General features: G+C 42.5%; 4 protein-coding genes across 17 annotated transcripts; all 4 read left to right on the top strand.

Annotated features, from left to right (window-relative positions):
* Nucleotides 1–383: 383 nt before the first annotated feature.
* Nucleotides 384–43456, top strand: LOC143331478 (apoptosis-stimulating of p53 protein 1-like). 9 transcript variants are annotated; one of them, XM_076748375.1, is made up of 24 exons: nucleotides 384–560; nucleotides 11652–11799; nucleotides 13450–13557; nucleotides 15795–15856; nucleotides 26467–26562; nucleotides 28943–28999; nucleotides 29247–29367; nucleotides 29702–29781; nucleotides 29869–30036; nucleotides 30128–30268; nucleotides 30367–30562; nucleotides 30934–31077; nucleotides 35113–35180; nucleotides 35486–35684; nucleotides 35841–36068; nucleotides 36195–36410; nucleotides 36604–36754; nucleotides 36858–36895; nucleotides 37028–37395; nucleotides 37650–37787; nucleotides 39325–39458; nucleotides 39901–40067; nucleotides 40209–40408; nucleotides 41540–43456. In XM_076748375.1, exons 1-24 carry the CDS (start codon nucleotides 552–554, stop codon nucleotides 41579–41581), a joined length of 3279 nt encoding a protein of 1092 aa, XP_076604490.1. In that variant the 5' UTR covers nucleotides 384–551; the 3' UTR covers nucleotides 41582–43456. The 9 variants fall into 9 exon arrangements, with proteins under 9 accessions (XP_076604490.1, XP_076604492.1, XP_076604491.1 ...); XM_076748377.1 differs by having other exon boundaries at nucleotides 35886–36068; XM_076748376.1 differs by having other exon boundaries at nucleotides 30934–31062.
* An 848-nt stretch (nucleotides 43457–44304) lies between these two features.
* Nucleotides 44305–47344, top strand: sdsl (serine dehydratase-like). 2 transcript variants are annotated; one of them, XM_076747857.1, is made up of 9 exons: nucleotides 44305–44483; nucleotides 45025–45187; nucleotides 45366–45402; nucleotides 45493–45632; nucleotides 45798–45886; nucleotides 46017–46250; nucleotides 46334–46464; nucleotides 46568–46654; nucleotides 46998–47233. In XM_076747857.1, exons 2-9 carry the CDS (start codon nucleotides 45041–45043, stop codon nucleotides 47099–47101), a joined length of 969 nt encoding a protein of 322 aa, XP_076603972.1. In that variant the 5' UTR covers nucleotides 44305–44483; nucleotides 45025–45040; the 3' UTR covers nucleotides 47102–47233. The 2 variants fall into 2 exon arrangements, with proteins under 2 accessions (XP_076603972.1, XP_076603973.1); XM_076747858.1 differs by having other exon boundaries at nucleotides 44319–44483; nucleotides 45010–45187; nucleotides 46998–47344.
* Nucleotides 47345–54463: 7119 nt separating this feature from the next.
* syt14a (synaptotagmin XIVa) lies at nucleotides 54464–92273 on the top strand. 5 transcript variants are annotated; one of them, XM_076747951.1, is made up of 9 exons: nucleotides 54477–54491; nucleotides 66636–66683; nucleotides 72751–72903; nucleotides 75474–75701; nucleotides 82838–83109; nucleotides 83193–83642; nucleotides 84032–84221; nucleotides 84952–85008; nucleotides 87775–92273. In XM_076747951.1, the coding sequence occupies exons 1-9, from the start codon at nucleotides 54479–54481 to the stop codon at nucleotides 88086–88088; spliced, it is 1725 nt and encodes a 574-aa protein (XP_076604066.1). In that variant the 5' UTR covers nucleotides 54477–54478; the 3' UTR covers nucleotides 88089–92273. The 5 variants fall into 5 exon arrangements, with proteins under 5 accessions (XP_076604067.1, XP_076604068.1, XP_076604066.1 ...); XM_076747952.1 differs by lacking the exon at nucleotides 66636–66683 and having other exon boundaries at nucleotides 54464–54491; nucleotides 84032–84230; nucleotides 84940–85008; XM_076747953.1 differs by lacking the exon at nucleotides 66636–66683 and having other exon boundaries at nucleotides 54464–54491.
* Nucleotides 92274–94395: 2122 nt separating this feature from the next.
* Nucleotides 94396–111499, top strand: sertad4 (SERTA domain containing 4). Its single transcript, XM_076747954.1, has 4 exons — nucleotides 94396–94879; nucleotides 107975–108147; nucleotides 108774–108892; nucleotides 109534–111499. Exons 2-4 carry the CDS (start codon nucleotides 107994–107996, stop codon nucleotides 110428–110430), a joined length of 1170 nt encoding a protein of 389 aa, XP_076604069.1. The 5' UTR covers nucleotides 94396–94879; nucleotides 107975–107993; the 3' UTR covers nucleotides 110431–111499.
* The last annotated feature ends 18214 nt before the right edge of the window (nucleotides 111500–129713 follow it).

Here is a 129713-nt window from a genome sequence, read left to right on the forward strand (position 1 = left end):
GCTACATAGTGTAGTGAACACGGAGGCTATTTATCGTGAGGAGGAGGAGGAGGAGGAGGAGGAGGCAGACGGGAGGGATGAGCGGGACGGTGACCCAGTTCACCCTGCAGACCAAACCGGAGGACCGCCTGCTGATGAGCAAAAGATAAAATCAGTGAAATTCAGATAATAAAACTTCAGCTGGTGTGTTTCCAGATTTCTCACGTGCGGTTGTGTTTCCTCTCCGGGTGTAAAACAGAGGAGAGACTCGGTGCGTGCGTGCGTGCGTGCGTGTGCGTGTGTGTGTGTGTGTGTGTGTGTGTGTGTGTGTGTTAGAGAGGGAGGAAGGAAGAGGGAGGGATTGACAGAGGAAAGTCGCTCGGAGCTTGAGTTTTAGTTTTCTCAGCATCTGGCTGTCTGGCCGGACACGCGAAGAGAGAAGAAGAAATCTGGATGTGTGGAAATTACCTGAAAGCAGAGAAAAAGACCGAAGAAGAAGAGTGGAGGGCAGTGAAGAGGAGCACTAGGAGGAAGTTGTTTTTCTAACGGGACAGGAGGACTGAGCAGCAGGAATGTTGCCGGTGAGTTTTCATTGATGAACTGTGTCAAACAGGGTTTGCTCTGTCAAAAATAGATCGTCTCGGCGAACATTTGCAAAATAATCAGGATATGTAACTTGAAAGATAGCTGCAGTTTTAAGGAAAACCGGTAAAACCGCAATGTAATCAGTTAAGACTGGAGCTAAACGGCAAGGCGACATTAATATCTAATTAAGTTTTCAATTTGGAAATATTAATTATGAAGACGCTGTCATACATTTTTCAAAGGAGCATTTTTTTATTGCTTGTGTTGTCATAATTGCGCATTTTCACGTCAACTATTTCCAAAATGATGACAGGAAAGAAAAGGAGCGTTAAACTTTGATGAAAGAATGACATACATTTTTTTTTTCAAGAAAAGATCGTCAATGCAAGCAGCTTTAAACGTATTAAATGACGTTAGAGAAACAAACGTCTCAACACCTTTGAAAACAACGTGTGTTCAGTGTTTGAGCTGTATAAATGTCCCAAATTAAAAAGAAAATCAAACCGGAAGTTCTGCTCCCTACTTTCAGCATGACGAATTTTGGCAGACCTGTGACACATATCTAAAACTTACACACACACACACACACACACACACACACACACGGATATATGTATATATCTTCGTATGCCCACTATATGGAGCAATGAATATATCCAGTTCATGAATGGGGCTTTTATTTTGAAGGTTTCAATCAGAAGCCTCGCTTTTCTTTCGGCTGTCTTGACGCTAGTGTGTGTGTGTGTGTGTGTGTGTGTGTGCGTGTGCGTGTGTGCGCGCGCGCGCGCACTTGCGTAGTGCAGTTGCTCATCATAATTGTTTGTATTTATACAAACACCGGAAGCTGTTAAGTTCCTGTGAGTCGTGGATGTTAGGGGTCTTGAGCCTGCGGATGGTACAGAATAAAGCTGGAAAGTTTCTTGTGAAACATCTCCCAATCAAAAAAAGAGTTACTACCTGTAAACCAAGACAAAAACCATTTGTAAACCATTCGTATTCCTTTTTCCATCCTGCCTTCCTTCTTTTCAGTCTTTTCACTCTGTATTGCTCCCTCTCTCTCTCTCTCTCTCTCTCTCTCTCTCTCTCTCTCTCTCACACACACACACACACACACAGACACACACACACACACATACACACACTGAAAACACTGCACTTTGTGGCTGGGTTGGACTGCTGTCAGCTCCAGACAATACACTGAAGATATAGAGTTGTGTTTACTGCAGAGACAGAAACAGAGAAACACAGAGAACGCTTCTGCTTTGACCTTTGACCTGAATCTCCCTCCTGGCTCAGACTTTTTCTTCATCCTTTTTTTCTGGGAGTTTTATAGAGAGTTGAAGCCTCAGCAGCTATCTACACAGTGTTAACAGCTTTGTGACTTTCTGTCAAAGCATTTGCCAAAAGCTGCTACCAACAAGTCCACTCAATGATTCAGACTGCTGGGAAAACTGTAATGACTGCTTTCCATACAGCTCCTCTCACAGCTCTGCCCTCATTCCTGCAAACAGCAGGCAGCTCACATGATTGATACAGCAAATGCAAAACAGAGCATGATATCATCTGACAACTTCCTCTGAAATGTCGAGCAGCCAACACATATTTTCCTGGGTAGAGCGCTGGCAACGCTGCTGCTACCACTTTTAAGTCCATGCTAAATCATAATATGCTATTTATTAGCAGCATGACTCTATGGGCGACAGTGTGAGTGCTGCATTTCAGCTCAGACTGAAATATCTCTTGTGCAGAGGTTCATGGTTCCCAGATGATGAATCCTACTGTCTTTGGTTTGTTTAACAATTTGCTTTATGACCGAAAACCTCCTAAATGAATGACATCCCTGTCAACCTGACTTTGTGTTTAGTGCTAATCAGCAGATGTTAGCATGCTAACACACTAAAATGGTGAGCATGGTAAAGATTGTACCTGTTCACTATCAGCATGTTAGCATCATTTTGAGTATGTTAGCTCTACCATAGGCTAGCAGTTTAGCCTAATATAATTTCAAATTTACACTTTACACTGTAACTGCTATATTTCGTCATTCCCCATTTCCAGCATAAGTTTTCAACTCTAAATAGCTAAAATAGTAAATCACAGGAAAGTATTAGCATGGAGCAGCTAAGGGCAGTTCAGCTGCCATATTGATGATCTTGTGGTCTGCTACCTAATTCTAAAGGAGCAGATCTCTAAGGGAAAAACAGGATTTGCCAAAAGGTTTTAAGCTAAGTAAATACATTACAGTATGAATGAAGCTGTTTTTCTGTCGCGGGGTCGAGTCACTGTATCCCGAACATAAAAATGACTGATAGGCCAAAGTGTAAAGGATCCAGAGAGGCACACAGTAGGAGATACTGTTTGCTGCTTCAGAAGTGTACAGAGGGTTTCTTTCTCAATGAGCCGGCAGCTCGTGTTTCACGGGTCACATGCAGTTCCTATAGAGACGCTACTGACTGATGTGTGTGAGTGTGTGTTTGGGTGTGGGCAGTGGGAGCAGGGGGGCGTCTGAAGCGCAAATCACTTTCAGCTGTCAGTGTGTTCCACTGTGCTCTCTCTCTCTCTCTCTCTCTCTCTCTCTCTCTCTCACACACACACACACACACACACACACATAAAACACAAAGAGACAGCCAACAGGGAAGTTGGTGTTACTTTGGGATTTATTTCATCACACTCTTTTTTGCTTTCATTCATAAGCTTTGCTCCCAAGTGGACTGAAAACATGAACTTGTTGACTGTTGACTTTACCCTGACACTCTGCTGTCACAGGTGTGGACCACAGGAATATCAATTTGCTTGTACTTCTGGTGGTTTAAAAGCTCATTTACTCCAGAACACGGTCAAAGCTCATTCCACTAGTCACTGATATGTTGCTTTAGATAAAAGTGACAGCCTACTTCCCAAAGTGTAATTGTAATGTAAGACGGACTCATGCATAACATAAGAACATCCATCTTCAGTGAGATTATAGCTTTATATTTAAGCTTGTAAATCCCTGCAGTTTATTAGCAGCTGTTCCTTGAAGCTGCCGCGCTGGAGGGACAGTATGGCAGGGCTATTTTCTCCTCAGTGTGTAATACTTTCCTAATTTTTGTCGCTGTACAGACTAAAAAAAGGATGTCTTCCTGTGTGGTATTTAAATGGTAGCCCTTTCCTCCACTCCCACAGCAGCTACTTGACCCTCCCATAATTCACCATGAGCTCGTGAGCAGACGTCATTTGTATCATAATGTCACAGAAATGACAGAATCATGCGGATTTCCTCCAGCTGCTGCTTTAATAGTCTTCATTTAAGACCAAAAGGTGTAGCCCAAGGTTTTGTAAGAAGAAGAAAAATTAATTTCAGAAACTGCGACGAAACCCATAGGAAGAGTCGGGACAATGGGCTGGATTTGGGGGGGAAAAAGCCACTGGGCAGACATAACCACAGTGTGACAGATGGAACAGGCTGGAAACCATTTCAGTCCCAGGAGGGCAGCTCTCCTTGAATGGTTGGCACAGCAGGTATAAGCACACTACACCCCCAGATCCCAGCAGAGTCCATCATCATTTAAAATGATTTACTAAGAAAAGCTGCAGCAGCCTGAGCTCAATCCAGCCATATCTGTTACATAATTCACAGTCACAAAAACGACACAGCCGCTAATATGAACCATGAACTGTCATATTAAAGTCACATACTGGAAATGTGATCCAATAAAGGAATGATATTTTAAAATGTACCTAAGTATGTCTTCAACGTGCATAAAGAAACGTTCTGTCTCTGCCGTCTGAAGACTTCCACAGCGTTCAGTCCCCTCTGTCCTGCTCTTATTACAGACATGTCTCAACCACAGACTGTATAAAACATGAACGTAGTCTCCCTGACGTCAGCCATAGGCTCATGAAGAGTCATTATGACGCTCAGTGTTAGTCGCTCTGGTCGTCACCATCTCGGCGGTGTCTGACTCCGCCAGATTTCCGGCTAATCCAAAAACAGGCGTAGCGGTGGAGCGTGGGCGGAGCTGAGGTGGGCCCAGTGAAGCCTGGTTGAAACCTAGCAGCTAGCTGTCACTCAAAGCAGTCATGCTCATGATGTTGCATAACTTTAAGCCTTAATATGATTGAAATGGGTGAGTTATAGAAAAATTCACCCCTGTGCGGTCGTCATGAACGGGTTTTTCTTGTTTGCCAGGCTGTAAACATGTTTAGTTCTGCTGGAAACTTGGGCATGTTAATATGGAACCAGCCTCAAGTGGACACTAGAGGAACTGCAGTTTTTTGGCTCCTCAGGGTTGGCTGCTTGGTCCCAACTACCTGCGAGCCCTCGACTTTAGCAGTGACTTTAGCTTGGGATGGTCAAGGGCTTATGGGAAATGGTGGTTGATACAGAAGTATTCAATAAACGGCATCCTTATCTGGACATGTGGAGTGAAACACAGGACATACTGTTGGGAGAGGCAGTGTTCAGACTGCTTTTTATTTGTTAGCATTGTTGTCTGAATGAGGTTTTCTTAGGTCTGGAAAAAGGAACCTGCATGTTTTGGTCTTAATATACATTTGTCCTTTCAGCTGATGAGCAGGATCTCATACCCATGTGACTTTTTCTCACACTTAGCGAGTCTCACAGCCACCCTGGTCAGCTGACCTTATTTTCCTGTCCAAAAACCAAAAAATGTTTAAAATGTAAGTGTTTTTCAATCTTTAATCCATTGGGAAATTGTGTATATATATATATATTTATTCCTGTACTTTTACTCTTAAAAGTCAGTGTGAATGTGTGTGTGCGTGCTTGTGTGTGTGTGTGAGAGAGAGAGAGAGAGAGAGAGAGAGAATCTTGACTGTCTCTGTTGCACTGTGTGCTTGTATTGTCTGTAGTGGGTGGAAGTGCTGTACTGTAGTTTAGAAGAACTTGGAAGAACATTTTGTTTAGAAAAATTCCAGCTCCTGTGGTGACACACACACACACACACACACACACACACACACACACACACACACACACACAGACGAAGAAGCACTCCTTCCTCTTAGCTCTATCACTTAGAACGAAACACTGCTTCTTGGCTAATAAACGTCAGAGCTGCCGTCTTGATGTTGATCTAATGTTAATTGTTACCTCGCCCTATAAAGTCTAACGACGTTCAAAACTCCCATTTTTCATGTTCAATTCGTTCTGACTCGTGATGTGCTTCAGGTAAATGGTCATAGTTCGGTATGACGTCTCCAGGCAGCAGTTTCAAAGGATTGTGGGACATAAATATCAGTCAGATGCACCGTGACCACTAATCTGTGACTGCTGATTTAAGAGGTCCAGAGTGAAGGGAAGAGGAAAGAAGAGAGATTAGGTTTGCGTCTCATTGTGGGTGCGTTGAATGTATTTAGTCTTATTCACATAATGACAACAGTAATACACTGAATAACGTGTCTTCTGGTTCACCTCTCGTGTCCGTCTCGTCCGCCCTGCGCTGTCCACTGATTTTCTGTCAGTTCTAATAGATGCAATAGATACACTGTTGTGAGCACATGCACCAAACATGTGACCTTGTGTGTGTGTGTGTGTGTGACAGAGAGACAGCTCTTCTGCCAATGCACCTTCTGTGTCCCTTCTGTGTGTGTGTGTGTGTGTGTGTGTGTGTGTGTGTGTTTCAGTGTGTGCAGAGTGCAGTCATGCTGCAGTATATCAGTGTAGCCTCTGTAATCTCTCCCTCCAGCATGGCCACCGCTGCTGCTTCTGGACAGCTTCAGCCACACCACAGTAACCAGCCAGCACATAATATATTTAGCTAATATTAATGCCGATATCTAATATATGAAGGAGGAATGGGTTCAAGATTATTTTTAGGCGCATTCCTGGAGTCTGCACTCACTGCTGGTGGCTGTGTCTGTCATTCAGGATTGTATCGAGGCTCTTTCTTGTTGTCTTACAGCAATTATCTGTGAATATTGATGAATAATTGATTTTTTTTTTCTCATGAAACAATAACCTTGAAGTGCACAATAAGGCAAGAAAAGTGCAGTTGAAGATAAATAGAAATTCTGCTTATTGTTTCCAACTCATCAGACATAATTATGATAACTGCATTCGAATTAAAAGCTCACAGATGATTAGTTTATTAGTCACAGTCAAACAAACTATCTTTATATGTTTCAGTGTTGTGCCATTAAGGATTGTGTAAGTGAAGGTCTGGTCTTGACCCTAAGTGACCTGGCCGGCTCCAGCTCTGCTGGACTCAGAGCTAAAAAAAAAAAAGTTTTGGCTTCGGAACGTCTGGGACTTTTTTTAAGACTGCTCAATTCAGTTGTCACATGCTGAAACTAAACAAGAAGTCAGTGGTGTAATGATCCACTGATCTGACCATGTGGAGACTATCAGCTGGAAAACTCAAATGTGGACGTTTGATATCAGGCAAGAAAGTTTGAAGGGACATTTTAGAATTCACGAGGAAACATTTTTCTAACCTGTTTATGTGATTCCAATCAGATTTGGATGAGTTGCTGTCATTGCAGCTGCAGATATGATCAGCGACAAGTATAAATACGAAGTATGGCTATATATATATATATATATATATATATACACACACACACATATTTTAGCAAGAAAACAGTTTACAAAGTAAGAGAAACATACCATACTGTTAAAAAATGTGTAAAATGTAAAGAAAAACAATGATTTACAAATCTATTTTGGCCTATATTCACATATTTCATGTCATAATTACTAAACGTCATTTATTTTTATAAATATCTGCTTGATTTCACCAATTACAATGACCCATATCATCAAACAATTTGGGCAATCCAGAGAAATTTCTGAAGGGCCAAGGCTGAAAACCCCTCAGGCGGAGCTGTATTAAAAACCAACATGACTGCATAAAAGATCTCAGTGCCTGGGCTGAGTTTGCCTGCGTGCAGTCCAGATCTGTCCCCACTGAAAATGTGTGGAGCATTATGAAATATGTCAGCAGAGACGTCCATCAGGCAAGAATTTCACCCTCAAAACCTTCTAAACTGGTACATGAGGCCTGTGAGAATGACATTACAGCCTCAAATGATTTTTATGGTCACACTCTGACTCAGTCAATCTAACAGTAGAAACAGAAGCACCTCATGGTCTCACAGGTGGACGGTGTTGACTGGACCGTATCAGCTTTGTAATAAAAAACAATACCTGCTCAATATCATGGTCCACTCCCACTAACAGGCATGAAAAGTGCCCAGTCTCTTTCTTATCTCCCATCATCCTCTCCTCCTCACCCTCTCTCCCTCCCCTCGTATTTACTGAAAGCCGACTCCCTCCCTCCCCTCCTGTCTCACACACACTCTTATAGTTGTATTTCCTCCCCCTGGGGACACACACACTCTTGACATTCGCACATTTCAAACACACTCTCTCCTACAAAGACGCCACTTCCTCCATCAGGCACTGCTAATTATTAATTATCCCACACGCACATGCACACACACGCACACCCACACACTTTCGTGTGTGTCTCCGGCCAGCAGTTTTCCAATGAAGCGTTTCTTTGGGTTGGTGCTGGAGCGACTGCTGTTTCTGTCGAAGAACATCAAACTGAGTAAATGCAGCAAACAGAAGAAGAAGAAGAAGAAAACCAGGAAAAGCAAACCAGCGGTGAGTGAGAGACAAACGCTTTATTCTCACTTCAGTATATTTATATACATCAGGAAAAGACTGGTACTTGTATCAGCGTGGGTTGTGTAGGCGTACTTTTAGCCGCACGTGTAATGTGTAGTGGAGGCACGGCGGGTTAGGAAACACACAGTTTGCTGTTGTTTGATATCAGGCTGGAGCAGAGGGAACCAGGCTGGGCTCACAGTTCAGAGCGTGTCACCCTGCCACCTTCAACACCCTGTGCTGAAATGCCCGAAAGCAATTCATAAAATGAGCATTGATGTGTTTTTGCAGCAGACTAGCAGGAAGCACGAGGCTGCTTGTCACTCTTGTCTCACTATCTGACTATCTGTCTCTCATGCCTAAAATAGCCAGTCACTCCATTCAGCACCAGAGGCAATTTAGGAACCACAACTCAATCTGCCTGCGTGTGTGTGTGTGTGTGTGTGTATTCTGTTCACTGACACACAGAATGAAGTCGTCCTTCCTGTGAGTTCATCTGGTGTTTCGTATCACATGCTGTACACGTCTGTCTTTTTTTTTTTTGACAGGCTTTTCAACCATCAACAGTTCAGTGCTGCTGATGAAACGTTCTTAGATTGCTTCTGTTTGATATCTTCTACAATTCTTCTTATTATGCACACATACTGTAGATATGGACATGTTCAATCTTATTATAGTTCTACACACATAATGGAACACTTATTTGCTGGTAATAATGGTGGAGTAGCCATCAAACAGCATACAGTTTGCCGCTTCAGTTTATCTGGCCTGCTTTTGACCTATATAGTCTGGTCTATCTATGGAGGGTTTTCCAATGATATGTTGTAATCTACACTCTAGCGGCCATATTGGAAGTCCACGGAGGGGTTTTTAAACAGCCATACAGACAATTCAAAATGACGGCTGTGTGAAAAAGGCTTTCATAGTTTGAAGTAAGAGAAGTCATTTGAGCCAAACGCCCTTCCTGATTGCTAACACAGGAGTGGAAACAACAAACCGGCTCCTGTCCATGTGTTGAAGTGTCCTCGAGCAGGATTCTGAACCCTGAAATGCTCCCAATAAGAAGTCTTGTGCCTCGCATGGTAGCTCAGCTGCTATTGATGTGTGAGTGTGCATGTGCATGGTTGAGTGAGAGGTAAAATGTCAAGTGCTTTGGGTAAAGGGCTTTATAAAGGCAGTCTATTTACCAGTCAAATGAGAAAAGTCAGAAAGTGTCCAGTTCAGTGGTTTGATTCATTGCTCTTTTCCATTGATGTGGCTCTGTTGGCTACATTGATCTCTTCCCTCCAGTGCGTCTTCTGGCTTTGCATGTTCCAGATAATAAAACCACAGTAGTGTTGGTATTTTTTGTTTCTGCCTTCCTTAGTTGCTGTTGCTACGCCAAGCTTTCCATTCTTGTACTGCATATATGGAGTTTACGGTCACAGACTGACGTGGATGTGTTGGTCCTGTACAGGGTTTTTTCTACCGTAGCTGGTCATCCCACAGAGTGATGTAAAAGGTAATACCTTGGTGATTGCCAATACTACATTTGCCATCCATGCTGGTTCCACATGTTAGACCATTTGTGGCACAACTGCATAGCAAGTTCTCAGCCATACCACTGCATTCATAGTGCCAACTTTAGATACAGTTTTTCGGGAATTCTGAATATTTTGTTGATGAGAAAACCACTCTGGATGATTCAATTATATAAAACCCAACTTTCATCTCTGTCAACAGTCCTTCAGTGTGACAATTGCTGTTTTCACCATTTGAAACAGAAACATTAAAGCCCTTGTGAGGCCACGATTAGCCTACTTTAAATGGTTTGTGGACTAGTAAAACCCCTGTGTGTGCATGCGTGCGTGTGTGTTTGTAGATGTGTGTTTGTGTGTGTCTAATCCAAGCTTTAGAGAATGTGTCCGTGCTCAGTCTGTCTGCATGCAACCAGAGATTACTTCACATGATCTGGGACAGGTGTATAGAATACTGTGGATTAGTGTACAGTATGTATTTTGAGTGTGCTTCTGTGTGTGTGTGTGTGTGAGTGTGAGTGTGAGTGTGTCGACAACAGACAATCTAATGTGTGTGTGTATGAGAGAGAGAGACATTGAGATTAAAAGTGTATCTGTATCTGTGTGTGTGTGTGTGTGTGTGTGCCTCTGTTAGTCTGTGTGTTCCTATCCCAGATTACCCTAAATTTATCTTTCAACTGCCGACTGACTATCTGACATGACATCACCAGCGACATTGCCGGTGACATCACTGACGGTAACACAGGATGTCCTTTTCTGATTGCTATTTTAATCTTCTGGCTGCAGATTTTGGAGGATTTGATAACAAAATGATTTCAGAGGGGATCGTTACTGCTCGGCTGATACTCTGAAGCCAGGCACTGGTTTGTCAGATACAGCGTGTTAAAACCAAACCGAAAGCTTTATCAAAGTAATACTTGCCAGTATTATACTATAATTTACTAATTTAGTCTAAACTAAACTAACTACAGACTAACTACTGATTGAATATGGAGAGATAAGATCAACTAAATTGGGATATTATTCCATTTAAGTTAGGGTAAGCCTTTGTGCTGAGCCCAGAGGGAATCGCACATGTGTGTGTGTGTGTGTGTGTGTGTGTCTGTCTGTGTATGTACAAGCCGTTATCGATAGGTAATTAAAGCTGTGATCAATGTGCTGTTAAGTCAGATGGATGGCTGGATCGTGTCACAAGCCGCTGTCATCAGTAAAGTCTGCTTCTTTTCCCTTCGCAGAGATTCCAGTGGCCTTCTTATCACTTCACATGAACATGTGTCGTATCTTGAAAGCTTTAAGATTGAATTAGATTACATTCACATCTGCAGCTCAGCTCTCAGTGTTGTTATCTGTGCCAGGTTGCCTTAAAGCTGCTGTTCCTGATTGGATTTTACGCCGTTTCTGTTGGAGACATACAGACTGTTTATTGTGTTTATTGTGTAGTGTCAGTGTTTACAGAGGTGCTTGATTTGAGCTGATCTTCATTGTTTTCACCTGGATTTTCCACGAAAGCTGAATGCAATCACTCTGATTGGCCAGGCTGCTTCTTATTGCTCAGATTGGAACAGGAACAAGTCATTTATCAGCAGGTATCATTAGCTGCACTTCCATCAACACATTGTTATGCGCATTTTGAAGTATTGTGTGAGAAAAGTTGATGGGAATGGTTTTTATGCTCACTTTTAAAGAGAGATTTAAGGCTTGAGAGATGGAAACACCTTATTCCAATAACTTCAGACAAAGAAGACATTTAACTCACATGACACATCAGCTGTTTCCACTCTAAGAGGAGAAGAAGAAGAAGAAGAAGCTGTTGTGAAACCATGCTATTGATTGATTGATTGGTTATCTAGTCATATCTGGTCCTGGTCACTAAACCATTGTGTCCATATTCCTGAAATGGCAATGTGCTAATTGTTTTATAGCATTTAACACGTTTGTTTCTACGGTTACAGGTGATCCTGACGGTTTACCTCAATGACACCCAGCAGATGCTAACTGAGGTCCCAGTTACTCCGGCAACCAGGGTGACTGACGTGGTCGAATACTGCAAAGAAGCCGGCGAGGGGGAGTGCCACCTAGCAGAAGTATGGAATGGACATGGTGAGTCCCTCCACCCATCCACCCATCGACGTACACAAGATCTGCAAAATGACTCACTTAAAACAATTAATACAAGATCATCCATCTCTACAGATGATAAATGATGACTTTAGATATTCTAAATCACACGTTTTTTCCATGAGCATCCACCTTGTAGCATCAGTTTCCTACACCATCAACAGACTGCTGGGTAAGAATTCAACTGAAGGGACTCTAATCTCATATGTGACACACACACGCACACACACACACACAGAGGTGGTGGTGAGTGTCAGTCATAATATATCCACATATTACTCCCTAATTATTAATATTATTATTGTTGTTCTGCTATTTTCATAGTAGGCAGACATGTATTTGTATGCACACACACATAATTCACCACTATGTCCTCACTAATATAATTACTATGGACAGCCCCGTTTGACAGTCCTTTGAGTATTAGACTATTTACATGATTAGAATCTGGAATTATATGACAGGATAATCTCAGCGTGGCTCTGGCCCACATCGTGTCATCTGAGCCTGTAAATTGTAAACAAAGTCAGACCTATATCACAGCTACAGCTTGTGGAATCAATAGCGCTAAGTGCCTGCTGTTTACTGTACGCCTTTATGAACCTGAATAGACCGGTCCATCACATGCAGACACCGACAGCTACCGTGTCCATTAAAGCCTGGCCTACATCCATTCAGTCATAGCTGTTGCAGCACATAACCACACAGTGTTTGTGTAGCTCTGTGGTTTGTGGCCGGGCAGACAGGCTATAAATGGCTCTGATACTGTACTGTTTCTTAGAGGGTGACACTGTGAGGCAGCACATAATAAATGGTGTTGTGTCAAAATGTTGCTGTGTGACAAGAGGCCATGCCTCAAGGCCGCAAGTGGCCTCACGTCTGGTGTGTGTGTGGCCGCTAAGCCACTGCCTACGTGTGTGTATTATTAGATATGGATTGATGTACTTTGCTGTGAGAATGTTGTTGCTGGGGTTTTGGAAAAATTGGAATTCACAGACATTTCCTTATTTTCAGTTTTCCTGCTTTAATCATATCAACCTGTAAATATTCACCGTGTCACACTCGTCAGTCTTTGCTTTAAAAGACGTCATTTCAACCGTAGCGGGTGAGCAGGGTTTCCCTGCTTTGTTTACGTTAAGAAAAGGCTTTGTAGTGTTTAATCAACCACTAATTTCCCCTTTAAGTAGCTTTAAAGCTGTAGTATGTGATGTTACACTGAGAGAAATATTCAAACACAAGACTCCATATTTGTTAGGCCTCCTTTTGCACACATTTTCACAAAACAAGGCTTGACGTATTTGGCATCTTTTGGAACTTTGAGATCTGCTATTTAACATGGAAATCTGCAGATTGGATCAATATTTGGCTGCACAGCATGAGTGTGTAATGACTGACCCCCTGGCAGGACAGTGGGAGTTAATCATAAGAAATATAGTATTGAATGTGAACTATATGTATTACAGAAATATGAGAGTAAAGCCATCAAAAGGAAGTGAAAAGGATGGTAAGATCATTGCATAAATGCTAATATAACCAGTGGTGATTGATTTGATGGCTTCTGTGGACGAATCACTGTCAGGCTCACTCTCTCTCAGCCTGTCTTACATCTCCTCGCCGTCTGTCTCTCCTCAGAGCGAGTTCTCCCTCCAGAGTTGTTATTGTTGGATCTTCTCCAGCAGTGGGGAGCCAGGAGGCCGGAGGTCAGCTTCTACCTCAGACACTGCCCCTCCTGGATGCAAGGTACAGCAAAACAAGCACTCACACACACCACACTCAGTCCATCCAAGCTTCCTTTAGGACTTTGAACATGAACTTCTGACAGCTTTCAAATATATTGCTTTTTTTTTTTTTTCTTCAGAATTCAGCATCCTTAGCTCACATGCAGACAACACACAAACACGGGGAGTCAGCGGTGTGTGTGAGGTTAAAAGGAGAGTTCAGGGGCTTGGTCAGTAATTAGCCAGATAAGATGATTAGAGTTACATAACGTGGACATGGCAAACACGAAGGGGAAGGCGGGCGGGCAGAGAAAAGGTTTGGTCCGCTGGAGAAATGTCAGACGAGCTTCTGCCAAAATAGCTGCGCACAATGCTCAGTGCTTTCCAACAGCAGGGTGGCTGCTGGAGCACCGGTGTGTTTTTGTGTCTGTGCGCGCTCTCTGCAGGGACAGGACGACCTCACCACCTGCTGGTGCACCCCCCCCCCCCCATTAAAAACATAATTATCATTCATTAGAATCTCATTATTATCACATGCGTGTGAAGTGTATCCTGAATAATAAATTAGTCAGAATGCTTTTTTTTTTTTTTTAGATCTATGTGTATTTCATAGAGGCCATTAAGGTGTGCGTCAGTATCTGTATCTAAACAGTTTATCCTGTTCTCATTCCTGTCAAATGTTCCGTGAGCAGATTTTAGTTTCTCTCCTTGTCATTTTCCACCCAGTCACAGCTCACATGCCGGCAGATCTGTCGCAGGTTTACGAGCAGCAGGGTATTGATCTAGAGTGAGATAAGAAAGAGCAGCGGTTTGTTTGGCCGCCTGCTGTGGAGAGAAGAGCCTGCTGCTCCCCTGGTCCCCCTGTGTCCAGAGCTGGACCGTATAGGTGCAGTCTGGGTAGGAATGATTGACCTCCAGCATTGCATTTGAATTTCGAGGCAGCCGCATCATCAGTGCATCTGAGGGACTGACTCCTTGATGCCCCCCTGCAGTTTGCTGCCAACTTGTGTTTGGCTCTTCTCCTTCTGTCATAAAACATGAAACAGCTTCTTAAAGCAGCCGACGGCGCTCCAAGGACCAGAGCAACATATTACCCTAATGTAGTATCTGCTTCCAGGCTAATTTAACATCATCTGCCCTCTGTGGCTTACTGAAGGTGCCCATTTGAGTTTGCACCTCCCACTCAAGGACATCCCCTTCCTGTTCGGAGCTCACACTCGTTTCCTACCTCACTAAGTAATCAACTCTGTAATGGAAAGTGAAATGTTCTTATTGGGATGGAACAGAGGTAATTAATTAGTCATAAATGAATTCACGCCCACCACAGCTAATGATGATGTATTTCTCCCCGCATCCATAAATTACTGTTGATTATCAACAAGCTATTTTAAGTGTCCTAGCGCGACAGCTTCTCTGTTAAGTATAGTAATTACATAGCTGCTCAATTGAATGTAATTACTGTTTTAAGTTCTCTATTGGTTGAAAGATACTATTTTATCTGCTCAGCTGAATGTTAAGAACTGCTCTATTGACTGGAGGTGAGACTTGGAGCTGGCTGGGATTAACCCAGATTGAACCTGTCTGGTCTAAGTAGAATTAAAACCAATGATGCTATTTATAGATTATATACAGAGAGATAGATGGAGCTCAGTACGGATAAGATGAGGGGGGATTCCATGTTTTTCCACAGGTAATTCAACGTGTTTTATCTTCATCCAAATGGCATTTCTTTTCAATTTTCTTCAAGATGTTTCTGATCTTGTGTTGGAAGCATATAGCTGTTCATGTAGCCTGTGCGGAATCAGTCTTCTTGCAATGCCTCATGCTCTGCATTGGTGCTGTTACAGCAGGCAAGCTGCCAACAGCATCTCCTGCATCCTTAGTAGGAATAAGACAGACTGAATGTAAATAAGGTCAGAGGGAACAAGGACACGTAAACATAATAACACGTAAACTCTTAATGCCAGAATACATTGTAGAATACTGAACAAGAGCACTGATATGGAAAATATCCATGTGAATTTTCACACTCAAAAGCCAATATTCCCTGTTCATTTACCTTTGAGATAAGGCACACACACATACACACACAGTTGAATGGTTAATTAAGGCCAAGGCCCACTCTCTCTTTCTGTGTGTGTGTGTGTCAGTCACAGCAGTCTACCGGGCTGTAACACTCAGCTCACCCCTGTCCGTTCCTTTTTGATTTTATTTCAATGTCTCTGCTCAGATGTCTTTTCATTATTCATTTATATGCAGGAAGTCAGCAGCCTTTGGAGCAGAGCTGGACCACAGAGGCAACAGAGAGTGCTAATGACAGGGTAGGTGGACACACACACACACACACACACACACACACACACACACACACACACACACACACACACACACACACAGGAGCTGCGCTGGGCTGAGGGTACAGGACAGGCTGTGTTATGCATCTCTAATTAGCTCAATCTCAACATCGAGGATCTATTGTGCATATAAATATCTCTGCACTACACGCATAATGATACTGTTTAAAGCTTCACTATGTCTCTAACTGACAATGTGTGTGTATGGTCATGGTTAAGGCCCGAATGTGAATTTAAGAGCGTGAGAGATCATTTTGGGAGTTTGTCATTTTGGGAAATACACTTATTTGATTTCTCTGTGGGATTTAGTGAGATGATCAACAGCACTGTCATACCTGTGTCTTAAATGTGAAGCCACAGCGAGGAGAGGGTTTGCTTAGCTCAGCATAAAGCACTGGGAGAAACAGCCAGCCTGATTCTGTCCAAACATAAAAAAAAATCAAAGTAACTCCCTGCAAAATCCCCAACAATCAAGATTTAACTTGTTCATTAGTGAGCTTTAGAGGTGCTGATAGGTGGATTTTCTCATTGGATGGGAACACGCTAGCTGTTTCCTCATTTTGTAGATGTACAGAGCTCATGAAGACACACTTATGAATATTCCATTCATTCTCTGCCATATTCTGCCAAAAGATCCCCATAAATCCTACACAAACTGGTCCTTTCATTTAGGCAAGGCAAATTAAACATTAACCACTTTGGTGTGTGTGTGTGTGTGTGTGTGTGTGTGTGAGAGTATTTCTGTATGTACACTGTAATGTATCTGCATGTTTGTGTGTATGTATTTGTCTGTGTGTGTAGTCTAGCAGATTAGCCCACGGATTAGTGACAGTCATGATTCTACCAGTAACAGCCATGTGAAAATACACACACACACACACACACACACACACACACACACACACACACAGAGTGTGCTCTCTATACATACAGTGTAATTTCTGTATGTATTTTAATATCCAGAGATAAAAAGAGATAAAATGGGAATTAGGCTTTTGTTACTTGCCTGACTAATTGCCGTTAGCTCACCGTGTTTTGTTTTGCTGCCTTGCTTCATCCTGTTATCTTCCCTCCAAAATATTGAGTCATATAGTAAAAAGAGCAGCTGAGCTCACGGTGGCAGCTTTTTATCCGTCACTAACAGCTATTTTCAGCCGTGTCGTCTATTGTATTTAAGTCCAGACGAGACACTTGCTTTGTACGTGTTGGTTAGGCCTCGGTAAGCCAGTCACCAACCATGTTTTTGTGTGTGAAAGTATGTGCGTGTCCGTGTTGGTCAGTCTGCTGGTTAGTCAGCCAGTGTGTAAGTGTGTGTGTGCGTGCATGTGTTGGTCAGTCAGTGAAGGTAGGATTAGCTCGGTCCCATGACATAACCAGGCTAAGAGGATTGTTAGCTAGCCAAACAGCTCCTCCTCCTCCTCCCTCTCCTCTTCCTCTCACCTTGCGCACTCCTTCACAGTTGTCTTGTGCTATCCGTATCTTCAAGAATCCTTTCTTCGTCCCCTGCCTTTTACATTTCAAGCAAAAACAGAGAGTTCAAGGCAAGACAGGAGCGTGAGGGTGAGTTCTGGGTATGTCTCTTCTCTGTGGATGTGTGTGTGTCTGTGTGTGTGTCAGAGCATACGAGCGACTGTGTCTGTTTGAAGCTCAAGAAGTGGATCTTCCCCTCACATCAGCTTATCATACATAATAGAACAATGGAAAAAAAAATAGGAGTAAATGTAGAGGTGACTTTGAATTGTGTTTATATGTGTGTGTGTGTGTGTGTGTGTGTGTGAGAGAGAGAGAGAGAGAGAGGGTGGGTGGGTGTGTGTACTTTACTTTCTTTTCCCTTTAAGTTTCTGAAAGTTGTCTTGTTTGTTCAAAATCAAAACTACAGTCTCTGTCTCTCTCTCTCTCTCTTTCACACACACACACATTCAAACACATAGACAAACTGCTTGACAAGCAGTTTGTGTGTCATGTGTCAGGGTGGGACTGTTGGCCATGTGTTTCTGTGTGTGTGTGTGTCGGTCAGTGTGGTTTACATCTTGTGAAAACTGCATGCTATGTGCAGCAAGGTGTGGCTTCTGTGGCCATGTGTGTTTGGCTCTGACAGTGTTATTTTGTCTACGTGTGTGTGTGTGTGTGTGCGTGCGTGCGTGTGTGTGTGTGTGTGTGTGTGTGTGTGTGTGTGTGTGTGTTACTTAGGGATGTAGATGCATGGCTCCAAGTCAGGGTGTGACTCTGGGATCTCTATAATCATATCCAGAAGCTCTCACTTACACACACACACACACTCACACCAGATGATGTTTCCTCCCACAGAATGATGTAAACATGACAGTGCCGACAGTTGTGCAAGAGAAAGAAAGAGATTTTTTTTAGTGTACATGAGTTTTCGATTTGTTATTAACCACTGATCTCTTACTGACTTCTGTCATTACTCACTGCAGCAAAATGTAATTTCAATATGACTCAAATGACTCTGCAGAAATTCAGGATAAGTCAGTTTTCCCCTCCTGGCTTTAAACAGGAAATCAGACTGTTGATGTGATTCTTTTGCTTAAAAAGTAAAGCAGGGTATTTTCACTGAGGCCTGAGGGGTAGCAGTGTTGGTCGGTCGGTTGGAAAATCCACTATTGTTCTTCAGAGCAAAACGTCTTTGTGAGATGCGTGTGAGGAGATCAGCATGAGGAGTTATTTTTGTCTCTTTACCTTCACAGATTGTAAAAGTAATTGAAGGAAAATGTTCAATTTACCAAGAAGGAAACCTCCCAGTGCATAATTAGCAATTAGCATCCAGTGACCTGGTCAGAGCCCCGCTGGTTTTAATGAGGTGGTGGATAGATTTGCACAGAAACTTGTGAAGATGAAATGCTGGTTGTGTAGTTTGCTGCGTGTTTCTAGATGACGAGTGCAGGAGTCTAACAGGCTCAACGATCAGTGCTCTGGTGATGACTTTAATGTTCTCAGAGCTTCAGTGTGAGGCTTGGTGGCAGCTGATGGAGGCGTTCATCACGTTGTTACACTTGTGGGTGTGCAGAGTCTGCTTGAATTTCTGCATTGACATAACACTCCTGGCATATATGTAGTGTTAATGGTACAGAGGAGGAAGTTTACATACAGGCCCACTAACATTACAAAGTTAGCATTGTGTTGTAAGTTAGCATATTGCTCAGAGTGAAGTTGCACACCCTCAGAGCTGCTCACTAGCACGACTGTCCACTCCATGTCTTGCCTTATGACTTCCTATCCAAACATGGCTTTATCCTATAAGGGGAAATCTACAAGCTGAAAAAACCATAACAGGGTGACGTGGGGGCATGTAGAGTTTGGATGGCTGCATGTCTTTACTGCAATATTATGGGAGAATTTTACATAGTTCTTATGCAGACAGTGAAGAGGAGCTGTTGTCCTCTGCTTTGTGTCTCCTGACAGGGACATCACACGTTTGGAGTTAACGCACACACACACATACACATAACTGAGTCTGTTGATCCAACTGTGTGTAACTCTACCCCATCCAGCTGTGCGTAAGAGCGCTGCTGAGAGATATATTAAGAAGTCAGGTGCGTCTTTGTGTGTGTGTGTTTGTGTGCTCTTGACAAAACACACATGTCAGGGGTTGTGTTGACATTGATCAAGATGAATATTTTCTCTATATCATCACTGGAAATGCCTTTGTGGGTCACATAGTCTTGGTTCATGGTCATCGGCGGACTTGACTCACTAGATGTGATTGAAGGTCACTCTGGTGCTGCCGTACCAAAGACATCACTCGTATTATTCAGACATCCAGAACATTTGAGCAGAAAACATTCACATTCTGGCTATTGTTGGAAAGTCCCTGTTTGGATGACATCTGGGTGGTGCTGTGCTGCACCAGAACTTTAAGTGAGTGTTCTTTAAAAGCAGCTGGTCACGCTGTTCTTGCTCTTGGACGCATGGATGTTGATGGACAAGCTGTCTGTGGGGGGGTTCAAAGACGTGCCCCCTCAGTCACTGAATGCTCTCTGTAACCAGCGGCCCACCCTGCTGTGTGATTGTTAGTCACTGGAGCAGTTCATATAACAGAGTCCGGGTGAGGCTGCAGGAATGTCTGAGGACTGTTATTATAGATTAAGAGGAATCTTTTTTCTGGAGGCGTACAGCAGATGGGAAGGGGATGGGTCTCATTACTGATGGGACCTGCTGTCTGATCAGAACAACATGTGCATGTGTGTGTCCGTGCTGGTATATGTGTGCATAACTGCGAGAACATACACACTGTCGGGAAACGTAATGCTCACGCACTGAGAAGGTCAGATATCCCCATGTGCTTCAGATTAGAAGCGTGATCGCAACATATGTGAAACTGCTGCAAAGGCCAGAGAGCAGCAGCAACGCGAGACGGCTGCGGTTCCACTGCAGTCGTTCTAAATGGTTGTTCGTTAGCAATATAACACCTTTGAAGTGACTTGAAAATCTAACACCCGTTAAATGGAATTACGTTCAGTGATAAAAGCACTTAACAGGGCTTCTTAAAGCAAAGTTCACACATGGCCCATGATAGCTGCCTGTCCTCAGTGAACCCTCACAGTTAAACATCACAACACACCCTGGATGTATGGCATCAGTCCCACTATGCTACAGGAGAGGGTTATGCCGCTCTGATGGGACTGAAAATTTGCAAAAGCCTGTAAGCAGCTCTACCAGTGCTGCCAGATCTGACTTCAACAAATAGCCCAATCAGAGCCTTGAACATGCCCCAGTTGTCATAAAAGTGGGACAGTTTTTTGCTTCGGATCAGAGAGGAGTTTCTTTGTCCTTTGTACTCATGAAATAATAATTTTTTTTTTAAGTGTAAAAGGGGATTTGATGATGTGCCGTTACAAAAACAACACTATGCCTGTATCCAGACAGCATACTGTTATAGGGTATTGGCCCTGTGGTTATAGGAAGGAATTTGTCTCCTAAGGGGCGTCCATGATATTGATGATGGTCTGTGGCTGGAAAAAAATGAAGTTCAGACGATGTGTGCCTCAGGTCTTCTGCTTTATTATAAGGCCAAAACCACTGTTACTGAAAAGCAAGCGATCCAAGGAAATCTCTCCTAAGTGTAGGATAATGTTACAGGAAACACAAAACAAATGGACAAATGGAAGCTTTTACAAGGCTTTCATCACAGAGTTATTACTTTGGAACTGAAAGAACCGACTTTCAGCCTAGTTGTAATGAAATGAAATGACACAAGGCTTTGCTAATCATCAGTCCTCTGCCAACCCAGCGCCCTGTCAATATCTTCTTCTTTTTGTTCCATTACATTAATGATATGAGACATATTGTGAAGTGAGTTGCGAGCCAAAAAGCCAGAAAATAGCTGAAGCTGAATTGAATAAATAGGCTTCATAGAAACACGGTCATTAACACCAGACATTCTGATTGTGAATGTGATCATGTTTCATCACTCAGTCATCAACATGACGCTTGTGTTTTCCTCATTTTAGTGCTGTTGGCCAAATAAATACTGAATGTTTTCCCTTTAAAGTGCTGGCAATGGTCCCAAAATAATCTTAAAGCTGGGGGTTTCAGTAGGTTTAATGAATATTAATGCCCTTTGGTGGTGTAAATGCTATATTAAGAGCCTGAGAAGAGTCCAAGTGTGGAGGTTTCAAACAGTTCTGCCTTCAAAACCTGCTGAATTCGACTGAAAGTGTCGTCCAATTTCAACAACAACAACAACAACAACAATAATATGTTACATTCAGTTCTAAAAACCACAATGAACAACTTTTAATAGTCCTGATCATAATTGTAGCTCTGTTTGCGAATGTCCAGCCAACACACACAAAGCCTACTCACACCCACAGATGCCTGCACCCAGAACAGCAGCACTGGCAGAAACTCTACTTTCATTACTGGACGTGTGTGTGCGTGTGTGTGTGTGTGTGTGTGTCTGTGTCTGTGTGTGTGTGTCTATCTGAGGGAGACAGATGTGTGTCTGTTTTGCAGAGTGAAAGGGAAAATGGGTGACGCAGCAGTTAAGTCACATGTCACTGGGCGTGCGTGCGTGCGTGCGTGCGTGCGTGCGTGCGTGCGTGCGTGCGTGCGTGTGTGTTGCAGAGACTGAAACAGAGAAAAAGAAGAGGACAATATGACACAACAGGAGTCAGCTGTTACTCGTGTGTGTGCGCGCGTGCACGCACATACATGCATGCCGTGTGTGTGTGTGTGTGTGTGTGTGTGTGTGTGTGTGTGTGTGTGTGTGTGTCGCTGGACGCGTCTGGCAGGAATGTGTGCCACGAGATCGCCGTGCACGCTGCCCCGGCCATTAATCTGCCAGCATCATCATCATCATCGCCATCATCTTCCTCATAATACACATCTGGAGCCGAAGGCGGAGGTTGATTGAGAGCAGCTAGTGCCCCATCAGGCTGTGGTGCAGTGATTTCCCTTCTGAGAGAAAGTGGGAGAAAGAAAGAGGGAGGGAGGCGTGAGGGGGAGAGAGAGAGAGAGAGAGAGAGAGAGAGAGAGAGAGAGAGAGAGAGAGAGAGGGGATGTCGCTGCAGCAAAAAGCCAGCTGCAGAGATGACAAGGAGTGAGAGAAAGAGAGATGAAGGAATGCAGATAGAGAAAGAGATGGGGATAAACAAAAGGATGGAGATACTGAAGGAGAGATGAGAGGTGGAAGATGAGAAGGGGAAAGAGAACAGAACTGATACAGAAAAGAGAAAAGAGGAGAGTGGAAAAAAAAGGGATGGAGCTGATGATTATCCCTCTGTCTTATTGTACCAGTTCATAGGTGTTCATGTTTGTTTGCTGTTACAATTGAATGCAGTGTCACATCAGCGGGCTTCACACATCACATGAGAACACACCAGTGCTGGAGAGAGAGTGTGTATGAGAGAGAGGAATAGGTGGGGGAGTGGAGGGAGCGTGGGCCGAGCGAGGGAGAGGGAGAGAGTGTCGTAAATCACAGCACATCGCCAGGCGGACGAGAGGGAAAGTTGTGATAAGGATCGCTCTCATTTCCCCCCTCCGAGCTTTTCTCTTTCAAGCCTCTGGCAACATTTTTCCAGCTGAAACCATAAAGGTCCGCTGTTCCTCTCAGGGGCTGTGAGGATGGAGTGGAATGAGGTGGATTTGGTGCAGGAATTTACTGTTGAAGGACAATGCAGCAAAATTAAAGTCCGCTCCTGCAGGATCACATGGGACAGCCTGCAGGTAAATACAGCACAGCGGGAGGCTGGTAGAAACTGCATGTTAATGTCAGCCGGGGGCTCGCAGCCGCGCGGTCCGCAGGATGTTGTACAGAGTGTTAACAGCGTGAGCAGCAAAATGCATGACAGCGGTGTTAAGTGCCGGGCGAACTGTTAACTTTTCAGTCGCTGTAGGATGCATGTCATCATCACAGCAGTGCCCAGAGGGTAAGAACTTCATCAACAGATAATCCCAGGACAGCAACGTCACGCCACGGGCCACAGTGTTTTGACTGATGAGTGGTCTTTAGCCCAGGGCTTTTAAGACAAGTCATTCAGCAAGTGTGTCGAAAAACCACGTATCTGTAATATGTTGATGACCAAGAGTCAAGGATTTGTGACCAGTGGAAGAAGCTCTCGTTCAGTGGAGGGTTTGACAAAATTCTGTTCACTCACCTTTTTAATACATCTTTATGATGCGAGTATATGGAAGGAAAAGCGTGTCAGGATCTGAATCTTGATGCCTTTTTGGATAAAATCATCCATCTGAATTTATACGATTCACAAGATGATGTCAGGTTTTAAAGGTGTTGTCAGGCTTTTGCAAATTCAGTCAGTCAAATTTTGTTAATTATTATTTTCTTGTTTAATTTTATCCAAAATTTGAAATTACCCGCTGTAAAGCTAGGGCTAGGGTCTTGCATGATGTCTGCACTGAGAATACCACGATTTACCAGAGCTGCTGTGTGACGTAGTGCTGTGAAACATCACGCACTTCTCGTGGGATCCGCCCACCCAAATAACGGACAGGACAGGTGTGAAGTGGAAATGAAAGAGGCACCATTGTTCCTATTACAAGTCTGCGTACGAGTCAGTGTGAAGTAGTTGCATAATGTTGCTTTAATTGGGGAATTCAGACCACTTAAAGAATGGTTTTCAAATTATTTTAATACAATAAATCCAGTTAAAATTTGCGCATTACATATTCACTAGCAGTTAATTATCACACTCACACTAAAATTCTAATTATTGTGGCCATTCTTTGCTTCCATACAAGTCCATCTGCACATGATTGTATTGTATTGTTTTCTTTCAAGGTGTATGATGATAGATGTTGAAGAAACCAGATTTCCATTTCTGAAGGTTGTCATTAGCTTATAATGATCAGTGCCAGGAGTCCACGTTCTGATCTATGTATTAACCACTGCGTCAGTGCTCGCAGAGATTCCAATCACACTGGTCTGGTCTCCTTTAAGGTGACAGCACTGGACCAGAGTGCATTAGCAGGAGGTCGGTTTGCATCTGCAGACTCTTCATATTCAAAATGAGGATCTGCAGAATCCCACAAGTCAGCAGTTAGCTAATGACATGTGGCAGCACTGACTGGAAAACCAGTGTAATGTGCATAATGTTATGGTCTAAAACGTGATCTAGTCTGCGTTATGGTGGAATACTGTGTGTCTGCATTGTGTTTTTAAGAATTATGTAAGTCAGCCTGAAGGCAGTGATGCTGTCCGTAGCACAGCGTGGTTACCAGTGTCATTAATCACAGATACTGATATTTAGCGATGAGCTAATGGTGCCAGAGTTAGAGCTTCCACTCCCTGAGTCACCATATGGATGGTGGGTTTAATTTATTTCCCTGATTTCATATCGAAGAATTGCCATAACCCTCGGGGTTAAGATGAGGGTAATGGAGTTTTTCATCAGCTCCTCCCTGAGTCACGGCAGTAAAGTCTCCACTGAAATATGGAAAGACTTTTTCAGCGTTTACCCAAATTGACTGAAGCCTGCAATCCCCAGGCTTTTTGAGACAATTTCTCTCTCATCTCAGAAATTGAGCTCTGAATGAAGTTCCCCTGATGTCATTCAAGCCCTTAAACTTGAAGGCCAAGACCCCTTAAATCCCAAAGACTGCTTAAGTGCAAAACAAAATGTTGTGACAGGGATACAGGAGGTTTTATTTCTGGGACATTATTTTCAGATGAAAATGTTTGTTTTGTGATTTTCAATTGTAATTTTTTATTGTACCACATACCAAATTCCAGTGCATTGGGGTGTTGGCAGTAGACTGTTACAGAGATCTCAAAACCCACTCAAATAACAGCTGGTTTTGTGTTTTCTGTCAGTCTGGGTGGAGTGGCCCCTAAATGTCCTTTCTCTCATCACAAACAGACACAACTACTTCTTTAAAACCTATTAGTTCAGGGGTTCCTCAGGGTTTCATTTTAGGCCCCTTCCTGTTTTTCAGCTGTATTGTATGTATTAACCACTTATAATCTGTCACAATAACCCTAATCATTGGTCTCATAATAACTACAAATGGCAGATTTACTCCAGGTGGCATTCATTTGAGTATGTTTTAATCCCAGTTAGAAACTACATCCAGGCATGTCTGGTCTGAAGGGCTGCAATGTGTGTGAATTAACACGTCATTGAATAAGTTATCGTGATAATGTACTGAGCCGTTCATGTGTTTGCTGACAGTCAAAGATCTGCTTTGTAAGGCAAGACTTAATATTCTCCCGTTGTACTGCATTCTATTCTGCATTCTAGCTTTATTTGATGCAGCGTGGAGCTGTGCAGTGTTCACGCTGTCAGCATGTTCTACGGTGGTTTAACTGTGTCGTGGCCCAAACATGTTTTTCCATTGGATAACATGTGGAAACAACCGGGGTTTGAATAATTTGAACAAATGTGTCACTTTTTCATTTTGTCTGGCTTCACTGCATCCTGAAAATCATCATTACAGACCAGGTGCAGTGTGCCCGTGTGTGTGTGTGTGTGTGTGTGTGTGTGTGTGTGTGTGTGTGTGTGTGTGTGTGTGTGTCCATGAATGAGCATAAACAATAGCAGGATGTGGCAGGGTGGAAACCATCCGCCGCTGTCTGCTAAAGGCATTTCTCTCCCCTCACCTCAGCCCACCCCCTTACACATTACAATCAAAGAAATGTTTGTTCTGAAGAACATCCACAAACACAGCTACATAACACGCTGCTCTGGTGTGTGGCCACCTCGATAAAACCCTCCTCTGATAGTGAAATATGGGTCAAATGATCAGCGTGATTAGATTTTTCTCCCGGCTGATGTTGATGTCTGTGTCACAGCGCTGTAATGACCAGACCAGATAGGATTCCAGATATTTTCCCTGCACCAATGCTATAATTCTGTCACCCTGCCAAGGCCACCAGCTGCTAACCTAATAACATTTCTGTAGCACACTGAAGGTGCTCTATGACCTAAAGTGTGAGGTGATGTGTGTGTGCAGCTGTGCGCTCAAGCCTGGCATTTATCTCCTGTCACTGTTTGGGTTTTCATCTCGTCAGTAACAATGATTAGAGATACACAGGGGAAAACATGCTATGGACATACTCTATTAATATATTCATTTGTGTGTGTTCTTGTGTGTCTTTGCAGGTTCCCCGTGTGGAGCTGACCCTCTCTGAGCTCCAGGAAATGGCGACAAGACAGCAGCAACAAATAGAGGCTCAGCAACAGATGTTGGTCGCCAAGGTAATTCAGGCATGCGCGCACACACGCCGGGCTGCTGGATGGATTGCCTGTCAGTTAGTGTAAGGTTATCTACATTAGAGTCTGTCTGAAAAGGTCGACTTTGAGGCCCCAGGAGCGACGGCCTTGAAGGAATTTGAGTGCGTGTGTGCGTGTAAGGATCACGGCTCATACGTCTTCCTTGGAAACAGGACATGTGATCAAGGTCAGGGTTTAAGGACTGGCAGGAAAGAACGGCTCCGTCTTAGAGCCAATACCATTCACCTTTTGTGTGTGTATGTGTGTGTGTGTGCGTGAGAAAGAGAGAGAGACACACACGCAGATCATGGCCAGTCCCACATTAGGAAGTGACCATTGAGTTGACAGGAAATGAGGTCATTGGGGAGCCACAGCTGCTGGGAAGTTGGAGCAGAGCTGTACTCCAGGAAACCTGGAAAAAAAATCAGGTTCTTTTAAGTCCCTCCATTCGTTCGATGAAGCATCTCCTCAGTGTGAAGTGCATAAAAATTCTTTCAGCAGGGAAAGAATTTCAACCACCAACTTTGACTTAGCCAGTTTGGGTTTTTAAAAGCCAACTGTGGCGCTCGTGTTTTTATCTGGCAACTTTCTGCTGATGTTCAGCATTTTGGAAAGCAGACATTTCCCTGCTAAACGACAGCTACCGAGTATTTCCTTCCACTGTGTAACCTTTGAAGCATTTCCTTGTCTTGCAGTTTCCATCCTCTTAACATTAATATATTGCAGCGTGTATTACCCACTTCCAGGGAAGAAAGAGTCCAAAGCACAGCTCCTGGCACCTACTACAAGCACTTTCACTCCTGCACTGTCCATGTAATGAAACAAGCCTCGGTTATGTAATGTGTTATTAGCTTGTGTGTGTGAATGTGTGCGCGTGTTGCCAGTGAATGATGGGAGGCCTTTTGCCAACATTCCATTTCCGTCTTCCTCTGTGTGTGCGCGTGTGTGTGTGTGTGTGTGTGTGTGTGTGTTGAGACAGACACACAGGTCAGCTGTACTATGTGCCAGCACGATACAGAGAGGTGTAAACTGCCTCAGTCAGCATCACACACCGCAGACCTCTCTCTCTCCCTCTCTCTCTCTCTCTCTCTCTCTCTCTCTCTCTCTGTCTCTGTTTATTCCCTCTCTCTGTGCTATTTGCCTTCTAATGTGTGTATGTGCAAAATACATGAAAATCAATAGCAAATATATGATTAACTATGATTAGATTTTTCAAATTTTACAAGACGTGGTGAAAGGGTGTCAGGGTGTTGCAAAGTCAGGAGAAATGACATTTTCAGTGTTACATATAAACATCAAGCTGCTGATAAAGGTTTGTGTTACAGCTCGGAGCTGTTCTGTCATCACTGTATTGCCCTAAGTATCACTTCAACAGGGTGTTACATTTTTCAGAATGCTTTTGAGGCATGAAAAGGTTCAATATTTACTCTTCCCTTACCAGTTGTGCTAAAGACGCTGCACACCCACACAGGTGTTTTCATGTACTGGCTAATTAGACCTCAGGTTGGAGGTGGGTGGGTGAGGATGACATGATGTCCTGAAGGACATGGAGGAGCACAGGTGAATTTTTAGAACGATGGCTCAGTTTCACCAAGTATTCCAGTGAGCTATGACAGTGAGCACAATCCCAACCCTGAAACAGGCTCACCTAAATGGAATGCAGCTGTTTTCACTGTTACCAACTCCATCTGTGCTTCTCCTGCCATGAAGAAAAACACCTGTGTGGGTGGAGGATGGATGTGCAGAGGTGGTCATTATTTATCTTTTCTGACGGCAAAAAAACACATCAAACAGAAGTGAACTGGTCGTGTAGCTCATCTTTCTTAAAGTGGTACAAACCAGTGAAGCGTGTTTGTATGAAATATCAGTTAACTGATGATCACCAGGAAGCAATGCCATTATCACAGACACAGCGTGTGTGTGCCCTGCAACTGCAGTGTTTCTACTGTCTTCCTTCTTTGACAGCAGCTTTGTCATCCAGTACAAAGAAATTCTAAATGTCAACTTGATGAATGTGAAGCTGTTGAAACCCAATAAACTTCAGTGTGTGTTCAAGAGTCAGACAGCAAGCGGACAGCACTGGGCTCAAAGCTGGAAACACCATATAGCACGTCAGAGGAAAAGCATACGGTACATTCCTGCTGCCTTTAAAGCTGCTCCATCTATTATTTACAGAGGAAGTAAATGACTCCATAACGTCCATCAAATTTTGATCCAGCTATGGCTCAACCATTATTGAAGCAAAGAAAGCCTTCGTCACCTCTTCTCAGCTGAGCCCAGCCCAAAGAGAGGTTCTGGCCTCATGTTTGTGCCAGCTCAAAATGGATCCCAGGTTTTTACATGTTCCCACCTTCTTTTGTTGCAGGAGCAGAGACTGAGGTATCTCCACCAGGGAGGCAGATCTAACCAGGGTCAGACACAGGTGGGCTCCATATGTTGTCTGTCTCCTGTCAGTCTTTAAAAGTGTTCTGGAAGTCAGTCATGACTCCTTTGCAGGTTATTGAAGTTGAATGTTTATGAGTTGGGTACAGCAAGGTATCTAGAAAATATAGCCTGTTTATTCAAGTTATGGAAACACGGTTATTTGTTTTTGCCACATTAAAAGTGGACTAAAAATGAGCTGAAAATGCAAATGAATGTTTAGCTTTTCTTATTTTCTTCTTGTTTAGTCTGAAGCTGAGAAGCTGCAGCGGCTGAAGGAGCGAGTGGAGACACAGGAAGCCAAGCTGAAGAAGATCCGAGCCATGAGAGGACAAGTGGACTACAGTAAACTGATCAACGGAAACCTCTGTGAGCCTGAGCACATGAAGCCCACCACTGGGGATTATAAGCACTGCAGTTTAGGATTACATATTTATAGAATATTAGTGAAGAGTGACGTAGTCCTGCTGCTACTGCATGAGGGAAGCTTCTGCAAAATGTGGCCGAACATAGATGTCATGGTCACTGTGTCTTTTCCAAGAGGAGTCAAAAGCGAATAAATTACAACATGTAATATAAACCAAATATCTTTGGCTCTTGTACATTTGCTGTAGATGCAAACACGGTCACAGCCATCTCAATTTACTGCGAATGTGTCAGTCTAATTTGTACTTCTCCACCCTCTCCTGGTTTGTGTGTGCAGCTGCAGAGATTGACCATGTCAGCAGCCTGTTTCAGGAGAAACAGGCAGAGCTGCAGTCCGCTGTGGTCCGAGTGGACCAGGTAAGGTGGAGGGTCGAGGGATGTGTCACTGTGACGCTCAAAATCAACCAGGCGAGCTGCTAAGTTCTTTCTGTTTGGTTTTACCAGCTGACCCAGCAGTTGGAGGATTTGAGGAGAGGACGGCTTCAGCTGCACTCTGTTGCACCGGCGCAGGGGACACCCACCGGGTCCCAGGGGGCCCCCGCTGGCCAGAAAGGATCACCCCTCTCTGGTCCTGCAGCCCTGGAACTGAGGAAGCTCTACCAGGAGCTGCAGGTAAATGACACCATCAAATGAACGCATTCAGGTTCTTCTGGGCATGAGCTGTTTGTACAGTGTGTAAGAGTTTTAATGCTTTGTGTTTCAGGCTCGTAACCGTCATAACCTGGAGCAGAGCAGCAAGCTGGCCCAGAGCAAGGAGCTGCTGAACAAGAGGAACGCCCAGGTGACAGTGATGGATCAACGCATCGGCGACCTGAGAGAGCGACTGCATAAGAAGAGAGCAGAAGTACACAGCAGACCTCTCATCGTAGATGTCTTGTTTTTACGTACAGGGAGGAATCACTGTAGGTCTGATTCTATCTGTCCGTCTTTGCATCCCTGCAGCTGAGTCGTATGAATGGAGCAGGCCTCTCCTCCCCTCAGACCTCTTCCCATCCAGGTGGTGGAGTTTCGGGTCGGGTTGCGGCTGTCTGCCCCTACATTCAGGTTCCAGCAGAGGGGAGACAGGAGGCGGGGTACCCCCTGTCAGCTGACCCACCGCCCAAACCCACCCCACTCAGCCACATCCGCTCCCTCTCAGGTTGGTAGAGTTACCTTACTCAGATCAATTTGTTTGCCGTCTTTTTCTTCAGAGTTTCTTCAGTCTTAAATCTCTGTCTGGGCTCTAACTTGCTGTCTATTTCCTTTTCCTGTCTGTTGGCTCCTTCCTTTCCTCTTCCCTTATTTGTTGTTGTTGTTATCTTACATGTGACGTGTTACTGTTATTGGTGGTTTTGTGATTACTGTTTTGTCACGTGTTGATGTTGTGGTGGTGGTTGCTGTTGTGACTGTTCCTCTTACTGTTTTTGACACCATTGTGATGTCATCATGATGATGTTGGTGTTGATGTTGTTTGCTGGTTGTCTGGTTGGTGTCTTGTTACTGTCTTTCGTGGCGGGCGTGGGCATGCAGAGGAGGACAGGAGTGGCATCAGGAAGCCTCCCAGCCAATGGAAAGTGTCAGATTTAGACATCGTCCTGTCAGAGCCCACTGAGACATGGGAGGGACCTCAGTCCCCTCAGGGGGGCGACAGTAACAACAGTGAGTCTCTGGAAGGTGCAAGAGAAACTTCCTCACCATTACCATTAGCGATAGATTAGCAACACCTGCTTCCTCACACCTACCTTAAAGTGTAGTGGGCCTATTAAGTGTTTCATCCAGCCTTAATTACAAGGCAGACATTCTGTTAGTTTGAGTACTGGGCTGGAAAATCAAAGGGTGCACTCAAACCAAGAATGCTGTGGAGCTGAAACTCTGCAGAACAGATGGCCCCGAGAACATAATCGAATCAACTACAGAAAATGACCTCAAATTGTAAAGGTCGTATGTATAAAGACACAGACACGACATCTGATAGCCAGCAGCTGCTCAGTGTTAGGAAGCCCAGCACAAGAAAATAAACTGAGGGCAAACCACAGTCTGGACTGAGACTCGTATTCTATTATTCCTTCGCATATTTCCACCTGGTGTGAGAAGGTCAGCTCCAGTGAAAAAAAGCTCCAAAGTTAGAATGTGTGTCGTTAAGTAAATGTTACATTTGATGTTATTGTGTGTCAAACATGGAAATAAGACAGAGATAAAAAGAAAAAAAAAAGACATAAACATATTTTTATGTATGATTGAGACCAAAGACAAACTGAACCAAAGGTACGTTCACCGTCAGAGACGCCCCACACACAGTATAATATTCCATTGACTTAAAGGAATAATTTTGGGAAATTTGCTTTCTTTCAAAGAGTTAGATAACAGGGTCAACACCACTCACACCACCACCACCACTCTAAAATAAATATTAAGCTACAGCCAGCAACCTGTTAGCTTAGCTTAGCACCAAGAATGGAAACAGAGGACAATAGACAATGTAACTCTGTGCATTGGAACCAAAAATACGCCACCACTTGTGTTTTTATGCCTGGTATTACTTTATTTTGGATCAGCACAGTGACTTCCTGGAATCCAGACATGTTCTTGAGGTTTTAAATTAAATTTGAATTAGTGAGTTTTAGAGGTTTGTTTCCTTTGCGCAGAGCCAAGCTAACTGCTTCCCCTTGTTTCGTGGGAAACATGAGAGTGGCAACAATCATGGCGCATGATTGAATCTGGTTAATAATCACACTAGCTTAACTTATTAGCATCAGCCGTGTGAACGCAACATAACCTTGTGTCATTAACCACTGACCATGTTGTATCGGGCCGCTCTCATGCTGCAGTGTGCCCGTCAGACACTTGTTTTGCTTATAGTAATATGTCAGTACACGCAGGCTGGAGGTAGCAAAAGATTTTTAACTCCTTTCATTGAACTACTGGGTATAAGTGAAGTGTCCTGAACCAGCTCTGAAACAAATCCCATTGTGCCCTTGAATGCCAAAGCAAATGCCACAGCTCTATTTATTGTCCCAGCTTATGTAACGTGGAAAACACTCGTAAATCATGTCAACAGTCCACTTGGCAGGCAGGCACAACAGATGAATGAAAGGAAGTCTGAGATACGCTAACTTGTAGCTATATACAGTCTGAACAGTGTGTGTGTGTGTGTGCGCGTGTGTGTGCCTGTGTGAGTCAGATAACAAGAGATTTTAGGGAAGGGGCTTGTGGGGTCATGGCAGCTGTTGTTGCTGTCAGCAGAGAGATTAAGGTTCTGTAAAAAATGTTAAGACTGAATATCTGTTATAGTGTATGAATGCTAACACAGCATGAGCAAGGCAGTCTCCAGCATGTTTACAGCAAACAACAATCACAGCAAGGAACTACAAGGGAATCCTTTCTTTATTCATGGAGAGTCCTCAAGATTGAATTAAACTTATATGGTGATTAATCTTTTGATATATGTTGTCTGTACACTAGAAGTTTAACTGTGCCCAGCAGCTGATTAGCTTATTTTAGCATAGCATAAAAACAGGAAACAGCTTGCCTGGCTCTGTTCTTTAAAGCTCACTCATTTTAGCATGTTGCATCTTGTTTGTTTAAGTGTAAAAACAACAGTTTGACGTTTTACAGGGGTTATGTATAGATTGTTTCCAGGTTCAGCAGCTTCCTGGAGTCTTGTCTAGTTAATTAATGAGCTTTAGAAGTGCTGATAGAAGCATTTTGTTACCTTCAGACAGAGCCAGGGTAGCTCTTTCCCCCTCCTCACAGTCTTAATGATAAGCTAAGATAACCAGCTGCTGGCAGTAGTCTTATATTTAGAGGACAGATGTGAGGGCAATATTGTTTTTAACTCTTGTCCAGGAAGCGACTCAGCATATTTCCCAAAATTCCTTTTCCTGATCAGGTTTCACAGTGTTACTGAGAGCTTCACAGTGCTTCAGATGAAATTACATTCAGAGGCTGTGAAATACATTGAATCTTGTCGTGGTGATAGGTTTCTTAAAAGCCTTAACCTAAACTGGCTTTTGCATCAGAGTGTGCTGTGATGGTGCCGGTGCTGTAAAGTCAACTGTCTTTTCTCTACAACACCGAGTGACTTCTTCTAATCTGGGCTCTCAGGCAGGTGGCCAAGTTTCCACCTCGCACAGAGCGAGCTGACTGTTTGTTTCCTGTCGTGATGGTTTTCCTCCTGAGGTCAGCAGGTTACAGCGGCAGTCAGCGGCTTCACTGCACAGCTTACTGACTGCAGGACTCCCTGGCTCAATAGTTAATCAGTATTAGTGTGGAGTGTGCCAAAACTGTGACGTGGCTGTACCACCGACAGCTAGGCCAAATGGTTAGGTAACGGCTTAAAATGATACTTTGATAATGGACGCTGAATTGTAGCCAACTGTGACATGTAGTGGAGTTTTAATGTCCCACAATGGACTTTCTCAATCATTTTCAGCCAGGCTTCTTTTAAGGATGACAGTCTGCGCAGCAGTCAATCTGCTTGGAAATATCTTTTGTAATAACTCTGGTGATCCACTGACTTTTCTTGCACCATCATCAGGTCAAAGTTTAAATTTGTGCCACTAAACATTTTCTACTAAACATCACCAGCCCCACAGTGCAGCATGTTGTCCCCCATCCTTTCAGCTCGTCTTTATTGCATACGGAAGTGAGGCGAGGTTAACCTGCTGTTAAAGCGTATAGCATTAAGCTTGGCCGCTGACCTCCAGGATTGTCACAAGTTAATAGGCAACAGTGGATCAAGATTTAGTGACTGACCAGTAGTGTGACCTTAGTGCTGCATTGAAGTGTGCCAGTTAGTTATGTAACATGTCCTCTGTGCAGACAGAGGCTGTGTTAAACTGCTCCTTGTCATAACTAGCAGGCTTCTTTTTCTTAGCATTTTAGCTGAAGTCAGTTTTCAACCTTTCAAGCCAACAGCTTTGGTTCATTATTGTGGTAAAAAATAGCAGAGCAGCACCCAAAAGTCAGTTTTATGACTGCATTGTCAGTAGCTATGAATGTTTATTACCTGATACAGATGCTACTGTGACAACAACTTCGCCACCCATACATTTTGGTCCCATTGCTGTACAGTTTACAGGCTGCTTGGCACATGTTTGCAGTGGAGAGTACACTGCAGTCACTCATCTGAACATGCGGAGTGCTTATAAAGCAATTCAATGCTTGTCTTGTTGCATTACAGCATTTGCTGCGTTGAGGCAAAACCATTCAAAGCCACACTTGTCAGATCGAATTAAGAATAAACTGGACAACTTGAGTCTGTTCCAAATAGTGCGTAATTGTTATGTGGTACTAAGTAATGGGTTCATATCAGAGCAAAGGTCGTCATGTGTGCAGTCTGACCTGCACTGTTTGCATGTTGTTCTTGGAGTAAAGTGGATAATTATGTATTTTTATTTGAGTCATTTGTTTTGCCTTGTTGGATGGTGTCAGTGGAGCGACATGCTGTAAATGACAACTAGTGGAAAACATCTGGGTGACTATTTAGAATCTGACCTCCTCTCAGTGTAACATACACCTTCATACCAGTGCCTCCTGCTCTCTAACCTTCCTCCCTCTTTAACCGTCTTTAACGTGGTGATTTTTTACTCATTGTCCTTCCTTCATGTGTCTGTCTTTGTGTCTTCCTCTCCTTTACTGCTTTTCTTGTTGTAACCTTTGTCCCTTTCTCAACACCACCATACCCCCACCCCCCTTCTCTGCATTTAGCTAATGAAGCATCATGGCCTAGCATCAGTAAGAGTGTGTCAGATTGGAAGACCAACAGTCCTGAACAGGTACTGTACTGCTTCTACACTCGACTGGAATAGATTATTTCCACTAAATGACATAGAATATATATATATAAATAATCTTCATTTTGCTAAGGGCCTCCTCGGCTTATTTTATGGGACCCTGGTTCCCTCTTTGAAGACCAGTGCAGTAAATGCCTGTGTGAACTTTTCAACTCAAATGTCTCAGGAGAAAAATCTCCTTCTTGAACCGTCGTGCAGGTTTTCACAGAAAAATTAAGTTATGCCATCAGCCTTTGGAAAAATCTTTTTCAAATTGTCTTCATTTCACTGCCTCTCCCTCCCACCAGCACCCCTCTGGTTATGGTACCTACCCCAGTGCCACTCACCAGGCGGCAGGGCATCACTGTGCCACCAGCTCCCTGCCCCGCTCTGCCCCTGGTACACTGGGCTGGCCCCGATCCAGTGCCACTTCATCCTCCTCTTCATCATCTTCCTCTTCACAACAAATACAGCAACGTATCTCTGTTCCTCCGAATGCGAGCCAAGGTAATTTAAAGAGGAACCTAACACTCGGCTGAAAAGCTCCGTTTTGCTGCCCTCTGTGGTTGAGTTTTAGGGGAACTGAATGATGACCTCAGCAGATGTAGGTGTAGCAACTGGACACAAAGTGTATCATTTTCCCTGCTCTGTCTCTGCTGTTAGGCTCTGCTTCCACTTCCCAACCGTCTCCCTTGTCCCCACAAACAGAGCGAACAGACCCCCCTCCGGCGGTGGCAGTTCGCCCCTACGTCCCAGACCATCCCTCGAGGCCTCAGTCCCCCAGGAAGGGCCCCGCCACCATGAACAGCAGCTCCATCTACAGCATGTACCTCCAGCACCCTCAGGCCAAAAACTATGGATCCCTCAGCAACAGGACGACTGTCAAAGCAGGTAATTAAACAGCACATTAAACAGATTGTGCCACACATACACACTGTAGTGTATGTTTAATGTTACAATGTCCACAATGAAAAATCCATCTAAGCACTGTCTGTCCCATTTCATTTCTCTCCATAGTCTACGGTAAACCCATCCTCCCCACCTCCTCCACCTCTCCGTCCCCTGTCCCTTTTCTCCAGGGAGGAGGAGGAGGAGTAAGAGCAGGAGGAGAGGATGTTACAGATAAAGAAGGAGGGAAAGGAGGAGGCGAGAGCAGTGATGGGCAAATCCTGCCTCCACCCAGCGTGGACAACATCCCTCGTCCCCTCAGTCCCACTAAGCTCACCCCAGTTGGTAGGTACCAGAGAATCCATCAAACTCAGTGCACCTTCATGAATTTCCTCATTTGAGTTCCACGTCTCCAGTGCCAATTAAGTGAAAGTTTTGGATCTAGGGAGCAGGAGCAATTAATAACAACATTTCAATGAACACAGAAGAAGAAATGTGTAGTTGTAAACATTACAGAATCCTGCTCTGCCCTCCACAGCCCACTCCCAGCTACGTTACCAGAGCGACGCTGACCTGGAGGTTCTCCGCCGCCGCCTCAGCAATGCTCCACGACCCCTGAAGAAACGGAGCTCAATCACTGAGCCTGAGGGCCCACAGGGGCCGAACATCCAAAAACTACTGTACCAGAGGTCTGTGCTACTGTAAACTGTACCCCATAAAAACAACAAATAAACAGTGATGAATCCAGGTTGCAGCAGCTTGATTAAAACTGACTTCTGTTGTGGTGTGCAGGTTCAACACGTTGGCCGGAGGCATGGAAGGAGGCTCAGGTAAGACACTGATATGGTGGTAGGGCCTCACCTCATGACACTTTAGGAAAAATTCCTTGGTCTTTATGGTATTTGCTATTGAAGTTAACGGCCTGATGATGCTTATATCGACTGTTTCACTCTTAATTACAGCCACTACCTTCTACCAGCCTGACTGCATTCTGGGCGACATGGACAACATCCATTCAGCCAATGGGAATGTAGAACCTGGTGACAAGCACGTCAGTATGGCAGCTGTGGAGGGTGAAATTCAGAACCTGAACTCGGGCTCCCGCCGCTTGTCCCCTCCTTCTGTCGCCATAGAAACATCCAAAGAGACGACAGTAAAAGCGGAAACTACCAATAGCGTGTCTCCATCAGCCCAGCCCAGCCCATCCCCTGCACCTGATAGGCCAGAGGACCAGAACAATAACAACCAAAGAGGATCTAGTCCCACACCTAACTCTGTCGGCCATGCTTCGCCTTCTCCATCACCTCCTGCCCCACCTTCACTGCCTAAGGTAGGTAATGGATTATAATTACACCTGATATGGGGTACACACATTATAACTAGGACATTGATGTGATGCAAATTTGCATTCCATCTCATTTTCTTAGCAAGTATTCTACTTTCTCTTGTCTCCCTTTGAAATATGGTACTGCAAACCAAATTGTTGCCTGTGAGCTAATGGGCCATATCAAGCAGTAAGTACTTACGTCACTTACTTATTTTGCACTGTCAACACTTTTGTGTTTCTCTCCCTGTGTGCTGCAGGTGAAGCGAACCAACTTGAAGAAGCCGTCATCAGAGCGAACAGGCCATGGCCTGAGAGTCAAGTTTAACCCCCTCGCTCTGCTGCTGGACGCATCGTTAGAGGGAGAGTTTGATCTGGTGCAGAGGATTATATACGAGGTAACACAAGATTACCATGATATTATAATGTTCTCATATTTCAAAATTGTACTGCTTATTAACTGTCTGCAGATTGAAAATCAAATCACATTGGTGTTCATAGTTCAAGATTACAGTGAGTCAAAGGGCTTTACAACCCTGCATTAATAATAGTTCTGAACACATTTTACTCTTTGCAAGAAAACAAGGAAAACTGGACAACTGGAAAATGGCAAACATGTACAATAATAATCAGTAGAAATACCAAATGGAAAATGGGTTGAGCATGTTGGAAATGGAAGAAAAGTCAGAAAGGATAAGTCTAGTGTCAGTTTTTCACATCAAGTCAGATTGAAGGGGTAAAATAGGTGGTGTAGGGAATAAGGGAAAGAGTCAGATGATGGGACAAGTCAGAGGATAAGGTCAGGGTAGGCAGGTGTAGAATAGGGTAGCTTGTTGATGGAAGGCAACACTGAATCCTGGGAGTGGGAGCACTGAGCGGGTCATTTGGTTTGATGGTAGTGAAGAAGTAGAAATCACAGAACAATAGCACATACATAGTGAAAGCTAGTGGACCGAGAACCAAGCCTTGAGGGACACCATTGCCTGACTGTGTGGAAAAGCTAATTGTTACTTGTGTCTTAATATGGATGTTAGGGCATTTTCAGTGCTGTGGTTTGGTCTAAACCCTGATCAGACCAGAATCTAAAAGACGATGCAGCTATGAGGGATTGGTTTGAGGCCACAGAATGTTTCAAGAATGAAGTGAGTGTAATCTTACATTGAGTAGGGCTGAATATCATCACCATACTCATACTTCCAATGTCGATTTGCTCCTAAAATCTTTTGCCCTTGATACATTTCAGTGTTGAATGAAAAAAAAAAAGCTTTACCTTATGCAATCGCAGAATATTTGTACAGGCCAACATTTACTGTACACCCACACACAGATTGCCTCAACAGATCCTCCAATAACTGGAAGATTTTGAAGCTTTTCAATACCTTCATGACAATACTTACTAGGTACAATGTCTTTGATCCTCAGCAGCTCTGTCAGGAGAGAGGTGGTCTCAGTTGTCAGATGTGGAAAGTTATTGCTGAGCTCTCACTCTCTGTATCACAGTGGTTTACAGCAGCACAGAGCAACTGAGAACAAAGCCTTCAATTTTTAAAAGCAAACCCTCATCTATCCCTGACATCTTTGACTTGGAGGCTGGACAAAAGTGCTTACAGACTGTCCAAACTGCAAACTGTAGCTGATACTCTCAAGGAAACTTTCAGATGCTTCACATCCAGAACAAGCTCAGTTTGACGTTGTCTTACCCCGAGGCAGAAAGACTTCCAAGCTGTTCAAAAAAGGTTGCACTATCCTGAGTTTTGCAGTGAATTCAGGCACTTGGCTCTTCTACAGTACATTGCTCTCCGCCGGGGTTTGAGTTCAAAGTCTCCGAAAGCCTCATGCAATGTGGATATTATTGAGATTTCTTTCACTGTTGCTGTGTAAAGCCAATCAGTCTAATATCCCTATGTGTGTTTTCTCATTATCTCTGTATTTAAGGTCGAGAATCCCAGCATGCCTAATGATGAAGGCATAACTCCTCTACACAATGCTGTCTGCGCTGGCCATCACCATATTGTTAAGTTCCTGCTGGACTTTGGAGTTAATGTAAACGCAGCTGACAGTGACGGATGGTCAGTACCTTCAATGAGGCATTCAGCCATGTAATAATCCAAAGTAATAACAAAACACTGGCTGCTGAAAGACTAGAGGGTGTTCGGGAAATGAACACACTCTGTGCCAGTGATACTGCAGCTCAGCTCAGAGGCAACAATGACAGAGATAATTGCATTTCTAAATTCAGTTTTGACTCAGCTGCCTTAGCAGTATTGAAAGGGGAGATTACCAAGTCTAATGAGGATCTGTATTCAGAAGTTACATGATTTAATTTATTCGTGTTTAGTTAATGTCGGCCTGTTTTGTGATTACATTAATTGTGTTTAGCAGGCTAGATTTTTGATACATGTGCATTAGTGGAACAGCTTTGTCCTTTCTTTACCAGAGGTGACTGAACCTTGTATAGCAGAGGAATGCTTAAGTCTGCTTAAAGCCACATGTTTCTGCTGTCCCCCTCAGGACTCCTCTGCACTGTGCAGCTTCATGTAACAGCGTCCACCTCTGTAAGATGCTGGTGGAGTCGGGGGCCGCCATCTTCGCCACGACAATTAGTGATGTCGAAACAGCAGCAGACAAATGTGAAGAGATGGAGGAGGGCTACACGCAGTGCTCTCAGTTCCTCTACGGTAGGTAGATACAGACAGACGGGCGGTGAGTCAACAGGTCGTCTCCAGTCCACACGGCAAGAGGAATTTAATCTAAGTTGTGGAAGAAAATGCTGAATTTAAGTTGTCTTCTTTACACTGAAAGCTCTGTGTGTGTCCCAGGTGTACAAGAAAAGTTGGGTGTGATGAACAAAGGCTTGGTCTACGCTCTGTGGGACTACACGGCCCAGCAGCCCGATGAGCTGTCCTTCAGCGAGGGTGACGCCCTCACTGTGCTGCGTCGGCGCGACGACACGGAGACAGAGTGGTGGTGGGCACGACTCAACGACCGCGAGGGATACATACCCCGAAACCTGCTGGGGGTGAGAGAACATAAGACATTACAGCATGACAACTATCGAAATACATCACTCTGTCCCACCAGGCCAAACGACGGCGGCGTTTCTCAGCCCAGCCCTCAGTCACTGGAGCTTCTTCTGTCAAGCTTCCTGTTCTAGCACAGCTCATGAGTAGTTTATAATGATAGCAGCTGTAACGTGCTAATTAAGCTAACATTATCACCATGAGTCAGCTGACTTTTGAATGTTTCCAGATGATTTGTTTTAAAACCAGAATCTTGTAAGACTGATAAATATGCACCACCAGCACCCACGCCAGTTAATGATCCATGCATTTATGAATATGGAAATAAAGACACAGTATTGTTTGGTATTGCAGTGTAGGGCTTGTAAGACCCGGTAGCATTATTATTTTGAAGCCAAAGCTATGAAACTAGTTGCTAACCTCACATGGACCTAAATTCTTGAAGGGATTTTATCCAGATAAATAAATCTATTTAGAGACATAGTGTGTAATCTCTGCTGTTGGAGTCTCTCAATCAAATCAGTAACGAATTTCACACATTAGTCCTCTAATTGTAAAGATAAAGTAGCAGTTCCAGCCCCCACGATTCTCTAAGATTAGTGATTATAGATAATGGATGGATGGAAAGGTGAAGAATAGTATTATTGGCTGTAACAGAGCGTGACAGAATGATGCAGTATTGGACAGGGCTGGTGCTTCTGTGCACAGTCATTTAAGCCTCAGGGAGTACAGCATGTTCACACTCCATAACTCCCAGAACACAATTATTGTCCTAGTGAAGCCGAACCAAACACAGTAGCTTTAATAAAACTGTCCATCACAGTGTCCCTTTACAGCTCCCACCGCTCATCTGCAGCTGCATTGTGTACCATGCTGCCTCTGTGCAAATAGTAACTGAACGCTGCAGGGAGCGCATGTGAAGTTTTAATTGGCACCAAACTCTAAAACTTGTTCCACTCATTCAGTGAATCAACTGTAATTCACCCGAGTACCCGGCTTCTTAAGTGGCAGATTTATTCCCCCGCCGTGTCTTATGTTCTGCCTTCACGATGTTCAGGCACCTTGAGAACGATGTTAACATGATGTAGTGACCCTGCCCTCCCTCTCTCTCTCTCCCGCTCTCCGTCCAGCTGTATCCAAGGATCAAACCCAGACAACGCTCGCTGGCATGAAGCCCAGATCAGGAGCCACGTGCACGCTGGCAGAGGGCGCATGCACACAGAGGAGAAGAGGAGCAGCAGCAGCATGTGGGCGGAAGCATTAGCCTAGAAGGAAAGAACAAAGGATGGAGGGAGGCTGAGCGAGGGATGATCGAAGGAAACAAAGATGGAGCTCACAACTCTGATGAAACGACTTTTTTTCTGGTTGTTTGGATGTAACGCTGGAGTCACGGAGCCACTTTACGCCAGAATCATAATATATTTTCACTGAATCGCTGCAGTTAAAAGAAATTGCCTGAATCTTATTTTGAGCTTGGCAACTTCACACGAGTTCAGCCGCATGAGAAAAGCTGAACAGAAAAAAATGAAAACGATCCATCATTTGGATGCAGCTTTGAATTCTTCCAGCTCAGAACAAGAAAGGCTGGGCTTGGAATTCTTCAGCTCTATCTATCTATTTGAATGCCGCTTTATTTTTATATGGTGTTGATTAAAAAAGAAAAAAAGAAACAGGTGGATCTACATAAAGCCAAGCTCACGAGCTGCAGAATGATGTGTTCAATGGCATTGAACATAGTATGTTATCTGAAAACACCTTCACACCATGTGCTGTGAAAGTTTAGATGCAGTAAATTTGCAGGTTAGATCAGGTGAAAGTATGCGTGAGATGTGAAGTTGGGGAGAGGGAAGTGAGGAGAGAGAACAGATAGTGCAACTCTTAATGTGCGTTCAAGCAAGTCAGGTTTTGTCAGGTTGTTGACGGAGCAGCTATTTGCAGTGCGAGTCAGGAATTACATTGCGAGTGCAACCACAAGTTTAAGAAGCTTTTGATGCATGGTGGCTGAGGTCCACATCAACCCACATGAGAAACAGATGTTGACGATATAATTTTATGGCATGGTTAAAAAAAAAAGAAGAAGGAAAAAGGCTTGATGTGATATCAGAAGAATATTCCGATTCTGATTTCACAAAATGATAGAAGAAGCATCTGTGAATCGTTACGGATGTCTCAGCCTTTTACTCTTCTGTATTCATGTTGACTCAGCTCTGGTGCATGCTGTCATATTAACATCTGCTCAACTGCAAAAATGGTCGCTGCTGGAAAGACGTGGAGGAAAAGAAGGAAAATGAGAATGTGAGAAGTGAATTTGTGAAACCAAAGCACCTGGAAAACAGGTTGAGAGGGGAAGGAGGAGGAGAAGGAATAAAGTGACAATAGTTTCATTTGAAAGAAAACCTCTGCCAGTCTTTGCCGAGTCCAGGCTGGGGTCTGGGACATGTCGGTCCTCATACTGGGGCAGTGCTGGTACCAGGCTCTCAAACTAACAATATGATAAAGCAGTGTTTCCCATCGTGTTTAGCATTTAATATTCGTCAGTCCTTTCTAATACATCATAAAAGCTCCTGTGGCTACTCTGGCAAACCCATTTAAAGGTTGAGAATATAATTGTATACATTATGCCTGGGCTAACTGCTTTAATGTTCAAATGAGGCTGAATTAGCTGAGAGCGAACAAAGAATCTAAAGCGTGAATTCTTCCATTAAGTGTTTTTTTCTTCATATTTCCATATTTTAGTAGTTGTATGAAACCTCCTGGTTTGTTCTTTTATTTAAAACAAAGCCTTTTCTATTATTATTGTTGTTACTGTTAGACACATTGCTCTTTATCTGTCAGTGCTGGCGCCACTCACTGCTGCCACCCGGTGTACAGGAAGGCGTCATGTCCTTTAACATGCTGTGTAAAATATGAAGCAATAAGTTGAGTGATGTTTGATGTGAGAATGGCACACTGGTCTGAGGAGTGTCAACCATTACTTTGTGTATATGCAACCTGTAACTACACAGCTAATGTACAATAATAATAAAGAAATTATAATCCCTACAGAGGATGCGTGCGGGGACTGTGACTCACTCTCTCAGGTTTCTGAATAACATGATTGAGACCAGCCCAATAAATTAAATTGAATAGAAAACACATACTGTAATATAACATAACAAAAAACATAATAAAAAGATATTAAAAGAAAATGAATGTAGGCTGTAGGCACCCCCACTCTCTCTCTCTCTCTTTCTGTCGCACACACATACACGCTCAAGCCTTGGTAATAAACTGTGGACTTTAGAGGGGCGTATAAATTCACGTGTCGTACATTGTGTGTACCGGCAGAAGGCTCTTCACGCGTAAGTTTATTTCTATTTAAACTCAATGTGTCGTCACACTGTGCAAATTAGTGTTTTTGTAGTTTTGTTTGAAACATTCTCTCTTTTGAAGAGCTAAATCATGCTGATATGCTGTTACAGCTTCATTTAAAATGCAAACGTGTCAAATTATCGCGGATCATACGGAGAAAAAAAATTTATTTCAAAATGAAAGCACAGAAGAGGCAGCCAAGTTGGTGGAACACAAAAAAAAAAAAAAAAAAAAGGAAAAAAAAATACTGGTGTGCAAGCGTAGCAGTGAATTACCCCGGCCATTACAAAGGAGATTTTTAAGTTAGTTATTTATTATTTTTGATTTTTTGCCTACATTATCTAACAGTCAATAATGTAGTATATTGTACATATGCAAAACAAGCAAAAATAATGGCTTCAAAACAAAACTTAAAATTAGGAAGATGTGGAGGTTTAGCCCATTTATTGAGTATCATTTCCACAATCATTATGAGTCAAAATGTGTTATTATCGTTACTGAAAAAGTTAATTGTCACATTTATTTTGAAGTAATGGTCGGAAGTGGAGCTATTTTACCGTCTTGACGCTGCTTTTGTCACAGGAAGTTCTCCTGCTAACTGCTACGTGCTACATCATATAGCATAATGTAGCGTCCACCGAAAATATGATACACTTTGCATTAAATAAACCGCCTTGTCATTTCATGCTCGGAGGCTCGTTCAACAGGACACTTTAACCAAACGTAAGTCCACCTTTAATACCCTAAAATACGCTGTTACCGAATGACGTACAGAACAGTCATGCAACGTCACGTCATGAAATTTGTATGTTGCAACTGACTGTCGTCACGTAACGTTTTGTATTTTGGATTTGCTGCGTCACATGGATGTTCACAGCTTGAACAATTTAATGTACTCACCAAAGGTCTACTGAATATGTCAAATGAGTCTAATCGCAATAAATAGCTACATAAATACATGAAAATAAAGAAATCATGGTTCTACTGAAGAGTCAACAAACCATACTGAACTGATACCCAGTCTACTAACTTAAGCTTACTACGTCAGGTGTAAGATGCTGCTTCTGTGATCTGTGCTGAATCAACTTTTGCATGTTCATGTGCTCACTTCCACAACTTTGTTAATTGTTAGTATTGTTCCCAACTGCACCTGAAGGCAACACTGGCCATGCATGGCACACAATAGGGCAGGAAATACCACAGTGAACATTAACTATTCATAAAAAAAGTTTGTGCTCGTCTAACACAGTGTTTGCTATTTTAGCTAAATCAGCTGCGCCATGGCGAAGCATTTTCACGTGAACACACCACTGCTGGAGAGCGTCACCATGTCTAAACGCGTGGGAACCACCACGTACCTGAAGATGGAGAACTCACAGCCCTCTGGCTCCTTCAAGATCCGTGGCATTGGACACCTCTGCGAGCAGGTAGGAACCCTCAGCCCTCTGCTGGTACCTGAAACTGATTTCTTCACATCCATCATGTCAGACACTGACGATCTGATGTATCATTTGTATTAAAGGGCGATGCTGACTGACTGTGTTGTAAATCTCAGGAAAGAAGACGCTAACTTGCTCTTTTTCATTTCATTCCTCTCTTCTGCAGCTCGCCAGACAGTCCAAAGGAGTTGTCTGCTCTTCAGGTGACATTTCTACTGTCACACGCCATGTGAATATGCACCTTACAGCATCAGTTGGCGGCAGGAATATAACAGCTTATGGCCTTCTTCTAGGTGGTAACGCAGGTATGGCTGCAGCCTACGTAGCCAGAAAAATGGGTGTACCAGCCACCATCGTAGTTCCCTCCTCGAGTCCTCAGCTGGTTGTCCAGAGACTCCAGGATCAGGGTGCTACTGTCAAGATCACAGGCAGGGTAAATATTAAATATATATTCTGTGTATATATAAGTCTTTGTGGCGTCAGCTCTTATCTGATCATGTTTGCTTAAACAGCAAATCAGTAAATGTGAAATGTGTGTTCAGTCGCTAGAATAAAAGCAAACATTGGAAGAGAAAAGTAAGTAAAGTCTTCTTCTCAGGTTTGGGATGATGCCAATGCAGAGGCTCTCAGACTGGCAGAAACAGAGGGACTCACCTATGTTCCTCCATTCGATCACCCCCTGCTCTGGTAGAAACATTCACCACAGTTCATCAAGCTTTTGCCTTTTTAATCAATGAACTCCTGCAAAACTGGTACTTTTCAATGTTAACTGACTCACTGTGCATCCCCTGTCATCCCTCTCACCACACACGCCCAGGCAGGGCCACGCCAGTATGATCACAGAGGTTGCAGAGTCTCTGGGTCCTGGTGTGAGGCCTGGAGCGGTGCTGGTGTCTGTGGGCGGAGGGGGCCTCCTCTGTGGGGTCATCCAGGGCCTGAAGGACGTAGGCTGGACAGAGGTGCCCATCATCGCCATGGAGACGGTGGGGGCCGACTGTTTCAATGCTGCGGTTAAGGCGGGGAGGGTGGTCACCCTGGAAGACATCACCAGGTTCGTGTTTAAAGGAGCTCAAATGTTCTCTTGGAGTTGTGAACGCAGCCTCACTGACTTCCCCCTCATCCTTCTCTCCACAGTGAGGCCAAGTGTCTCGGCGCAAAGACGGTTTGCACCAAAGCTTTTGAACACAGCCAAGGCAGCGAGCTGACGATCATTTCCGAGACGGTGACCGACCAGCAGGCTCTGCAGGCCGTCGAAACATTCCTGGGTTCGTGTGCTTGTCTCCTCGAACGTGCACTTTGACTGCTCATTGTGAACATTACACCAAAGAACATGAATAATCGCTCGTACCTGTTGACTTCACCTTGTAGATGAGGAGCGTGTGTTGGTGGAGATGGCATGCGGAGCGGCACTAGCAGCTGTCTACAGCGGACTCATACGCAGGCTGCAGGATGAAGGTAACGACTCTGTCTGCTTGAAAAGATATTCAGCGCCATGCGTCTGTTGCACGTGTAGGAAATCAATTTGAGATTATTTCCTTATTAGTTCCTCTTCATTTACAACTCCTGTGTTTGTTGATACAGCAGTTGCAGTCTGATTAACAATTTGTGGCAGACAGGTTTTGTAGCAGCTCCTAATTTAATTTGTTTGCTCATTGTTCTGTGGATAATCATAAAAACTAATATTTCTGATAAATAATTTGACCTATGATAAAACTTTTTCGTAGTAACTCAATTATAATGAGGGGAAACTTTTGGACATAACAGAAAATTATCAGTTTCTCACGCCACCTCCTTTCAGGTCGGCTCCCGACTCCTTTGGGCCCCCTGCTGGTGATCGTATGCGGTGGCAGCAGCATCGATATGAAGCAGCTGGCCGACCTCAAGCACAAACTGCAGACATAAACTACTGTGTGTGCGCACGTGTGTGTGTGTGTGTGTGCATAGCAGTGAATGTGCTTGAGATTGGCAAGTGTTGGGCTAAAATGATCATGTGGATGGATTCATGGAATAAAGATGAATTCCTACAAGAACTACAGACATGCATCATCTAATTTAGAAGCAAATGTGCTAGATGTGCTGGTGATTTAGGAGTCAGTGCCGCAGTGTGATTTTTAAGTGGCATGAAATATAAAAATGCAATGAAGTTAACGTGTTCAGCTCTAAATAATTGAAGAGTCATTATGTGTGAATGTGTTTTAGCCATGAGCCATGATCAACTCTCACAACTGCCACAGTTCAGTTACCAGGTTTCCCCACATGGTGGCATCACAGTTCACTTTTCAGAGATACACCAACCATCCACACAGTCTGAGTCAGACACAGAAAACTCAATGAAAAAAAAAGCTTTTTTTTTTTCTTTAGTTTGTCATTTCAAACAGATATTCGTTGACGTAATTTAATCAGAAATTAATTTGATTCTGAATTGTTTGTCATTTTAATTTTAGGAGTCCGGTCTATTTGTGTTACATGTAGGAAGCAATTACTATGGAAACGGCTCCTCGTTGCCCTGCCTGCGTCAGTCAGTGGAAAGTATTTAGCAACCTGTTGATGGTCTTTGCCTTCTTAACTTTCAGACGGTTGCAAAAGAGATAAGAAAAGAGCACAAGCAGAAAATGGACTCCATGCTAATACTGAAATCACTCTTTTTAACTTAATATTGTCTATAAAAAAAATCACCTCAAAATGATTTATTGATCGAAATATAGCTTAAAATAAAGTATGTAGCAAAAGTTTGCTCAGTGGTCATGGAGACTGTTCAGTTATGGACCTTTGCATATGAAGACTTCGTCAGACCCATTCAGTGAAAACATGACGGTATGTATTTGCAATTTTTAGTGGTATGATATAAGAAAAAACATGAAAATAACTTCTAATGAAGTAGGAACCAGATTTCTGACATAAAGCTAAATTAATCAGTGAAGGGGTGATGAGAGGGAGTTGCTTTGACTACACTTTCAAATGACATCCTCCTACACATGCGTATTTTAGGTCGAGGACCTTAATAGAAATAAGTATTGTGTTGTCTTTGATATTTAATTTCCTCCTCGTCATGGTGTCAAAAAATGATGTTTTGCATCATGTTTGTGTTGCAGTTATGATGCCCAGGGATGACTAACTACTAAACTGGATGTAAAGTCTGTTAATTATGTATTTTGTTCCTTTACTCCTGAGACTTGCAAGAAAGACATATAAATAAGTAATTTTATATATATATATATATATATATATATATATATATATATGATTGTGCAGGATACACCAGCACCTTGCTTGTTTATGAATCAAACACTCCACTTTGTGACCTCAGTGCTGCTGGTGCATCAGTTGTTAGTATTCCTCAAGCCTCCTCTCTTATATGCACTGAAAGTTGGAAATTTAAAGAACATAAAATCCATCCTCTCAAATCTATTCCAACAACAACGACGAAACAGACTGATACCATAAGTTGAAGGGTGTATGTGTGTGCGTGTGTGTATTTTCCAGCACAAAGTGGTGAGTAGGTGGTATATGTGGGTATACTGCGTGTTATGAAACCCCTCTCATTCAGTCACAGTGTGTGTCTGAAAACGCTTGTAGTCTGACCTGCTCAACTGAATAACCAATTTTCCCAGCGGCACCATCGCAGCAGCAGGCTGATTGAACAGAGTAATTCCCAGGAGCGCCGTTGGTGTTCAAAGCACAAGGTCATACATGGAGTGAACATGGCTGTCGATGCTCGTCTCTCATGTCTGACTCAGACGCGGCAGCCTCGCAGTCCATTCAGAGGAAGGCACTGAGGGGGAAACACCTGATCACCTGGATTAATTGGAGATATTTAAGAAATGATCTTTCCTGCCCCTGATTTAGTAATCACTGGACTATTTTTGTCCTCTCCTGGTCCTCATAGTCTACCTGCTCAGATGAATCTACCTGATCCACAGCTGTGCTCCGGCCTCTGGTGGCTGTGATTTGGGCAGCCTGCGGAGGGAGAAGCTAATGGACGTGCCGGCCCATTTCTATGACAACAGGAAGGAGCTGCTTTGATGAGCCCAGCAGAGGGCATTTGAGCAGAGCTGCAGCTAAAAATAGGACAAAGTAAACAAGAATGAATGGAGAAGAGATAGAGAAACAGTGTGTGTCTGGGCTCATGTGATAGCACATGTATGTGACGGACATGTTTGTGGACACGTTTGTTTTATCTTCAGCCAGCATGGTTTTATAAGACATCCTCACCTTTACAGAGCTAACGTAGCCCATCCTGGACTCAGCTCGCCACATCTGGATAATAGACAGTCACTATTTTTATTTTAAGAAGCTAACAACGTGTTTCCAAATCTATAATTTATGTATGAGTAAAATGTCTCTGGTTAAAAAGTGCTCAGTCCTGCTGGGCTAAGCTTGAAGCCAGTGATATTAATTGAGCATGTTTAGATAATTTGTGCTTTTTCATTTGTAAATTTACTTAAATTCAGCTATATTCAAAATGCTTCATTTGTCCCTCAGGAAGGAATTCAAGTGAGCCTGCAAACAACAGTACACAGATGTTAGCTAACATGCTACATGGTAGTTAACTGAGTTCATGTCTGTTGTGGTTTTTTATCCTGCAAGTTCATGCTGTCATGGTACATCATCATCATCATCATCATCAGATACATTTTGAAATCAGATAAAGTCTGTCACAGTATATTCAGTCTCTTCCCTGCTGCCGTTGTCTCCTCGTCTGCCCACTCACCTGATCACACACCTGAAGCTCATAGCAATCAGTGCAGTATTTAAGCTGCTCTGCCACACTCACTCTTTGCTGGACTGTCACTGTTTCCAGCTTTTTCTCTCCAGCTCATGGACTGATCTCTCGTTGTCACACCTGCCTGTTTCTGACCACACCTGTTCTCCTCTTCCCTGGTAAATATCTCAGTCTTTTGTCCCTGTCCCCGAGTGTTGGCCTGCATTTCTTGGATCTTTTGTTGCCTGTGATTGTTTGGTGTTGGCTTCACCAAACAATTCAAGAGACTCTGAATCCGCCTCAAAGAACTGAACTGGGTGAGTTTTCCTCGCTCACTTGGTGCTTTGCAGCTCCTAATGTTCTGAGAGACTCTTACCAAGTTGAGCTGTGTGGCTTTATCTACTGTATATGTCTCAGCCAAGTCTGAGAGTAAAGTCGATATAAGCAATCTCTGTGTTGTGGTGGTTCTGCACTTGGGACCAAACCCCCCCTCGTCACAAAGGTCACCTTAGCGAGCAGATAGTCATTTCAGCATTGCTGTCTTTCACAGTTTCTGCTGTTGGTTAGTTAGTTATCTGCAGCTGATGATGCTTTAAAGCACTGGTCCCTGACCTGGGGGTCAGGACCATTACGAGCAGTCATGAGATGAACCTAACTTGTTGTGAGATGATTGTCCAGGTCGAAACTGACAACACACAAAATGTTTCTGTGATCTTATTTGTTATAAAATACAGTTTTGTACTGTGGCCCTGACAACTCAGTGCACCACAGCTTAAGAAAACAGATGCAAATGGACAAAACACAAGCACATCCATCCCAAAAACACATACCCCAAAACAGAAATACCCTTCAAGCAGCACAGCACTAAGAAGTGATGCCCATGGCTGTGATGTTTGTGTTGCCGTGGTTTTTGACTGAAGTTTTTGAAGTCAGCAGTCCGTAAGTGGTGTTGGAAAATGAGCTCAAACTTCCTGTTAATCACCTTTTAGTGTCCCTGGAAACAGTTTCCATTGTCGTCTGTGCTACTTGCAGCTTTTCTGTTTTTGGTTGTTTTATCACATCGCAGCATTTGTCTAAATGCAGCACATGTGTTGGTGAAATTGGTGAAGATGTTTTCTTTGTTTGCATTTGTGTTTTCTAACTTGTGGTGCATTGAGCTCTGAGGGACACCGCAGGTTTACCTTCTCAGGCCACTGCAAAAAATTTCTAAGAGAGAATCTGAGAGGGGAAAAATCACTACTTAGAGATATGTAACCTATGATGAAGTCACAAGGAGATTTTGCTTCATATTCAGGGCTTACAAGCAAAACTGTTGAGAATGAGACAACGGGATGTAGAGCAGGTACCTTTTCTTAATAGATGTGTTTATCCAGTAATTTGTTCGTCTCCATTATCGATGAATTGCCATTCTTTGTGTTTATTGATGCCTCTGCTGAGTGGAGCAAATGAGAAGTAAAGGACACCTCAGAATGTTGACAGGAGAGATCAGATGTTTCCAGTTTTTGGAAGTCTGAACTTCATTAGGCTGATTAGTCTCAGTTTGCAGCACAAACAGTGAGTGAACAAGTATCTGATTTGCTGCTCTCATATGGTGAGGAAACTGTGGAGGATACTGCCAAAGCATAACGATTTCCTGCCCTCCCCGTGCATTGTGAGCCATCGCTCTCTTCTCTTTGACAGTGCTCGTGTATTGGTAATGTTATTGAAACTGCATGTCAGATTATACCACACAGTCTTTTTCAGATATGTAACTGATGTGTGTTGGTGTACATGATCCCACTGGAAAAGCATGCCACATAGTGTGACACACAGCTCTGTTAGACTGAATATGAGGATTCTGAAATGCGAGGCACAGTGGGATGAGGATACAGTGTTATAATGCATGGATCGGGTAACACTGGCCCATGTTTCTGACCGGGACTCACAAGGTAAAGCTCAGCAGCTGCTGCATGTATCCATGGCAACTTGATGGCAACATGGGAGAGTAAATTGAATCTCAAAATGAAACTTAATGTTTTTTCTAATTCTATTGAAACAGGTTCTTACAAACATTAATACAATACAGCAGCTGCATGTTTTCAGAGGGCTGAAAGAATGCACTCATATGCTGTATACAATGGACTGTATTTACATTTTACACATTCACATGAGAAGGCAGTCGTATCTTTCTGACTTGGTGATAGCGGGATAATTACATTTTGATTAGATTGAAATGAATGAGGGTTAATGAAACTCAACAGGAAATGGGGTGACTGCAGCAGCACAGGGAGCCATTTAGATCAGACTGGAATAAATACAGTGCACTGAGCTCAATAAAGGAATTACAAGATGACACGCAGTTTATATTCTGTGTTTATGCTGCATCATTAATGCAAAAGGCAGTTTCAAGCAAAGCAAGGATGAAAACCATTACACAGACGTCGCGCTAGTTTTTTTTTGTTTGTTTTGTTTTTTTCCCAGGTAACATGTCAGCGTGTGCAGCTTGTAGGGTTGGATGCACAATATAAACTAAGTCATATCTGAATATATTACCTCCAGTGGAAGCGCAGCAGCTGTGGAAAACAGCACGGTGAGCACTGAGCAGATACTGTCAACAGTGTCTGCTGCCTGCTGTATGAATATTTAATTCCTGTGCTGTATTTAATACTTGACCTTTAAGATTCACACTACAGGGAAGCAAATCACTGCAATGCTTTTGCATTCCTAGATAACATCTTCTCATATTGATCAGAACATTTCAGGAGTTACATTTCTATGCAGTGACTTCCTACAACTCCCAGAAAAGGTCTGTGATGGTTTCCTTCCTGTTCACTGACTGTCAGCATGGTAAGTGTGGGAAGAGGCTCATGGTCTTTAGTACTGAGGGGCCGACAAACACTCAATGTTAATTTCCAGAGCGGCGGCCTGTTCTCAGAAAATCAGAGCCCTGCTGGTTTCTTTTCCAGCCATCAGCAATCAGGACATGATTAACAGCTAAGGTAGTGGGTGAACCATAAGTATTGAGTCACATGAAGCAGGACTGAGAACCACGGCTGGAACCAGCCTTTAAGTTACAGTTTTCCTTAAATTTCAACTAAAAACAGGATAAAGTCCATGAAAGGAAAATGCCTTGTATTTACAACAGTTGATTTAGTACAAGTAAGACACATTTTTAAAATATATAAGAATGTAATGAGCATGTTGTCATCTCATGTTGCTTAGCCTATGATATTTTCTGTTGGCTGAGCTGCTGTATGTGTTTGCATTTAGATAGCTTCATTATGAAATTGTATTAGCATTCAATGCTGTATTATCAGCTAATTAAGCTTAAATAGTAGCCTAGCTAAACTAAGTCTTGGGTTTGCAAAACCAACTTACATTATTAGGGTAAAGGATATTAAGACAGATTGGAGGATGCCTTGTATTTAGGAGGTATCACAAAAGTTGGTTTGCGTTGACAAAGAAAAATATTAAGATTAATTAGCATCTTGTAAGCATATTAACATCTTAAATGCCAATGAATACAATCGCCATTAGACCGGGAAAAGGGTCAGAGGGGCAGCCACCATATATACCCGTGTTCTGCTGATGTTTTTTGTTCATTTGAATGTCATGTTGTTATACTGAACTATCAGTTTGCCTGAAGGTCTGAGGGGCTCTATGTCTGTATACACTTTCAAACAAATTCTCAAGGCTGTCTCTTTACTACTGCTTTCTCCTTAATAAATAAATATATAAATATATAAATATATATAATATTAAAACTGATGGTTTTATCTTGTCTTCACCAGCTTTTTGTTTATTTCTGATTTTCTTGTGTTATCATTAATGTTATTGTTATCTGCATTTTATGATTGTATTTGCTATATAAAGTTGATTATAGCTATTCATATTATTATTTTGTACAGGTTAATGTATCTTAGCCAATTTTAACTTTAATTAACTTTCCAGTTGACTACTACATTTTCTATCAAGTTGTATTTGCATCCTGCTTATACAGCTAAATTAGCTAGATGCTATAGCTAAGTACTATTAGCATCTAATACAGTCTTTAATATACATTAGCTGAACTAAATCAACTTTTGCAGTTTCCAGTTAATGCATATTACTTAAATTAGATTCATGCTATTACTTAATAGTATTGGCATTTGCTATGGTTTTTAATACTGGCTGAGCTAAATTAACTTTTGCAGTTTCCAGTTGAATAAGGTAATGTATATCTTGACATTGCATTAGCATACAGCTAAATTAGCAAGACGCTATTACAAAATAATATTAGCATCTAATAGCCTTTGTTACCTGAACTAAATGAACCTTGGCTCAACTACATTACTAAGCTACATAGATCTAGTCTGTCTCACATACTGTAAAAGAAATCATCTGCTGCACCATGAAAATCTGTGTACTTGTATGTTCAGCCTAATGTAGCATGTTTCTGTATACATTATGGGTTAGTTATTTGTGGTTCAGACAGCCAGCATCATCCACGGCGTCGTATGGACTGTACCACACCGTGAATCACCCCCGTCCCTCACTCTAGCAGTGGGCCGCTCCCCCTTCTTCACCGCTCGCTTTAGTGGAAGCCAAAACAGAACATCATGGCGATTGATGGTAAGTAGGCCAATAACGTCTCTCCTTTCCTTATAATTAACTTCCACTGGAAATAATACATGTCACAGCCGAATTCTTTAAACTAAAAAGTGCACACGATTTAGGGAGAATGAGGCTTGTTTTTGCTAGAATGAGGTAAAGTTTTTTTTTTTTTCTATTTTTATTTCTGTGATTTTGCTTCGCTGTGAGAGTAGAGGAGGCAGAGACGAGTGTTGAAGCGGGAGTCGGCGTGTTTCTGTCGGCGGTGCTGAAAGGACAGCTCCGCTGTGTGACCGGCATGGCTCTGCCTTCACCGAAGAGTGACTGAAAACATGTCCTGTGGCTTCACTGTCTCTGCTCTTCATTTTCTGTGACTCCGGCTGTCTTTCCTCTCACGTTGAAGTGGGCTGCTCGTTGTGTCGCCTCGCTGCATGTCGGCACTTTACAACTTGGGTAAACGGGAGCAGAGATGAGGGCTGAAGTCTCATTCAGTGGCTGCAGAGAGAGTGATGCCAAGTTTCAGATCAGCTCAGCATGCTTTGGAAAGCTTTTGAATATCCAAAAGACTAAGTTTACCTTCAGGTTACTGCATCATAAAATGTCCCTGTGCGTGTTGTATATAAACTCTTGTGCTGTGTGTTTCTGAGCAGATGTGAGCTTTTTACTCTTCACCTTTCTCTGCTTATATAACTTTGCAGCTTGTAAGCTGCTTATTTTATCTGTTTGAATATCATAATGCCTGCAGCGGTACAATATTGTACTTTAAATGTAGCAGGCAATGGGCCATGGCTAAGCTCAATGATAAATGACCTGCTTTGCCATAATAGAGTGGTAGCCCTTTTCTTTTCCAGAATGAACAGCTGTGCTCTGGAAAATATCATCCACTTATGGGGAATATATAGAGGATTAGTTATGAGGTATGAAATAACACACACAGTATGATTAGAGAGGACCACAATTGGAAACATGGAAATTTGACTAAATAGTGGAGTATAATCTAAGTCTATGCAGACGTCATCTTTATATGCTGTCATCTTCGGGATGTTTTTCAGGATAAGTCAGTGCTTTAATCGTCCTGTATGGGGTTTAAAATATTGAAATCACTCTGCAAGGTTACATTAAATTTTCATACAGAATTATTTCATGTCAGTCGAGAAGTGACACCAGATGAGACAAGCGAGAGACATGGAAAATGACATACAGCAGAGTGTCCCAGGCCAGCAGGGCGCTGCAAACCTGTGAAAGTTGAAGGTCTTCATCAGTCTTTGGAGGAAGAAGTAAAATAATAGGCCATGAGGAATACAGGACAGCAGGGTTCACCTCTAGAAACCAGCACAGTGATGTGAATCATCCGGTAAACTAGGAAAATAGATCAGCCACCGGGGCCTCGGGGCTTTGCTAATAAGACTAAACATTGAATGAATTGAATGCCAGTCACACCTGGAGTTTGAACCATAGCTTCGACTATTTTTACACTTTCTCATCAAGTGATCCAGGACTTAAACACCCACTCTGCTGTTTCCCCCCATGATTGTCTCTTTTCTTCCTCGACATGTTAGGAAAGTGGAACAGGAGCGTCTCATATCCACAAATTCATGTTTTGTTTTGTTTTTTTTTTATATTCCCTGCTTCAGGATTTCACTCTTAATGAACCACAACTCAAGGATGAAACACCCTTTCCAAGTAGCTTAAGAGGCAGCTGTTTACATGACTTAATCTCACCCTGCCTCACCTCCAGCACTCTCTCTACCGTCATACCTCCTCCCGTTTATCAGACAGCCACACCTCGCCTGAGTTAGATGCTGGTTGCTTCCCGCCACATTAGTCAGCAAAGTGCCATTCCCTGAAAGGCCGTGATTATAGCGGCCCCTGTCAGCGATATTTCACCGGAGCTTGTTGGCTCCTCTGAGATTTATGCGGCAGCTGTGGGCCTGACTGACACCTGCAGCACCCAGAGGCGAGGCCATCAACACCGGTGGGAGGCTGTGTTTCTGTCTGTACTTGTGATGTTAGGTTGGATGAACATCATGAGGTGTCACAAAAAACAAGAACAAGTTGTTTCTGCCTGACATTTTAGAGCAAAGACTGAATCTATGATGTTTCATTGTGGCTGCATGAATCATCGTTTGCAAGTAATTATGCTGTTAAAAGGTGCTATTATTTAGAGTGCAACTGGTTTTGTTAGAAGTTCACATGCATGTCAGTAAGACTGCAGAAGTTTTCTTTGCTAACACAGCACATACATACAAAATCAGAGAACAGCTGCAGCTAGAAAAGCAGCAAATTGGCCCATTTGAGAAGCTGGAACAGCGGATTGTTTGGCACTTTTGCTCGGAAAACCAAAAGGATTAATTGATTATCAGAATAATTGCTGATTATTTTCCTGTGAATTCACTAATCCATTAATCAGCTTATCGTATCTGCTCTAAAGCAGAGTTTGCAAAATGATTGATAATATGTACGTGATTGGGAGATAAAAGAAGGAAACATGATGGAAAGAAACTGAAAATTGGCCATTGGAAAAGTATGACATTAGATTTGAGTGACTGAAGTTACAGTTTTCAGCATTTCCTCTGAGTTTGAGGCAACAGCCTCAAGTGTGACCCACAACTTCTTCCTTTCTTGATGCCCCAAGGCTCATCATTTAAGAGCTACTTTGAGACTTTATTAATGTACTCAAGGACATTCAGCTGTGTGATAGTGTGTTTATTTCAGATTGTGTCTCCTCTCTGAATCATCATCTTAAATCTGCCATTATTAAAGCGTGCTGCCTTAAATACCAAATATATCAGAGCTCCTTAAGCTTCTTAATTGGATACACACAGCAGGCTCTCTGTGAAAAGATCACTCAGTCACTTAACTAAGCTTGTGTACATGAAAGCTTTCTTATTAATGAAGTGACTGCAATGGAAATGAAGGTGAGGGAAAAATGTGCATTTCGATTCAGCTTCCTGAAAAGCTGTAAAAAATACATCCTTATTTGTTTAAAGATGGAGGGTTGTACAAAAAAACCAGGATTTTCTTGTACACGTGTTATTTTCACACGACTGGTGTATTGTATATGTGTGTGTGTGTGTGTGTGTGTGTGTGTGTGTGGTGCCAGAGCTCAGCCCTGCGACTGAGCTCCATGCATCAGCTCCCGTGACAAGCTGTAGACAGATCGACTGCAGGTCCAAATGGATTTCTCATATCCCAGTTAAGCCCGGTTTTCTGGCCGGCAGATCGACCGCAGCCCAACTCCCCTCACTTGGTATTCTCAGTGTGTGCGGTGTGTATGAAGCCGTGTCGAGTCCTGAGCTGGAGCCAAGTCCAGAGTCGGCAGCCCAGGAGGTGTTTAGCTGTGGAAATATGATATGTTGAAATCACATTGTACAGCAGCAGAGAGGCTCTTCAGCCCGACATGTTGACAGTATCTTTCAAATCTTATTGAAATGCCTGCCGTGTCATTTGTCCTCTGGTTCTTTTGTCAAACAGTTCAGCTAAATCCACTAAGAAATATACGCTCGTCTTAGTGGTACATCACATATGTTGTTTAGAGTGATAGAAAAACAAACAGTACACGGTTTTCTCGAAACATTAAGACCGCGTCTTCCATGAACCCTGATGCTTCCTGTCAAGGATTTTTCTGCTTCTCTCCCCTCCTCCTCCTCCTTGGCATGGCTCTGTTTGTTTTGGAGAGCGAGAAACAGGATATGAGGCGATAATAGCCCATATGTCTTTGGCCCATTTGAGCTCACATTCACTGTGAGACATTGCAACTGGAATAGAGCAATACATTACTTTCTAAGTGAAACTAAGTGAGCCTGCTCCAGTCGTAAATCAAACCAGGAGATTTCAGTGTCACTCAAGCTAAAAGGCAGTGAAGGGGCTACCAGTCTTTACAGTGACCGTCTTGATAATTTACACTTCTAATTAAAGCTGCTATAATCAATATTTTTATATCAACGCTGGATTAAATGACTATATATAATGTAAACAGCATTGCTTGTGTTGACGAACGTAAAAAGAACTATCACCTGGCTGTGCAGCTCTAACGTTTTAGCATCTTTCAGCCCATTGTTTTGGTTCTGCGGCCAGCAACTAAACTGTTTCGATTCAGTCTCTCTTTAGCATCATATCCAGCGTCTGTTTTTAGAGAAAAGCCTCTGGTAAATCCACTCCACGCTACCTGCTCTGCACTAAACAGCAGACAGACAAAGCGAGCGACTAGCCAGTGAACACAGTGGCGGGATTAGCAGCTAAAGAGACTCTAACAGGAGTTAGTGGAGACTAAACAGCTAAAATTAAAGTGGGCAGAAACACGACTCCAAACAAATGCTAATGTTGCTCTTTGCCATCTCAATGTGTAAAGAGGCAATTTGCTAACTCAATAAGGCATGCACACATCAGGTTGTTTTCATCATGTTGCAGAGTTGGTCCAAGTGGCCAAATCTTATGATTAACGAGGCAATAAGTTGTTCATTTTATGTACTTAAGACAGAGATAAGAGCTACATATATGAGAACAGTCAGCAGGATTGGCAGTGTACGAGGATGATGGATATTGTCTGTGGAATCTTAGCAGGATGACTTCATCTTCTGTTGAAATGTGGACCCAAACCTCATTCGTCAGCGCTGTTTTAGACTCTCCTCTTTAACTGTATGTTTACTGATGTTCCTCAGTGGATTGCTTCCAGTGCTTCTCTCCTCAGGACCTCCAGAGGTTTGATCTGCTGAGGTTTTGATGAGCAAGCACACACATACACTCACACAGTGCTATTAACCCATGGGCACACTAAGATGGATCGCACATCCACTGCACTGACTCATCTTCAACAACATTTTCGCTGTATATTAGGTTTTTCTGTCATCTCAGGCCTTGTTGTCTGGTTGAGAGAAAGCGAATGATTTTTTATATGGAGGATTGTTTTGCAGTTTACTTACTGACCAGCTCTCTAGTGGACACATGGCAAGGGAGGCTGGGAGTTGCAATGGCAAGAAACAAAGGGACAGTCTGAGCTCAGGGGAAACAGTTAAAATGCATATTTCTCATGGATTTTTTTTTTTTTTACTCCTCTATCATTGTCTGCCAGCTTGTTTGCAGGCTCAGGCTATTATCACCTTCACAGTATTTTAATTTTCTGCTTCTAAATTGGGTAAATGTGGATTTGTCAGATCTAAAAATAGGGTATCAGCTGTACTACTTTGTGAATTTGTTCTCATGGCCCAGGGCTGTGGATGGTGCTGGTATTATAGGGTAACAGTTTGCTGGGACTTCACACAGCTCTCAGTGTCCTCAAGAAAACCCTCTGCAGCAGCGTATAGTGTACAGATGTAGTCTGAGGAGACTGTTGCTGCTTCATGAACTTACAGCCGAACTGTCGGGTAAGCCGGCTAATCTTTGACGTACTCTATCCTCCACTTGCTAATTGGCTTAGCTGGAGCTTACCCCGAAGTCGCTCCCTCGTGCCTTTCATTATGACAACACAAACGCTTTCCACGAACAACCTGAAGGAGCACAAACCTCCCCTCTGCCACTTTCAATAAAGAGCCTGAGTGATTTTCATGTAAACGGCTGCTGACAAGAAAAGTGTTTCAAAAATCTATCGCTGCTGTCATTGAGAGGACATCCAGCTGAGTTTCCCGAGTTCAGTCCATTATGAAATAATATTTATGCTGCACTAATTGATAACTTTATATTAACAATATATCAGTTGACATTATTTCATGTCAAAGTGGAGAATGGGCAAAACACCAAACTCTGCAGTTCGCTTCAGTTTTATGTAGCATCTTTCAGCTCATTGTTTTGGTTTTACAACCCACAATTTGACTGTTTTCATTCACTTCACTGTTCTCATTAGTTTTTCTCCCAGAGGGGTTTGTAGCAAAAAAGCTAATCTCACTGTATGCTACCTGCCTGGCACCAAACAAGCTAGCCAGCATAATGGAGCAGCAAATAGGCAACCTTTAGCTACACCCTCATAACGTGATAGTATGTTGCGTTTACAGCTCATTCTGCTGCCCACCAAAAAAAAAAAACAATGAATGCAGCTTTAAAGTTTCAAAGACTTGTCTATAGGCTGTGCAGCTTGAGTTTGAAACTTAATGGGGGCAACAACACAAGTTTGTTTCCCTGAGTTCCTTTCTACCACAGCATGTTCTCTCCGCTGACCTCAAACGATCAAATATCTCTGTCAGGTCAATTTCTTCAGCCGACTTTCTGTGTCACGGCCTCAGTCCATCCCTCTCTCCTGAACCCAGACGTGTTGGCCTCAGCAGTCTGATTCGAGGGGGCAGGCAGAGGAGATTCCTTCAGCAAAACTGGGACAAATCCTAAAAATGCTGCCAGCCTGGCCCCAGACGTCTGCATGAGGGAAGACTGAGGCCACAGACTTCACCTTGATTTAGTTCACAGAAGTGAGCCTTGCTCCCCGGTGAGGCCAAAGTTGAGAAACAAGAGCTCAGAAACTGCACATATTGATCACAGCCGGTGCTTCAAATTGATTTCTGTCAGACTCCAGAGGAGATCGTGTGAACCTCTCCATGTACCGTCGAGGTTTTAAGAACCACGGCTCTCTGTTCAGCACACTCTCAAAAGCGTTACAAAAGAGGTGCACCTAAATGCACTTTTCCTCTGAAAATGTTCATCTCTACTCAGTCTGCACTATCCTGCACCAGCTTTGTTTGGGGTTCGTTTTGAGACCAGTCCTGTCTTCTGAAAATCTCTAAATTTGGTGATTTTTGAATCTGAATGTTTCTGATAAACTGAAGGAATAAGTGTTTCTTCTTGGCCTTTTAGAGATGTTCGGTGTTTTATGGTAGTAGTGGGTAATGTAGCCTCAAGCCAAGATGAGGAGCAGGTGACAGAGGAGGTGGTAAAATCACTTCTTTAGAAGCCCAAACCCCCAGATTATTTATTTCCAACTCCTTAGCACCAACCAACACAGATTGAACAGATCACTTGAGACAGTTAAGCAGATTTCAGGCTGCTTCCTGTTGAGCTACAGAAGGCCAGGGTGACCCAAACCCATAAGGTCTGATTTAGTTGGTCTGAATGTTTCTCGCAAGAAATAAATGAAAATTAAAAATGATAATAAAATAACTATCTGTCATAATCTGAGCGAGGTGGGCAGAGTAGCACTGTGTGCAGGGAGTCAGTCAGTTCAGGGAACTTGGGACCTGAGTACCACTTTGTATCTTAGCAATACAATAAAAATAGTTGTTGCTTTTGGTCTGTGGCCCACCATTAAGTTCCAGTTTTGCCCTCCAAGGGAAAAAGTGTGGGCACCCCTGACATACGCAGCAGTAGTCCCCATCACCTGTAAACAAACTTTACAGACTTTGTGCATATTTCCATGTGTTTATGACAAGTACATTAATGCACAAATATCTTCCCATTAATGCAATATATTTGCTTATTTAACTAATATATTTTTTGATGTTCATATCAAGATAATTAAGGTGACACATTAAAAGCTGCTTGTTTTGTCTTGAAAAGAAATGCAAGTATGAAATTCTGCAGTCGATCCTGTGACTACAACAAAACCAGAGAGAGGTCTACTCGTGAACTCGTTATCAGTGGTAGAATACAGTGCCATGAAACGGCATCTTTGGCAATGACGGCCACACCGAAGATTTCAGCGCTGGTTAAAGAAACTTCACTCAAGAATATATAAATGACAGGAGAGACGTTGCTCGTGGTATGATATGAGCAGCCAGCACTGTGCAGCGTATTCAAGAGCACATGCAAGAAAATGTTATTTTTGACAAGTATGGTGTGTGGTGAGTGAAAGAGCACAGAGAGCTTCCTCCCACACACAGCTGCTGTATCGATCTGCTGGACAACCGCTCGGCTCTCGGCTCCTCGTTTGGCAGGAAAGATTTTCAGACAGTCTTGTCATGTAGCGGCTCAACTTCCTTGGGTAGCTGTGTTTATATGCGGTAACATGGCTACCTGCCACACACTATTTTATGTCTTCCTGAGGTTTGTATTGACATGAACCTTTGGTGTGTTACAACAGTATTCCTGTGGCCGTTAGTAAGCTGATTGAGAATATTTCCTTATACGTGGAAACAAATTGTTAATTTAAGTCACTAACAGTAGTAGTGCAGATGGCAGTGACTGTAAGTAAAGAAGGATGATGTTACCTTCCCACAAAATTTGTTTAGTGTGTGACTAAGAACAAAGCAGCTTAAAGTCACGCAGCTTTACTTGAGTTGGTAGATTTCGACTGTTTACTGTGTAAACGGAGACAGACATTGTTTTGTGTCATATCTGCAGCCTGGCTGATTGTTTTTCCACTACTTTTTACCCTCGACAGTCCATTAGTATGCATGAATTTTGTGAATATGACTCATTCTTCGCCATGGCCAGATACCAAGAGGTTTGATTTGACTTTCTGTTTTTTTTTTTTTTTTTTTTCAAGAACTAAAATATTGAGCTGCTCAACAGAAAATACATTGAAAATACAGTAAATGTCAATGTTGTCAAGGTAAAGTCACCGTCTTTAGGCACTTCTTTACACTGAAATTCATATGGTAGTAAAAACTCTGCAAGTTCTGCAAAATCAGTTTCTTAATCAGATCCACCGAAGAGCATCAGTGACATCAAGACTTTCACTTGTTGTTCTCTTCAGGGCTGCAGCTGATGCTTATTCTCATTAGCTCTTAATCTGCTTATTGTTTTCTCAGCAATCAATATGTTTGTCAGTCTGCAGAATTTTCCATAATTTCCCAGAGCCCAAGATTACATAATATATTTTTTTCCGACCAACAGCCCACAACCCAGAGATAATGTGTTTGTAACCAAAACACAGAAAGAATTTTGTCTTTTGATCCACTTATTGATGAATTAACCAGTTGCTGCAGCTCTAGTTCCCCTGTTTCTGCCCTGTGTGAAACAGTCAGACTGCCCCAAAACAACAGACTAAAAAGGCAGCGTTCTTGTTAAAGAGTCAGTAAATCTGAGTCGTCAGAGAGAGTCAATCGGGGATGACGCTACCAACAAGAACAAGGCAGTATATTAATTCTCCTCTGGGTGGGTTAAGGTTTTACAACACCAGTAATACTGTTTTAGTTTTGTACATACATCTAAAATTCATTTCCATTTCATATTTTTCCACCGTAAAGATGGAGTCTGCTCTATTCAAGGCGGTATATGGCATATGTCTCATCCATATGTTTCTGCACACAGCCCAGCAAAAAGAAAATGACTTTCTTCAAGCCCGACTTGACTGCACCCATTCAGATGTTAGCTTGGTATGGAAAATGACACGAGGGAAAGGTCACGTGACACTGTAACCAGTGCCCCACTGTGACACCGTTAGTTTCGGTGCTTTCAGACAGGAGTGTCGCAGCTGATGGCAGACGGAGCTATTTGGAACCTCAACCTGTAGGCAGATCCCAGAGGCCGCCGCAGAGCTCAGAGACTGGGAGGCCTTCACAAGTGTGAGTAATACTTCTGAATTACAGTCACTGTCTGGAAGCCCGTCTGGTATAGAAAACCACGGTGAGCTCTTTGTGGAGGTCGTCTGTCTGAATAACAGTATCTAACTATCTTCAGCTCATGATATGCCGAAGCTCTGGCGGACACTCGTCAGCCCTGCAGCTGCCACCCGTTGGGTCCAGGCCACTGAGCTGACACAATGCTCGACAAGAATTCAGAGTGACAGAGGACCTCTGTGAGGAATCCACCTGCAGACACTGCTCTTAATGCTGGGCTCTGAAATTAAACTCAGAAAAAAGGATTCTTAAAATCTACACATGCAGGTGTCACTTGAATCTTGAAATTATTAGTTCTTCATTGATTTGTTCTTTGGTCCACCACTTCCACACTTGAATATTTCAGCAACTCTTTAATGGATTGCCTTGAAATTTTGTATAGAGGTTTCCAGTCCTCCGAGGATGAATCCCAATGACTTTTGTGATCCCTTGGCTTTTGCTCTAGCACCACCATGAGGTATGATTGGATAGATAGTCATAAAATTTGGACATTGACTTTGGTTATCACTTAACTTAGTGCCACCATCAGGCCACAATTTGAACTTGTCCTTTATGACTGAATTCATTCACCATCAGCCTCAGCTGAACTTAGTATGGATTGCTAAACTAGCATGCTAACATGTTAAACTAAGATGGAGAGCATGATAAACATCACATCTGCTAAACATCAGCATGTTTGCATTGTTATTGTGATCATGTTATCATGCTTAGGTTAGCATTTAGCTCAAAGGACCACTGTGCCTCAGTATAGCCTCACAGGGCTGCCAGCATGGCCGATGACTTGAAGAACAGCTGGAGATACTAGATTTTTGTCAGGTACATGCTGCCTGTTTGCAGCGAAAGGCCCAAGAAGTTCAGGTTCATATAATAATGCTGATTTCAGAAACTGTCAGTATGTGTTCAAGATGAGCTGAGGTACAATAACCACAGCTAAAGCCGTCCCAAATTCTCCTTAGAGACAGCAGTGGGGTCAGCTCATTTGAAGCTTCCATTCCCTTTACTGATTAGGGATCCACCCCACATCCCAGTTTATCACGCTTTATCTAAATTAATATAAATAAAACATCAGTATACAGTCCAAACATCAGATGCAATGTTTTGCTCTCATTCAACAAGACCTGAAGTTAATATGGTAATCAGGCTGTCAGTCTTGAAGGCACTTAAAAAATACCTCCAAAATGTAGCCATCAGTCCAGTCTTGTGTTCGCTTTTTTATGTAATCATCCCAGGAAACTGATTCAAGAGTGCAGGGATGCTGCCAAGCTCTGTGCTAAGATTGGAAGACACCCTCTGCATCCCGAATTTGCTCATAGTTAAGGATCGCTGAGCTGTGCCAGCTTTAGAACAATGCTTTGTCAAGTCGGATCACGCAACAGCATCCCTTTCCCATCTGCATTTTACTCAAGCACTTTCACCATCGAGCCAGCCGGTTGCATTCAAATGGCATCTGAGGATGTAGTAAAATACCTCAGGCTTCTATCTCTACTGCTTGGTGCAGATCCTACCGACGACAAAAAGACTCAACAAAAGGCGCACGATCAAGGAGACGAGAGTTTATCATGCTGGAGGTTTTCTAAATGTCAGACATGCTGAAGAATGACAAACAGCTTTTGATTAATGCTCTGGTTTAGGGTGATCCAGTCAAAACAAATATGTAGAGGCTGCAGTTTCATAAAAGAGACGTTTTTCAGTGTTTTGTTGGAGTCAAAGGTGAAAGAAAATAGTTATGGACTGTATTTCAGATTGGGTTTCTAGTTTTGTTTCATCCAACCAGATGGATGAGTGGATGAAAGCTGGTATGTTACAGCTCATTATTAGTTTAGCATTTTTGGAAATAGGCTTATTTGCATTCTTACGGAGCGTTAGATGAGAAGATTGATATCTCTTGTACACTATCTGTCAGATAAGAAACTAAAACTTGCAGACGATAAACTTAGCTTAGCACAACGAATGGAAGCAGAGGGAAACAGCTAGCCCTAACTCCTTAATTTTTTTTATATGGGTTGTGCTTGCTTCAGGCCTAAAGGTCGAGACCTGGTCGAGAAAGGTGGACTTTGTGACTCGGAGCGGGAGCTGCTTCTAGTCTTTGTGCTCCCCTAACCAACTGCTAGCTGAAGCGTCTTATGAAGAGTTTTATTGGTTTTTTTTGCATCTAATTCTCAGCAAGAAAATGGATCTTTCCCCCGAGAAGTCGACTCACTCCTTTAATGGCCCATCTTCCACCACTTAAGATCCTTTTACGGAGGGCAGAGAGGCTTTTCTTTAAATATGTACAGAATGACTGTATAACTACAGCTCATTTAAGAGCTGGAGAGAGCAGTTTGGAGGTGTGGGAGATGTAAGAACTGAGGGGAAGGATAAAAAGGAGGTTATGTACAGCTAATTAGGGAGAGACAGGTAATTATGACTGTAAATGAGTGTGAGGTGTGGTCTCGTTAAAATCCGCTCTGAGCCTCCGAACAGGAACTGCTTATCGCAGCATCTGTGGATAAAGAGCAAAGCTTGTACACTGACCACCACATGCCATCCAGTCTGTGTCGGCGTCTTCTATCTGTGTCGTTCTTGGCCCCCTCTGGGAATATGTCTCAATGTTCCACCATATTTAAATGTGTTTCCATGATGTTTGTTTTTGTCTTTCCCTCCCTCCATCACGGCGTGGCTCATTGAAACTGCATTGTCTTTCCAGGTGGCGAGCGTAACTGCGGAGTACATGAGCTGATCTGCGTCAGAAAAGGTAGGGCAGATCAGAGCTCTGGGAGGTCGACCTTCGACCCCTCACTGCACCGCCCGCTCCACCCTCCTCATCAGCATTTATCACAGTTAATGTTAACACTCGTCCTTGTTCTCCTGTCCCGCTGTGTTCAGGTCGTGCTGCCTTCACTGTCACTGGCCTGTGCTTGTTCTGTTGTATGTGCTCACTGCTTGTGTTCATTGTTTTTCTAGTGCAGCTGAAAATGTGTAAATGAACTTACAACAAGCACCTAAATTTGAGTCGTGTTCTCTGAAGTCGGAGTGTAAAATAAGGAGCTTTTGGGCATGAAAGATTGCTTTATTCCCCCATGCACGTATTTGTTAGATTGTCAATGCTGCAGGCAGGGAGAAGATGGAGGCTATTTCAGTGTCTTTAAGTGTTATTTATGCTTATGTATGCTAATTACAGTTTTGCTAGAGACCTTAAACTACAAGACAAAACGTGTATTCAGATTTTTGAATATGGTAACACTTACAGCCAGCAAATTACAGCGTAAATGTATTTGAACTTATTGTAACTATCGAGGCACAGGTTCAGCCTAATGTACTGTACACACTATTAATGAGAAATAAGGAAGTATGAGCAATTCACAATGTAAAGGCCCAAAGTCATTTTTCTATAATTCTGATTTTCTTTTTTTGAAAGCGATACTGATGAACAACAAATTTTATTGCAATGGTGACGTATTGGCACTGTCGACCCAGTTGACCCTTTTTTTTTCTGTCTTGTTACGTAATAACAATCACTGTACCCCATAATTGTGAGGCAGGTACTTACCCTGTAATTTATTATGTCCTCTCTTCTTGCCCAGTTAAGTATTTATTCATTCTCCGTATACACAAAATAATTACACTGTAATTTGCAGGCTCTAATCTGAAGTGTTACGGCTGCACTACTGTGGATTTCTATGATTTGATTTAGCAGAAAAGACCTAAAGGGGCGAACCACACTTCACAATGTGAGTAATTCTAAAGCTGTAATGTGTAACATTTACATAAAGCACATGTCCTACCTCTAGTCGTGTCACGAAAGTGGGCAGACATGATTTGCTTTTGAGGTACATGCATGCATTGAAGGTTGTGATGGTGTCACAGCTGTGAGGCTGTGTGAGAAATCAGGCTGGTTAGAATAATCATCGTGTTGCATGTTCGGTGAGAGCACTCAGTGCCTGTCTTTGCCATGACAGCGCTCATATTCTGGATGGAGATGAGATGTTTTAAACCAAAAACATGCACAAGTAGATGCAGAGGGTGCTTATCTGAGAGTGTGAGCTGGTTGAATGGTCTGGTTGTGTAAGTGTGCGCGTGTTTCGTAATTTGGGTTATCCCTTTTGTTTTTTTTGTGGTTGTTGAAGACTGATTCCAGAGGCGTGTGTGTGTGTGTGTGTGTGTGTGTGTGTGTGTGTGTGTGTGTGTGTGTGTGTGTCTCTGTGTGTGTGTCTGTGTGTGTGTCTGTGTGTGTGCGTGCAGGCTTGTGGCTACTCAGTCAGTGTTGTGCTTCATAGCGTTGTCTGAACATGTGTGGGAGTGTGTATGGGAGTGCTGGTGAGAGTGCTTATGGTCTGCCTGTGGAGTGTGTGGGTGTCTTTGTGGTTTTGAGATGGTTTTGTGCTTTTTGACATTCAACATGGCAACTGTTTCCATGCAGACAGAGCATAACAAAGACAGCAGAGACGAGCGACAATGAACAAGCAAAAATACCAAAGATATTTGTCAACAGTGACAATAAAGCACTTTAACTGGCGGGAGTTTGACTGAAACACATTTACATTCGTCTTCCAATTAAGTGCAGCAGCTTTAATATTTAATATTCAAATGCTAATGCTGTAAAATATCTTCCTTAGCTCCAGTCACCTAAAGCCAACACTGACATCATCGAACATCTATCCATCTATTTTTTTTAGCCTCATACCTGAGTCAGTGTCGCCATGGCAACAGGGTCAGCTTGAGCAGCCCAGATGTCCTTTTCCCCAGCAACGTCCTCTTGCTCTTCCTGGGGGATCTCAGAGTGCTCCCAGGCATTGTGGGAGATGTGGTTCTTTCAGCGCGCCCTGTGTCGTACCACCCTGTGTTGAAGAATGACTGATGAGAAGGACACGCGCTCCCACTCTCATCATCCTGTGGCCAATCATCATTTGAGCCGTCTGTGGGCTTTTTTCTGCTAATTACAGCCCTGTAGCTTCACCTCAGACCAACATGATACCTGTCAGATCCAGTCAAGGTCACCCAGTTCAGATAGAAGGGATGAGACCACCTGCTGCTTCTGTTTGGTATATAACCAACCAGTTAATCACTCATATTTAGTTTCTACCCTCACACTGAGCATCTCATGATCAGTTGTTGCACCAGATGAATATCAGCCTATATTTCCTGCACCACAGCTGACCACCACCACCAAGGACATAAACCCTTTCAGGTTATCAATATGCAAAATGTAGACATAACATTGTCATATTTAAAGTTATTGCATATATGACCAGGAAGTGAATCCGTCCCTGGTGCCCTTCCTCAGTTTCCTGTGATCATGTTCATCATCATGTGGAATCTGTCAGTCTCCTGCAGTCATCCTGCTGTACTCAGTGCCAAATATCTATACCAACTACCAATACCAATATTTACCAACAATTTACCAACAATTTCTCTCAGGTTTGCTTCTCCTCTTACTTCAAAATCCACTCCCAACTCTAACTTTAAAGAGAGCGACTCTTACCAAAGTGTGTGTGTGTGTGTGTGTGTGTGTGTGTGTGTGTGTGGTCCATTTTATAACCATTACAAGGTCCCCACATTTTCCCACATTATTATTCTGTGAGCTTCTTGTGTAACAAAGTCTGTTACTGTTTAATCTTCCTGTGAGTCATCGCTCAGACCCCCACACATTATCTAAGGGCTGTTCTCTGTATGTTAATGGAATCCAGCAGATTTGGATAAAGAAGTCATATTAGCTAAAACTAAACATGCGCTGTATGTGTGCGCATGGGTGCTCTGTTGGAAATTGCCCAATTATTTGTCTTTGCATTGTTCATTTATAGTGAAAACACATTGCTTTCGACTGATTCATTTGTAATAAGTCTCATTTTTTAATGATATGCATTTTTGCTTACTAACAGGATCATTTTCAGTTACTGGCTGCAGCTTTGAATGCTAAATACAAAGCCACTAGTAACTACGGTATGTAAGATGAGGATCTAAATGCTCCAGGCTCATTTCTGCATTTGAGTTAGAGAGCACTGAGCTTCGGTTTCATAAAATTAAACAGGAAAATGAGAAATAACATTAGACATCCTCCACCACGCATCGCCTACACTGTGTTACAGCACTTTTATTACAGTGTTGGCCACATGTCCAATGTTGGGGAGTAGAAGTGAGGAATGAAACCTGAATACAGAGTAAAACAAACCAAAAAAAAAAAACAGTTATTGTAGTGTGAAGTCAGGGAGTCAAAAGTAAAGAGAGAAACTGTCTGTCGATTTCTGATTGAATCTTCTTCTCCCTGTTTGAGCCAGTTGGGGAATTATACAGAGCAGGATCCCGCTCCATCTGTGCTGTGAATAATTCAGTCAACAGTGAGAAGCTGCTACAGTGTAAGCAGACAGGCTTTCCCATGGGAGAACGCCTCCTGCTCCCACCTCACCATGTGACCAAACACTGTGGGCTACCAACAGGCTCATTACAGCCCATGCACATTTCACAGAGAGGACCAACATTTACTCCAAAAAATCTGGCCTTTTTTTTTTTTTTTTACAAAAGCTGAACTTGTCGCATTCTTGTCCAGTTCTTTAGGCGTGAAAGAGCGAGTCTGGCTGTTAATATGTCAGGGAGTTTAATCTAACTAACCACAGTTTACTGCACTACTAATACATTTAGATTTAAAGTTCGGGGTGGATGAGCTCACACTGTAACACACACCTACTTTACTTCATCCACTCTTCCCAGAAACATAAAGACAGAACAGACCGGAGTCCAGCTAATTGTTGCAGGCGTTATATTGGCATAATAAGTAACAATAAGCATCATCATCATCATTATCATCACCGATTGGAAAATAAGACGTCATCGAAGTACACTTTCTGGCCAAATGAGCTCATTATCTTCCATCAGCATCATTTGGTGTAATTGAACAAAATGGACTTTACGTGTAGTGACTTCTGTGTTGAAAGCTCAGTTCATCACTTTAAATGAGCTCAGCGGTAATTTGAGGAGTGAACAATGTAGTCTTTCTAAGTACACTAAAAGATCTTATATTATCTCTTTTATCACTTCCTCTTACTTATATGAGCCTTCAGTGAGTATCTCAGACATTTGAACTCTTAAATACTGATGGTTGCTAATCTAATGTAGAGAGTCTACCACTGTATATAGACACACCTTTTATTTCAATGGTTGATTTCTATGAATTATTAACAGTTAAATAGTTAAGTCATCAGCAGTTAGATCTACATCCTCCTTTTCCTATTCACACAATCCATCGCTCTCACCTCTCGGTCGCTCCCACCGTCATCTTATGGATGGTGGAGAGAACTCAGGCTGCTGCACAAGTTTGCTTTTTCTACCAGAGCATGTTGGTGTGCAGTGTTTGACAGTGAGGTGTGGTTCTTGGTGCATCCTGCATGTTACGCTGTGAATACAAAGGTCCTCTGCAACACTGAGAAACAACACATCGTATACCCATTCCATGCCATAATGCTCCATACACTCTATTTGCCTGTGTTCTGATCCCCCTCACTGACCACATGATGTAGACAAATTGTTGTCATTCACAAAGGGACAATCATCCCAGATAAGTATTTGCAATGAGTCACACTCAACAAAAAGGGCTTTGATAATAATGATAATAATGGCATTAGCAGAGGCCATTTACCGCCGCAGCTCCGAATGGATCCAGTCTGTGTGCAGCGGCTCTTACATGACAGCTGTTAGCACTGATGCTACACTCCGCGTGAGCCTAACATCATTTTGTACGCCTCTCTAACATGTTCCTCAGTCCTTCATCTCAACATATTTCCATTAAACTGGGACATTTCCCTCAAAATGGAGCTGTTTTTTTTTTAAATGTGCAACAGCTTGTGAGCAGTCAGTGACCCACTCATCCTCTGATTGCAGCAAATTTATTTGGCCAGTGCAAAATGTCAGATGAATTTCCTGAACTCCCCACAGGAGATGACAGTCAAGCTCCTGAACTTTGGTAGAAGTCTAAGAAATGAAAATGTTCTCCTAGATTGCTGTGGTTTAGGGTTTTTTTTTAATCTACTACCACAGACATTACATTGTGATCGCTAAGACAGGAAGTCTCCCCTGTGGCAGTGCGTGAAGGTGGTGGACATGTGAGGTGGACGGTCATACAGCTCGCTTTGCACTCAGACCAGCACATACGGCGTAAAGGCACAGTGTCGCCTTTAATGAGCTCTGATTTGTGTCTGGAGTCTGGACTGACGTGGCACCTGAACTTGTTGGTATGGCAACCAACCACCTGTGTCACTCTCCTCCACACGCTTTCAGTCTACCCGCCTCTTTCCCTCTCTCATCTGTCTGGAAACGATGTTTAGAAAGGAAGTGGGTGACATGGATTTTTATTTATGCGTCACCTCAGGAGAACCGAACCAATGCACTTAGACTGCCGTCAGAGTCGCTCTCAGAGGTGCATTTGAGTATTGCATTAAAAATCTGAATTATTATTAGCATTGAAACCGCCGCTCTGTTTCCAGCTGTATTGGCAGGAAATGTGTGTGTTTTATGGCCAAAAGAAGCATCTTGGTTGCTGCAAGCTTTTATAGGGAGTTGTTTACAGGCATGAGAGTCGTATCGACCCTCATATCTAACTCTCAGCCAAGTGAGAAGTGAATAAACAGTTTTTCCAAAATGTCAAACTCTTGCTTTAATTAGCAACTGAAATATGGGACAGGCAGGCACATCCTGCCTGTCGCTGGAGGCAGTGGAGTTTATTAGCAACGTGGTTTCATTTTGAGAAATGCTATCAGTAGCATTAGCATTCGAAGATAATCATCTTGAACTTTTTTTTTTTTTTTTTTTTTTTTTTTTCCCCTGTGTCTCAGTTTCTCCAGAGGTGCTGGGGTTTCTGACAGCCATTGGACTCTTCATCATCCTCATGACCCTCCTCTTCTGGTACCTCAACAACAAGCTGGCACTAGAGAACCCAGGGAGCCTTCAGTGCCTTGATGACTTCAGGAAAAAAACCGAGCTGCAAGGTGAGCCTGTGTTTACGTATCTGAGCTTTTGTGTTCAAGGCTTAATAATTATTTCTACAAACCCTGGATGCTTTTTTACAAGGTAAAGTGTTTGTAATACACCCCCCAACGTTTAAAGCATGCATAAATTAAAAGATATTTTACACTTTCAGCTGAGGAGACAGATCTGGAAGTGTACCACGACCCTTATTCCGACACAAGTCTCTTCTCATTGTTCAGATATTGATCCTTGGTCTCCACCCAGGTCCTAGAAAAGCCATTTGTGTCATTCAGCCTCTCAGTAAAATTATGGGCCCATGCCACTGACTGCAGTACGAAGCCTGACCTCTGCATGGGGATATTTTCCACTGACACTGGCCTTTCTCACCCCAGGAGGGGATTACTGTTGCTGACAGATGTAGGCCTGTTTACTTGTCATCCGTCCACAGGGCCTTAGACGTTTAAAAGGTTGGCGGCCCCAGGGAGCCTGCACAGGGCGTTGGCTCTACCCTGAGAAGCCACCTGGTAAACACTCAGTTAAAAACAAAGGGAGGCAGTATGAAGTGGTTTAATGGAAACATGGGGCAGTTGTGCCCTTTTTCCATTGTGTAAAGTTATAATGCCACCCAGTGAAAAATGTTTTTCTGCTGTCCATTCTGTGTCTAATCTGTCTGTTTGAAGGACAATGTACAATTACAATAAGTCATTTGGAGACGCTTTATTGAAAGCGATGTACATAGGAATTCACACCGATGGCACAGCATGGGGGGCAGTTTTGGGGTTCAATGTCTTGCCCAAGGATAATTCGGCATCTGGACTGCCGAGGCCAGGGATTGAACCACCGACCTCCTGATTGGTGGACGGCTGCCCTACCTCCTGATACAAAAATGATGAAACATACTTTGCAAATACAGATGGACGGAGCGATGTTTCAGCCTGCATGGTAAACCGTACAGCACAGCTCTGGCTGGAGTCACACTGAAGCTCTGCTGCCTCTTACTGGAACAAATGTGAAGCTACAACTGGTGTTCCACTGGGCGGTCATACGTTTTCAGCTCATACATTAGAATCTATGGACTGACTTCACCTACTCTATATATTACTGTAGAAGACACGCCAATGATTTTTTTTTTTTTTTTTTTTTCAGGAATATAATAATTGTACATCACCTATTTTTCTGATTCCTAAATTTGTTTGACCTTTTTTATGTTTCATCTGGCCCTCATGTGTCTATGTGTGAATGGGCCAAGCATTAGAAATAACTCTGAACAGCAGTCCAGATCAAGAATTTAGCCTCAAAAATGACCACAGAGACACAAAGGTATCGTTTTTCTATCTGACTGCACAATATGCATCTAATAAATGTGTACACGATGAGTCATTAACAGTATATTGATATATCACTTCTATTTCTCTAAATGTATTTCTGTCGCAGTGCCGATTAAACAAAAAGACAGAGGCAATGGCAATTTCTTCTATTCAAATATTTTTGTCTCTTCAAGTAAATAATACATTACAATCTCTCTCAGAAACAAGGAGATGATGCTATCTGCTGATAAATGCCTTTAAGTGCACTCAAACCAAAACAAAAACAAGTCTACTTGAGATAAAAAAGACAATTCAAGACATTTAATAATAAATAAATCTTCATTTAAGTTCAGCAACTGTGTCTCATTTGTTATTGTTATTAATTTATTGTGTTTTATCAGATGCCACTGCATGACCTGCCCTCTAAATATCAGCACCAGCACTGTCAAATATCCAAAGCTGATGATCTCAGAGATAATCGTGTCATGTTGTTCTTTGTCCATCTGCTGTTTTTCATCTAAGTTTGCAGATTTCTTAAGTTTGATGACAAATGTCTTCACGTGGTGAGTGTGCAGATCTTTAAGTTTCAGAAGTTTTGACTGAATGATCTGCAGCTCTGTGCTCAGAATGAACCTTTCCCACGTTTTTCATACACTTCTAGTACAAAGCAAGAAGCAAATGTATTTTTTTATCAAATTATTTTCCTGACCACCACATTGTAATTAGTTCAATATAAGAAACCGTTTACACATGATGGTTCAAATCTGTTGGCGAGGCAGGATTATTGGTCTGTCACCTTCATTGCGCAGATGCAATTAGAAAACTTCAAAACACAGTAAAGAAACAATAGAATAAAATAAAATAGAAAAAATAGTATAAAATACATAGAACTAAAAAATGATCATTGCACATGAATTACATTTTATATAAGAATGCTCTGAAAGTTTAGTTGCACCAAATGACATTTTAGTTTTAAACACTCTCCTAAAAATGTCTCTTCAGAGTAGAGGTGTCTCTCCTCCTTCTACTTTTCTGTCTCTTTGCTGTCAGCTGTAGCTCTGGTGACACGTTCACAGACAGAGTCTGCTGAAGCTCATTTCTGGAGAGATGTTCTGACACTGGGATTGTGCCTGAAATCATTTTTCCATTTTCCTTTAAGAAGCATTTCAGCAGATTTCCTGTGTAATGCCAGACTGGGGCCAGCAGAGGCTGCCAGTCTACCTGACCTTTTACGTCTCAGCCTGTCCCACAGTCACCAAGCCATCTTTCTTTGCCCCGAACAGACAAGGCCTACTCTGATGCCGACCTGCAGGGCTCGTCATCGGACAGCGAGGATGAACTGATGGGTCAGTATCAGGAAGCGGTCAGCCGCTCCCAGGGCCTCCGGGGAGGAGCCAAGGCAGCCGCTAACGTCAAACACGCAGGAGGTTTCAGCTGGGACAGCCGGCAGAAGTACAGCCCTCTGACCGCTGACTATGACGGCTACAGCAGTGAAGCCTCAGCTGACGACGGTAGGTTCTGGAGCTGTGAACAGAATTCGAAAAATTCCTCCCTGCTTGGATTCATATGCAGAGACGGTGCAGTCGCAGCATTTTTCTGTCTTTTTGGGTTATTACAATACATAATCACTTTGATATTTTGTTTATATTTCCAAGAACATCCACAAAGGATGCCTCAACTGCACAATGAGAATTTGAACTTGTTTAATAGTTAAATCCAGATTCACCCCCCCACCCCACCCCCCATCACTGCAGTAACCTTGAGTCAAATGCACAGACTCTTCTGCACCTCCAATCCAACAAACACAAATACTCCACACACACTGATACACACTGTCAGTTAATCCAGAGAGGTGATCAAAGCGAAGCTCCCGTTCAGCACACTCTCCGTGGGAGGGTTGTGAAACAGTCAACTGTCTGCATAATTTGCACAGCCTCATACTTTTCTTTCTTTTTTTTTTTTGATGCATCTACGTTTCCCATCTGCCAGACTCTCCATCACAAGGCGTTCTCCGTGGTGGATGGAAAACAGGCAGGAGAACACCGGCACTGACCTATTTGGATCAGTCTGCTATTCATCTGTCACGACTCTTAACTAGAAGTGTGTGCTGTTGATTTATTTGACATTATTAAAGTGCCACACACAGTTCATCTGCACCCTGAACATGAATCAATCATTTATGTTGTGTAACGCATTTGACATCATCTGATATACAGCAGTTGTTTGTTATATTGGAGTCATGTGTGCCGGTGGGATGCTGCTGAAATGAATGAGGCTCAGGGGATAAATGTATTTTTATAAGTCTGAGTATAAATCCAAGTGTTTCAGGTGATCAATACCACTCTCATGTCTGTACACGAAATATAAGGCTACAGACAGCAGCTGCTTAGCTTAGCTTAGCATAAACAGCTAGCCTGCATCTGTCCAAAGGTAATAAAATTGGCCCACCATCACCTCTGAAGCTCACTAATTAACACTGATTAATTTGAACAAAAAATAAGTCAATAAAATGAGTTTTTATAAGGGGTTATGTCCCAGATCATTTTTTGGCCAGGAGGAGTGTACTGTTCGCTTTTTGTACGGATTAAAAAAAATGAGAAAAAAATGTTATTTTAGTGAGCTTTAAAGGTGCTGGTAGGTGGATTTTTTTTTTTTATCGGATAGAACCAGGATAGTTGTTTCTAGTCTTTATGCTAAGATAATCTATTGGCTGGTAGTTTATATTTACAATAACATGAGCGTATGTCCTAAGATGTCAAGCTATTTCTTGGAAGGAAGGAAATAAGCAAAAAAAAAAAAACGAGCATTTTATCTGTGATAAGTAAAAGGAGAATGAAATAAATGAAATAAGGAAAAAAATATTTTGTATAAAACACACCTGATCCTACATCTCCTTATAGGCGACGATGTCCTGCAGATCGCGCTCTAACTGTAGTTTTGATTGGACACAAACAAAGACATAATCGTATCATCCTCAGACAGAAATCAGCTGTTCTTCTGTCGGACAGCGATTTTCAAAGACAAAAACGATCTAATCTATCCCAGAGTCCCCAATTGGTGAATCGTGTCTGAACCAGCTTTGTGTTATATAAGACAGTAGGTTCCAAGGCTGACTGTCTGGCACAGTCTATTTAAAGCAATGTTTGAATGTGTAGCTGAGGGATAAATAGTGCATGACATGCTTCTGACTCCATTAGTGAAGAAGCAACGCACTGCACAAGGTTGTCGTTACGCAAGTGCTGCAAAAGCTGTATGTCTCCCCACGACCACTAGATGGTCCCTGTCGTCCTCGGTCTGGCTTCAGCTGTGGCACCAGATGTGGAAACTGGGCCTGTGATATCATCTTTAAGGATTTTCAGCTTTTTGGTAGCACACAGAAATTCCTGAAGATGATTTCGCCTTTGTCATAGGAACAAGTTTTCAAGGAGATCATCTGATCAAAACTGGAACACAACAGCCTCATTGAATTTTTTTGTGTGTGTCTCAGGGCCACAGCCATTCTTCACTTTGAGACTTAAAGGATATCAATGATTCTTGGCTGATAGTCAAGTGGCTCTCTGACAAGACTGAGAGCAAGCAGTCTTGAACGCATTGCTGACTTGTTATTGTCCACTTACAGGGCTCAGTATTCAGAGCACAACTGGATTCATTCTCCATGCAAATTATTCATAGTTTATCTCACTTAACAGTCAGTGATTTTGCTGGTATTAACATGTAGGTCTACAGTGACATGAAATAATGTGTCTCTTTCAACGATCATGCTTTCAAAGGAGCCACATGTAGCAGATTCACCACAATAAATGATCCTCCACTTAAATTTCAAGCAACAATGTCGTTAAATGAGACCTTTATTTCAAAGAAAGACTCCCGACCTTTTTGGCTTGTGACCCAAAACATGATCTACTTGTCACTAAGGCATCAACTAAGGATTAGCTTTAATTTCAATTAATTAATTAATTATCTTGTAATTATTTGATTGATTGTTTTGTCTAGAAATGTCAAAATAGCCATTATTCATTCTACCACCAGTCCAAACCTTTTGCTGTTACACTGTATATGGCATCCTCACTGTTTTCTGTTGATGGACTCATCAGTTAATCAACAAAGCAACAAACAAAGCTCTTCATCGGTTGCATGAGACCAGTTTAATCAAAGACTTTTTTCCCCTGTTTTCTTAGAATAATCCCAAAGAAATGTCAGCTGGTCACAGTGTATGTTCGCTGCCACTGACTCTTAAAAATGAACGGGGGTTTGCTGAGCTCCCCATTCCATCAAACACAAAACGCTACATGCAGTAACCCAAGAGGTCATTCACCGGTGAAACTGTAAATTAAGAAAAAATGTGAGAAAATGTGGGGATAAATGACCAGACAGCGATACCTTTTACTGAATTCAAAGAAGCAGTTCACACTGGATTGAAGATGTTTTTGTTTTTTGGACAGTCATCACTGACTTGTTTTCTTCAGTGTCCCTTGTGAGAAAGAGGGGCAGGGATTTGAGTCATGTGTGCCTGGCAGCAAAAATTTGAAATCGACTTGGTTTATTTATATGACAACATTTTAGCTATGAAAGGTCTTGTGTTTGTTTTTTGGGTGATTCACGCAGCCTTAAAGGTTTGGAGGATTGTATAGAAAATTCAAGGTTGGAAGCAGATTATTTCTTTCTGTTAGATAAAAAAGAGGGCACTGGGAAAACCTACCCACAGAGGGGATTTCAGATGTGTTTGCAGTTTCTCTAAACTTTTTTAGATCGTCAGATTATTGTTTGCTTGAAAGCCAACACACTAATCTGGTCTGTAGCCAGCAGAGGAAGTGTGTTGAGAACTCTGTCCGTCTATGGCTTCACTTTGCTTGAAAGCAGTAAAGTCCATTATTTTCCTCCCTGTGGTAAGGCTTTGATGACTGTGCTTTTCTCAGCAAGCCGTCATGGATTAGCAGTGATCTCACACCAGTCCTGGCATCAGGTCACGGTTCCCCTTCAAAACATAAAAATATTATTAGAAATTTAGACCTAGTTTCCATGATTAATTTCAAACAAGCTGTCGTAAAAGTTCCGAGGCGTCTGTGTTATTTTCTCTCGCCTCCCACTGCTGCTTGTGTTTGTCTGTGAGTATGAAGAGCTTTATCCTCAGGACATATGTATTATACATGAGGAGGATTGTGCAGAGGCTGCAGAATCAGTCAGAGCTGGGTGCCCCCGTGGCACCGCACAGAAATCCCAAAATAGGAAGTGAGCAGCAGGAAAGAAGGAATCGTTGTCTCGACCAGCTTCCTCTCTCCTCTCTGAGGTTAGCATGCTGCCTCGGCCGCTTGATGAGGCCATTGTTGCGTGGCAGCACCTCACAATACTTTATTAGGAATTCATTCAGTCAAATCAAACAAATTCATGAAAGCAATTTTTTCATTATGAGTCGTTACCTTCGTATAATGCGCTTGCTAAAGTTGCCTCTCTTTGGGTAGAAGGATTTGTAATGATTCCACCTTTCTGGCTCACAATCGCTTCAGTAACACTGTAGATCTCACTTTACTTTGGTCTTTGTGAAACTGCACATATGACCTAAGATGTCAGTGGTACTTAAAGGCATCATGAGTAAGTCTTAGAGGAATAGATAGATGTGGGGAAATACAAAATGCCTGTATGTGATAAGAAAGCTGTAGCAAAGAAGAGGAGAAAATCCTGCGCTTGACCCATCCATCCACCCCACCTTCCTCCAAATAGTCAGGTATTAATAAGTAGTTATGTCCTATAGATGATCAACAGCCAGGCGCAGTCCAGTTTAGTTGTCATATTGAAGTTGCCATGTGGACCATGACATAGTTAACCACACAACCTGTGCTCACCAGACATATCTGGCAACCTACGGCGAAGCTGGAAATGCTGCACAGTGGTGCTGGGGGGATGGATAATGTTATGGATATGTTGCTCGTGTTGTTGCTGTTATTTAGTGAGTTTTAAAGCATGCTAGTTGGTGTGTTTTTAAGGTTTGGAGGAAGCCAGGCTAGCTGTTTCTCCCTGCTGCCAGTCTGTATGCGAAACTAACCTAATTACATCCTGATTCCAGCTCCGTACTCAATGCACAGACACGAGCTTGATATCAACCGTGTCTGTGCATTAAGTCTCGGAAAGTAAATTAACACATTTCCCAAGGTTGAACTATTTCTTTAAAAACCCAAGCCTGCTGATGTACAAAGGAGCCACATAGGCGAGATCAAACATGGTGTGTTTGTGTTTTCCAGGTGCTCGGAGGCACTCACAAAAAGCTGTTCTTGCTTAAACACCTTGTAAAAGCCATTTTTTACAGCACCTCTTCACAGCGATTGCATCTGTGCTCAGTTTCTCAGTGGCAACTTATTGCTCATTCTGAATTTGCCTCCGTTATGCATTGTTTTGTATAAATTGGGGAGATGTTGTTACAAGCAGGATCATACTAACTAAACTGATACTGGCCTTTTGCCTAAGGGGTTGGAGCCTTCACTGCTTGCACTATTAGCAGCCGCTGATTAATAGACATGATGTTGAATTGTTGCCTTGTGAAATCGACTGTCTCGTAAAATTCCAAAGGGCCAACCGGAGGAGAGGTCAGCTGTCTCTCCCCCTCCTTTATAGTCACGCTGCTCCACTCATTGTCACCCAAAATATTTGTCCCTAAGTTTCACAGTTGAGATTCACAAAGCACAAACTGTTTCCCCCCTTACAGAGGTACAAGAAGGCAAAACAAGGCGACTGCCAGTACAGAGGGGATGAAACTCTGTGAAGGAAGGGTGGGTTAGACGAGAGGAGGAATGGTAACCATCCCAATTAGCGGGCTGGAGAAAAGAGTAGTGCTTTTGCACAGCAGCTTCCATCAAATCAACCGCCCCCGGCTCAGCGGGAAAAAAGCTGCTCAAAATGGATTTGCTCCTTTTATCAAGCCCTCCATGACACTTAGTTAAGACTCCTTTGCCTCCATCCTGCCACTGTTATGTGCCACTTTGAGGTGGTGTCTCACTGACATTATTAAGAGTGAAAGTTTGAAGAACTTGGGAAAGAGCTGGAATTACGTCATCATTGCGTTGGCTTTTCCAAAAAGTTAGGAGACAGAAAAAGAAGAGGATTTTTTTTTTCCAAGTTATTTTCTTCGTCTTTTGTTTTCTTTCTTTCTTTTTTTTTTTTTTTTTTTGCAAGAGACTGGGTTTTAAAGCCTCGCCAGTGTCCCTGTGGGAGTATTAGCATCGGCTGCTCAATTTTTGTGAATCCAAATTGGACAAGGGAGGCAGATTTGAGAATGCAGCTGACAACACTATTCAAGGTTCTTTATACGCGCCACGGAGACTCTGAGTACAGCCTCATTCTTTGCCTTCCAGGCAACTGAATCATTTAGAAAGGTGAGAGGCATGAAATCTGTGGCAGATTAAGAAGTATTCAGTTCGGTCCTTTAATGGCGCATACCTGATGTTTTATTTAGGTTGTTCATTCAAAAGATTCCTGCCACAGAGGACGGACAGAGCAAGTTTCATTTCTCACAGTGAAAACGTGCGTCACTGATAAAGAATCACGTGAATGACACACATTATGACATTGAGGTGCAACTCCAGATTAAACATTTACTCTAATTTAACGTCAGTAAATAGAAAATGTCAGAGCCACATATGCATTAATGACTGTGTAATCCTTTCGTAATGAGCGCTTCACTGTCGGTAAGTTCAGCCTCTGCTTTGCTGTAATCTAGCGTTCATTCTGGAAACTCTTTACAACATGGGTACGCATTCGCTCACCGACTTGTCTCCTGTTATCTGGCATTGTTGTTAAAAAAATGAAAATATTCCTCTAAATAAGAGCCATACTTACCAGCTTAGGGTGTGAATGATGCTCTTCACTACATCTTCAATCCAGAGACGGGGAGGCTGCTTTTAGTTACAGTGCTGCACACATCTGGACATGTCTGACTTTTAAAGCAAAGCTAAAAATATGTGTTTGACGTTGGGTTGTCTTGAAATTTAGGGTACCTTTAGATCAGCACAATACATTTCAGTTTATCTTTTTTTTTTTGTCTTGTTTTTTCTCAGCTTTTATTTCAGCCTGTTTCTTCTTGTGTCTTGTGAAAGCCACACGCTCACACCTTGATGCATTTATTTCAACTTATATTCGACTTATACTGATTGATGTTTGGGCAAATCGCCCACTTTAGGATGAAGAAGACTCCTGATCCTAAGAAAGGCAGATTGTTGAAGTGTCAATATTTGAACACTGAAATAAAAACGTCAAAGTTATGAATGTGCGGCTTTACCATTCTGGTTTCTGTCTGTCAGCCTGCGAGCTAGAACCTCACTGCAGCAGCTGTTTTTTTTTTTTTTTAGTATCGCAAAAGTCTGTACAATATATCATCAAGGAACCAATCCAACCAGTCAAGGAGATGGTGAGCTATTTAACAGGATAAGAGAAAAGTCAAAGGATCAACAAAGTCAGTATGCTTCATTCTCTGGGACTTTGAACGTCTGTACCAAATTTCATGGCAACCAACCAATCGATCAGCTGACATTAGCGTTGATAAAGCACTGCTGTGTCTGTGAGTGAAAGATTGGCTTTCTCCACATGGTTTAAATAAAAATCTTATATTATAACATTATGTTTATTATTGTGATACTTCGTCTCTTTCCCTTTCAACCAGCCAACTGCATCCAGAGGATGAGACGAACACCGCCACTGGATGAGCTTCAGCCGCCTCCTTATCAGGATGAGAATGGCTCTCCAAGGATGTCCTGTACGCTGTCCGACCTGGGAGACGCCAAGTGTGATCTGTCCCACACCAGTGGCAGTCCCCACCTCTCCTTTGGCAAATGCCCCAGTGAGGGCAGTGACGGGCACGAGACCGAGAGTTACCTCAACAAGGGCTACGAGGAGGATGTACCCAGCGACAGTACAGCTGTCCTCAGCCCAGAGGTAAATACCCATGATGCAACGTATGACTGGAGATGTATATTCAAGTTTTGATTGCACATTGAGCATATCATTGGTTTCTTTAGGACATGTCAGCCCGTGGATCCGCAGCTCGGCTCCCCAAAGGTTATGAACCAGATCCAATTGCAAAATACGGCACTCTGGACGTGGTGTTTGACTTTGACTCAGAGGACCAGCAGCTAGCGGTCACCATTATGGCAGTGACAGACCTTCCCGCCCTAAAACGCACTGGCAACATCTCCTGGCAAGTCCACCTGGTGCTGCTGCCCACCAAGAAGCAGAGAGCGAAGACGGGAATCCAGAGAGGCCCGTGCCCAATCTTCACAGAGACGTTCCGCTTTAGCAATGTGGAGTCAGAAATGATCAGCAATTACGCCATCCGATTCCGCCTTTATAGTATGCGGCGGATGAAGAAAGAGAAGGTGCTCGGGGAAAAGGTGTTCTACCTCACCAAGCTCAACCTTCAGGGCAAAATGTCTGTGCCGGTCATATTAGACCCATGCTGCGCTCTCCCGGTAAGTAAGATCAAAGCAGGTGTTGGCTTTCAAGCGCTCTCATAACACCTCACTAATTGCTTCTCTTTGCTGATTGATCTTTCGTGTGATTGGATAACATTTTCAGAATGAGGTTATACAGTCTGAGGAATAGATGGTGGCGTGACATCGCCTCCATTTCACACCAGGGAATAAAACAACAATCAATTCATTCGTGGTGGTTCGCAAAGTATTCATTAGGATATTCTACAAGAAATGTTCCATGTATTAGTTGACTTTTATTGTTTCTCATAGGAGTCAAACTAAAGTGGTGATAGAAAGTAAGAACCCTAACTCTTTCCTCAGATCGACTGTGATGTTTGTTCTACATGCCAGTGAACAATTTTCTGAACGACTGCAAACATTTTCAGGGTGGTGAATCCCAGGTCAGTCTCTCAGATATGACGTGCAGTGAAAGCGCCTCATCATTCCAGTCGGTCAGTCAGATTTCCACACCAGAGATCCTCGTGGGCCTGGTGTACAACGCCACGACAGGACGTCTCTCTGTAGAGATCATCAAAGGCATCCATTTCAAAAACCTTGCTGCCAACAAGCCACCCAGTAAGTACTCTAAAACGTTTTATTTTAGTCATTTTCCAAAAGAGCAGTGATGAGGAGCAAGCTTTTGACCCGTGTCACACGAGGAGAGGACAAGTTGAGCCTGTGCATAGGGATTTATGTTGAGGCAGCCTCACACAGTACGAATTACATGATAGTAACAACACCCTAATCTGCTTCTTCAGCTCCTCTCACAACTAGTGATATTGTTCTTCTGCACCAATCCTCGGTCAAAACTTGTACAGGTTAGCCACACAGGCCACCAACATCTTTTTTGTGTTAGCCCTTAAGTCAGCTGTACTGTCAGTATACAAGTATACACATTAACATAAAAACATAATACTAAACAGATATGAAGTAAATGTTATTTGCTTTAATTTATCCACTCACAGCCTAGTGAGAGACAAGTATGCACAGCTTATAGCTTCTCCAAAATCGAGATAGTCCAGTCTATCTCAGCTGCTCTACCTGCTTTTCAGTTTTCCTCTGGTTTGACCCCCTGGTTTCCCTCATTTCCCAGTCAGCCTCCTCAGTCAGTTTCCAGGCATCCGAGCAGCAAGTTCAAACAAAAAGTGCCTGTTGTTGAACTTTGTGCAATGTTGTTGGCCTTCTGATCCTGTTTCTCTTTCCTTGCATCTTCTGTTATGTCTGCACCTGACGCTCTCTCACCCTACTACCTTTTTGACATCTTGGTCCGTTGTTTTTCTTACTGCTGTCCAACCCTTGTTGTCAGATGGACTGTTCTGTTGTCTAAAACACTTGATAGGTGGACAGGTTTATATTATCAGAGGTGAGTCTCTGTCCCTATTGGTGCTATTGTTGTGGAATTCTAGACCTTTTCATACTATCTTCATGGAGGCACCCAATCAAATACAAAGGATTTTTCACCAAGCTTGTAATTTCCATTTTATTAATTACCTGCTTTCCTCACGACATACTTGGAAAAATGAATGATTTATGAGGAAAGTGAAGAATAAGATTGTTTATACAGTAAATGTGATGCTACAGCCAGCAGCCAGCTAACTTAGCTTAGCATAAAGATTGGAAAGAGCCAGCCTGGTTCTGTCTGAAGCTAGTAAAAACTGCCTGGCTATCACTGCACCCAGCCAAGAAATGGTTCAGCACACTGTTATAAAAAACACAATTTTTACACATTGGTGTTGTTGTTAATCAGATATTGCTCCCGACAGAGCCAGGCTAGCTGTTTCCAGTCATTATGCTAAGCTAAGCTACCCCTGTCCTGGCTGTAACTTCACGTTTAACAGACAGACATGAGAGTTCTGTCAGTTTTCTCATCCAGATCTCAAGAAAAAGCAAACAAGCTTATTTCCCAAAAGTAAAATCTGGCGCACTTCTTCACACGCAGGTCAAAATTCGGCCATGCATCCATGGAGATAGCTGCTTGTTGTAAACCTTCATTGTGGAATGTGTATGTTGTCTCGTTGTGCATGCAGCCCTGTGAACACTCTCCACTGCCTGGGTCTTGTGTTTGTGCCCGTGATTCCTGGACGTCTTTCATGCTTTCACTCAGAAGTAACATTTTTCATGCTAACTCAATACAGTTTGCTTGGTGGCTAATGGCCAGCTCAAGGGAAATGCATTGACTGCTGGCTGTATTCAAACAGTACTCTTTGGCATGCCTTGGGTGTAATTTGACATTTTCCAGTTCTGCTTACAGCACGTGAAACAAAAACAGGACTTCTGTGAGAGAGAGGAGCATAAATATTCATCTTCAAGACACACTGTACTGTCCTCCCATTAATTGCTGTGCTCCTTGTATTCATGAATGTTTGTAACTAATGACTAGCTGCCAGATTTTGATATTGTTTGTGCTTTCCTAAATAGCATATCCACATACTGTGCATAGTCTTCAAATTGCATTTAGAAAATAGTCACATCTGGTAACACTGAAAAAAATCTTTGTGCAAAATGCTTATGAAGGCCTTGATTGACTTTGTGCGCCTCACAAAGTGGGAAGAGCGCGGTGAAAGATGCAGAGCAATTTCAAAGCTCCTTTTCTATCACTTCAAAACAGTACCAAGCCGACAAGTCAAGTTAATCATCAGTCGCAGCCTCTCTCATTCAGCAACAATACCAAAGAGCCATGCATCGCCGCCACTGACCACTTAAGACATCCACAGCTCTGCGGAGCCCATTCAGCAGCAGTCAAAAAAGAAATCAAGGCTATTTTTTTCACTGTGCTTTTATGTCAAAGAGAGCAACTGAATGTGTGATTTGAGGCGGTGAGCTCGGCGTTGGAAGGCAGCTGGCACTCGACAGCATGAAAGCCTCGGCAATTCATTCCTTATACTCCCTCTTAGACAGGAACATAATACACAGCATTATTATGGAGTATGGTTGTAGACGAGGGGCGAAACACTCTCAGAGACCCATTGTGATTGCCAGTCTTGCCTCTTTTACTTTCAGCTGGATTTGTGGCTTCAGTTTACATCATGATTTCTGCATGGAAACGAGGAGTGAATGAGGAAAGCGTGAATGCTGCATCACTTGATAATGGCAGTGTTTTTCCTTTTCCTTTCTCTTCTTTGGGGTTGAATGAATGAGGTTTATCGGGAATTATGTTTTTTTTTAGGAATGCGCGCTCATTTAGAGTAAAATAGGAGCGAATCAGCTGGGAAATGTCACACAGACCAAGATTAGCAATAGCGTAACTGCTCTGTACTACATCTGAATTCTTGAATGCTGATAATGTAGCTTGATTCTCTTTGATTATATGGCTCTTCAGCTAGGTTTCATTTTCCGTGCCGCAGCTGATTAATGCCCTTGTCATGATGCATTAGCACTGTGCACCAGTCACAGAGTATATGTTTTTGAACATTGTCATTTATTTGCAGCAGGCGTGCATCTCCTCCTAAATATGTGACTCATGTTTTGGACAGAGCACGTTTTGTTTTTTTTTGGGACGCTGCTCTGGGCTCTAAAAAGCTGTGCACGCGTCATGTCGTGACACTGACATTATGTCAAAGTCAGAGGAAATAATAGCAGCTCCTGGAGGGCTTTCCTGATGAGGAGCATTCATTTAAGCATCTGTCTTAGAAGAGGCTCCTCATCCTCTAAACACACACAGACATGTTACTAACTTTTTCCCGTCCATTTTTATCTTCAGCATTATCCCTTACTTCAGGTTAGACATGCAGTAGTTGCATAGCAACAAGGCTGAGGTAACGCTCCTTGCACCCTTTGAGTCCTCGCTCTCTGTTATCAGGAACACTCACAGCAGCGCTTTGTGTTTGATCAGGAGAAAACCGCATCCTATGTGGTCATGATCTCGTACATCAACCGCAGTGACATTATCACAAGAACAAATGCTTTGTGGAGGAAATGTGTCATACTTTGCTGCAGAGGACACACAGCTGCAGCAGGTAGTAATGCTTTAATTCAAACAGAATACTCGGGAGACACATAAGGATTTTGCACAAATGATCTGTTCCTGAAGTCGGTCCTGAAAGCAGTTTGAATGTTTCAGCATTGTAAACCGTGACAAGGTTTGCCTCATTTCCCCTCTAATTGTGTCCTCCACCTGTTTCTTGCTCAGATACATATGTCAAGCTGACCTTACTGAACTCCATGGGCCACGAAATGTCCAAGTGTAAGACGTCCATCTGTCGAGGTCAGCCCAACCCCACCTACAAAGAGACGTTTGTCTTCCAGGTAGCTCTTTTCCAGCTGTCGGACGTCACGCTCATCCTCTCTGTCTACAACAAGCGCAGCATGAAGCGCAAGGAGATGATTGGTTGGATTTCGCTCGGCCTCAACAGCTCTGGAGAGGAGGAGCTGACCCACTGGACTCAGATGAAAGAGTCTAAAGGACAGCAGGTTTGCCGCTGGCACAGTTTGTTGGAGTCCTAACAGCAAGACGAAAGTAAGTGAAGACCGTGCGTGAGAATAACTGCACATAGCAGCTGTCCTCCCAGATGAGCGAGAAATGGATCAATTCAGCTGGAATACAGCAACGTGACAGACGTCCAGGCACGCAGGGTCAGAGGCCATGAAAAAAAAGAAAAACGTGTGTCTGCACTCAGAGTTGTTCAACCGTGCATGGCATGAGCATTTCCACGCCACTGTTTGTAAAATCACTCACAGCCATTGATTAGACTCTGACTGTGATGTCATTTTTCCATGGATCGCCTTGTAATGACCTTTAAGTTTGGATAGATGGCACACACTGTTTTTGTCTGTGACCTGGGACCTGTTCCAAGAAGCAGGTTCCGGATGACATTGCTTGGTAAATTATTGTTTGATAATGTTGTGTACCCACATCTCCACCTCAAACAACTGATATCAGGATTATTCTTAATCTTATAGGAGCGGTTTGCAGCTCTGGTGAAACGTGGCCCTCCTCTTTAGTTTTTCTGCCAGGTTGACCAGGAAGATAGTTTTGCTTTAGAAGCTGGAGCTGTTGCTTCTTCATTTATTGATTAATATTTAATGTTTCATAGAATAACTTTTTTCAGGAGCTTTAACCAATTTTCATAATATCAGGAATCCCATTTTTCCATTTTTTCCCAGCTAGCTAGATAATTGTAGCAACTTCCTTGTTACACCAGTAAAGAGGACCAGTGCCCTGCTCTGCCTGAGGGAAAACACCATCGTACTCTTCCCCTTAGCTCTTGAGTTTGAGTTTCTCCAGATGTCTGTTGTTTAAGCCAGAGGTGTGGCTACATGAAGCTACCATCACTGCTCATGCCAGCCACCCCATTCCTCATTCATTAATCACAATCAAATCGTTTTTGGGCTAGAAACATAAAACACACCACTTTTTCTGTCCAGAGGAGACATACATATAATACGGATACAATTTAGGTTAAATCGCCACATTGTAATTGTTGCAGATTATTGCTTAATAACCTTAAATCGCCACATCTCAGTGTGTCAAATTCATTCCAATTATCTGTTCAAACATGTGCTGGACTCTGGGTTTGGAGGCATGTTGAAAGATGTTTTGAAGGTCTAGGAAGTGGTGGCCAACTTGGACATGTTTTCAGAGAGCTTATGAAGAATTATTTTGGAGATTTGAGCTGAATTACTACACTGCACTCACGAAACTCCCTCAGTCGACACTACTGAGGCAAAACATCTCACCATCGTCTGCACCTCAGCGTAAGCAAACAACACAATGCCTAAGTAATTTTAGACCCTTTTGTCAGGCAAATGAATTGTATGACATATAACCTGACACCGCCGGCAGTGCAAGTGTCACGGTTAGATCAAGTTCAGCTCCCTGAGAAGACTGGAGCTTTTCACATTGTTGGATATTTTTGGAAAAACAGTTTGCGGAAGCACCGACAGAGATATGTTATATATATAGAAAAGTGTAGTAGTTACTGTGGTAGTTGTGTGATATTGAGTTTCCATCCACTATTCAGAAGTCACACAGAATGTCAAAGACATATTCAGTGAAATTGAAGACACTTTTTTTATGGGTATCTCTTGTGTAAAAATAACTTCACACACATCACAGCAGGAAAAGCGAACAGGTGAGAATGAAAATGTACCTGTAACTCTCCTTTACCTGCTCTGGTGCTAATAAGTGCTGTGGCTGCACGCACACAATCCCTTGCCTTATGGTTTAGTCCGTTCATAGGTTTCTTAAAGTGGACCCAGTACAAAAACAGACAAGAGACACACCCTGAGAGCACACAGACCTGCATCCATCATTCCAGAAAGCACACCCAGCAGAGCACCACTCAGCCTCACTGAAGGGGATTCAGACTTTAAGGAGCCGCGGGTATTTTTAGCTGCGGCCACCTTCTCACTTCATTTCATTTAGAGACAACAGAAAATACATATAGCCTACTCTTTACTGTGCCTGTGGTTGTGGTGAAAGCTAGCTTTGTGCAGTGTTTACTAAGTGGATGTGTGTGTGCGTGTGTGTGTGTGTTGACTGGAGAGGTACAGTAAAGGGGGTGTAGGGGGCTTTGATATAGGTAGCTGTTGCGTTTTCTTGTTGGGTGTGACAATTTCTGAATTTAATTACTGGTGTTTAGAACAAAGTGACCCACTTCTTGATTGTCTGCCATATACTTTATATACAGTAAATGTTTTCTTATCTATTTTTGTATCAATAATGGGAGGAAATTGTGTCACGACAGTTAAGTAGTGAATCAAATGTTAACCCACCTTGTGAGCAATACTATTCTGGATTGCTACTGTTTATTCTGTTATTTTATTTCATGTTTTCAGAGGGAAAGTAACACAGTTGTGTCCTATTGCTCTGGTCCTCTTTACATTTCCTTCTCTAAACCCGAGAGGGATGTGATGGAGACACGCAGAGCTCATCTCCAAACAATCTGTCAAGACTTTTCAGCTTTGATGCTTTTTAACAGTGTGAAACAGAAGCACAGCTTTTACAGCACAACAGTGAAACACACCATGTGAAACACAGCTTGGCAGGAGCTGACTTGTACACGAAGAGCGATGTCGTTTGAATCCAAATTTGCCGGCTAAAAGGAAAAATCCGCTCGTGCGATATTTGTTTTTTTTTTTGATCAACCTGGATCATTTGATCTCATCACTCAACAACCTGTAGAAAAAGGAGTAATCTTGTTGAATCAGCAGAAAAAGAAATGGCTTTAAAGTGTGATCTTGTATCAATGGGTGTCTGATGGCAGCTGTGCTCCATCGCCACAACCAGATTATCAGAGAAGAAGTTGTTTTTTGAGCATCTTGGATTTCTACCTGGATGATGAATGGTGAACAAAAAATGATGGTGGAAAGAATTTGCAAATTGAAAATGAATTTAAAATCTAAAAACTTTCCTGAGATCACCACATATCCAGTTATCCACTTAACTTTTGAACATTGAAACAATCAATATGCAATCAAATATGGAAGCAAAAAAGGCCACTAAGATTTAAATCTCGCAAACAACTCAAGACCGAGCTGTGAAATTTAGTCACAGTGCAATGAATTTATTTTGATAACCATTTATCTGAATTTATTCGGTTTAAATTCCCCTCTTTCAGTTAATTAAAAAAGTTGTACATCTTCAGAAAGATGATTTTCAATTTGCTTTCAGGGAAAATATTAAAGAAAAACTATATTCAGGTTGCTCAAACTCAGCAGGTCGCTTTCAGGTGTAAAATTGCATATTAGGTCAAACTAGAATTATCATCTCATGGCTGTTTGCCTTCACCAATCATTCTACCAGTCGCACTCATATAATACATGTAATGAAGACTACAGAAGGAATTTGATAAAAAGGTATCAAGTGTCTTTTTTGGCAAAATGGAAGTTATAACTATATTGACATGTGCGATTCCAGTGAACATCCAGTTTCAAGGTCTGAATTAGCTTATGAATTCATGAGTTATGGCCAAAAACTTGTTTTGTGAGGTCACAATGACCTTGACCTTTGACCTTGACCACCAAATTCCGATCAGTTCAGGTCTAAATCAGCTGCTGCATGGAGGCATAAAAAGCCACATAAGTTAACATAGAAATCAAGTCGTGTATCAAATTAAAATATGTGCTGTTAATTGTGTGGCATCTAAACGTGAAGTATTCAGTAGTGGTTCATGTGTTTAATTAATCGTTTTTCATTCATTCATTTTTAAATCAAATGTTTTTTCTATTCAACTTATTTTGTCCCTTCTTTGCTTCCGTACAACAACACAAAGTCCAGGTCGAACACTCTTTCAGCTCTTTGTCTTGCTCATTCACAAGATGTGTTCCACTGATACGGTTTTTAAAACGTGTTTTAATACACAGTATGTGTATAACAATATATTTATGCTTTGCAGTATTGTTCATTTGGCTTTCATTTTCTTGACACGTTTTGAAAAAATCTGGTTTTTAATGCTGGTTTTAACTGGTGATGTTTTTCCTTTGGTTTGGAAACGACCTTTGCCCCCGACGGCATCGGTGCCTTACTGTTTTTCACTCAGCAAACCTTGTGTCACAGTGTCTTAATGTACTTGTAAATGTACTTTTCTTCTTCAGGCTGAGTTTGATTTGTAAAATGTCTTACAAATTGATTTATGATAGAGAGAATTTATATGTGACGATATTATTGTTTAAAAAAGAGAAAAGAGGCTTGTGTTGGAGCAGTTTTTTTCGACCATATCTTGTCACATCTGTGTGTGTGTGTTACCATACTGACATTTACCCTAAAGCGATTGTGCTAGTGTTGATATGAACAAACTAATTTGTATTCTGCACAGCCTTTTCAGTTCATTTTCAGTTTTCAGTCATGCAGCTCTGCCCTAATGCAGTTATTTAAGTCCACAGGCTGTAGCTTCCTGCGCATCGCCACAAAACAACCAACAGGTGGAGCAAAAATTGCATTTTAGGGTTTATTTGGCAGGGCTTGGCAAATTTGAACCTCAAAAATTATATACTTAGAATTTTTCTTTGTTAAATTCCAAACTCCAAGAATTCATGTGAATCCTTGTGAGTGCGACAGAGTTTGTCTTGGAAAGCAGATTGCCTGCAGCTCTCATGGGGAGTGGTTGACTTGCACAGTGGAGACCCATTTGAAAACAAACATTTTGTGCCCTGTGGGGAGATACAGCTACTGAAGTGTTGAAAGTAAAGAAATATTCAAGGCCAACAGGTGTGTTTTAGAGAGGATGGTTTTGTGGAATTGTGCGACACTGGGGAAAAAGACATGGAGAACACAAAAAGATGAATGTCATCAGGTGTATACTCATCGGCCTTTCACACCTTCCTTAAGTGAGTTCACATTTAATCGTTTTCCTTGTTTTCTTCAAGAAAAGAAAGAAGAGAAGGCTCGTTAGAGATCACTTTCTTACTTGTTTTTTCGTAGCCGATTGTTTTGTGAGCTGCTTTTTATCACACACACAGACAATAACTTTTGAGCCAAGGCTTTTTGTTCCACTCTGCAGAGACTCTGCTGTGATGTCGGCCTGACTGAATTGACACCCCTGCTTTGTATGATCCTGCCACAAACCTGGATCTTTCTCAGGTCGTTTAGCTTTTTTTTTTTTTTTTTTTTTTTTTTTTTTTTTATTGGGGGGGTGAAAGCGAGAGAAAACAAGATCAGAGAAATAAGGTTTTTACAATTAACTGTGTTCTCCAGCACATTCCACCGCTGAACACAGAACAAAGCGCTCAGGGGGAGAAATGCTGGAAAATAAGATTCAGTGGCTGCTGCAGAATCAAAGGGGAAATGCATGACAGATGAGAGGGACTTGCACCCTCCCCTCTCTTTGTCGGTCACATCCCTGCAGAGCAGATCTCCAACACACAACCCGTCTAAAAAAAGTGTTAGATTGCCTTCACGTGCTGTCGGAAATATGGCCATTATGAATTCAGTGTGCAGGCTCGAAAAAGTGGCATTACTGTGATCTTTTTAGAGAATAACAAAAAATGAATGCAAAAGAAAAGCAAGTACTGCTGGTGATGTAGGGCTATGGTAACGTAAGTGAGCTTAAAAAAATGAGAAATAAGTCATATTAATGAAATGGTATGTCAATGGATTGGTTGATGTGAAAAAAATCAGCAACAATTTTGATCAGAGCAAGAAACAGTATTTGTCCTATAGATTAGTTGATTGACTGACAAACTATTTTGACAGTTGGTTAATCATTGAAAACCATTTCAACCCAGTATCATGATCTGAAATGTGGGAGATTACTGTTAATCTAGTATATTTGGGTTTGGGGCTGATTGATGGTTGGACAAAACAAGACATTCTTGTTTTACAGACCAAACTATTGATCAGTAATAAATTAGCCATGAAAATAGTTTGCATATTAAGCCAGAATTTAAAATAGGCCTAATGTTAGTTGCAGCTTTAATTTTGATCAAATCGATCGATTACTTTTTTTCAAACAAAAATACCCATAAATCCCAATTTAAATGTGAGATTTGCTGCATCTCTTGGTCAGAAATGGTACTAATTTAAATATAATTTTATTTGTTTATTGTTTGTATTTTATTTTATTTATTTATTTATTTTTTTTTTACAAAGCAAACTCTGGAAGTAATGGTGGGTGCCTTTCACTCTTTTTTTTTTTTTTTTTTTTGGACCATCACTTAATAATGAAAATTATACTTAGTTTCAGCTGTAAACAAAATCACAATGGCCCATAATTTTCGCTTACAAGTTGACAACGAAGACAGTGGACAAAATTCCGAGGCGTACATGAACTACTCGGCAGCAGTTGACTGGAGGGGATGGAGCTGCGACGCTGGTGTTGTTTTCTCCGCCACACATTCATGTGAACTGTCAAGCCAGCCGGAACGACGCGAGCTGCCCGGGACCCTCTGCATTGGAAACCACCCTGAATGGACTACCGCACAACCGAAAGACCCCAACAGCACCTTTTTTTATTTCACCGAGGAACAGCGAAATAACATCTGTCTGCGTTTGCCTCCGAGGAAAGCGCGCGGGGATGCTTCGCGCGGCGTGTATAGTGAGAGAAACGCGCGCGCTTAATGATTCGTATTTAGACAAGTAGCTAATTAACTAGTAATTACATAAGTGGTATTTAAACCGCCAGTGTGGTTCGCGTGTCTGCTAGTAGGCTAAAATTAGAACGACGCGCTGCCAGCCGAGGACACGGTAGTATTTATTCAGTAGGACTTTTTCATTTTTCATCAACGCACCTTGGATTTCAGTGTTTATCACAAAGCAAGTGTGGAGCCGAGGACCAGGTCAAAACAATTCGAGACAGGTAAGATAACCTTCTCTCAGCTAACTGTGTCACAATGGATCACATTCACATTTACTGCTGAAAAGTAAAAAGTATGTAATCAAATTTTGGCCACTTTAAGTTTTTCCTCACAGTTTTTTTTTTTTTTTTTTTTTTTTTTTAAATATGCCTTCAAGTTTCTGTCTCTTTTGTCAAATAAAACCTTACAGTATTTGGACTCAGACAAAATTTTAAGTGTTGATGCCAGTGCTTAGTATTGGCATTCAATCAGAGGTAGTCCAAACAATAACTTAGCCTATTGTAACATTAAGGTTATTTAAAAGCTTAACATTGCATACAAAATCACTGTTAATAACAATGTCAACAATGGCAATAAAAAAAATAACAACCAGGTCAGCTACCTAAAATGTTATTTAAGATAATTCTGTTGATTTTGAAAAAATAGCCAAGGCACAATGGTTAATTTACGTAACCTTCACTGAACTGACTACATCATTGGACAAACATGTAGCAGAACGATTAGATCTGATACTGCAGGATTAATGACTGTCAGGGCAGTCAATATCTCACTCGTATGACATGACAGAGATCCTGGTCGAACACATTATGCAGGCTGACATAACCAGCCACCCTCCTGGCATCCATCCAGCCTCACTTCATTATTTTGTGGGGACGGCTCTTGGCTGCAAATCCTGAAGTGGCGGTTGCCTGTGTTACTGCTGCCGTCTGAAAGGACGAGGGTTTAGATGATTTAGCTGAGCTTCTGTAGTAATTCTTTCCTTGATGTCATGTCTGTGCTGTCTTAGACTCGCTCACAGTGGACCATTAACACCCTGTTGGCCCCAGAGAGGATTAAGAGAAATTAAAACATAGCATGTCCTATGGAGCACAGGCAATAAACATACACCATCTCCCCTCTGACTGTTTCCTTCTTTATCTGCCGTTTTGGTGAAAGAAAGGCTTGGAGCACAGTGGGTTGGTAATAGGGTTGGATGCGCTTCACCTCCACTCGCTGCCAACAACATCCGGAGTCACTTGCCAGAAATTCCACCTTTGCTATTTGTTTCCCTTGGAGGGAAAAGTGTGTTATGTGGAATATAGTGAGGCACGCAACAGGGAGGAACATCCAGCTCAGATTAAACAGACCAGAGAAGTGGGGCTCTAACAAGAGGAAGCGCTCTGGCTTTGCAGCATGGTGGACGGGTTCCTGGCATCCAGCTCAGGCAAGTCCGATGCCAGATTCCTTCTCTTTGCCGCCTGCCAAAGCCCTCCACCCTGTCGCCTATATCAAAAGCCCTCGCTGCGATTCCCCTCTTCCAGTTCTGTTGCGGTACTATCAATCATATCTTGCTCACAGCAGACTCTTCAGCTCATTAAGGATGTGAACCTGTAGGTAGCCTGCAGCCCCCCTAGCCATTCATCTCCCTCAGCGGGGCGCAGAGACTCACATCTGGAGCAGCATTTCAAAACATGGTTCTTCGCAGACGTGCGGCGTACGCCGAAGGAGAGGCAATACATTTTTAAAGGCTGCCTTTCAGCAGACATGGTGCCAAGCCTGAAATTAATAGCACTTGAGGTGTGTTGTTCATACACAAAGCATAATGGTTTGTAATTTGCCGAAAAGGCAGGTGTAGTAGATAATGTGGTATGTTATAGAGCAAAGCAAAGTTGAGATTCGCGCTGAAAGACAGAAATGCCAGTGGAACGTCATTGGCAATAATAGTTGGCGAGAAACAGGCTGGCCTCACATCTCGTTCCCTTTGTCCTTCTCTTTCTCCGCTCCGTTTTGTGCAAAAGGTCTCAGCCAAGGCAAGTTGAGCTGCTTTAGTGTGTGTGTGTGTGTGTGTGTGTGTGTGTGTGTGTGTGTGTGTGTGTGTGTGTGAGGACAGCAGGGTGTAGCCCCAGACTTCTTTTTTCCCCTCAGGCACTGCTTCCCCATCATGAATGCGCCTTTGTGTTCCAGAAAGACACACAACTAAGGTGGACAACTTGAGAGGAAAGGAGAACACACATATGTTTGTGCAAAAATAGAGGAAGGTGTGACACTGGCGTTTATTTATAGCTGAGACCTTATGACTTCACCTTCACCGAAAAACAAACTGCATTTACAACCAAAGAGCCGAAATATCCTGTAGTTTTTTTTTTGTTTTTTTTTTAAATTCTCAAAGATTCCTTTCAGTACTTTGCTCCAAGTGTCTGTCATGAAGTCAGACCTGCAGAGGAACGTTCATTTGTTTAGACGAGACAGAATCATTGCCATTATCATAAGTGACATGTCTGTGGTGGGTTTCAGGCCCTTTGCTTCAAAAACGACCTTCAGTCTCACACTGGAAAATAAAAAGCATAGCTTGAAAATCCATTCAGCGTCTGTTCTGGAATGTAAAAGCGATTGGCATCACACTGTAATGTGATAAACACATACCGATGCCGTTCTCCGCCTCTAATGTGCTGCATCCACCTCTGGGAGTGTGGCAGTGACGTACTCCCCGACCCCTGGCCCGTTAACCCTCACAGCCACAACAAGCCGTCCGCAGATAGTCCATAATGCAGCGCTGTACGGCGGCCCTGTCACAACACATGTGTCACCACTCAGCAAGAAGAGCGCAGGGACGAAACCCCGAGGGCCCTGAACCCAGCTTAGTCACGCCACCGCGGCCAAGACGGCCCTCCACCAACTGCAAGCTGCTCTGATCAGTCCTGACAGGCTGCAAGCTGGCACAAACACAATCTAAGATGCAACCAACGAAAAAGGAAGGAAAATACCACCATAGCACAGCATGAGTGGAAGGACGGAAGAGCTGTTTTTGTCCATCATCAGAGGATCCCTGAAAAGTCTGGAAAAGCCTTAATTTAGATGAAGAAATCCTAAATCTAGGTGCATATGTAGTTATTTTTGCCTGAATGTAATGGCATTATTTATCAGTCAAATTCAGATTCACCAACAGTATGCCCAAACTAAACTGTGTCTGTATCGATAAGGAGTAAACGGCATCATCAGCATGACATCATATAGATAAGACACAATATGCATAATAGAAAGTACCACCTAATACTTAATACACACCTGTATACACACATACCAGTGTATGCAATTAGGGGAAAAAAGCACGTCTAATTGAATAATAAATTATTCTAAGAATTAAAATGTGTTATTTGAATTGTTCAATTAAAATAATTGTGTGAGCTCCAGAAAAAAAATAACTCAATAATAATCAATAAAAATACAAAATAAAATGTGAAATTTATAGTTCTTGTAAATCCTGAGTTCTTAAGTGTTCCATCATGTCCAACTTGTAAGTGGCCAAGCTCCATTTGGGACTGACTCATCCACAAGTGTCGCAACACCACCTACGCTTTACTTTCCTTTTCTTTATTTTTTTTTTATTTTCTGCTTTGTAGATTAATACTGAAGACATCAAAACTATGAAAGAGCACAGTCTTGAAGGAGTTCCCATAGATGCTGAACACTTGTTGACCGCTTTTCAACTCATCCCAAACCATCTGCATAGGCCAGGTCACATGATGCAATGCTCCATCACGCTCCTTCATGGTCAAAATGTGGAGTCTGGAGGTGTTTTTTGGGTGTTTGTCCTGTTGAAGAACAATAGATGGGTTATTCCACCTAAAACATGATTCTACTGTTCACTCTGTTAACAATGTAAGGCAACATATTCAAAGACAGACAAAATGATTGGAAAATTAATGTTTTTATTGGCTCCAAATCGAAATGGGAATGAGTTATAGGCCTACATTCACATGGAAGGAATAACCTGCTGCTGCTGTAATGTAGGTTAATTATTAAAGGTAGTGTGATTGTGGGCATCTCAGCAGCATTTATTTGCCAGAAACCCAAAATATATATGTGTGTGTTTGGGTCTACAACAGATGATACGCGCCACATTAGCCACACAACATGCTAACTGCAAATTCAACAGGCTAACCACCAAGATAAAGAGTAAAGCAACAGAAAAATGACAAAACTTGGTCTTGAACCATCCCTGAGCTTCAGTTTTGAGGTGAATCCTGCTTTGTGTTGGCGCTCACATGTAACGTAAAAGCTTTCAGGTTGGTGTTGTGGGGGCTTCACCTCTTCAGATGATGGGAGTAGATGAAGATTTTTGTGTTGGCTCTTCCAGCCAACAACAGAGAAGTTGCTGTTATCACAAGGAAAATATTTATTGGATGGTGATGAGATGCACAGCTGCTTCCATGTTACTGCAGCCACAGCTTCATCATAGCATTTATTCCTTTTAGCAACTGCACGTGAAAAGACTTTCAAAGTTCTTGAAATTTTGCAGATTGACTGTCAGAGTGTGTTAGAGTGTCTTTACTAAGTTGAGCAGTTCCTTCCATAATATGCATCACTGCAGTAGTTTAATAGGGCTAATCACTGTATTCCAGCACAACCTCTGCTCAGCACAGCTGATGGTCTCAGATGCATTAAGAAGACGAGAAACTCCACTAATGAACTTTTGACGAGGCTCACCTGTTCGCTGAAGACTGTCCAGGTGACGACCTCATGAAGCTGGCTGAGAGGATGCCAAAGGTGGCTACTTTGACCAATCAGAAATATAAAACCTGATTTGCTTTGTTTGCAGTTTTTTTTTTTGTTAACACACAATTCCACCTGTTATTTCATAGTTTGCCTTCAGTGTTAATGTACAATATAGAAAATAAAGAAACAACAAAAAACACAGGTGTGTCCCAAAATATCACCCAGCCTGAAAGGTGTTTTGCAAACATGTGTGACCATCATGTGCAAGGGTTTGGATTGTTGTCTTCCATCATTACTGGATGTAACATTAACACATGCACAAGGTGTTACATTTGCTAATCAGCCCCAGACGTGCAGCTGCTTTAGCCCCTCTCACTCTGAAGAAGCCAGGCTGCGTAACAGTAATCTAAATGAGGGTTTACGAGTCTTACTTAAGGCACACAAAAGAACCACTGCACCAGCTTTTCAGAGTCTCTAATCCTGCACAGATTCCTGTTGTGTATAAGGATCTAATGTCACATAAATATGTAAAGGAGGAGACCTACGTGTAGACACTGATCCTGTTGTTGATTTTAATGGTTGTCAGTGCATCAGCGTGATTGTGGAAGATTTTTCAGAGATTTTGTGTTTTTGCAGTGATTGATTTTTTTGAACATGCCTCCACAACGAGTCCTCTGTCTAATTTTCCCACTGCGGCTGTTCTGGGTGTTTCTGAGTGACTGTGGTCCACTCTACTAGCGGGGGGCTAATTGCTTTCTATGCGAGCGTCTCACTTTTGATTCATGGCGTACAGTTCTTTGCTGTTGTTACTCAGAAAGAGAGCTTCATGTCATGACACCTATTATCCATTCCCTATCTGTTCTCTCTCGCTATGCGCTTCACCCTCATATGCCAGCACTTGCACACTCTCCACCCACGCGCCAACAGGCGTATCGATGCGACGTAGCTTATTCATATTGAGAAGAAGTGGGCTGTGTCTTGGCTTAGTTCTCAGTTACAGTACAATGATCAACATCAGATGATGTTTTGTCATCAATTTATTTGTCATTAGCCAGCTCTCTGATTGGTAATTACCTGCAGTTTTCACCTTATAGCTGGATTGTGTCTTGGTGAATGTGCTCAGGATGGTATGATATGGACTGCAGGTGATAGATGCCCTTACATTTTAGTTAAAATTGAACTGTACTTTGTCTTTTAAAAGCCCTGTACTGTAACAAAAACAAATTATTTGAATGAAAAGAAGGAACAATATTGATAAATGAACATAGAGTGTGACTATTTTGAAACGCCACACATAGAGGGAGAAGGGATTTGTAGTTTTCTGCTTGTTAAACTTGAACAGGACACTTAATGAAGTGCAAAATTACTGGTAGGTAGCAGTTGCGCTCTTGTGATTAGAGCCCAACAATCTATTGGCCTCTATTAATGTTTTTACATAAACACATACTATGAAATCCTTTGTTAAGGATCGCTTGAATTTGGTTATTAAAGGACTGTGACCATGATGAACGGAGAAGGACGTTTTGCAATGGAAAAATAAACTAAACTGCAGGTTTCTAAATTAAAAATTTGTTGGATTTTAAGTGGAATCTTGCATGATGATCCCAAGGTTTAGTTATTTTCTCTGTCCAAGTGGAACACTGAGGGTGCATGTAATGCGAGAGACAAAGGAGGATTTAAAAGGCTAAGCACCAAAGTGTGTGTCACTTTGACCAGCTAGCACTAGAAAGATACAACAGGTACTCCACATGTGACAGATTTCAGTGGCCCTTTCACTGTCAAATCACATCATCATTCAGTGTCTGTGTGAGCAGAGGCAGCAGGCATCAAGCTCAAAAAGAAATGCAGGGGAGCAGGGAAGGCAGTGCCAGCACTCAAGTTTTCCCTCTTCCAGCGAGATTCAAAGTTCCTGCCGTGAGATCACAGAGCGCCGAGGAAGCTTGCCGTTGAAGCTCCTGTCAAGGCAACCACAGGCAGCTCTTTCAGGGCTACGCCCACTGATCCTCTCACTGTGGAGATGTATTGCTTAGATTTGGTCCACCACACAAACTGTCACTGTACACACACACACACACACACACACTCACACACACAGACCTGTATCTGTACATGGGTAAGTACTGACATACACAAGGGCTGACACTGACAAGAGCTGACATTGTCAAGAGTGACTTCTGAAAAGGGTTTTCTCACTTTGTTCAGAGGCACGCGGTTACTGCCAACGCCCTCCCCGCTGCTTTGTACATATGGAATAAATTTCAGTTGACTTCTCTGCCAGGCTGCACCTTCCATTGGCCATTTCATGTTAACTGTCGCAGCAGTGAAATGAGCTGTAAGGCACGGCATGACACATTGTGCATTAATACCATTAAACTGTCTTCACATTGTCATCAGGTCAAAGTGGTACATTACACAATAGGGAACTTAGATGAGCTGAAAAAAACATCTGTTTCTGTGCAAAGATGGTTTAACTTAGTGTTGTGGTATCTTTGAGTGAGTTGCATGCCAATATTGAGAGCTATTGTTATTTTCATTTTCTCTGTTAGAAAATACAGTATTTGTTTTATTATTTTTCCATTTAGTCACATATAATCACAGTTGAGCCTGCTGTAGGTATTATTTTACAGTAGGTCTACTTTTCGTCACACTGAACAGTGGTCAAGTGTTCACCCACTTCCTTTACACGCTCAGTAATAATCTTGGAATATCCTATGTTTTGTTAAGCAAAGCAATTTTTAAGATGGAGAATCAGACAGAGACGTGTTATGTTGTCCATTTTAGGTAAAATGGTCAAAGTGGAAAATAATGGATTGGCACAACGCAAGTGAGGAAATTGCAGCCCAGTCATTTGGAAACATTCTGGTTTAAACCAGATGACGACGACATATTCTTACAAGCTGCTGCTAATTTTACTGCAACATAAAAGAGAAAAAGTCCTGTTTTTTCTAACCGTGCAGCTCTATGTTGCTTCAACAGCAGTTTTTTTTTTTTTTTCAAGCTTCTCTCTCACATAAATGCATATTCATTGTGGCTGTGCATATTGTTAATCTTTATTTAATTTGCGTCCCTGATACGCTGGGTGTGTACTCGTGTTATTTGTGGTAGTCTTACCAACTCGCTCATGACCTCTGCAGAATTCCCTCTTTCACAATTTATCATGTTGATTCTGAGCAGTTAAGCCATGACACATTGCATGCTTGTGTGTACTGTGAAGACCCTCTGAGGCGGTCTGGGATCTATTTTGATGTGAAAACCACAGACATGAACTCTTTTCACTGCTATCTGTTCCCCTAAGGCTCGGAAACACTTAGTAAAAACCTGGCCAAAAGAACAGGGAGTAAACACACACACACACACACACACACACACACAGTGATGCAGCATGCACTCTGTCAAACACATGCTGGATCGATTAGCATTTTTGAGGTCGCGGAGAAAAGAGAGAGAACTCAAAGTTTATTAGAGACATGATTCATACTCCTCCAGAATCATTGAACAAATGAATTCTCCCCCCAGTTTTGGCTTAAATGTCAGGTTTTCTTTGAATGTTTTTTTTTTTATTTAACCTAGGGTGAGGGAAAGTAAGTGGTGTGTTTTTCAGATTGTTTTTTGACATAGGTGGCAGTTAGCAACTGGTCATATTTTACCCATCTCAAATGCTTGTGACCAGAGATGGCGCCACTTTCATCATAAAAACTGTTGATATCGTGAAGTCGTAGGTGCTGGCGGGAACACAGTCCAAGACATGCAGCACATTTGCATAGTTGCTAGCTATAGTTTGACCACCAAAGAGATTTTTCCTCTGTATAATATTTGTATGGATCTGGGTCGGAATAAAAAAAAAAAAACAAGTATAAGGGATCCGTGTGAAGACTTATGCTGTGTACTAACGACAGACAGACATGGAATTGAGTTCTATTATATTCAAACCAGTGATTACGGTGGTATATTTCTCAACTATATTCTCATTAATATTTGAAAGGTTCCTGAGACAGAATTAGACAGTAGAAACGTCTCGTTTCTAGGTAGCGGCCTAGATTTCCTGAAATGGTAATTGTCGCTTGCAGACCTCACGAGCTGTAGCTAGCAAGTTACGCTAAGTTCAGCTCCATCAGTTGGTTGACAGTGCGGTCGATGGCTGACTTTCCAGCTGGCTTGCTTTAAAATATGAATATTATAAAAGAGGTCTTAAGTATGCACTTGATGGCATGCTAACAGACTGAGGTTTAAGTTAACAGGCACAAGCTGACACGTGATCTTCATGTGGGTAATACAGGATTTAGGCATCTGCCACTCTCAATTTAGCTGAGGGAAACTAACATGGAGCTCCTTAAGATCCTTTTAAGTTTGTCTCCATCGTTGCCGCTCAGAGCTTCTCCTTGCGCCGCCCTTTCCACCACACCTCCCAGAGATCAGCTTTCACCCAGAGAGCTCTCTGCTGCACACCTGTTTCTTTAGACTCCCTCTGGAAAGAAGATGTCATGATGGGTGATCCTCCTTTGGGCAATGGAAAGCTGACGTCACTACTTAAGCAAAACCAGGATTCAAAGATGGCGGGTAATGTTAAACTGTGAATGCCAAAAATAAGCTTGTTTGAGAAAGATGAACACCTACGCTGTACAGTACAGTATGCACGTGAAAACCCAGAATCTGACATTAGTCATGTGGTGGCACCTCGGCTGGCCTTAGTTGACTTTCCTTCCAAAATATTTCAGGACAGTACAAGCTGTGCATGTCTGAGTGTGTGCACAGGCTGTCTATCTCAGCACTGGAGGGAGGGAGTCAATCACAGCAGCAGAAATCATCCCTGCGGGCGATCTGTCTCCACTCATGACAAGGCTCCTAAGGCACTTATCTTTCCTTCCCTGACTCATTCCATCCATCCCTCAGCCCTCCCTCTATCTCTGCCTCCAACTCTCCCCATTCTCCATCACTCTCTGTCTCCCTCCCACGGTTTGTCTCGTGCCCCGGCACTGCAATTAGCTTCTCATCATCAAAGGGTGTAATGAAAAAGAAGGCGAGATGGAGAGTCAGACAGAGGTAGAGAAGCTGTGAGAGAGGGAAGATAAGAGGGATGAAGCCGGAGGAGACTGAACAGAGGTGAAGCAGTGTCTCACACACACACACACACACACACACACACACACACACACACAGACACACACACACTCTCTCGCATACACTTGTGCACACTCACAGGTTTCTTCTTCTTCTTTTTTTTCCTCAAATACACACTCTGTTAAACACAATCACACGCGCAGCCTGCACTCGCTCTCAATCACTCTCACATTCCTGCGAGATGCAGACAGAAACAGAGAGAGGGAGAAAGAGAGGTATGATATCCCCCCAGGAGATTTTTCTCTCCTCGTTCCTTGTTTTTATTTCTCAACCCTCCATTTCTCCCTTCCTCTCTCACAGACGCACACACACTTGTTCACACTGTCTCCCCCTCCTTCTCCTCCTCCTCCTCCTCCTCCTCCCCCCTTCTTTTCTTTGAAGAAAAAGAAGTATTGCTGTACATGTAGGGAAGCTGCTCGGTGGGTATTCTGTTTTTTTTTTTTTTTTTTAACCCCCCCGCTCCCTGGTTCAGAGAGCTGTCAACTGTGACCGCTGTTGAAAGGATGTCAGCAAGAAAGAGAGAGAGGGGGAGAGAGATTGAGACTGGGGGATGAAAAGGGGGGGGGGGGGGAGTGTTGAGATGGAGGTCCCTACAGAGGGCAGAGGGAGTGATGGCATGCTTGTTTCTTTGTGCCCGAGCAAACGTAGCAACAACAGCAGCGAGGGGAGGTGATGGAGAGGAAAATAGCTGAGGGTAAAAAAGCAGCTCAGGGGGGAAATGAGAAGGGCCAAAGCTGCTAATTAACCATGGCACTAGTGCTCAATAACAGTGACATAATTGGCCCTAGTTGGTGGTCCTTGGTGGGGGAGGCCTCAGCAATAGAATCTAGTTCACACAAGCATGATTTGACTCTGACAACACGTTAGAAAATGTGAATAATCCATAATGTAACACGATGGATTGTGACCAAAACTGCAATGGCTGAGTTGCAGGCTCCAGTGGTCAAAGAGAAGAAAACCTCATGTTTTTCATCTGGATTTTTCCTCCACTCCTTCCATATACATTAACATCAGAATGTTTCTGTGGGTTGTTGAAGTAAGCTGTACAGTAACTTGTCTTTTTTCCCCCCAAAACTGACAAGTAAGCCGTGTGGCTCTGTGGCTGGCTCTCAGAAGCTGAAAAAAGTTACTAAAATAAATGTCAGGATATGCGCATCAGCAAACTCTCTAATTTCCCAACATGGATCATATTCATTCAACTCAGTTTTACTCTGTCCTCTGTGGGATGGTTAGTTGCCTGCTTTGGTACAGACTGAAATATCTCAAAAAGTTATGCATGAATTGCCAAGAAATTCTGTGTAAAACTGATGTTCCCCTGAGGACGAACCCTACTAACTTTAGTGATCCCCTGACATCAAGCACCACCACGACGTTGACATCTGTCATTTTAGAATGTCTCTACAACCAGTGGCAGAGTTTCTGTGTCATTTAGTAGCTACGTTCACGACAAGCTAACTACGACCGTGGTCATTGTAAACGTTACCTACGAAACAACAGCATGTTAGCCTTGTCATTGCGTGCATGTTAGCATGCTGACGTTAGCAATTAGGTCAAAGCACAGCTGTGCCACTAACGTAGATGTAGACTTTTAGTCTTGTTTCATTTTAAGACCTTCAACGACCTGCATGTATATGCAACTTCATGAGCCCAAAAAATAGTATTTGTCCTTTTGAGAAATAAATTTAGCCAGCAACATACTTGAACCTCAAACTCCACCAGAGTGCTGATCAGGTGTGACTTGTGACGTTCCTGTGCATGAACGTAAGCTAATAAACAAGCCTCATGCACATCCTTGTGGATGGTGACCGTGTGGTGACCTAATTTTGTTCCTTCTGGCATTCTTTGGCATTCTATGCTGCTCAGAGTTCGCTTCTACCCTCAACTACCATCTATCCCAACACAAACATCTGTGTCTGACAGTTCCACGACACTCTCATCTACCACCTCAAATGCAGCAAGGCCAACCAGTCTGGTCTGTTTCAACCCATCTATAAATCGAAAGACACACTGTCTCAGAGGCACCACCACGTTGCTAAATCTTTGATTGTACTGCATGATTGTACTCAACTGTTGCAGTTGACTGTTGCTATTACATCACGCCCACTGTACCCTTAAAAATAAAAAATGTAATGCTGCTCTATGTAGTCCATTACTCCCTGGGGCTGGCTAGATTTGTCTGGTGAGAGCAGCACTGCCTAAGGTGGTGTTTCACAGGCTTTAGGTGTGTCTGATTAGTCAGTTGAAAGTAAACACGAGAAAAGCAGCACACAGAAATAAAACTGTTCTTCCGGGCAAAGCAGGGAGCTTATTGAAGCGGACATTTTAATCAGCTACCCAACAGGGGTGAGGCTGAGATGGTGTCAGCTCAGTTTGGTCTGTCAAGATGGGTTGTGGGCGATGGTATCTGCTCATGTGGGCAGAAAGAGGAGGGGCAGGGGAAGCTGTGAAGAGGAAAGGTGGTGAGAAGGAGGTCCGAAACAGCTGGCTTTGCATTGTGCATGAAGGGGAGGAATCAACAGCGAACCAAATGACAGCCATTCAGTGTGATCAAAAGGACGATACTGTCGCTCTCCTCAGACTCAGAGAATCACAGACAGACTCTCAGGCCCCTCAGTGCTGTCACAGTAGGGCTCTGTTTTAGATTGAAAAAAGCTCATTTGGTGGGCTACTACTGCTGGCTGCCAAGCAATGTGCCTGCCTCATGTTTCTTCATATCGGCATCACTTTAATTCAACATAAGGTGATACGGCTGCATAGAACTCAACACGCAAAAATCTACATGAATTAAAATCAACGGCACACCTTGCCTGTTTGATACCTTTTGTAGAGTTGTTTTCCTTGTGCTCGGGACCCACTGACACTGTGTACATCTCTTTGCTTTCTAGATTATCATGCTGTTGACACAGCTTCCCAGTGCAATTCAATGTGCTGCATCCATTTCACCGAACAAATTGGTGTCAAACATCTCGCTAACTTTCCTACCAGCTAATCAATAGGGAATTCATGGTGTGAGTGGGTGTCATATCTCCATCTGTGTCCCACTTGTTTCAGTACCGTGCACATCACAGAGTCGCCAGCCATCTGCCAATTTCTTAGCGCTCACCATTATTGTCGTTCAGATTTGTCATGCAGCTTGCACAGAAGCTGGTGACTCCTCCACACAACACATACGTATTTGCCAGTATCATAGATAAGCATCTTGTTAACATTTACCACATCATTAGGAAAGCATATGCGGAATACTCGTCAGATTCACGGAGATAACGTGCGCTAATGTGCAGAAATAGTTTGCAAACTGGTATTGAGATAATATGATTAGAATTATTTAACAGAGTATTCATTGACTAAACTAATTTCACCTCAGTTTTTCATTATTTTTCACGTTTCATTTAACCACATTTGAAAGTGGCCTCTTGAATATTTTTATTTTTAGCATTACAACTTATCAGGGGTTTGACTTGCTTGGTTGTTAATCGCACTGCTTTCCATTCTGCTTCTTCCAGACCTGAATCGGAGAGAGAGATGACCCTAGTTTTGTCCATGAATCCTTTCCTGGACCCAGAGGGAGACCCTCCACTCTCCACATACCAGCCCATATGGGAATCAGAGCGCTGCACTAAGACCTGCCTGTCAAACAACGCCCCACCATGCAGCTCTGAAGAGCAGTTTACACAAGGTGCTGACACCAAGCACAGATGTTTGTTCATTTATTGATTTATTTAAGATTGATTTAATCTGGTGCACAAAGCCACTTGAAAAGTTTTACCATGGGGTTTTTCACCACATCTGATGGGCATGTACTACTAAATTCTTAGTTTTAAGGCCTGACAGTAAGACCCATCTGTCCAAACCAAGGTGTACTCTGTCAGTCAAAATGTAAGATTTGAGTGTAGTTAAGCATGCAGTGCTACTGCCACAGATGCTAAGGGTGTAGAGCAATCAACTAATTAACATGGTAGCAGGCCAGCAGTAAGTGCTCCTGCTTTCATTTCATTTCCAGTATAATTTAAAGGTTCATTTCATTATATGATGGACCAACACAGTTAAAAGGTCATTTCAGTTTCAAATGAGTCACTGTGCAAACTTCCAGCTGTTCACGTTGATTCACACCAAATGAATCAGCTGTACGGGTGTCCAAATATAATTTACTGGGCTGTGACCTCAAAATAAAAAGCATTTTTGTATGTTTACATTATGAAAACATACAAGTGTTTAGTTTCTCCTGATGTCCAAGATGTGGTAACATCATATAGTCCAACAGTATGGTTGGTTTATCGTACTGTTTTATTTTTGTCTCTGCAGAAACCCCCTGTAGGCGAGTTCCTGATCATGTCTCAGTGTCAAGGATTGCATACTTCAAGAGGAAGTTTGTCGATGATGATGATGAGCCTCCCTTTAGTTTCAGGACGTACTGCCAGACTGTAAGTATTGACGCACTCGTACCGTTTATGAAGGCTGCATCCAATTCAGTCTGTAACTGAAATTATTGTACAACATCATTTGCCAACATGAAATTTGAAATCATTTGAAACGCGGTGCAAAGACTTTGGCTGTGTCCAAAATCACTCTTCAGTCAACATTCCCTATATGATAGAGATGAGATTTCATCTCTGCATCATCACTGACCGATGTAGTTTTGCATGACTTTAATTTCAGTAAATATAGTGCACAAAAAGCCTGTTATTTTGCTTATTCAAAATGACTGCAGTATTCGCTTTAAGCATTGTGAGGAACTGTTCATTAAAATCTCAAATCAGTCTCAATGAGGAATTATAGAGTATAGGGCTGCCAGAGGTGGTAGATTAATGTTAAAGCTGAAGCATCATAGCTGTGCTTGCACTTGAAGGGATTTATTCACCTGCACAGTAATCTTTTATAGGGTTTGTTTGCAATTTGGATTAATATCTTAGAAAAAAATTAGATGAAAACTCTCCACGTTCACACGTGAGGTTGCTCCAAAATCTCCTTCAGTAATGTTGGCAATGCAAAATCACTGAATCTGAATCTGTCTTTTTTAACTGACTGACCAGGTTACATAGATCTAACGGGGCTTGTCCTTCAGGTTGCACCAGTTTTGGAGGAGCGTGCACATGTGCTGCGCCTCTCCCTGGAGAAGATGCGGTTCATCGACGATCCTGAGGCCTTCCTCCGCCGCTCCGTCCTTGTTAACAACCTCCTCCGGCGTCTGCGAGCCGAGATCCTGCTCCAGAGCACTGACTGGTGCTTTCCACCCAACCCGGCATTTACCACCAGCCCATGCGTCCCACCACCCAGCACTAACCCTGCCCACCAGGCACTCCATGGAACGGTACCCACCCGGATCTGCTTAGCACCCCAAGCCGGACCGCCCTTCCGTAAGCGCTTCCGGATGGTCCGTGGAGGACAGGGGGATGTGCGCCCTGACTGTGCTCAGACATGCTGCTGCATCTATGCAGCGGCAGCCGCTGCAGGACACTACCTCCACCTCCCCTTCTCCATGTATGATGCAGCACTCTCCACCTGCCCATCCACACCACACTCCTCCTCCTTCTTTCAGCTAGCTAGCCATAGCAAGTTGGGCCTGACAGTGGCCATAGAGGAGCATGACGACGAGGATGAAGATGTTGAGGAGGAAGAGGAAAATGAAGAAGAAGAGAGGGAAGAGGAGGAAGAGGAAGAGGAAGATGATGATGAAAGAAGGCGAGCCGGGCCTTCCCTTGATGTCGTTAAGGACAAGTCAAGCCAGAAAAGCAGGACTAAGACCTTGCTGGGTAATGCACACACAAGGACAGAGGAGGACAGCTGCATGACAGATAGAGCAGAGGAGGAGGAGGAGGGAGAGCAGGAGGAGGAGGAGGAAGAGGAGGAGGAGGAGGAGGAAGAGGAGCAGGTTGTGAGACCTTGTGAGTGGGACTCTGTTGCCACAGAAAGCGAGCCCCACAAGGTCGGCGCTTGGCACTGCAGGGCTCATAGACAATAGAAATGACCACGTTCTAATTCTGTTAGAATGAAAATGTAATGATGACGCTGACTGTCATCAGTTGAAGATTATTTCTCCTCATAGCAGATGAAGGCGTGAGCTACCTACACTATTGTAATGCCAAGTCAGCTTTATTATAATGGTCTAATATACTCCAGGGTGGCACACAGACAAACTCCATTCAACTCAATTGCTAGTGTTATGACCAGATGAAAAAAGATGACAGTTGTCGGCCAGTGTTGGCCCTGGAAAAACAATTAGAAAGGATAAGGTCACATAAGATGGGATCTTAAATCCCAAAAGTGATGTGAATCTTAATATTGCACTGTCTGCAAGACCATTTTTGAGCCCCACAGCACAAAACTACAGGTCTCAAGTGGGGCTTTTCATTGGTGCAACGGTCTCGTTTCAGGACCCTAAACAAACCTATGAAATGAAGGGTTGTGGATTTGGGAGTGTGTGCTTCTGTGCATATATGTGTGTGCGTGTGTTCGCAAGATACGATGTAGCATTTTAAAAACTTGATTTTAAGCTGTTCTTTTTATTCAACATGGGTTACACGCGATTATGTGTGCCTGCTGATTTCAATGCTGTCTCAGGCAATGGCGAGCGACTGTGCCACAGTGGCGGCACGATGTGTATTCAAATTATTTTAAGAGACAACAATCATAAACATTGGAAATGTTAAATCACAATTTCAAGTGCCTTAGTGTTTTTATAGATACATGTATATTGTGTGTTAATGTAATTGTTCTTGTTACTAAGTAGATATCTCGCATTCCAAGAGACTGCGTTTGACGAAAGCGGGACGCGGGCATGTAGTTAAATGCAGGGATTCTTTCAAATGATGAAATTTCAAAGCAAAGTAAATTTCCACACCCAAAATGTCTGTTTGTTTTTACGTAAAAAAAAAAAAAAATGCATGTTTTCTAGCTCTACCTGTCTTGATAATGCCCAAACGTAAAGCTAGGACAATTGTGAAAGCCTTGAGAAGCTACGTGTGTTCAGAACCTCATTTACATTAGTTCAATTTCTGGTTTGGTTGGTCTGTCCATTGATGAGGTTTGACTCAAACACATTTGAATCTAAAAACATTAAAAGGATCTTGTGCTTTGATGCTAACAGCAAAGTGTTGACGTCTCTGCAGCAGTATAAATCATGGCTTCCTCAGCTTCATTTCAGATCTACATGGGCAGCAAACACAAGAGGACAGGGCAGATGGATAAAATGTCATTTCCAGTTTTTTGGTGTGTGTAAAAAGAAAAGCTGCAGTTTCATTCATTCATTTGGCTTTATTTGGAAGGAATTGTTTGACATTTTGAGCAGTATATTTATTTGCTTTCTTGCTGAGCGTTACATGAGAAGATTGACACCAAAGTTAGCAAAATCTGCTCACCGGCACCTCAAAAGCCCACTAATTTACGCCTTACACCTCTGTGTTATTTTCCTGGTGACTCACTGGTTGCTCGGCAACAAGGAAATTTCTGTGCCTGACCAAGAAATAGTAAAACCACAGTATGTCATTTTCACACTTTATGTGTTGTGTGGATTAATTGGTCAATTAGAGAGCTTTAAGGTGTTGGTCGGTGGACTTAGCCAGGTTAGCTGTTTCCACTCATTACACTACGCAAAGCAAACTGGCTGCTGGCTGTAGCTTCACATATACTGCACAGGCATGAAACTGATATCAGCATCTTCTCATCTAACTCTGGACAAGAAAGCCAGTAGCCTCTATATTCTGCCTCTATTGATCCACATCTGTGTGTCGTCTGAAGGTCCTGGCAAGTATCGAGCATGATAGAGTGAAATCATGCATCTAAAAGAAACCAGTCAGGGGCGGAAACAGTACAAAACCATTTCTAATCTACACATATGAGCCAATCTGTCATGGCATGATCAGTGGTTTCTAGTTTGTTGCTGTGTCTCGTTTGGCACCTCTGAAGATTCGGGTCCCAAAGCCCAGACCAAAGTAAAGATTCTATCAGTCAGTCGTCGTTTCTCTTTTTTTTTGTGACGTTCCTTTCATTTGCAACAATTGGATGGTCTCAGCTGGTTTGTCAGGTGGAATTACTTCTGCCTTGCCGCGCTTTTCTCTGATGTACACAATTACAGTTCGCAACCCCGAACTGTTTTGGCATCAGCGACACATCCAGATAAGTACAAGTACTGACGAGTACCAGCCTACTCCATTGCATTTCTTGAAATCCTAAATGATGAAACCCGGTAATTATCAGTGGTATTTTTTTAAAGATGAAAAATAAAAATATCGACAAATCAATATTTGTTTCTGAGACAAGAACATGTAACTGCATTGTCTGTAATTAAAAACAACAAAAGAGCGAGTCTGCTCTGATAATTTTATGTGATGTTCTGTGACAAGTGTAAAGCTCAGTAAAAGAAATGTTGAAAACAAATCTTGCGTCCTTCTTTATTCCTGTACATTACAACCTTGCAGTTCATAGCACAGGTTAAGGTTAGGGTTAGGCAAGTAGTGTTTATGGTATTGATAGGGCAAGTCTCCAGGAAATGCATGTACATCTATGCAATGTCTCCAAAAATGATGGAAACACGCATCTCTCTCCCTGTGTGTTAATGTAAGTGTGAATTCCTGCTTGTTCGTGCTTCCCTCCTGTCTGCTGTGCAGTGGAGTGCAGCACCACAGCTTACTGCACTCGCCAAATGTCTCTCAGGTGTCACTTTGCCGCTCAATTCTTGTTAATCTTTTTGACATTATGCTCGGAGCAGTCACCTCCACACTCCTCCCTGCACTCCCTGTCATATCTATTGTCCCTGCAATATTCACTTGTAGCATAAAACACACACACACACACACGCACGCATAGAGACCCTTCCACCTGAGTCCCATACAACCTCGAGCTAAGCCAGGGACAAAACGTACACTTCCTCACTCATGATTACCACTTATTATGACTGCTGAGGATATTCTATGTTCCAGTATAATGCCGTGTGTGCTTACACAGTACTGTCATCCACTGGCATTACTGTGCTTTAAGCAAAATGTTACTTTGATCCAGTATTAGTGCTCACTATGTGCATCCTAATTACTGGATTATTTCTAATAGTGTGCAGGTTTTGGCTGACATTGCTCCAGATTGCTTGAAAGCAGCTAAGCCATTGTAGTACAGACCGTAGAGAGTGTGTGTGTGTGTGTGTGTGTGTGTGTGTGTGTGTGTGTGTGTGTGTGTGCGTGCGTGTTGGTAGGCTGTAACAGTGTGAAGTGGGGAGGTTAAATCACGGGTCTGAACATCTTGACAGCTCTGTTGCGAGGTGAGGATGGAAGATCATCTTTTCACGACACTTCTGCCGCAGGGGTGTGTGTATCCTGCCGCTCAGCCTGCCCCCATCTTTCTCTGCTGCTGCTTCAGATTCCTCCGTATCTCTCGTTTCACTGCACTTACTATTATTGGACTGTTTGTAAGAGGAATACTGTTGCAAAAACAACATACAAAAGAGGGATTTTCCTGAGAACAATATTTAGTCAGCCTCAGTGTTTATACAATACCGTGTTGAGATGTGTATTTAAAGTTATTGATTTAAATGGACATGTGCAATTACTATCCATTTGAGGTATTATTATATATGTACTGCATGTATGCATTATGTATGCTGCTCAGAGTGGCAGAAGCCGCACGTTTTAATCATTTATCCAGTAATCCATTATTTTTCCCTGTGTATTTTTATGGTAAAAGGTAAATGGTCTGCACTTTTCTAGTCTTACCGATCACTCGCTTTACAACACAAGCCAGCATTCACCCATTCACACACACATTCATACACTGGTGCTGGTGACAGAGGCTACCATGAAGGGAGCCACCTGCTCATCACTGTGTGTGTGTGATAACCATTCACACACACACACACACACACACACTGATGGCACAGCATTGGGAGCAATTTAGGGTTCAGTGTCTTGGCTTAAGGCCCTTCAGCATGTAGATTGCAGCAGCCAGGGATTGACCTTCCACTGATTGGTGGATGACCGCTCCACCTCCTGAACCACAGCCTTTAACCATTCATCCATTACTTTTATCTATTTCAGAGAATACTTTCACCTGTCTACTTCAGCCATTTATCCATTACATCAACTATTTTAACTTTTTCTAAAACTTATTTCACCCATTCATCCATTGATCTAAATGTTTCTTCTTTGCTATTAGCTGTTTATTGATCATTGTCATCCCTAGTTTTCACACCCTCTCAGCTGTAACACAAAGCGCTCAGGCGTTACAGCTGACTTTATGTATTTATTTGTTGTCTAATAAAATCGTCATTTCCATAATCTTGCCACGAACCCCCTGGACTCTGCAGAGGTGCACCAGCACACCTGGCAGGGAATCACTTTGCTACACAACAGTACATACCCTAATTACTATTACCTATACTATCCTAATTATTGAGTTTATTAACATATACTACACAGTCATACATGATGAAAGAGCATGTGGTTGCAGTAGAGGCATATTGGCCATTGTAGCAATTACTGTGTGTAGTGTATGTGAATATTGTATGTATGTCTGCATACATTAGACAATGCTCGCTCTCTCTCTCTTTCTCTCTCTTCACCCCTTCTTCCCCTGGGCCTAAGGCAATGACGGGGACTTGCCAACTAGCAGGCACACACACGCACACAGACACACGCACACACACACACACACACACATCTCGCCAGGCGAGTGCTGAGGAGAGGGGAGCTGTCATTTGTCAACAAGGAACTTTGGCAGCTCACCGTTGCCATGGGAACTGTCTGTTGCAGAGGACTGGTTTTGCATCACAAGGTCCTCAAATTGGCTCCAAAGCCTCGGAGGTCCCACCCCTCCTCCACCCGACTCACCTCCGTTTCTCTCAGCTTCAAACATATTGTCAGGATTTTCTTTTTTTCTCCCTGTTCTGCTGTCTTCCACCTCAGAGACAGAATCCCTCTGTTTCTTCCTCAGTCTGCTTTTCTCATTAGAGTTGTATCAGCTGCATGATAGATAGATAGATAGATAGATAGATAGATAGATAGATAGATAGATAGATAGATAGATAGATAGATAGATAGACTGTTTGACCAACAGTCAATTTACAGTGAAACAGACAAAAGCAGAAAATCTTGTTTCTTTGTTTCTTTGTCATTCGACTAATAGATTCATCTTTTAATTGACAGATTGAGCTTCAGCATTGCAGTCAACAAAAAGTATGTAATTCATCAATACTACTAACTAGAGTTAGTACCAAAAAGAAAAAAGGGGATCTGACCACATTCTGGGCAAATGAATACTCTGCTACAGAGGTACACTCTGTCAAGTCATTGTGTGGTAATAAAAATGTATTCAGGAGCATATTCAGTTTTCCTGTTCAGTAGTCTTTTAATGATGAGCCTCATAAATTATGACAAATGGCTCTCCAGTATTGTACATAACAATACATAAGCTGCTTTAAATGCTGAGATGCTGCAGTATCGTATCAGCGATAGCATTAGGTGGTATCAGAGCCATGTTTTATGGTGTTGCCCACCCACAGTAGAATACTGCAGATCTCAGGCACCAAGCTAACACTAATGAGTGCTTGTTACTACATTTAGAAGCCAAACAAGTGCAAACCTCAGAAAACCCAAGATACTGGGCAGTATCACAGGCACCAGATTAAAGATCAGATGATATCGAGAGGATTTGACACATACAATCAGAATGCACAGTTGTATTCGCTGACAAGGACTACGGTAATGATTTGCCCTCTGCCAGTGCTCACAGATTATCATGCCTGAATTTTCATCCATGTCACTACAGCTCAAGCCCAACAAGTCGATCCCCACAGGATCAATTTGATTCAGCTTACATAACAACCACAGCTCTGTGGCTGTTGTTGATGTTTCTGGGTCTCTCCCTCCAGCATAATGCGCCTGTATTTTCAGTGCAGAAAGAAGCTGTTGGTATTTGATAAACACTTGCAATGTGTAGGATGTCCTCAATCCTTGACTGTGAAGCACACTCCCTTTCCCCACCACTGAATCTTTCACGGCACCAAGACAAAGTTGTGCATGAATTGTGACTGGAGATGAAAGAGATTTTTGTTGGCTATGAAACCTGAGTTTGAAGATTTTTGGTGTCTGTATCTAAAAACTTGATCCAACAAGAAATGGTCTTTGTGGACTGTACTGTCCTGTGTCTCAGAATCAGCATAACAGGAAAGTGTGTACATGCAAATCCACAGGCTTACTGTTTTAGATAGATTTATTGTAATTCTTTAAAAATAAAATACTAATCTTTATTTTTTAAAAAAAAAAAATACTCTGAAACTGATGAGCAACATTATCTTTGGATTTTTGGAAACCTTTGGATAATAATTAGCTGTAGAACATAATGCTCTGTGGACAGTAGCTGATAAGGTGGTTGTACCAGATGTTAACTGTAAAGATGAAAACCTTTCAGTTTTTCTCCACAGATAAAAAAGCTGTGCTCCATTTCAAAGGCTCAATGCATCAACTGTGTTCACTTAAAGCTGCACAAATCAATATTTTTACATTCACAACAGACCAAGAGACCGTGTAATGTCAAAGGAGTCGCTCGCAGTGACAAACCGTCAAAGACTGTCAGCTCATTGTTTTGGCTTTATGGAGCATTTAGTAATGGAAGAGTGCTGAGGGCTAAAACAGAGCTAAAAGGAGAGTTAATACTGGACTTACATTCAGCAGGTGGCCAGAAAAATGACCCCAAATGAACACTAATGTTGCTATGTGTCTGTTTGCTAACTGATAAGCCGTATCAGGTGTTGTGTTTGTAGCGTTTGCTTCCTCTAAGTGGAAAGCCAGTGATGTGGTCTGTAAGTAGTCGCTGAATATGCTCCTTTTTACACTCAGCGATCACAAACACAACTGTCATCTAACCTCATGCTCAAGGTCACAGTTATCAGATGAAGCATTAATTAAAACTTTCAAAGTTTCATGAGGAGTCTCTGTGCTGCCGTGATAATCATGTCAGAAAATAGAAAGACAAACCCAACTTGACATTCAGGCCCTGTGACATTTATTTTCTCCTCTCATCAGTGTTTAATCGCTGTTAAAAGCAACCCGCGTCACTGTTGGTGTGACATTGCAGCTAGTTTTCAAGAGTGAGCAGAAGCAGAGAGAGCAGTGAAGGATCCAGGTCAGAGGTTTGAGACTTCCAGTAGTAGCGTGAAGAGGAAACAGGCAAAGAGAAATGCCACACCCTGTCTGAAGACTGATATCTTTGGCAACAATTCACAAGTTTCCTTTCGAGGCTCTGAATCACTCCTTGTTTCAGCATGTAGCGGCGATGAGGCCTGCCGGACCTGAGAGAAAGAATGAGGTTAAACGTTGGAGGAGGGGAGAGAACGGCCTGAGAGCATCCACAACATGTCCTCCTTTAACCTTGTTCTATATTTGTTCTGCCGCATCCCCGTTTTTCCTCCACACAACTGTACCGTACAACCCCTGGGATCAGCCGATAAGCTACACATCTCTCCCCTCCTGGCACACTGTCCTATTACCGCAAGTCATGTCCTCCCCTGCTCTGCGCCATGGTCGCTTTGAACTGACTGCAAAACAGGGAATCAGGAAGGATGGGATGGAGAGACAGGAGTATGAAAAACTGGCGGTAGAGGAGGACCTGGCAACCCTTGATGTGAGGATGTTAGCTTTGACAGAAGCCTTTTCTTCTGTCCCTGTTTGTATCAACCGTTTTCACTCTTGTGACTTTCAAATGTCAACCTTTTTTTTTTTTTCCCTACTTGGATGCATTTATCACATGAGGCAATTCAGGTCGCCTGTGTCTGATTAACGCCACTCTCCTGGTTTCTGAGCTTGTTGTCTCCGATCCAAAGCAGCGCTTGCGTTTTCAACGAGTGAATCATCTGAGAGGTGCAACCAAGCTGAAAGATGTTGCAAGCAGAAGGAGCTCAGCGGGGCACTTTAACAACATACAACGCTCTAAACATAATTTGACTGAGATACAAGCAGGCTACTGTCCAATGGCCAAATCACCATCCAGCATCTCCACCGACGCCCCCGATCTCCAACATATGAACAACAAAGCACCCATAAATAACAAATCAAGCTGCATTCATTTCAATACAAAGCAGACAGATTTGGAGAGACATGCATTGTATAAGTATTTGGCTGCAGAATCAGCAACATATCCCCTGATTTGAAGACCATCAAAGACCATCCTTGAATGAACGAAGGTTATAATCTCATGTTGGGGGTGAATGAATGAGTCAGGTGATCAGTGGGATGTGTTTGGGGTGTGGTCTTTGTTCCTGAACTTAGTTATAAAACTTCATAAGGCAAAGCTATGAATGCTTCCTTATTGTCTGGCAGCTTGTGGCAGCAGCATACAGCTGAGTGAGTTTGACCCTCATAGTTCCACATTATGCTTATCCACTTTCTTGCCAAGAAATTCATAAGAAGATGGATACCACTTTCATATTCATTGCCTATGCGACGAATATGAAACTACAGCCAGCAGCCTGTTAGCTTAGCTTAGCACAAAAGCTGGAGACAGCTAGCCTGGCTCTGTCTGCTGGCTATAACTTCATATTTACAGCTATGAGACTGGTATTAATCTCTCAAATTCTCTGCAAGAAAGCAAATAAACATGTTTCCCCAAACTGTCACAGTAACTTTTCCTTTAACGGTTTGAGGTGGATGTGGTTTGGAACAATGTGTAAAAAAAGGACAATACCAGTGTTTTCCTCCTACTGCTGCACCATTTTTGATTTTATCATCACACATGGTGTTGATGAAACACTCACACATCTTTGAAGCTTCAGCTTGTTTTTCAGTCTCATTCAGGGCTGAAATGTCCACATGGAGATTTTTTTTTTTTCACATGCAATTTCAAAATTTCACACACAGTTCATCCAGCCACCTCTGCTGTATCCAGATAAGTGTAAATAAAGATCTCTCAATGTGCCAGCATTCATCGTATTAAAGCTATGACTCAGATAGCCCCCTGAGTCATTTCTACTGCTCTTCATAGCCTCAAACAACCTGAAACCCCACACTCTAATTGGCACACAAGCTAAATTCTTATTAGTTGGCCTTTTTGTCTCCTGTGTTTTTGTGGTTACTTAAGAATTATGGTTCCCAGCGTAACCTATTAAAGTTCAGACAACAAGTAGCTCTTGCATCAGGATAGGTCCAAAGTACATTGTTGAACCATATTCATTAATAGCTCTGGAGAAGAGAGCCAGTCAGGTGGAGTCATTCCCGTCTTGAACATGTTAATTTAATACGAGAGAATCTGTTAAATTCTTGGGTGGGTGCTCTATTTTCTGTATTCATAGCAAAACTGCTACTAATAAGCAGAGCCACTGAGATGTCTGGTATACAATCTCCTTTTCACAGCAACTTGCAGCAGTTTATCATGTAATTTCAGTTCCCAAACAGCTACCTTTGCATTCATTTGAACTAGGAGCCGGAAATATATGCCATTTAGCTTTATCACTGTTATCACTCCCACTCATAACCAGGGTTTGAATTTGAGCCATAGAGAAAATATCACCCACACATTAATTTACCAGTGAAAAAGCATTTAAAAAGCAATGTTACCATAAGAAAAGAGGAAATAGATAAAAAACAGCTCTAATGTGATTTTCCAGTGGCTTTACCAAATGTATCAACAAACTGTTGTACAGGAAAAAAGAAGGCTTTGTTGACAGCATCCTCTACACATTCAGTACAAATGCAGTTTGGTTAAATCAAAACTAAATTCTGGGCCTTTTCCGGGAACACAAATCATGCTTTAAATTTCCAATAAAAGCACAACTTCTCATCTTGGCGAGGAGAGACAAAACAGAATAACTTCCCACAGTCCAAACAAACACAAATTGGCCAATTTTATGACAAAAGGAGGCTAAGTTTTAACCACAGTGCACAATTTATGGAAGATGGTAGTTGAAACAATACCAAAAATCCCACTACAAAACTTTCCTCTGGAAGTATAACTACATGGCAACCACACAGTCAGATGAAAACATTTAGTCTGTTGAGCTGATGTTAGGAAATGCATGACATGTAGATGACATGTAGCAGATTCTAAATGACCATACAGCCAGTTGACACTAAACATAACTAACCAGCATGAAGTCATTTATTATACTAAGAGAAAATAATGAGGCATGTATGGTTTCCAGGCCTGTAAGAAAGATCTGCAGAAGTTTCCAAAGACAAATCTGCTGTCTGATTTAAGTGTTGTGTTCTCCAGTGATTAGTCAGTCAATCTGAACGCCTTTTCACTGACAGTGAAAGAACAGATTCATTACTGTCGGCAGACGCCCCCTCCAACAGATGAAGGTAGCCTTTGTTCACGTGGAAGTTATTCAGTCTCAACACATTCACTTTAAAATGGGTTAAGACACGGGCTTTGGCAAAGAAATAACCTTGTCCAGCCTCCGCAGTGTAAGAGCTGTAAACCCTGCCAGCATTACTTCCTAGACTCAGAGTATAAATCAGCAAACTTGCAGACTATGATTTCTCACATTGGTGAAAAATGTAATAAATATCTGAAACATGAAGTCATAAAAGTTGAATTTCAGCCAGCGTACATATTCAAAGAATACCCATCCAGCACAAGACCTGCGGGCTGGCAGGCATCAAACTCACCAATCAATCTGTTAAAACTGGACTCCATTTTATCAGTTTTTTAAATTCCAACATGACATATATCATAATTTCAGTGGCAGTCGAGTATCTTGGCAAAAGCTGTTAAAAAGTCAAATCTTTTCAAACTGCAGTTTTATTCTGGTTTCCATGTGAGATGTCACCACTGTAACAGCAGCCTGTTACTTCAGCCTACAACCCGTTACACTGTGTGCAATGTTAAACTGCAGTCAAATCCCTAATATGTGCACACATACTTGGCCAATAAATCCAATTCTGATACTGATTCTGAAAGTCATTCAGCTCACTGAGCACATTCCTGTTCCTCAGAGGATGAACCTTCTCCATGCTGGACGCTTTGCAAGGTTTTCTCTGGCTTTCCCAGCTCGCATTGACTTTATGCACTTGAAACATTAAAATCTGATGGAAAATACTTCTATGCATGCATGAGTATGACTTTTCTTTACTTCACGGGGAGTTCACCACTTGACTCACTCTATAATCTTTAATGGCTTAGAGTGTAGCCTTTACCTAAATCCTTCCTTAACATTTAAAACCTGTGGAAACCTTGAGCTTCTGCAGAAGTGACCTGCCAGGAGGAAAAACTCTCGATGAAAAATTTATGTAATGATGTCCATACGTGTGTGTGTGTGTGTGTGTGTGTGCTGTGGCAGGTTGTGCTGTACTGTACACCGTTAGGAGACCTCACCATGTGGCAGCAGTTAGGAGAAGGAGTGGAGTTTCACTGGTGTGTAGAAATGGATATCCACCCTGCACCCCCACCCTCCCCATCTCCGTCTCTTTGGGCGAACACTTCACCTCTCTCTTTGGGACCCACAAAGCCTCCGAACAATAGCGGCAGTGTACTCAGGGCTGTCACGGAAATCAGGGCTGCGGGAGCTCGCCTCTGTGTGTGTCTGTGTGTGTGTGTGTGTCTCCTTTGTGCGCATAAGAGTTACACCTTCCACGTGTGTGTTTGCGTGTGAAAATGACATCTGTATGTTCATTTCTTTATGTGTGCAGGTTTGTTTGGTTGTGTGTGTCATTTCTCAGAGAACTGAAGACGCATTCTTTGAGCGGTGGGCGGCCCAGAGGAAGCAGAGGGGCTTTCATATGGTATGACAAGGTCGCTGTTGAACTTGGAGAGCCTGACTGTTTATTTCTGTCTAACCTGTGGCAAACTGGCAGCACTCTCTGAAATGAACGTGGAAGACCACTGGGAGGGAAAGCGAGTCCTGGGCATGAATGGGAAGTTGGGTGGAGAGGTGGACACAGACAGACAGACAGACAGACAGACAGACAGACAGAGAGGGAGGGCTCACACACCAAACATTTTTAGAGTCTAACTGAAGAAAAACAAACTGAACTGAGAGGCCTGAGAGTCATAAGTGTCATAACTCCATGACTGCACGTCTCTAAAGAACAGTTCCATTGAGAAACTCTGGATTACACACACACTCACCATATGTTGGGTTCATGTGTGTGTGTGTGTGTGTGTATGTGTGTTAACGAGCATACAGTGCTGCAGCTTCAAGTACAGTAAGGCCACAGCGCAGTTTATTGAGCTGTAACTGGAGATGTGACCGGACAATCCACAGCAGAGAGGTTTGGCTGACACAAAGAAATGTTTCATCGGGTCAAATGAGAAAGTGCAGTTTGGACAATGACAGAAAATCTTCTCCGTACGCAGGAAGTGGTGCGCCACATGTACACTGACATCCGAAAATGCTTCCTACACGGCAGTGAAGCTGTGCGCATCAACAACAGCTGCACCTTTTCATCACCCCAACCAAATCACACACTAATAAAATAACATTTCACATACTGATGTGACTGTATGTGCTTCATTTGTGGCTATGTGAAGTCGTCAAAAGTGAAGCAGTTCCTCTTTTGGTGTCATTTTGCACTAAAATGCAAATGCTGCAGCCCAGTGAATGCAAATCAGGTGAAGAGCACCATGATGACCATTTTCTTAATCATACTTGTTTCAGTAGATTTATGAATGCACATTTCCTGCTTTCAGGCACCGACTCCATACTGTGAATGTTACCACATAATAAAAATTTACATACCAAGACAGGAAACTGTCCCAGTATCCATTGTTGATCATCACTTCTCTATTATTTATGTCTATTGATTAGCATTTTTTCAGCAGTCTCATGCATGTATCCACATTGAAAGTGTTGCTGGTCACTGTCATGCAGGGGTGGGGAACCTATCATAAAACAGTAGACTTCTGAGTGGTCAATGAACGCAACAAGTATGTAGCATTGATATCACGTCATTGCATCATGGTGACTGTCAACAAAATGTAAGTAGAAGCAGGGTGTTGCGCTTTCCAAGAGAAATTCACAACCAGTTATTTTTTGTGAGTAAAAGGCAAGCCAGTGTGTCAAAAATAGTTTGTGGGGACAAGCTTTGATGAAAAAGGCTAATCTCATTCATTACAGCTACAAACACGCTAAACTGGATTAGTCACAAGGGCAGATGTGCTTGGATAAAGTTCAGTGGGGGAGTCAGTTTGTTTGGGTGTCCAATACGGGCAATTTTTGTGGTGAGCGAGCAAGAATTTGTGAAGGAGACCCTTGTTGCCGCTGTGGACCTGCAAGCATCGGACAAAGTAAAACTGCTCCAAAGTGTCTGTTTGTCTGGAACAATTCATAGAGATGAAGAGAAAACCTGACACGGAAAGTCAGTGATCAATGAAGTGTGTGTGTGTGATCTGGCCTTCATGGTGGACATTACCAAGTGCCTCTCAGAGCTGAACCTCAAGCTCCAGCCAGCTGCTCAGCTCTGCTTTCAAATCATTTGAAGCAAAATTAAAGCTGTGGCAGTGCAACTGGTAAGAGGAGACACTGTGCATTTTCCTACTGCAAGAACAAAAACCTTCAGGCATTTGGTGAGAGGTTTCAGGACATGAAAAGTAAACAGAGGAAGTTTAACGTATTCGCTACATCATTTAATGTGAAAGCAGCTGGTGGCCCGACAACCTACAGCATGAAATCATTCAGCCGCAAAGCAACAACCTGCTACTGAGAGCAGCTCTTTATAAAACTGACTCTTGTGAAGACTGTTCTGCTCAAGACTGACCCAAGCCTGGAAAAGCAGCTGCGAGTAGCATCATCACCATCACTGCCATCTGACACCAGACACCTCACCGCAGAGAAGCTGTGAAGCCTTACGTTAACTTCATCGGCCTTTAAAAAGCACTTTGAAGAATCAAGGACTGTGGATTTTGTCTTCCATCACTTAGACTATAGCACAATATGGACAGGAGGAATAATGGCTCTGAGCAATAACTCACACACACTGTATGAGTGTGCATTAACACTCCCTGCAATCTAAGTCACATGTTCAGAACTACATGCTCATTGGCATGTTTTTTTTAAAACTATGTCCTCAATACATAACTTAAACCTGCAGCCATGCCCACTGATGGCAACTTTGGAACCTCTAATGAAACATCTGCCCTTAACTCAAAGCAAAAACAAATAATTGCGTTCACGTCTCTCATCGCCAGAAGTTTCACGCTGTTACCTGGAAGCCTGCCAAGAGTCCTCCTATATCCCAGCGGCTTAAAGATGTCACGTAATTTTGCTCAAACTTGAGAAGATAAAATGTGCACTGTGGGGCTCATACATGGCAGCTCTTTATAGCCCATTTTAATGTTCTGCACCCTTTGCCTTCTGGTTTTGGGGGGGTTTGTAACACGTGGGGGTCAGTAATCTTATTGTGTTTTATTATTTTTTGTTTTATTTCTGCACACATTTTTAATTTTGAGAATGCTGCAAAGTGTATTATCACTGTTGAGATGTCGAGGAATATACACTCCTGCTATACACGCATGTTTGTTTGAAAGTGCTTGTAGGCCCAGCACATTTTGTTTTCACCTCTTCTTACTGGAAAACACTCATTGGATTTGACCTGGAAATGAAGAGCCATCCTGCGATAGAGCTCCAAACTTTTACTACACTTAACAAATCTGCCTCTGCACGCTCTCAAATCTCGACTGGCAGAGTGATTACAGCTTGAATTTGTTTTGTACTCATGCAATCATTTGGCTATAAACAAACCATATTCGTTTCCGTATGTTTTCAGAAGTATCTGTGTGTGTGTGAGCTGGTGAAACTGAGAGGAACTCTGTCATTTATTTGTTTCAAGACCCAAAACAAGCTCAGCGTTGTCCAGTTATGGGCCTCCAGCCAGAGCGCTTCCTTCACTCGCCAGGCTTTATTGTTCTTCAGGCCCTCTCTGCACAGCAGGAGGATGTTGTCTGTTTCTTCATTCTCTTACCGGCCCCTCTCCCCACACACACACACACACACACACACACTGAGTACAGACAAACATACACCATTCATGTGGGAAAGAATGGGCCCAGTCTGGATTAGACTATTCCCCTGCGTAACACTAGACAAGGCATTCAATATCTCCAGCCTTCTCTGTCCAAACAGTGTCTTGGCACAGGCTGAGCAGAGTGCTGGAAAATCCCAGAGCTGCTGTTGAGTTTTTGGTGTGACCCACTCTTTTATTATAACGACTCTATAAATGCTTACAGACCCTCGACTTGGCCCATCCTGATGACGGATTTCAAGAGAGCCCCGTTACGCAAACACACAGACATTATGTACACATGACGCCAGTGGTAGAAGAAGTATTCAGATCTTTCAGTCGAGTAAAAGTATCAGTATCACGCTGTAAAAATACTCACACTACAAGTAAAGGTACTACTACAAACCACAAACTTTAGTGAAAGTATCCAAAGTAAAAGTACTCATAGACTCTTTGGGTTTTTGGATTAATATCACTGCTGCAATAACGTGTATGTTGCATTTTACTGCTGTAGATGTTTAAGGTCTAATTACTTTATACTACCAACTCAGTATAAATAGTTTATTTAGCTCTGTTAAACAAGTGTAGTGGAGTAAAAATGACAATATTTCCCTGAGATGTAGTGGAAGTAGAAGTATAAATTCGCCCAAAATGGAAAGGAAAGTAAAAGTAATACTCGACTAACTATACTTGAGTAAATGTACTTAGTTACATTCCACCAAAGCAGGACGCCTCACAGTGAGCGCACATACATACGAGCAGCACTTAAACACCTGACACATACAACAAAGCACAAGTTCAAGCTATCTATTCTTTCACTGTGTCCACTTTTTTCATCAAGAGTTAAGCAGTGGCAGCTGGGAAAGAGACAGCTGGGACTCCTTAGTGTTGCTTCTCTGCCTCGACACACACACACACACACACACACACACACAACAAATGAGAGCCAGGCTCTTAGTAAGGAATCACATGACACACACGCACATAAAAACATCATTTCTCATGTGCCCTGGAAAGAAAACGATCAGTGATGTGGGAGGAAGACATAAAAAAGAGGGGAGAGGTGGAGGAGAGGGAAGGCAGTTCAGGGAGTTTATAGCGCGCCATCAAGCTCGACAGATTTTTTTCTACATCTATTGTTTCTGCGAGCGCTGTGAGGCTAATAGAGGCTATCAAAGCACTCAGAGGCCCTCTCACCTTGTTGAAGTGTATGCAGCCACTTAGCTTTTGCTCTGGCCAGCCTTGGAAACTCAGAGGAAGACAAATAAAAAGAGAAGAAAAAAAAAAATTAAAAATCAGGATTTGAGTTGGGTTTTTTTTTTTCCTCCACATCCCCTCTTTTTTCTTCCCCTACCTCTAACATCTGGAAAATCATCATCTGGCAACTCACAGTGGAAGCAACTGAAAGCAGCTCGATGCTGTCTGACTGTTCTTTCCCCTCCCCATCGCAGCTCTTTCTCTTTCAGCACCTCCTGTATCTTTTTCCACGACGGTTTCAGCCCTTTACATGTTTTCAGAGCCCTCCCGGCATTTTTGTTGGATGGTTTTGTTGGCAAAAATGTAAAAGTTTTATTACTACTTGTTTCTCACCTTCTTTCCTTCCAATATCCTTTCCTATTTTAAGAAATTCATCAGGCATCCTTCTATGTTTTCTCTCTTTTTTCCTAGAACTGCTCAAACTAGGTTGCTGAATTTTGGCTTTTATATATATTTTTCACTTTTAATAATCTGTTTAGACCGAGAAATGCTACTGGTAAATAATAGTAAGATAAACAAACATGTATATACTTAGATATTCTGGGAAATACTGCAATACTACTGTCCACTGTCTGTCCACACTTAGATGAGAAGATCACTGCTCTTAGGCTGCTGGACGTAGCTTCATATTTAGACTACAGAAATGTCAGCTTAGCTTAGCTTAGCATAAAGACTTCAAAACAGCTAGCCTAGGCACTGTCCAAAGGTAACAAACTATTAGCAACTAGCAAACTATTTAACACATTTGTTTAGTCCTTACAAAAATGAAGTGGATAAAAGTCATCTCACTTTCAGCTAGATATCAAATTATAAATGTCCCATAATGTCGTACTATTCCTTTATAGCAGGAAATTCTTACTTTACTAGCCACTTAGTGACAGCAGAATTAAGCTGTAACCAAAACACTGATGACTTATCACTGGATAAAGTTAATATGGTAGCAAACACAGCAACATTAGCATTTATTTGGAGTCGCTAAAGATTCACTCTTTAAGCTCAGTTTTGGTCTTCACCCACTCCTAATATTGGGCTCTTTGGCTGCTTAATGCTCCACTAAGTTCACCAGCTATTGGCCAACTTTTGTCTGTCTGTTGTTTGGTGGGTTTAACAGAGCTGAAAACAGCTGCCTGCTGCATCTGGAAGCAGTACTGATGAGAATAGCTGGACCTCTGTGGGTGAGAGTGAACCAAAAAGTTAAAGTTGGGCGCTATAAAACCGAAACAACCCACTGGAAGAGGCCAAAACAACCTGTAGAGCTGAGGGAAAGTGCAGAGTCAGGTAACTACTCTTTGTGGGTTTGTCACTTTGTAGAACCCCTTATATAACAGTGGCCATGTATGTGAATACATATCCACTGTTATATAGATTAGTGAAGCTTTAAACACTTTTACATCAACAGTCTTTCTTATGCAATAAAGAAAGCAAAAAGAGTTCCAATGAGACTGGGAATTGCACATATTGCTTATGTTATGTACAAACAAGATCACCACAGTGTAATTTCAGGGGTTTGAAGTACAACAACAGAACATAGTGTCCTTTTAACCAAAAAATGTGCGTGAAATTCTCCAAACCTCTGTGAGCCTCGCAAGATGCAAGTCTGGTTACGGAAGATTAACTCCAAACAAACTGCTGTTGCTTCACTTTCTTTTTCCCGGGAATGTCCCACCGTACACGGAGAGTTTAGAAAGACAAAATGCGTAACAGCTGGATGACTGGGTGTACAGCTACAGCACCGAAACTACAGCCAGCCATGTCACAAGCCCTGGAGGTTTGTGAAGGCATGTATTGAAGACTGGATCTCATCACCTTCTTGTCAAATGTTGGGGCCAGAAAATCCAAATTTGAATAGTGAATTCAATGTGGAACCCCAGGAAGCGCACGCACTCACACACACACACACAAATCATTTCCTCTTCAAATACAAACTTAATAAATGATTTTATAACAAGAACATATGGTACAAACAGTTCGGTTCACAACTTTCCTTCTCCTCTCCTTTAAAGGCTCTTCAGTGTAATCTTTATTAATCATAATTAATCATCTCCCTCTTTCCAGCCAATCCGTCTCTCTCTCAGCTCGCTCTGTTTTTGTTTGATTTGGCCAATGACGTGCTGTGAAAGCGATCCTCCCCAGTAAAGCCAGTCATGGTTGACCACTTTGACTCCTCTAACTGGAGCAAAGCAAAGCAGAGCAGCCACATCTGGCAAACGGTTCTCACATCTGGTTTGTGTATCAGCTCCTTGCACGGCCGTCTACCACAGAGTCTGATAGCATACCTCGGAGACATGAGATGAGATGAGCTCCAGACGCTCCACGCCGAGGGAAGCCGTGCTAGATGACGGCGAGCAAGTTCACGTTCAGAGGTCAGACGGGCAAGGCAGGAAATGTCACTCACCGACAAAATGTCAGACGGTCAAGAAGCTGTGTGTTTTATTGGGGTTAAGAACTTTCTAGTGTTGTTTGAATTTTCATTTGTTGCTGCAGAGGTTAAAAACAGGAGCTCTTAAAGGTTTTGATCTTCCACAAAAACAGTGAGACAAAGCGGACTAAGTGTGAAGGCCTCGGGTCTTTAAAGCAAGATATCAGTTTAGCAATCACAATAAACGATGAGGCTGCTTAGATTAAGTTAAAGAATCTCTGTGGTATAATGACAACATTTATCATGCACAGAGAGAAAAAGCAGAAGTTTAACCACAGAGTCTGGATCTCATCTATGGGATTTTGACTGCGTTTCAACAGTTACATGTAATGTAATACTGCCCTCTTGTGTCAGGCCAGTATTCTGCACGTAGAGGATGATGACGCCTCTTGTTCAGGTTTTAGGAGCTCATTTTGATGGAATAACATAGCAGTTACTGTCTTATAATGTCCGGAAATGATTGCAACTCTATTTTACTTTTGTCACCAGCTTATACAGCATAATCACGATTCTGAAAACACTGAGTGAAACTGTCACATTTGCACTGATCCAGTGATGCACTGAGTTAGCCCCTGTGATCAACGTGAACCAAACAGCATTTCTAATGTGTTAACTCTCAGATATGTTCATCCACATGTATAAATCTCACATGCA

The sequence above is a fragment of the Chaetodon auriga genome, chromosome 14 (genome assembly GCF_051107435.1).
Source record: "Chaetodon auriga isolate fChaAug3 chromosome 14, fChaAug3.hap1, whole genome shotgun sequence".
NCBI lineage: Eukaryota > Metazoa > Chordata > Actinopteri > Chaetodontiformes > Chaetodontidae > Chaetodon > Chaetodon auriga.

Excerpts from the sequence above, each read along its gene's own strand:
- LOC143331478 (XM_076748375.1), top strand. Across the intron at positions 35,685-35,840 it reads TCCTCCGAATGCGAGCCAAG|GCTCTGCTTCCACTTCCCAA; the intron begins GTAATTTAAAGA and ends CTCTGCTGTTAG. Across the intron at positions 36,069-36,194 it reads CAGGACGACTGTCAAAGCAG|TCTACGGTAAACCCATCCTC; the intron begins GTAATTAAACAG and ends TTCTCTCCATAG.
- sdsl (XM_076747857.1), top strand. The coding sequence starts at position 45,041 with ATGGCGAAGCATTTTCACGTGAACACACCACTGCTGGAGAGCGTCACC. Across the intron at positions 45,403-45,492 it reads AGGAGTTGTCTGCTCTTCAG|GTGGTAACGCAGGTATGGCT; the intron begins GTGACATTTCTA and ends GCCTTCTTCTAG. Across the intron at positions 46,251-46,333 it reads ACCCTGGAAGACATCACCAG|TGAGGCCAAGTGTCTCGGCG; the intron begins GTTCGTGTTTAA and ends TTCTCTCCACAG.
- syt14a (XM_076747949.1), top strand. The coding sequence starts at position 72,666 with ATGCTATCAGTAGCATTAGCATTCGAAGATAATCATCTTGAACTTTTT. Across the intron at positions 83,643-84,031 it reads ACCCATGCTGCGCTCTCCCG|GGTGGTGAATCCCAGGTCAG; the intron begins GTAAGTAAGATC and ends AAACATTTTCAG. Across the intron at positions 84,231-84,939 it reads CAAGCCACCCAGTAAGTACT|CCTTGTTGTCAGATGGACTG; the intron begins CTAAAACGTTTT and ends CTGCTGTCCAAC.
- sertad4 (XM_076747954.1), top strand. The coding sequence starts at position 107,994 with ATGACCCTAGTTTTGTCCATGAATCCTTTCCTGGACCCAGAGGGAGAC. Across the intron at positions 108,148-108,773 it reads TGAAGAGCAGTTTACACAAG|AAACCCCCTGTAGGCGAGTT; the intron begins GTGCTGACACCA and ends TTGTCTCTGCAG. Across the intron at positions 108,893-109,533 it reads TCAGGACGTACTGCCAGACT|GTTGCACCAGTTTTGGAGGA; the intron begins GTAAGTATTGAC and ends CTTGTCCTTCAG.